Source organism: Amblyomma mixtum, chromosome 8 (assembly GCF_055824585.1).
Source record: "Amblyomma mixtum isolate Tamu chromosome 8, ASM5582458v1, whole genome shotgun sequence".
NCBI lineage: Eukaryota > Metazoa > Arthropoda > Arachnida > Ixodida > Ixodidae > Amblyomma > Amblyomma mixtum.
In genome coordinates, this window is record NC_143019.1 from 112483247 (window position 1) to 112627425 (window position 144179).

The 144179-nt window shown below is 47.6% G+C and overlaps 2 protein-coding genes and 1 non-coding gene across 3 annotated transcripts; all 3 read right to left on the minus strand.

Moving 5' to 3' along the window:
- Positions 1–20846: 20846 nt before the first annotated feature.
- LOC149333957 (phospholipid-transporting ATPase ABCA3-like) lies at positions 20847–112460 on the minus strand. The gene is made up of 21 exons (XM_089556144.1): positions 112235–112460; positions 110265–110459; positions 100617–100798; positions 99520–99663; positions 98774–98891; positions 95200–95354; positions 90522–90677; positions 81906–82116; positions 78641–78893; positions 73626–73877; positions 71633–71642; positions 68241–68381; positions 66765–66952; positions 59240–59655; positions 57539–57664; positions 53152–53322; positions 50731–51005; positions 42589–42723; positions 36054–36613; positions 23081–23303; positions 20847–21053 (listed from the first exon to the last, which is right to left on the minus strand). The coding sequence occupies exons 1-21, from the start codon at positions 112458–112460 to the stop codon at positions 20847–20849; spliced, it is 4344 nt and encodes a 1447-aa protein (XP_089412270.1).
- Positions 112461–117236: 4776 nt separating this feature from the next.
- LOC149333958 (uncharacterized) lies at positions 117237–134598 on the minus strand. Its single transcript, XM_089557828.1, has 3 exons — positions 134307–134598; positions 118933–119148; positions 117237–117589 (listed from the first exon to the last, which is right to left on the minus strand). Exons 1-3 carry the CDS (start codon positions 134596–134598, stop codon positions 117237–117239), a joined length of 861 nt encoding a protein of 286 aa, XP_089413954.1.
- A 2840-nt stretch (positions 134599–137438) lies between these two features.
- TRNAR-UCU (transfer RNA arginine (anticodon UCU)) lies at positions 137439–137511 on the minus strand. The gene has a single exon. It is a non-coding gene; the product is annotated as a tRNA-Arg (tRNA).
- Positions 137512–144179: the final 6668 nt, after the last annotated feature.

The following is a 144179-nucleotide window of genomic DNA, read 5'->3' on the forward strand; positions in this document are numbered from 1 at the left end:
ACATGAATTCAGCATGAAAGCAATGAAGAAATTATATTGAGAATGCTCAACTTTAGCACGGTGGCCACTTTTCCAATGAGGTTCAATTCGGCCTCAATAATTCAACACTAGGCCATCCTGGTCACAACAAAAATTCAACATGGCATGTTGAATCTGCTCATGAGAACTTCAACACTGTTTCAGGAAGAATTTTTGTAAGGGATTAAAAAACAAAAAGAACCTTCACCTTGCAGCTATATTTGAACGTAGTAGTTACGACTGCCCAGCAGACAGGCAGACACCGAAAAGGCTTCGAAAAGTAATTGTTCATCTGGTTGACTAGCGCACAGAGAGAACTGAATGATACGACTGCGGCAACAGCAACAAGCATACTCAACGGTCGTCGAACAGAATGCTCAGTACTTTCGGCCGTGGTCAGTTTAAAGGTGACAACAAACTTCAAAGCATTAAAGGGGGCAAGTTAAGCACACAGCCTCGAATAACGTAAAAACAAAGTGATAAAGGCTTGTGCCAGCGGCACTGGGCATGAACAAATCAAGATGAGAAAACATAGGGCCTATTCCGAAGCTTGTGCTTTGCGCACCGAGGCCGCAGCTACTTATGTGCCATTAAACACAGCACAGAACAACAGGCTCATCCACTTGAACGGAGATGAGCTGACAGAGGCTTTGACAAAAAAAAATGAATAAAAATAAATAAATCCAACAATGTCTCGTCCATTCCACCAACTTTCCGTCCTGCTGAAAGTTGAATGATATCGCGCAAAAGTGCAGCGAAACAAGCAGCGGAGTTAAACTTACATACACTGCGTCTGCGGTCCCATCTCTCTTTTAAAGACGGTCTTAAGAGCAGTAGCGTCCAGTTCGTCAGATGTGTACCAGACACCCTGAGCGCCAGGAAAACACATCGATAATACACACACACGAGGGTGTCGCGGAAGGCGCTAATCGTATGTAAATAACGCGAAAGAAAGATTGATCGAAAGCTTTCGCCCACTATACTGCGCATTATTCGCCACTATGTGGTAATTGGTTTTCCTGTTGAGCACGTCTCCATACTTTGCCGTTCAGTGCAGCGCTGGACAGCATTGTGAGCACTGGCAAGACCTTATGGCTGGAAGGAACGGCTACTGAACGTAAGCCTCTTGCTTAAAGAAAAAAGCACTGTTACAGAATCCAAAGTGGCACGATGCGATCGAGGCTTCTCCTGCTTGGGATCTTGTTTTTGGTTGCTCTTACTTCGTTCCCATCAGATCAGCGGAACGTGTTCGAAACGACAACGCCCTGGATGATGATGTCCTCAGGCTCAATGGCACATACACGAAACCTGACTTCAATTTATGCTCATGTCGTTTACGTCGGGTATGACTTGCGATCACCCCTTCTGCAGTGGCTGAAGCTCACATCTTACCGATACATCGTATGTAAATCCGCTAGTCGTGGTCTGGAAAAGCTCCTTTATCGAAACCGAGTTGTGAACAAGCCAACCACGGTATTGGTGTCTCTTCGTGGTGATCACTTGAAGAATATGGTGCGTTTCTTGGAGCGCAGGCAACAAAGCGGCATCATGACGCAGTGATGTTTTTTGTCGCAGACGAAGACAAGAGTTCTCTTGCCGAGGTTTTGAAGAATTCCACTGCTTGTGACTTCGTGAGTGCTATATATGTGAGCGAAGTGGATCTGTGTGGCCTTCCCCGTTTTGAGGAAGTGCTGCGGGAATCTGTGTGCTCACGCTCAGCTCCTTATTATCTGACACGAAAGTTCAGAAGCGTGGTTAAAAGTTCAAGGAATCTTTCGGGACAAACTGTCCGCATTGCATGCATAAACGACACATTCGGTGACTGGTGCGCTGAAAAGTACGAATCGATGTTCATACAGCTCTTGAGGGACATAAATGTTTCAACAGCGATAACAACCTACGGAACCATTTCCAACGTATACCTGGACCTGGCGCATTTTAGGATTGATATGCTTCTTGCACAAATTGAAGTTGATGATCGAGCATTAAGCGTGAGCAGTTCAGCGGAGGTGGATGTCGGCTACGAGACATTTTACGCCAGAGCCAGACATACACGCGTACTGTCTTTATTAGAAGCCATCGGCAGCTCGCCTTGTGTGGTTATCGCCTTTTTGTCCTTGTCGTGCTGTGCTCTAAGCATTGCAGTTACTCGAAGGTTGCACAAAAGACCACGTTGTGTGCCGAGTGTCTTCGATGAGGCTTTATTCCTGGTAGCGTCACTGTTTGGCACCTCTACAAACGAGCCGCTTCCGGACACCAAGTTAAAAGCCCGTGTCATCGTGTACCCCACATGGCTTCTTTTTATTATGCCCTTCTCCGTTTACCTTAGGAGCCAGTTGACATCGATGGTTACAGTAAGTCGTCCAGGAGTCCATCTGGATACATTCGAGGAGGTCCAGCGCGGCCTTGATGAGAATTCAGTTCTGCCTTGCGTATGCAGATGGAGCAGCACCCACTACCAATTGTTAGCAGGGGCAAAAGGTGCTGGGCTTTTGTTCAATAAACTTCGAAACGCTTCCCTAGGTCACATGGACGAAGGACTTGCGACTACGACTGTCGAGGATTGTCTTAAGTGCTCGAAAGCGAAAGATCGTGTTTGCTTCATTAATAGAATGCCAATTTGTGAGGTGAAGGATCTCGTTGCTGAAATTGGAGAGTTCAAGGAACCGTTTAACACGATCCTTTCAGGCTTTCCAATCAGTAAAGAGTTTGCTGCAATATGGCCCCTGAGGAAGTTCATGCAGGCCGTACGAGAGGGATCACTGTTGAAAGACGCTACATCCCCATGCAATGGAGGGGACGTCAGTGTGGGAGGTGGGTTGGAGCTTTGGAGCTTCTTCATCGATTATTTGCTACTCCTCTCTGCTGCCGGTGGAGTTTGTATCGCGGAAGTTATTTTGGCAAGTTGTAATAACTTAGGCCCAAGGCTCTTCTCCCGTCTTAGGGTCGTTGTATCATTATGCCTTGATAGACAGTGATACCACGTGATCCAAAAAGGGCACTCAACGGGAGCCGGCAACTAGGGTGCAGCGAAATGAAATGCTCCAGGATTGCTCAACCTTCAGCACTGCTGTGAAGCGACACCACTCTTTTGCGTCTACCGCGCTATGACAGCACAAGCTGCAAGAGACACCACCCCTTAAATCAGGCAACTGCGAGTGGAAGATATGAAAGCAACCACTGCACAGGTTACATTGCTGCGGCGACACAGGGCGTAAATCAATCGCAGGAATGCATTGTGCATTAAGTGTGCAGCGCCATTAAGTGTGTATCGTCAATTTCTTCGAAGAATAAATTTTGAGATGCACTTATTAAAAGCGGTCAACTTCAGCGAGGAAAAAGGTTGGCTTTAACGGCACCCTGAAGTGGGGTCACCCGGTGATCAGTCACCACGGCGGCTTTACCTCCTCCGCGGTTAACTCCGTCAGGTGCAGGTCAAGTACGGCCAGCTGTTAAGCGGAAGAGATGTTTGGGACATGATCATTCAGCGCTTAAACAAACTTACGGCGTTTCCAGCGAGCAAGTACCATGGAACTGAAACAGCCCTACATGCACTGCACGACTACCTGTCGCGTGATATAGTGTCTTGCACCGATGTGCCGTTGTGCAGCGTGATTTGAGCCGGAGTTTACTGTGCACCAGAGAACTGTAGAGTGCCATTGCGAATTTTCCATGAACTGAAACCACGGAGGGAACTGCGATTTCATGTTTGCAATCTTTTCGATGCATTACCAGTTGTTTCCCGCGTATTCTATCTTTTGAACATGAAATACGTGCTCGAAAATTTTGCTGTGTACGGTTTCCCATTTTTCGCATTTCAATCATTGCTTTGTAACTCTCAGTTTATTTTTCTTGTCGACTTTTTAGGTGCTAAATGTTGGTTTTGCTTTGCATCATATTGTACTGCTCAGCCTGCCTGGACCAACCGAACCACTATGTACCGAATAAATGAATTCGAAGCCTTGTCTACAGAATGGTGGTGACAGCGCAGTTACAGTGGCAGATGATGATGACAGTAACATTTTACTTTCAGCACAAATGCGTGGTTGGTCCCCCTATTCCAGGAGTCTATTTGGTTTGGCAGCTCCTCCAGCCCTTTCGGTCAGCTCGTGCGAAACATTAGTGCCTAAGCTGGACTGCATTTGCTCTCTCAATAGGACACGCTACGAGAAGCGTACGAGAAGGATAGACCCGCCCTAAATGAGAAAAGGGATTTCGCGCTCCCTGTGCGCGGCGGCGTAGCATTAAGCAGCGGCGTAGCAGCAGCATTAAGCAGCGAGCTTTAATGCTGCTGCGCAGCATTAAAGCTCGCTGCTGTCTTTAGGTTCCTCGCCACAGCCGAGCGCCATTTACGACAGACAGCAGGTTTAATGGCACGCATGTGTTTTCGATTGCTGTTTGCGGCAGGTTTAATGGCACGCATGCGTTTTTCTCCTGCTGTGTGTAGTAACCGTATAACCTTTCGCGCATGTTACTTTTGTGTTTTGCAGTCTTTCGTATTCTTTTCATGTTTGCAGGAACGTCTGAACGAGCACGTTCGACGAGCATGTACAATTTAGTATCAATAACAAAAGAATGATAGCTTATGTCGTTAGCGTCGTCTTCGAAGAGCGGGCCCGTTGCGCAGTTAAGCACTACGGTCTGCTACTAGTATACTGACCGATAGGCGCTGCTTCCAGACTGATTTACGCGCAAAATTATTGTAGCAGAAAATGTGGAAACTGTTGAAAACGCGTTTTTAATCACTATTATTGCTAAGTTTAAGAAAAGTATTAGTATCACTGTCCATAAGTTTTAGTTACGTTTTTATGCCGTGAGGCGGCGTGAGCAGAAGACAGGTTCCAATCTGTAGACATGTAGACGGCTTCCTAGACGTCACGCTAGAAGTCTTGTCGGACGTCTAGAGAATTGGAGCGCACCATACGTTGCACGATGCTTTGGTTTTTGGTATGACGTGCCCCGGAGCGGCGCGTGAAATGCAAACGCGCAGCTGTGGCACCCGTTGGAAACCTATATAGTAATTCTATGCGCCACTGTTCTGTGGCGCTCTCCGTGCGCAGCGACTCAAACTAGACCTGGCGTCTTCAACCCATCGATCCCAACTGAATACTTTGCGGTAACATAGCAACAGACTAATGCATCCTACGGGACTGTAAGGAAAATCCACCTCACCTCCAAAAGACCTTCTACCGGCTCCCTCCCAGGAGGCCTGGCTTAAGCTCCTGAGGGAGCCTGACAAGAACACGCAATCCAAGCTTGCGGACAGGGTGGGAAAGGTCGCCCTCCGTGAGGGGGCCATTCATCCCGCCCCATTGATCTTTTAATGTTTCTCCAATGCAATTCAGCGGCCTCAATGTGTGGCTCTCTTTTTGCGGAGTGATGCAAACAAGTGTTTCCAGACGCCGATGACTTCGCTGTAAAACCGGTGTAAGAGTTAAGATCTGACCCTCTAAAAACAATAGATCTAAAGTGCACGGCAAAATGTGCCCGTAAACTCCTAGATAGAAAGGAACACCTTTTTTCTGGCATAAAACGAAGCACCCAAGACAGTTTCACGGGGCTTTCTTTATTGCACAGTAAAGCGAATCAAATTGTCGTCATGAGTACTGGAGGCCAATTAGGGCTATGTGCAGGGGCAATACAGGTAGGCTGAGAATTTTTTTCGGTGATTTTTAAGCATACGGGTTGAAAGGAGCGTTGGAAGAGATGATTACAGTGTTCCAAGGTATACCTGTATAGAGGTGTAAAAGGAACGCAAACTAAGTTCAGAGAGTCTTGCAAAACAACTGAGCACAATTTTGTCGAATAAATTCTTTTAAAGCAATGCTTTTATGTCAAAGGGAACATGCGGTTGGTTCTTGTGGGGCAGTAACAAAAGAAAAAATGAAGGGCTTTAAGATTTATCATTGCTGACTTCTCACAAATGGCCCTACGAGGGGGGACCCAAAAGAAACCGGAGTTTTTGTATAAAAACTTTATTTATTAACTCTTGCACAAAATTCCTTCAGTCACCTTCAAAGTAATCTCCATGAAATGCGATGCACTTGCGAAGTCTTTTTTCCCATTGTTTGAAGCATCTCTGGAACTCTTCAACCTTGATATCGTCCAGTGCCCTTTGCGAAGCTGTTTGTACGGCCTCCACATCACCAAAACGCTTCCCTTTTAGGCTTTTCTTCATTCTCGGAAAGAGAAAAAAGTCGCACGGGGCTAGGTCTGGTGAATATGGAGGGTGAGGAACGACAGCCCATCCCCGAGAGGCCAAATAGTGGGTCACTCGTAAGGCCGTGTGGGCGCCAAAGTTCCGGGCGTTTCCTCCGCACATCCTCTCGCAGTCGTCTTAAAACTTCCAAATAAAAGTGCTGGTTAACAGTCTGGCCAGGGGGAACAAATTCTTGGTGCACAATTCCGCGAACATCGAAAAAGACAATGATCATTGCCTTCACATTGGACTTCAACTGTCTTGCTTTTTTTGGTCTCGGAGAGTTGGGAGACTTCCACTGGCTTGACGCTTGCTTAGTTTCTGGGTCATAACCGTAACACCAAATCTCATCACCTGTAATGACTTTTGTCAAGAAGTTTGGATCACTATCAATCCCTTTTTTTAAATCCCGGCTCAAATTCAATCGAATGTTCTTTTGATCCTGTGTGAGAATGCGAGGAACAAATTTTGTAGAAACACGTCTCATTTGCAACTCCTCAGTCAAAATTCGCTGACACGAGCTCCAACTCACACCTGTCTCTTCTGAAATTTGGTCGATCGTGGAACGACGATCTTCGTTCATTTTTTCACGGATTTTTTCAACGTTTTCATCGTTTCGAGAGGTTGAAGGACGCCCAGAACGAGCATGGTCTTCGACACTCATCTCACCACGTTTGAAGCGCCCAAACCACTCGAACACTTGTGTGCGGCTCATAGCATCCTCTTTAAAAGCCTGTTGCAACATTTGGTAAGCTTCTGTTGCCGATTTTTCAAGCAGGAAACAAAACTTCAAACACACTCTTTGTTCTTTTAAATTTGCCATAAAGATTTCGCAGGCGGAACAAATAACTGCAAGCGAAACACAACACTACGCTGAAATGTTTACCTTCAAATTGATGTCCTCGGCACAGCTGTTTCGTGAAGGTCTCTACTAACCCCATCTAGCGGTAGAACTCTCTACTAAGTCTACGAATGGCAGCGCGCTCTCAGTTCGGTTTTTTTTGGGTCCCACCTCGTATATAGCCATTCGTGGTGGGATCATCATTTTCAAGTTCTATCTCCCTCGTTTACTTATTCAAAGGCTTCTTGCTCAGAACGCAAAGAACACTGCACAATAAGGTGATAACTTTGCAGTTACTAAAAATAGTAATTACAACTTTCTGAAATACATATAAGCTCTTCAGACTCCTAGAACCCTTTCCTACTATAAGACTTCTATGCTCCACAACAGACCTCTGAGCAGATTGCTGCTATTAAAAGCAGACTTGATGATTCGGACGACAGGTCGCGCAGATCAAACCTGGTTTTTTTTTTTGGCCATAAAGATGACGAACGGGAAACGTGGGCGCAGTCAGAGGCCCTTATTATCCAACACTGCAGCGAGAAGTTAGACACCACTCTTGCTCCCCTAGATATCGAAAGAGCTCACAGGCTGGGAAAGTTTGGGACGGACCGAAACCGACCAATAATTGTCAAATTTGCGCATTTTAAGGTTAAAGAAAAGGTTCTTTCGTGTGCCAAAAAACTCAAAGGCACAAGTTACAGTATTTCTGAGGACTACTGCCCAAGTACTCTTGCCGCTAGAAAGCGCCTTGTGGAATTCGCGAAGGCACAGGAAGAAACTAAATTCAAACTCAGACACGACAAACTAACCATCGGAAAGAAAACTTACACTTCTGACCGCAGTAATCAGATGGTTGTCCCCCACCCTTTACACACGTAGGAAACACTTGCCTGAAACCTAGCCGTTCTTACTTATCTTTTATATATTGCCACCTAGTATTGCCAGGTGGCGCATACGAAGTAGGGCGACGACGACGAAGTACGGCTCGCGCCGTGTGGAATCTGTCGCTTTTGTTGCCCCAGCTGGCCTGGTTCTCCGCAGTGAGAACTGTGGAGAGATCTGCACTGTGGAGAGATCTGCGATATCTTTCACATGGTGTGGGCATGTACTCAGAATCCTCACCTTCCCCCCTCCCCCACCCCCACCCGAGAGGCATGGGAGACTGCCCTCCTCAACTGCTCCACACTGGAGTCCCAAAGGGCTCTGGTCAAGCGGGCGCGAGACGGGGCCTCGTCATGCGGTGTCCCGGACTAAGGATACCGACCATGCAGCAGGGTTATTTTTTTTTTTAACCCTCAAGCTCTCTTTGATTAAAGTTTTTCACCACCACCACCGCAGTGAAAGCAGAGTGGCCGGTTGTCAGGTGTGCGCCAGACATCGGCCTTCCGCAAGTGCGCTCGGCGACCGTCGAAATACGGGACTGGTGGAACTGGGGACAGCGGTGCAGGAGGCGGTACTGGAATCGGCGGTGGCGAAGCGGCAGCCGGGCGTATCGCAACTTCGGCATAGGTGGGGCGGCTGTAGTCTCCCGGCAGAGGTGGTGTTTCGACGGTAGGACCCCTGAACGCCTGTTGCATCTCCTCGCGAACAAGAGCGGAAATCGAACCAAGTGCAGACTGCGAAGGGCTGCAAAACTTGAGGACCTCTTCACGCACGATGGAGCGAATCAGTTCGCGCAAATCGTCAGGGTGGCTCCCGGCGGTGGCAAACGATTCGGAGACTGCAGCAGCATGCACGGGCCGGTTGTAAGTCGCAGAACGTTGTTGAAGAACCTTTTCCATCGTCGCGGCCTCGGCAAGGAATGCAGCGACGGTCGATGGTGGGCTGCGCACGAGGCCTGCAAAGAGCTGTTCTTTGACGCCACGCATCAAATGCCGGAGTTTCTTTTCTTCTGGCATGGCCGGATCAGCTCTTCTAAACAGGCGCGTCATGTCCTCAACGTACATCTGAACGCTTTCATTCGGCAGCTGGATGCGGGATTGTAGCGCACGCTCAGCTCGTTCGCGACGATCAGCGCTTGTGTAGGCCTCCAGCAGCCGACGACGGAACTCATGCCACGAGATTAAAACGTCTTTTCGGTTCTCAAACCAGGTGCGAGCAACATCCTCGAGGCTTAAGTAAACGTTGCGGAGTTTGGCTGCGTCGTCGCATTGATTAAACGCAGCTACGCGTTCAAAGTGAAGGAGCCAATCCTCCACATCCTCAAAAAGTTCCCCACGGAACGTCTTGGGAATCCGCGGAGTCTGCAAGGTGTAGTGGAATGGCGCGGCAGCAGCGGTTTGCAGAGGAGGAGCAGCGGCTGTCGCCATGGCGCCGCTCTCTGATGGTCCAACCTCCGGCTGAAGCGATGTACCGGGGTGTCAAGCGGTACAGGGCTGGCTCGACGGCTCCCTGGAGGGGTCTCTTGCATGGGCTCACGGGTACCTGGCACACTCCACCAGACTGTAGCGTACTTGCTGACGAAGGGGGCTTTATTAGCAGGCACGAAAGGGAAGGCCAGGCCAGCTGGGGCAACAAAAGCGACAGATTCCACACGGCGTGAGCCGTACTTCGTCGTCGTCGCCCTACTTCGTATGCCCCACCTGGCAATACTAGGTGGCAATACTAGGTGGCAATACTAGGCATGACGCAGAAGCAGTCGCCGAGGCTAACCGTTCACTCCTGCTTACTCAAGGCATCTGCGCCGCTCGCAGTCTACTGACGCTTCGTGGTGGTCGGTCTACGGTACTGGTCACAAACTTTTCTAATGAGTACCGGCACCTTTTTGCAGGAACTACTATCGCTTCTGCCGAACCTGTTACCGATATTCCCGTTTGTTTTGCGTCCGCGGCAGCCGGCACTGACGAACCTTCCCTTGAAAACGTCGACATAAACTGCCACCTGTCTCGGGAGCAACGACTGGCTTTGGAACAGCTGCTGAAGGAATACAAGTCGTGCTTCGCTTCCTCCTCGAAGGTTCGTCAAACACCCATCACGCAGCACCGCATCATCACCTATGACGACGCTCGCCCTATACGACAGCAGCCTTATCGTGTTTTTGCTAAAGAACGGGCGGTTATCCAAACTCAGGTTCAGGAAATGCTTGACGATGGCGTTGTTCAACCTTCCCAAAGCCCGTGGTCTTCACCTGTAGTCCTTGTTAAGAAGAAGGACGGCACTCTCCGGTTTTGTGTCGACTATCGCAAACTGAACAGTGTGACCAAAAAGGACGTCTACCCGTTGCCGCGCATTGACGACTCGCTGGATAGATTACGGCGCGCGAAGTACTTCTCATCCATTGACTTAAAGAGCGGCTATTGGCAAATTGAAGTAGACGAACGGGACCGCGAAAAAACCGCTTTTGTGACTCCAGATGGCCTCTATGAATTTAAAGTGATTCCTTTCGGTTTGTGCACCGCCCCGGCTACGTTCCAACGGATGATGGACACCGTCCTCACAGGCCTCAAGTGGCAAAGCTGTCTTGTTTACTTGGACGACGTCGTAGTTTTTTCGGAAACATTTGACCAACATCTCCAGCGCCTGCGGGCTGTCCTCGAAGCCCTCCGCTCGGCAGACCTTACCCTGAAGCCCCAGAAGTGTCATTTCGGTTACGAAGAGCTCAAATTTCTGGGTCACGTTGTGAGCGCTGAGGGAGTGCGGCCGGACCCCGAAAAGACTGCCGCCGTCGCACGTTTTCCCGTTCCGACCGACAAGAAAGCTCTCCAGCGCTTCCTGGGTCTCTGTGCCTATTATCGGCGCTTTATTGCGGACTTTTCCACGATTGCTGAGCCGTTGACGCGCCTCACCAGGAATACCACCTCCTTTGTCTGGACCACTGAGCAACAGACCGCTTTCTCTACGCTCCGCCAGCGCCTTCAAACACCTCCCGTTCTTGCGCACTTTGACGAAGATGCCGATACCGAGGTCCACACCGACGCCAGCAACATCGGTCTTGGCGCTGTCCTTGTTCAACATCAAGAGGGCCTTGAGAGGGTTATCGCCTATGCTAGCCGTACTCTCTCCCGCGCCGAGAGCAATTACTCCACGTCTGAAAAAGAATGTCTTGCGGTCGTGTGGGCCACCATGAAGTTTCGCCCTTATCTATACGGCCGCCCATTCAAAGTGGTCACCGATCACCATTGTCTATGCTGGCTGGCAAATTTGCGAGACCCATCTGGACGCCTGGCACGCTGGAGCTTACGGCTCCAGGAATTTGACATTACTATTGTCTACAAGTCCGGCCGCAGACACGAAGACGCCGACACACTGTCGCGTGCACCAGTTGATCCTTCCGACGCAGCGCCCGGTGACGACAGCGGCTTCCTTGGTACTCTCACCGCCACCAACCTACTGACTCAGCAGAGGGCGGACTCAGACCTTCGCCCTCTCATTGACGCCCTTGAAGGTAGTGATACGGCTATACCTCGCCACTTCTCTCGACGTCTTGGCTCCTTCTGTTTGCGGCAAGGTCTCTTGTACAACAAGAACTCGAGAGGCAACGATAGACCTTACCTTCTCGTCATTCCAGCCGACCTCCGATCTGACGTTCTCTTCGCCTGCCACGATGAAACCACGTCTGGCCACTTGGGCTTTTCACGTACGCTCGCCAGAGTGCGGAATATGTACTACTGGCCTGGACTTTCTGCTGATGTCAAACGATACGTTAAAAGCTGCCGAGAATGCCAGCGCCGGAAAACGCCACCACTTAAGCCGGCGGGTTTTCTCAAGCCCATTACTGCCCCTCGCGCTCCGTTCGACCAGATCGGCATGGACCTCCTCGGCCCTTTCCCTTTGTCGCAGGGCGGCAATAAGTGGATCATAGTTGCTACCGACTATTTGACTCGCTACGCCGAGACCAAGGCGATCCCTCGTGGCACAGCTTCAGAAGTCGCAGAGTTTTTCATGCACAACATCGTCCTGCGACATCGCGCTCCTACGCACGTGATTACAGACAGAGGGACGGCGTTTACAGCGCAGCTAATCGACCACATCTTTCGGCTGAGCTGCACAACACACCGCAAGACCACGGCCTACCATCCGCAGAGCAATGGCTTGACCGAACGATTAAACAAGACCCTTGCGGACATGTTGTCCATGTACGTAGATGTCCAACACAAAACTTGGGATGAGGTCCTGCCGTATGTCACCTTTGCCTACAACACCGCCCTGCAGGAAACTACGCGCTTCTCCCCGTTTCGCCTTGTGTACGGACGCGAAGTCCAGAGCATGCTTGATGCCATGCTCCCGTGCCCAGAGGATGACCAACTCGCCCCAGACGCCCTTCAGTTTGCCCAACGTGCTGAAGAAGCCCGTCAGCTGGCCCGCGTACACATCGGGCAACAGCAGAGCTCGGATGCGCGCCGTTACAACCTTCGCCACCGACAGGTTGACTACAAACCCGGTGACCAAGTCTGGGTGTGGACTCCTCTTCGTCGCCAAGGCTTGTGTGAGAAACTGCTCTGCCGCTATTTTGGCCCTTACAGAGTGGTACGGCGTGTGAGTGAGGTTAACTATGAAGTGGTTCCGGACGGTGCTGCACAACCGCGACGCCGACAGCCCGACTCTGACATTGTGCACGTTGTGCGGCTTAAACCGTACTATACCCGGTAACGCAACCGTGCTGATGTTTTCGCGCGCTTCAGTTGCGACACTTCGCTTGTTTTTTTTTTTTTGTTTTTTTTTTGTTTCACCCTCACGTCGACAGCGACAGCGCTCTTTTATTTTCTTCATAAGGGGGGAATAATGCCACCTAGTATTGCCAGGTGGCGCATACGAAGTAGGGCGACGACGACGAAGTACGGCTCGCGCCGTGTGGAATCTGTCGCTTTTGTTGCCCCAGCTGGCCTGGCCTTCCCTTTCGTGCCTGCTAATAAAGCCCCCTTCGTCAGCAAGTACGCTACAATATACTAATATCAGAAGCCTTTTGCCTAAACTTGATCCTCTCAGCAATATAATTCACACAACAGAGTCTAACCTTGTTGTTCTTACCGAGACATGGCTCACATCATCAATCACCGACTCTGAAATTCTCTCGCTTTCTTCCGATTTAAATATTTTCCGGCGGGATCGAATCCACAAGCGTGGGGGTGGCGTACTGATAGCAGCCCACCGAAATCTCCAATGCATCGAATTAAAAATATCATCGCCCCTAGAAATTATATTTGTTATTTCCAATGCCTCTTATCCGCCTATAATAATCGGCGCCTGTTATCGCCCCCCCGACGCCAACGCTTCTTTTGTCGCCGAATTCCACGCAGTTCTTTAATGCGTAACTGCAACGCACCGTCAGTCACCTATTCTGCTGTTCGGAGACCTAACTTTCCTAATCTCTAATCTCTGGTCTAATCTCACCAAAACACTATCAAAGAATAACATTGAAAGTGACTTCGTAAACACGTGTCTAACCTTTAGACTAACGCAAGTAGTCGCCCAACCAACACGTCATAGCAGCAATTCGTCTAATACACTCGATCTGATCCTTACCTCTGACTCCGATAAGCTCTCTTCGCTCACATATTTACCAGGTCTTAGTGACCATTCCATCGTGCACGGTTCGTTTCATTGCCCTCTACCTGGTACACCAGGTCTAGTACGCTAACTACCTTGTCATAATGGCTCTCTCACCAGGTAGCCTAGCAAAAGAACTAGGGAAAAAATACATATCTGGTCTGACGTTTTTTCATTTAAATGTACGATTAGCTATGAACAAAGTTGCAGGTTTGGAGGCTCTCTTTAATGAAATTGGATTCGAATTTGACGTCATCATGTTAACGGAAACATGGTGTACGAACAATGTTGGCATTTTCTGATTGTCAGGATACAATGTATTCTGCTTGAATCGTCCTGATCACCGTCGTGGCGGGGTATCCCTGTTAGTTAAGAAAATCTATAGGTGTAGCTTACTGCAAGAATACACAAGCTCAAACGTTGATTTTGAAATGCTGTCATTAGCAGTGAACAACTATGTCATTTCCACTTTATATCGCCCACCAAATGGAAATTACTTTAAATTATTGATACATCTGGAAACTTTCTTTTACAGCGTATACACTGATAAACTTAAAATTGTATCGGGGTGATTTCAATCTTGACATGCTGGTTGATAACAATGCCAGTCTTCAAATATCATGGTTGTTCGAGAGTTTTGGTCTACTTAATGCTATCAATCTGCCTACAAGAGTTACCGTTCACTCGTCAACTTCAATAGATCTGTTTGCCGCCGCGGTGGCTCAGTGGCTATGGTGCTCGGCTGCTGTCCCGAAAGACGCGGGTTCGATCCCGGCCGCGGCGGTTGAATTTCTTTGGAGGAGAAATTCGAGGCCCGTGTACTGTGCGATGTCAGTGCACGTTAAAGAACCCCAGGTGGTCGAAATTTCCGGAGCCCTCCACTACGGCGTCTCTCATAGCCTTAGTCGCTTTGGGACGTTAAACCCCATAAACCAACCAACCAACCAATAGATCTGTTTGTTACCAATGTTAGTAGAGACGACATTAAAGCTGGTACTTTAGCTAGCGATCTCAGTGATCATCTTCCCATATATTTAGCCATTAAAAAACCCACAAAAAAAGCAAATCCTTGCGTCTCAACACGTGACATTTCCTCTGAGAATTTACATAACTTCCATCAGAAAATAATGAATACATCTTGGACAGAGGTCTTGTCCCTCAAATAATCCAAACGTTGCATTTGTGCGATTTCTTCGTATTTTTAAGCAAAATCTATGATGAAAACTTTCCTATATATAACTGCTCCCTGCCGAAAAAAGTCAGAAAACCATGGATCAGTAAAGCATTATTTCGTAAGATTAAAGTGAAAAATTCTATGTATCAACATTTTCTCTTTGAACGTGACCCTGAACTCTTGAACGACTTCAAGAAGTTCCGCAACCGTCTAAATAATGAGCTTCCGATTGCAAGAAACTACTTCGCCAACTTACTAGCGAAATTGTCAAATAAAACTGCGGCTATGTGGAAACAATTCAACTCGCTTTTCGGGTCTTCAAATACTAATACAGGAGTTACAGAAAATATAATCAATAATGTCAAAATGAAAGAGAAAAATTTCGCAGATGCGTTTAATGATCATTTCGTGAGTATCATTTCGCCTCCACCGCCAGGAGGCCATGCCGCGTATATGAGCAGTGAATGCGAACATACAATTTTTTTAAACCCAGTTACGGATACGGAAGTTGTTTCGACAGTTATGCAGTTAAATAAAGAGGTACGTCCAATTAAATTTGTTGTGGATGTTATCAAAGTGCCGCTCACTTACCCTGTGAATCTCTGCCTTACAAATAGCTGCTTCCCTGAGGCATTGCAGATAGCAAAAGTGTGTGTTCTTTATAAGAAAGGCGACAAAAAAAACCTAAATAACTACCGACCAATGTCTGTCTTGCCAATATATTCTAAAATACTTGAAAAAAATTTCCTTACACGCTTAGTACAGTTCACAGATAAATACAACTTGATAACAAATTCACAGTATGGCTTCCGGAAACAACGTTCTACTGAACTTGCCCTGCTTGATCAGAAAGAGTTTATCCTTAATGGTATTGGACAAAACTGTTATGTACTGGAAATTTTTGTTAATTTCAGCAAAGCTTTCGACTCTATCAACCGCAGTTTACTTTTACATTCTAAGAGGATTCTGGTGTGGGCTAGTTGGTTCATGCTTAATAAACAGATTCACAACAGCGCTACGGAACAAGGACACAAGGAACACAGCGCCCGTCCTGTGTTTTTCGTGTTCCTTGTGTCCTTGTTCCGTAGCGCTGTTGTGAATCTGTTTATTACTTTTACAAAAGCTGAAATTTTACGGTGTACGCGGCACTGCTTATGATGTTATTCAGTCGTATCTTGGCCATCGCAAATAGTATGTAAATTTAAATTCTTTCTCATCCTCTATTAAACCTAGTCTCCTGGGAGTACCTCAAGGAAGCATTTTAAGTCCATACCTGTTTAACATATTTTTAAATGATACTGGCAACATAGATACATCCCTAAAATTTGTCATCTACGCAGATGATACCAGTCTTTTTCTAGTAGATACTGACAGCGAGGTACTCTGCCGGCGAGCAAACCATGCGGTAAAGAAACTGGAAGATTGGGCTTCTAGTAACGCATTAAACATTAATGCTGAAAAAGCAAGGCTGTAATCTTTCGAGCGAGAGGGAAGCAATTAGATCTTACTTATCCCTTAATATTGAATAATAAAGCCATAAAAATAGTGAATAGTTTCAAAACTCTAGCCGTCTTTTTTCAAGAAAATATGCAATGTGACACGCACGTCGACCATTTCGTAAGTAAATCGGCACGTGAAATAGGCGTACTGTATCGCAACAGGCAGTTATTACCAATAAACACTAGACTTGTCATCTATCATTCACTATTTCTTTCCAATATACAATACTGCCTTTTGGTATGGGGTACAGCCAAGGCAACAAATATGTCAAAGGTAATAAAACTGCAAAATAGGCTGATTAAAATTATCTCTAATACTTCTTCCACTCACAACCCTGACGCTTTGTTGAAAAAGTTTCATTTAATAGCTTTATCAGACCTACACAAATATCGCCTTTGCAAAACATTGAGAAGCCAACAAAAAAACAGGAACTGGACTCGTTATCACACATAGCATATTTAAGACCTAACAGTCATTATTATTCAACGCGCCATTCTGAATTTTGGTTTGTGCCTCGTTCACGGACCAATTACGGCGTTGAAATATTGTGCACACTTATTCCAGTTATGTTGAATTCTTTCAGGAAAAAGAGAATCATCATACAGAACCGTCATTAAAAGCACTTCATTGTTTGTTTTGTCATGTGTCTCTCCACATCCATAAAATTATGTAAATGCTCCAACATGACACATGTGGTGTGCATTTGCTATTACCGGTGTTTTTTTTTTTCATTTTAAACTTTGTTTTTATTCATAATTTTTTTACAATTTCACTATAGGCATTTGCTTACCTATTTATTTTTTTATTCATTCTAAACTTTTTTTTACTGATTGCAGTTCAACCATATATTTCTTTGATTCACTCACATGTACATTAGTTGATGATGCTCTGCTCTTGTATAGGGGATGGTAGCCTAGTCAAGCTGCATTATAGCGGCTTTTTCTCCCATCTCCTCATGTATGTGTATTACATGAAATAAATCAATTCAATTCAAGTTGTTTTGTTCCCTATCTGCTGCGTGGGTAGGGACAGGTGGAAACACGTAGGGCCCGGTTGCATTTGCGGGCAGCTTCAGCGAAGCGTTTTCTTTAACGAAATAATAACAACAATGTTCATACCGCCACCAAAATATGTACAAGGTGGCACGATGGCCACAGTAAAATATGCCTCTCGGATAGCTTAACTCGGCCACGGACACCAGGGCGCTAACGTAGGCAGCAAAACAGTGGGTCCTGCAATTTTCATTGCATACGTATTAAATAATATTACACACGATCACAACGGGTACTTACCCTAAGAAAAGTTTAATGACATACATGAAGTAAACAAGCGAAATAATGCATTGAATTTGCTTTATAAACGCAATGGAGAGTGCGTTAGTAAAACGTATTCGAACAGGTTCTTGTGCGAGGTGGTTCTTAGTGTAACATTCTTAAAAGAAAGGGCAATTAACATACGTGGTAGTATGTTTCCTAGTGTTTGAAGGCGTTATGTTGCTCTGTATGTTTTACATTACATTGGAAAATGTATTCCTAGTTTCTTGCGTGAGCTTCGCAGGCTACAGCCAAAGCACCTGGTACGCTGCAAGCTTAAGTGTGTGTAATCATTTTGTATTTTTTGCAGAAGTCTTTTACGTCGTGTCTTGTAACCAGCTACAGGCCGAAGTGCCTGTGCTATAGGCCTGTGTATCGACAGGCAGAAAGTTTCAAGGTGACCTTCGTGCTTGCAAAGGTGGCATCTCTATTATCGTTATTTTGGGAACTTCTTATAATGCGAAGAAAACGCACAGGGATCTCTTTTACCGAGCAGACTTTCTTGACCTTGACCATACGAACCCGTAGATCAAGGTACAATTGCACCAAAAGTAAAACGGAGCACGCGGGCGGTGACAAAGCTGCCCAAAACTGCATGCCAGCGCGCTCTATCAGCAGATGCTCAGCAGAGAGCGAAAGGTGGTCGGCACATCCGGCTCACCCATCTCCATGATTTGATGCCCGCCTTATCTTCGGGTCGAGAGAAGCCGCGCCGCTACCATTACTGCTCGCCAGAAGCGCTTGCAATGCTTCAAGCAAGGATTCATTGCTTTCCCGCATCTGCAGAAAAGCTGGCCTTTGGCGGCGTGCGCTTTCCGCGTCCTCAGGAATGCGACTAGTTTCAGTATGCGTGACCGCCGTGGCTCGCGCTTCACTCGGTGGCGAGTTGGTTGCGCTGTAAAGTACAAACACTTCGCATCAGTTTCGCAAGTGCGGTATTAAAGAAAAGCATGCATATGTTGACTCCGTTGTCTTTGTGATATGAATTCTCAGCAGCACAGCAAGTGAGGTGATTGAAGACCACTTTCTTCAGCACAGATTGGCATTCTTACACTTGAGAAAACAAAGAAACAAATCTCCGTACAAAATAAGGTTGTCTCTCCTTGAGTCGTCCTCGATCGGTTATATTTTGAGCATGTATTTATATCACAAATACAATACAGCCATACATGCATGCTATTCTTGTTTTCATGCGTCAACTGGAGCCAAGTGAAATTTCAACCGCACCTGCCAAACTCGCCGCGAAGTAATGCGCAAACCACGGTGGTCACGGAGACTGTAAATAGTGGCATTCCTGACGAAGCAGAAAGCCCACGCCGCCGAAGGTAAGCTTTCCTGCACGATGCGGACAAAGAATAAACCCTTGCCTGAAGCAATGCAAGCGCTTCTGCGAACAGTGATGGTGGAAGCGTGGCATCGCTGATGCCGGCGATAAGGCGGGCATCAGATCCTCGAGATGGTTGGGCCGGATGTGCCAACGCACCCGCGGCTCTCTGCTGTGCATCTGCGCATAGAGCACGCTGGCATGCAGTTTTTACTAGTTTTTACCAGTTTGGCCACGGCTCAAGTGCTCCGTTTTACTCTTGGTGCACCTGTACTTTTATTGATTACAGGAGCCGCATCATTATATTGCAATGTAAATTAATGTAAATCTTTATTCCGAGACAGATTAATTCATATTCAGAATAGGCCACAGGCTAGAAGTTAATAATAATAGCTTGATATCACCTGGGATCATTACAAAAACCACACAAAAAAATAAATACATGCTGCGGAGGTAGGCCACACACGAGCTCAAGAAGTGTCACACACTATTGGAATGGCAATATGAACAGCCATCATGATGCACACACACACACACACTACAATAATTAGACGATATGAAACTCTGTTTCCAAAATACAATTTGAAATCATGTGACGGGAGATGACATGAACTAATCGCGTAGAAATTAAGAATATTAGAAGAAAGAAAACTGAGTGTCCGGTTAGCATTATTTATTCTGATGCGTGCGACTATTTATCAATGGGGTGGGGCTTTTTTTGCTTTAACACTGTTGTATTATGCAAACAACGCAAATTACAATCTTTGTAAACACTAACTGCCAGCTGCCAGACATTTTCCCAGCATGTTTTGTAGCCAATAAAAATATTTTGAAAATAGTGTCTGCCATTTTATTGACACATTCACTCCAGAAAACAATGCTGTGAAATTAGGTTTGCTTACGGAACTGGATTTAAGATAAGCTTCTTCAGGAAGCAATCTCTACACCTCTGGGAATAAATGGCACTATACGGTAGCAGAAAGAAGTCTCCGGCGGAAAACAGTTAAAAGAAACAGAAACATAGTCATACGATTTACTACAAAGTAATTGCAAAGAAGCATATAATACTTTTATTAGTTGCCATGCTTACTCCTTGCTGAACGAAACAATTCCTCGAAAGGAACACTGACATAGGCCTGCGGCAGGCTACCAGCCACGTAGATCTATGCACGCACATTTCTGCTTACAGTGCCCGCATGTTGAATCCTCCCCTTCACCGACTTCACCGAAGGCGTTCACTGGATCTTGGGAAACTGTTATATCGCACTTTCTACGTGGTTGACTAGAATTCTGTTGAGCTTTGTTTTCTGCGAGAAAGCTGGCTCAAGAACATAAAACGTGGGGTTTGAAGGAAATGGTTTTTACGGAAGAGAAAATCAGCCACGGTACTGCGAAATTGTTTCTAGTTGTGAGCAATAAACAAATCGAATTAAAGACTAGAATGTTCACAGAATTGAAGAACTCAGTGCGAGCTATGTATAAAATAGATGTCAATGAACAGCAGACATTCTAAATGACCTGCCATAGAAGAGGCCAATTTCTTCGCTCTTCAAATCGCCCTAAGGCGCAGTGACCCAGAAGTTTTGCTCACAAACTGAGAAACTGCATTGTCCGCTGTGTTGCGCAGCCCAGTCTTGCTCTCTGTGGCACAAACCACCGCCGCTCGACCTCTTACTACGAACAAGACACTTGCGGAAATGCCGTCGATGTACGTGGAGCATAAAACGTGGGTCGAAACCTTTCGTCACGTTCGCATACAAAACAGCAATGCAGGAATGACAAACATGGCGTCGTTCAGGCCAGTCTACGAATGCGAAGTGACCACAACTGTACACAAAACAAATGGTGATGTCGCCTACTTTCTGAAATGTGTCCAAATTTTCTGCTAATTTGTTCGTTCTCATTTCGGCAAAATAAAAATAACATGCGCACACACGCGCACAAATCGACGACGGGCGCTACCACAGACGGGCACCAGCGAGTAGTGCCTACTCGTCTTCTTTTTCGTCGGCGCCCTCCTGCTCTCTCTTTGGCCGCCCACGTTGCAGCGTGGCCAGCGCCGCGTACACGTGTTCCAGCGTGGTGTTGCTGATGAGGAACTCGAGCAGGTTGAGCTTGCGCTTGAGCGTCTCTGCCAGCGCAAACATCTCGCTCCAGGAGAGGCCCGTGTTCTCCACGTGGTACTCAAAGTAGCCCTGCGGAATGCATCGCGTGCTCGAGGTTACTCGGACCTAATTCGGTGCTCGATGAAGGCTTTTCAGCAGCGATTGAGATGCGCCTTGGAACTCAAAACTACTGCATTTTAATGGGCTATTGTGCTCACGGGAGCACATTGCCGATTCCGAGCGGTTAGCGTTAGAAGCTGCCAAGCATATGGTAACTTTGATAACATTGATCACACAAAAAAATAGGCTGAAACACCACTGATTTATCTGTGATACGTTGCCTTAACCTAGGGTTTTCCCTAGGATAAGTTTCTTAGGAATTCCCTAGGAATTAGGCTGGTGTCTAAAGTTCTCAAAGGAGTAGGGGAAGTGTGCTGAGGGTAGAAAAGAAGTGGCAGCAATTGTTAATTTAAAATTTTGTCGATGTGTCCCGTAGGACAAGCAACACTTACAACTCCAACACTCATGACAAATATGACAAAAAATTACCCACCGTGCGATAAAAAAATCGTTCCGAACTAAGATGTGCCTTCAGAAAAACTAGGGAGTGTGTACATACGCCTTGGAGGTGCGCAGGGAGATCACTGTCTCAATCGTACTCAACAGTTTAGGTGATACGAATCGTTCACATCTTTATTAAATTCTGTTTTATTGCTCGGTCAGCAGCGACAACAGTTGTTGGGAACCCTGTGGAAGTGTTCTCCCCCGCTTCTTGGCTTCACTCGTGCGCGCAGTCTCGCCTTATATAACACTACTTTTTTGCACTTTTTAAGAGGGCAGTGTTGAAAATTTGTGCTAATCGAAGTAGGCTACTCAGCGTTTCTTCGCTGTGGATGCAGACGCTTTCGTTTTTGTCCATACATACGCGTAAGGGCAAAAAGAACCTGTACACCGAGCGTCTAACATTTCGACCAGAAACAAGGATTAGGTGGCTGGCAGCCCCATCGTACGTGCGTCTGGCCCACAGAGCCAAAGATGATACATTCAGCAGTAATAACGGACATCGCACAGTACACGGGCCTCTAGAATTTCTCCTCCAAAGAAACTCAACCGCCGCGGCCGGGATCGGACCCGAAAGACGCGGGTTCGATCTCGGCCGCGGCGGCTGAATTTCGATGAAGGCGAAATTCTAGAGGCCCGTGTACTGTGCGATGTCAGTGCACGTTAAAGAACCGAAGGTGGTCGAAATTTCCGGAGCCCTTCACTACGACCTCTCTCATAGCCTTAGTCGCTTCGGGACGTTAAACACCATAAACCAACCAACCAGCAGTAATAACGCAGCGGCGCGAACTGTCTGGGTGTCAATGCCCTCAGTTCCGGCAACGTTGAACGGACATAGTACTCATTGAGGCTTCTGAAACACAAGTTCATTCACACGCAGCCAACGATGCCGACCAAACAGTTCGCAGCAAAGCTAACAGCTATATTGAGTTAGTGTCTGCACCTTTCCTGCTCCAGATGTACCAACATGCAATGCCGTCCAGGACGCAAAACTATACCCGCTCTGACCAAGACACGTTCGAAGCAACAATTCAGCCGTGCTACATTAAAAGTCTACTCGGCACAGTCGTGCCTAAAGGCGTCAAAATATGATGTCGCAAGGACAGAGTTATGGTGACAAGTTTATGGCCAAAAATACTACAGAACTTCTATTGTGACCGTCAAATATTTTCTTTCGTGTAATGTTAGTTATATTGAGTTTAATGGCGCAAAAGCAGCTCAGGCTATGATGCGTCAAACACACGGTTACAGTGTGTCCTGTTAACGGGGAAGCTTTTAATGCTTGTAATTTGTTTAAAACACCAGATTCCCTGAGAAAGACTGAGAAGTAAAGGAACCTGCGAACCACTCTGGTGACACTCTTCGTTCGGAGCGCGTCCTCGTTTTTACAGATAAGGGGAGCCTTGGACAGTGCAAACGAGCATTTGCGTCGCAATCAAGGAAGCCGAGCTTTTTCGTAACTTTTCAGAACAATCTCTTCCTTAGTGGATATATTATATAGTGGATATAGTGGATATAGTGGATGTAGTGGATATAGTGGATATATTAGCGCGTACCTCGTACGACTGCTCCAGCTTGCTGTTGGGAAAGTTGTCCGCGATGGCCCGGATCACCTTGGCGCGGTACTCGTAGTCCTCTTTGTACTCGTCGTGGGTGTTCACGACTACCGTGAAGCCCTGCGCGAACCTGTCCTTGAGGCGGTCCAGAGAGCCCAGGCACTGGAACTCGCCTCGGATCATGATGGCCACGCGGTCGCACACATTCTCCACTTCGTCCATGCTGCGCATAGGCACACGCTTGTGGCACTGCTGTTGGTTCTGTTTACTTAAACCACGCTGTTGTGCCAGTCTTAGAAAGAAATCTGACTTAATCCTGATTAGGACTGTGTGTGCTAGAGAAAGGTGCGCAACAAGCTCAACCATATGACCATTTTCCTGAGCAACACTGTGTATGTACTGGTGAAATTTGAAAAACGCTCTGAATTGATGCTAGAATTGATTACCGTTAGTCGCGTGAGCTACACGCGTGTGGTGTGAAAGAATAACAACTACCACTTCCGTTGTCTTTGAGGCAGTTGCATAATTTGTGGTCAGTATAATTAGTTAAGACTCATGAAAATATCCAGAATAATGAACGGCGTCTACATAAAAAATGTCCCTGCCAACACGTCCTTCAGGAAATTTCAATGTCGCCATAGGCGACGTCACCATACTCAGCAAAAACTCCGACAATAAGGTGGCAGTATAGGGATACAGTGGCCGCAGTTGGCAAAACACAGGGTTAATTGGAAAGACATGGGAGTGGCCTTTGCCCTGCAGTGCGCGTATTCAGGCTGATGCCACTGCTGCTGCTGCTGATGATGATGATGATGATCGGCTTGCTATTAATTAGCATATGATATAACAGCGCAGCGTTACGCAGGGGAAAGTCAGAACACACACGAGCGTGAACTTAAAACTAAGCGGCCGCGTTGACTGCAAAGCGACGTCCATCAAAGCGCGACACCCCGTAACTCATGCTTCACGCGATATTCTGTGCCCCAGCCGGGTTGCGGAGCTTCCTGTACCTCGTCACTTCCACGGCCGCCTGATAAAAAGCGCAAAGCCGCTTGATGTACTTGCATCAAGCGGCCGTGCTATTTCACTGCTTCAGCGTGGGCGGGGCAGAGAATATCACGTGGCACGAGCATCACGGAGTGTCGCGATTTGATGCACGCCGCTTTGCGCTTCCCGCAGGCGTGCGGTTTTCGAATGGCCCGAAAAATAGCCGAAATTTGTTTAGCCACAGCAGCGAGGGTAATCGTGATTTCAAAATTTGAAATATTGATGTGGCTACTACTAACGGCCCGCTATGAGTCACTGCATTCAGTCGCCTATTGGTAGCAGTTAAAACGCTATTAGACGCTATTGAAATATTAGAACGCAAGCTGTTAATCACTTTGCAAATTAACATGACTCGTATGCTTGTGACATCCGCCAACACTGGTAATTACTATGCCAAAGAAGGCTTCTCTTTACATTAATCTGCCGCCGCGGTGGCTCAGTGGTTATGGCGCTCGGCTGCTGACCTGAAAGACGCGGGTTCGATCCCGGCCGTGGCGATCGAATTTCAATGGAGGCGAAATTGTAGAGGCCCGTTTACTGTGCGATGTCAGTGCACGTTAAAAAACCCTAGGTGGTCAAAATTTCCGGAGCCCTAAACTACGGCGTCTCTCATAGCCTGAGTCGCTTTGGGACGTTTAACCCCATAAACCAACCAACCAACCAGCGCCCCATTTTTAAATTTAGCGGTGGGATTCCCTGAAACACCTGGTATGTGGTCAACTTTTTAGAGAGGACCATGTCAGTCGACCAGACATCACTCGTAGCCATGGTCATGACTCAGCACATATACTGAGCGTGCGTGATGTCAGATAACACGTAACTTCACTCAACCAGAAGTGACACTACCAAACCGGAGACGTCGGGTTTCGTGATGCCTAAGTAACGCTAAGTAAGCGCCAATGTGGTAGGTGATGTCGGCAAGACCCTACTGCTACTATACATACATATATATATATATATATATATATATATATATATATATATATATATATATACATGATGCGAAATTGAGAAACGCTTCTTTTAAGTAAACGTTTATTGGGAGTCGACGTTTCGGACAGAGCCTGTCCTTTTTCAAGACTGAAGTTACATGGTTTTTCCTTCTCTTCTTAAAGGGTCTTCATCTGTACAGGTGTTCGACACATGAGCCAAAACAAGCCGACGATGCAGAAGGAAGAACGGCTCAGGGAAGAGAAAAAAAAGAAAAAAATAACAAAAAATACACAAACGGGACAGGGAGCGGGGAGGGTAAATGTCGTCGCCCGCCACCCACGTTCGCGGTCGCGGGGAGAAAAGAAAAAAAAAGGAGAAAAGGGGAGGAAAAAATAAGAAGAGCGGGAGGGGAGAATGGACGGAGAACTGAGTCATAACACAGCGGACAGCTAGCAAAGTGTATGGAGACAAACAGTGGCCGACGCATAGCATAGATCTGAGATGCACTCAAATGTTGTCCACTTAAACGAGTAAACAAGGTACAATGGAGCAAAAGGGCGGGGAAAAACTTCCGCCATGTGCAACTTCTTTGGCAGGATGAGTCAAGGTGGGCAGAGTGGAATTTAACGAGACACACGTGGAGTGTAAATGAGCTCACCTGCACACACCCACAAAAGCAACAAAAAAAGGAAAAGAAAAGGCCGGAAACGGAGGCGACTTTGGGGAAGAATCGTCGCGTGGGGCCACTATGAATGGCGGGAGGGCTTAGGTTCTTTGACGGTGCCGCTCTCGACAAGATGGTCGAACGGGGGAAGGTAAGAGCGCGGTGTGCGATGAGGACATCGGTGTAAGCGTATGGGAGAAAGTTTGCGAGGCCTGTCAGGCCGGCACTCCAAGGTCAGTACTGGATTTGCAGGGGGCGTATTGAAGACAAAGCGCCCAGGTTCTCATTAATGCCTTGTGCAATTGTTCCAAACTTATAAATAAAGTACGACTCGCGTTGCTCCCGTTCCCGGGTGTTGTTGAACCCACCCTGTAAGACTGTTAAGTGCTTCAAATGGATGTTTTTTGTCATTAATGTGTTTTGACAAGTGGAGGTTAGGTAGAGATAGGGCATGAGCGCGGTGTTTGTTAAAGCGAATTCGTAGATGGTTAACCGTCTGCCCAATGTACTGCATACTGCACACACCACATTCTAGGAGGTAGATAACGTTGGAGGAGTCACAATTAAAGTCGCCATTGATTTTCTATTTAAAGCCTGAGGCTGTGCTTATATATATATATATATATATATATATATATATATATATATATATACAGGGTGTCCCAGCTAAATGTAACCAAACTTTTAAAAAATACGAAGTGTCCTAGTCCAGTAAAACCAACTCAGAGTTGTTCATAGTCGCGTGGCCTAGTCTTGAGTATTTTTTTCGCTCTTCAAAGTTAATTAATTAGTTAAGTTTAATTAGCTAACTTTTTAATTATTCACTTCAGGAAGAAAGTGTCAATGCAAAAGTTTTAGATCACCTCAAAAAACCGCTAGTAGTGCTATTTCCGTCAAGTTACGATTTACGTAGCTTCATTTATTGGCCTTAGAAGAAAGTTGTCACGTGACCAGCTGCTCGCTCACTTCTCTGCCCCGATGTGCACCCAAAGTCTCATCGAGGAGAGGACTTCAGAAAAAATGGATTTTATTCTTTAAGGCGCGTCTTGGGACGTTGAAGTGGCACAGTTGTCATGTGGAAGCTTTTTCTTATTGTGCGGGTTATGGTTAAAGGCCGGGAAAAAAACTACTATACGTAAGTATTACTTTGCTGCAAATGTCTCAGTAAGCTGTTTCTCAAAGCGATCTACAACTTTTCGATTGACACTTTGTTCCTCAAGTCAATAATTAAAAAGTTAGTTAATTAAGCTTGATTAATTAGTCAACCTTGAAGAACGAAAAAAATACTGCAGACTAGGTCACGCGACTCTAAACAAACCTCATTTGGTTTCACACGGCTAGGACACCCCGTGTTTTTTAAAAGCTTGGTTACATTTAGCTGGGACACCCTGTATATATATATATATATATATATATATATATACACCACCGAAAATTGCATTGGTAGTCGGTCCATCTGGCGCAATACGAATGTATTCCTAGGATTTTGTTTTTTTTACCACAGACAAGATTAAGATAGATGTTTTGATTCCCCCCAGAAATTTCAACATGAATTCAGCATGAAAGCAATGAAGAAATTATATTGAGAATGCTCAACTTTAGCACGGTGGCCGCTTTTCCAATGAGGTTCAATTCGGCCTCAATAATTCAACACTAGGCCATCCTGGTCACAACAAAAATTCAACATGGCATGTTGAATCTGCTCATGAGAACTTCAACACTGTTTCAGGAAGAATTTTTGTAAGGGATTAAAAAACAAAAAGAACCTTCACCTTGCAGCTATATTTGAACGTAGTAGTTACGACTGCCCAGCAGACAGGCAGACATCGAAAAGGCTTCGAAAAGTAATTGTTCATCTGGTAGACTAGCGCACAGAGAGAACTGAATTATACGACTGCGGCAACAGCAACAAGCATACTAAACGGTCGTCGAACAGAATGCTCAGTACTTTCGGCCGTGGTCAGTTTAAAGGTGACAACAAACTTCAAAGCATTAAAGGGGGAAAGTTAAGCACACAGCCACGAATAACGTAAAAACAAAGTGATAAAGGCTTGTGCCAGCGGCACTGGGCATGCACAAATCAACATGAGAAAACATAGGGCCTATTCCGAAGCTTGTGCTTTGCGCACCGAGGCCGCAGCTACTTATGTGCCATTAAACACAGCACAGAAAAACAGGCTCATCCACTTGAACGGAGATGAGCTGACAGAGGCTTTGACAAAAAAATGAATAAAAATAAATAAATCCAACAATGTCTCGTCCATTCCACCAACTTTCCGTCCTGCTGAAAGTTGAATGATATCGCGCAAAAGTGCAGCGAAACAAGCAGCGGAGTTAAATTTACATACACTGCGTCTGCGGTCCCATCTCTCTTTTAAAGACGGTCTTAAGAGCAGTAGCGTCCAGTTCGTCAGATGTGTACCAGACACCCTGAGCGCCAGGAAAACACATCGATAATACACACACACGAGGGTGTCGCGGAAGGCGCTAATCGTATGTAAATAACGCGAAAGAAAGATTGATCGAAAGCTTTCGCCCACTACTATACTGCGCATTATTCGCCACTATGTGGTAATTGGTTTTCCTGTTGAGCACGTCTCCGTACTTTGCCGTTCAGTGCGGCGCTGGACAGCATTGTGAGCACTGGCAAGACCTTATGGCTGCAAGGAACGGCTACTGAACGTAAGCCTCTTGCTTAACGAAAAAAACTGTTACAGAATCCAAAGTGGCAGGATGCGATCGAGGCTTCTCCTGCTTGGGATCTTGTTTTTGGTTGCTCTTACTTCGTTCCCATCAGATCAGCGGAACGCGTTCGAAACGACAACGCCCTGGATGATGATGTCCTCAGGCTCAATGGCACATACACGAAACCTGACTTCAATGGATGCTGATGTCGTTTACGTCGGGTATGACTTGCGATCCCCCCTTCTGCAGTGGCTGAAGCTCACATCTTACCGATACATCGTATGGAAATCCGCTAGTCGTGGTCTCGAAAAGCTCCTTTATCGAAACCGAGTTGTGAACAAGCGAACCACGGTAATGGTGTCTCTTCGTGGTGATCACTTGAAGAGTATGGTGCGTTTCTTGGAGCGCAGGCAACAAAGCGGCATCATGACGCAGTGGATGTTTTTTGTCCAAGACGAAGACAAGAGTTCTCTTGCCGAGGTTTTGAAGAACTCCACTGCTTGTGACTTCGTGAGTGCTATATATGTGAGCGAAGTGGATCTGTGTGGCCTTCCCCGTTTTGAGGAAGTGCTGCGGGAATCTGTGTGCTCACGCTCAGCTCCTTATCATCTGACACGGAAGTTCAGAAGCGTGGGGAAAAGTTCAAGGAATCTTTCGGGACAAACTGTCCGCATTGCATGCGTAAACGCCACATTCGGTGACTGGTGCGCTGAAAAGTACCAGTCGATGTTCATACAGCTCTTGAGGGACATAAATGTTTCAACGGCGATAACAACCTACGGAGCCATTCCCAACGTATACCTGGACCTGGCACATTTTAGGATTGATATGCTTCTTGCACAGACTGAAGTTGATGATCGAGCATTAATGGTGAGCAGCTACGCGGAGGTGGATGTCGGCTACGAGACATTTTACGCCAGAGCCAATCATACCCGCGTACTGTCTTTATTAGAAGCCATCGGCAGCTCGCCTTGTGTGATTATCACCTTTTTGTCCATGTCGTGCTGTGCTCTCAGCATTGCAGTTGCTCGAAGGTTGCACAAAAGAGCACGTAGTGTGCCGAGTGTCTGCGAGGAGGCTTTATTCCTGGTAGCGTCACTTTTTGGCACCTCTTCAAATGAGCCGTTTCCGGACACGAAGTTAAAAGCCCGTGTCATCGTGTACGGCACATGGCTTCTTTTTATTATGCCGTTCTCTGTTTACCTTAGGAGTCAGTTGACATCGATGGTTACAGTAAGTCGTCCAGGAGACCATCTGGACACATTCGAGGAGCTCGAGGGCGCCCTTGATGACAATTCTGTTCTGCCTTGCATAACCAAATGGAGCAGCACCCACTATCATTTAGGAGCAGGGTCAGAAGGTGCTGGGCTCTTGTTCAATAAACTTCGAAACGCTTTCCTAGGTCACATGGACGAAGGACTTGTGACCACGACTGTCGAGGATTGTCTTCAGTGCTCGAATGCGAAAAATCGTGTTTGCTTCATGAATAGAATGCCAATTTGTGAGGTGAAAAATCTCGTTGCTGAAATTGGAGAGTTCAAGGAACCATTCAACACGGTCCTTTCAGGCTTTCCAATCAGTAAAGAGTTTCCTGCAATATGGCCCCTGAGGAAGTTCATGCAGGCCGTACGAGAGGGATCACTGTTGAAAGACGCTACATCCCCATGCAATGAAGGGGACATCAGCGTGGGAGGTGGGCTGGAGCTTTGGAGCTTCTTCATCGATTATTTACTACTCCTCTCTGCTGTCGGTGGAGTTTGTATCGCGGAAGTTATTTTGGCAAATTGTAATAACTCAGGTCCAAGGCTCCTCTCCCGCTATAGGGTCGTTGTATCATAATGCCTTGAAAGACAGTGATACCACGTGACCCAAAAAGGGCACACAACGGGAACCGGCAACTAAGGTGCAGCGAAATGAAATGCTCTAGGATTGCTCATCCTTCGGCACTGCTGTGAAACGACACCATTCTTTTGCATCTACCGCGCTATGACAGCACAAGCTGCAAGAGACACCACCCCTTAAATCAGGCAACTGCGAGTGGAAGATATGAAAGCAACCACTGCACGGGTTACATTGCTGCGGCGACACAGGGCGCAAATCAATCGCAGGAATGCATTGTGCATTAAGTGCGCAGCGCCAACACCGGTGGCCTACACGGCCTTCATAACCACTTCTAACCTGGAGACTATTATTACTGACCAGCGGGGAGATCTAGACTGCCTTGCACAGAGGCATGCTGCTGTAAAGAGTGTTGACTGGTACGGTAGAGAAAGTTTTTCGAAGCAGAAATTATGAGATGCACTCATTATTAGCGGTCAACTTTATCGAGGACAAAGGTTGGGTTTAGCCGCACCCTGAAGTAGGGTCACCCGGCAATCAGTACCTGCACCACGGCGGCTTTACCTCCTCCGCGGATAATTCCGTCAGTGTGCAGGTCAAGTATGGCCAGCTGTCAAGCGGAACAGTTGTTTGGAACATGATCATTCAGCGCTTAAACAAACTTACGGCGTTTCCAGCGAGCAACTACCGTGGAAGGGAAACAGCACTACGTGCACTGCACGATTACCTGTCGCGTGATATACTCGTAGTGTCTTGCACCGATGTGCCGTTGTGCAGCGTGATTTACGCCGTAGTTTACTGTGCACCAGAGAACTGTAGAGGGCCATTGCCAATTTTCCATGAACTGAAACCACGGAGGGAACTGCGATTTCATGGTTGCAATCTTTTCGATGCATTACCAGTTTTTTCACGAGTATTCTATGTTTTGAACATGAAATACGTGCTCGAAAATTTTGCTGTGTACGGTTTCCCATTTTTCGCATTTGAGTCAATTCTTTGTAACTCTTAGTTTATTTTTCTTGTTGACTTTTTATGTGCTTAATGTTGGTTCTCCTTTGCATGATATTGTACTGCTCAGCCTGCCTGGACCAACCGAACCTCTATGTACCGAATAAATGAATGCGATGGCTTGTCTACAGAATGGTGGTGACAGCGCAGTTACAGTGCCAGATGATGATCATGATAGTAACATTTTACTTTCAGCACAAATGGGCGGTTGGTCTCCCTATTCCAGGAGTCTTTTGGGTTTGGCAGCGCCTGAAGCTCTTTCGGTCAGCTCGTGAGCAACATTTGTGTCTAAGCTGGACTACATTTACTCTCTTAATAGGACACGCTACGAGAAGCATACGAGAAGCATAGACACGCCCTATATAAGAAAAGGGAATTGGCGCTCCCTATGCGCGGCGGCGTAAACTGCATATGCCGCGGCGCTAGTCACCGGCCCGTAAAGTTGCGCGTAGGGATAGCAGGGAGGCCAAGTTGCCACCGAAAGCATCCATCGTTATGAGGGAAACGCGCCTTTGAGGGAAAGGAGCCACTTTTGTCGAGCGGTAAGAGCGGTCACTTGCTCATACCGCCGATATTTTAGTGTAAGCTCTACTTCACGACCAAAGCTGTGAAAGCCGTTTCATCGCTCAAGCCTTGACCTTGAATAAGTAAATAAAGTAAATATTGCCGCGACTGGGTTTTGAACCCACAGCGGAGCGAACAGATCAGCTTCGCTTCTCTGTTCACGAGAGCACTATGCTACCGCCGCAGCCGATCGCACTTCGTGTTAAACTGAACTGCAACATACTCTCGCGCTGTCCATTCCACATCATCGTCTTCATCAACGAATACCACTATCGAACTAATATCGAAGCCAGACGTGCCGCCGGCGAAGAAAAAGAAAGCCATGAGCCAACAAGGCTAAACATATGCATTCGTACGTCTACTCTGTTTAACTGCGTTGAAATCCTGCAACTTTTTCCTTTCAAATTCGCTTCGCTGTTGAAAAATATCTTTGTATTGAAAAAGAGTGACTCAGTCGTCAGCTGGCTGCATGAAGGCCTATTAGAAAACTCTCCGTGTGGGTGGGTGCCGCATCTACAGTGAACGGTCGAAGTCACAAACGCTTTCTTTTCGAAGGTAAGGGGAACTTGTCATAAAGCTGCGTGTTTTAGATGCGAACAACAACAACTTTTTAAAGACGATGCGACCTAGAACAGAAAAAAAGCCCGCAAAGCGGGAGAATAAGAATTTAAGAGCAATTTAGGCTCTCTAAATTGCTGCAAGGCGAAAGCCTTTCCTGGCGCACTGTTTGGCATTGACTGCGAGCCTGTGCTGTACTAGTGTTTTTTTTACTACACATTACAACTGCACACTTTAACTACAGACTTAGGCTGCTTCTTTAGCTGACTCTCTCTCTGCTTCGATGAGTTCGGTTGTATCCATGGCTCTTCGCAGTAATGAGCTATGTAATGTGGTCATCCACGGACGCCTTGCGCTCCCTGTCGGAGTGGACGACAACTATTTTATTAGTTGTCGTCTGCTCTAAAACGGGGCGTCAGGCATCCGTGGGTGACCTCATTACTGCGAATCCGCGCACTCTGACGTCATAACCATTTCGACCAACCGAAAACCGTGACACCTCTGCTGACAACCTTCTGCTAACAACCTTCTGTCGACAACGATGAGGCATTAAAGGCTTTGGCCTTAATAGCAAAACCAGTGGGGTTAAGGCAGCAGCATTAAAGCTCGCTGCTTTCTTTAGGTTCCTCGCCGCCGCCGAGTGCCACTTACGTCAGACAGCAGGTTTAATGGCACGCATGTGTTTTTCTGCTGCTGTGTGTAGTAACCGTATCACCTTTCGCGCATGTTAATTTTGTGTTTTGCAGTCTTTCGTATTCTTTTCATGTTTGCAGGACCGTCTGAACGAGCATGTTAGCGGAGCATGTACAATTTAGTATCAATAACAAAAGAATGATAGCTTATGTCGTTAGTGTCGTCTTCGGAGAGCGGGCCCGTTGCGCATTTGAGCACTACGGTCTGCTACTAGTATACTGACCGATAGGCGCTGCTGCCAGACATCAGTGATTTACGCGCAACATTATTGTAGCAGAAAATGTGGAAACTGTTGAAAACGCGTTTTTAATCACTATTATTGCTAAGTTTAAGAAAAGTTATAGTATCACTGTCCATAAGTTTTACTTACATTTTTATGCCGTGAGGCGGCGTGAGCAGAAGACAGGTTCCAATCTGTAGACATGTAGGCGGCTTCCTAGACGTCACGCTAGAAGTCTTGTCGGACGTCTAGAGAATTGGAACGCACTATACGTTGCATGATACTTTGGTTTTTGGTATGACGTGGCCCGGAGCGGCGCGTGAAAAGCAAACGCGCAGCTCTGGCACCCGTTGGAAACCTATATAGTAATTCTATGCGCCATTGTTCTGTGGCGCTCTCCGTGCGCAGCGACTCAAACTAGACCTGGCGTCTTCAACCCATCGATCCCAACTGAATACTTTGCGGTAACATAGCAACAGACGAATGCATCCTACGGGACTGTAAGGAAAATCCACCTCACCTCCAAAAGACCTTCTACCGGCTTCCTCCCAGGAGGCCTGGCTTAAGCTCCTGAGGGAGCCTGACAAGAACACGCAAGCCAAGCTTTCGGACTGGGTGGGAAAGGTCGCCCTCCGTTAGGGGGCCATTCATCCCGCCCCATTGATCTTTTAGATCAATAAAGTTTCTCCAATCCAATCCAGCCGCGGCGTTAATGTGCGGCTCCCTTTTGCGGAGTGATGCAAACAAGTGTTTCCAGACGCCGATGACTTCGCTGTAAAACCGGTGTCTAAAGTGGACGGTAACATGTGCACGTAAACTCCTAGATAAAAAGGAACACCTTTTTTCTGGCAGAAAACGAAGCACCCAAGACAGTTTCACGGGGCTTTCTGTATTGCACAGTAAAGCGAATCAAATTGTCGTCATGAGTACTGGAGGCCAATTAGGGCTATGTGCAGGGGCAATAGAGGTAGGCTGAGAATTTTCTTGGGTGCCTATTAAGCGTACGGGCTGAAAGGAGCGTTGGAAGAGAGGATAAAATTGTACCAAGGTATACCTGTATAGAGGTGGAAAAGGAACGCAGACTAAGTTCAGACATTCTTTCAAAATAACTGACGACATTTTTGTCGAATGTTTTCTTTTAAAGCAATGATTTTGTGTCAAAGGAACATGCGATTTGCTTTTATGGGGCAGTAACAAAAGAACAAATGAAGGGTTTTTAGATTTACCAATGTTGACTTCTCATAAATGGCCTAATACAGCCAGTAGTGGCGCAATCGTCCTTTTCAAGTTCGATCTCCCTAGTTAACGTATTCAAAGACTTTTAGTACAGACCGCAAATAACCCCGCACAATAAGATAATAACGTTGCAGTTACGAAAAAAGTAATTACAACTTTTTGAAATACGTACAATCTCCTCAGACAGCTAGAACTTTCTCCTACTATAAGACCACAGCCACCTTACAGAGAGTCTGACTAGAAATGCCTGCATCATCAGTACTTTCATAAATGCATATACCGGTTCATGACTTATATGTCGCATTGATCATCCCCACAAAGTTGCCATCCCGTTATGCAAAACAGTTTCTTTCTTTGCTCTCTAACATAGTGAGGCGTAATGTATTCTGCCCATTCCCATCTTCAATGCCTATACGCCCTTGAGGGTAAAAATAAATAAATAAATAAATATGTGCTGGAAAACTAGTTTAGCGCAAAACAAAGCTTGCTTTGATTTACTGGACCTACGAAACGCAGGCAAAATTTCTTTATGCTAACAGATGATTTCGAAATATCCCGCAACCTTGCTCGGAGCACCTTCAGTCTGCAAATCACGACAAAGACTTCGGGCGTTCTCTAAGGCCAGGAGGACAGTGCCACCCTCTTTCCAACTCGTTTGTTTTTTCTTCGCCTTTTGCAGAATATGCGAAAAGAGAGGTCTGTTAAGTATTAGAATGGACAAAGTATGCTTACGGATATACATTCCCTGTACAATATTTTAAAAAGTGCATTCTCTGAACATTTTATGGATCTAAGATGGTTTTCTGTGCCAGTGGCCCGAAAATGCGATCGCGACAGCAAATGGCACCGACAAGCAACGCCTCTCGCGGTTTTCTTGGGCCTCATGCGAGAAGCGACCCCTCCAGATGATTTCAGAAGCTACCATGGCTCTCTGCCAGTGCCGCTATTCTTACGCACACCCCTCCAGAGAGGCAACCTTTCCTTGCTTGGGCCGCTGCCTAAGTGTTGCTTCGCGTTCTGAATTGACGGATTTGAACACTGTTCCAGCAACGACCCCGGACAGCCATTATTTAGGCATGCATGGACTCGCCAAGTGCGCTCTCGAAAGCGAAGGGAAGAGCAGCCCAGTAACAAAGCGATGCGTTTACGCTGTCGCTCGAGCGTGCTTGACGCTTTTGCCCTCGATAGTGCAGTCTTTGTCAAAAGTAACCAGGCTGCATGGTTTGCTTCTAGCTCGTACAGTGGAGCCCTTACAGCAACCCTGAAGCTGAAATGGTCGTTAAAGGTAAGGACTGGGTGTCTTCGTACCTTCCAACACCTTTCGATCTTTAGGAAAGCCACAAGGGCTCCACTATACAAGCTAGAAGCAAACCATGCAGCAAGGTTAGTTTTGACAAAGACGGTACATGACTGCGACTAACGACCTTATCGGGCGTACCCGTGAGGAAATCAACTGATCTAAGGGGCAATGGATGGCTGAAGAACATACTCAATACCCGAATGCCATGCGGCGCAGTCCGCCTCACCTGCCCGTGGAGAGGATCACCGAAGTGCGCGCCACCTTTTGGAGCGCGCTCAGCGTTTCCCAGAACTTCCTTCGCGCAACGACGTCCACGCCGGCCGTCGGGTCGTCCAGTAGCACCAGCGGCGGCAGGCCCACCAGCGCCATGGCCACCGACAGTCGCCGGCGCATGCCGCCGCTGTAGACCTCGACCTGGTCGTCCAGCACCGCCTCGATGTTCATCAGCCTGGCGAAGTCGACAACGACGCGGGCCACACGCGACTCGGGCACGCCGCGCAAGCGTGCGAACAGCGCAAGCGTGTCGGCGCCGCTCAGATGCTCGATGAGGGCGTCCTGCTGGGCGCAGTATCCGAGCCCCGGCTGCCACGCCTTGGGGCCCGCCCGCAGCGCGATGGGGCCTTGTGGGGTGCGCATAAGGGCGCGGCCCCGATCCGGCAGCATCTCGGTGACGAGCATGCGCAGTAGCGTGCTCTTTCCCGAGCCCGCCACCCCCAGCAGGCCGAACACCTCGCCCTCGCCGACGCAGAACGAGACGCCGTTGACCACTAAGCGCTTGCGGAACTTCTGCACACGCGCGCACCAAGCAAGGAAGATATCGTCAAGGAAGGAACTTTTTGCGCTGCCAAGCGTGCTGCCTCTCGAAATAACTTGGTTTCGGCTAGTTGGTTCATAGCTAAAGTTGATTCTGAAGACAGTGCAAAAGGGACAGTGGTCACACATATTTGCGCTTTTGAAAAAGACTTGAAACAACACAGGGACGACACAAACTCTGGTGCGCAAACACCAAACACCAAACATCAGAGTTTGTGTCGTCCCTGTGTTTTTCCAGGTATTTTTCAAAAGCGCAATTATGTGTGACCACTGTCCCTTTTGCACTGTTTTCAGAATCAACTTCAGCTATGAACCAACTTTAGCGCAAACACCAGAGTTTGTGTCGTCCCTGTGTTGTTCCAAGTCTTTTTCAAAAGGGCAATTATGTGTGACCATGTCAACTAACAACTAGCCCAATCTGAAAGCCTCTCAACAGGGACAGTGCCTGTCCCATTCTTTTCTTGTGGCTTCCTTGTCCCTGTCGTTTTTGCGCAGTCTTCAGAATCAACCTGAGCGTTGCCCTTATCATCATGCTGCGTAGTAGATAAAGGGCACAGTATCGCAGAGTTGCAGCTGAGTCTTAGGCTGCGCGTCGGGGAAAATATGGCGTGCACTACACTGATCGCTGCCGCTTCTTCGTCTGTGACAACCTAAACTTCTTGTAGAAAATAGGGCGAAGTATTGATGAGCCCCGAGAAGAACTATGCGTACTGTTTACTGTTCGGTGGCCCATATTTGCAAAGGAGCTGCCAAGGAGCTCTTTTAACCGTGTGAAAAGAAACGTTTCCGGCATGACATAAAGAGATTGGTTTGGTTTGGTTTTATGAGGGTTAACGTCCCAAAGCGACTCAGCCTATGGGGGACGCCGTAGTGGAGGGCTCCGGATAATTTAGAACACCTAGGGCTCTTTGACGTGCACTGACATCGCATAGTGCACGTGTCTCTAGCATTTTGTCTCCATCGAAATTCCACTGGCCCAGCCGGGATTGAACCCGCGTCTTTCGGGTCAGCAGCCGGGCGCCATAAGCACTCAGCCACCGCGGCGGCGGTTCAGCTATATACATCTAGGATCATTTTAAACGATGTAAAACTTAGGACGGGTACACAGTACCTTTCATTTATCTTCTTAAAATTCACCACGTAATCATATGAAGGACGTATCTGCTCCAGATAATGTAGAAGTGGTATGATATATTATTTGTTGTTTAGTGCACCATAGCTGGACATTGGCGACGTTATAGGGTGTACAAGAGAGCTCCGGAATCATTTCGACAACCTGGTGCTCTTTAAACTGCACTGACGTTGCGCAGTACAGGGTCGTTCTTGCATTTCACAATTATTTAAATGCGGCCATCGCGGCAGGGATTTAAACTAGCCTACCTTCTGTGGTAGGATGGTTCAACAGGATACTGGCAAGCTATCTCAGGAGACGACACATCTGATCGGGAATGCCAAAGTATGAATGTATCCAACCCAAAACAGCAGAATAGAATTGTCCGAGCTATCAAAGTTAATAAAAAAGCGCAAGGTAATCGACATAAGGAAGTTTAATACGGAGAGGATCGAGAATGCTCTAAAGAACGGAAGTAGCCTAAAAGCGGTGAAGAGGAAACTGGGCATAGGTGAAAACCAGAAATATGCGCTAAGACACAAAGAGGGCAATGTCATTAGCAATATGGATAAGATAGTTAAAGTAGGCAACAGTTCTACACAAATCTATACAGTAGTCATTGCAATCAGAACCTTAATGAGAGAGGCAGTAGCGCACAGCAATGGGACATCCCGCCAGTCACGAAAGACGAAGTAGTAATGAAAGCCTTTGGAGAAATGCAAAGGCGGAGAGCAGCTGGTGAGGGCCAGGTAACAACACATCTTTTAAACGACGGAGTGGAGATACCGTTAGAAAAACTAGTTACATGAGGTCACCAGTGCTGTTCACCGCCTGTTTGGGTACAGTTGGGGATCAGAGTTAATGGAGAACCCCTAAGTAATTTGCGATTCGCGGATGACATCGCCTTGCTAAGTCACTCAGGAGTGGAACTGCAAAGCATGATATATGAGTTAGACAGGCAGAGCAGAACGGTGAGTCAAAGATTAACTTGCCCCGTCGCGGTGGCTCAGTGTTTACGGCACTCGGCTGCTGGCTCGAAAGACGCGGGTTCGATCCCGGCCGCTGCGGGTGAATTTCGATGGAGGCGAAATTCTAGAGGCCCGTGTACTGTGCGATGTAAGTGCACGTTAAAGAACCCCAGGTGGTCGAAATTTCCGGAGCCCTTCACTACGGCGACCCTCATAGCGTGAGTCGCTTTGGGACGTTAAAACTTAATAAACCAAACCAAAAATTAACATGCAGAAAACAAAAGTACCGTTCAACAACCTCGCAAGGAAACAGCACTTAACAATTGTTTGCGAGGTGCTGGAAATGCTAAGGCAATACGTCTACTTATGGCAGGCAGTGGCCGCTGACCCTGAACCTTAAGAGCGAAATAACTAGAATAATAAGAATCAGGTAGAGCGCATACCGCAGGTTCTCTCAGATAATTAGTGACAGTGAACTAATATCCCTCAGAGAAAGTTATACAACAGCTGTGTCTTACCGGTACTCACCAATGGGGCAGAAACGTAGAAACTAACGAAAAGGGTCGAGCTTAAGTTAAGGACAACGCAGCGAGCTATGTAAAGAAAACTGATGGGTGTAACGTTAGGAGTCCGCCAGCGGGCAGAGCGGGTGAGGGAACAAAAGCGGGTTACTGACATTCTAGTCGAAATCAAGCGGAAGAAATGGGCTTGGGCAGGGCATGTAATGCGAAGGCAAGATAAACGCGGGTCCTTAAGGGTAACGGAGTGGATTCCAAGAGATGGCAAGCGTAGCAGGGGGCGGCAGAAAGTAAGGTGGGCGGATGAGATTAAGAAGTTTGCGGGAATACGGTAGCCGCAACTGGCAAAGGACAGGGTGAATTGGAGAGACGTGGGAGAGGCCTTTGCCCTTCAGTGGGCGTAGTCAGGCTGATGATGACCGTCTGCCGGGGCGGAACGGGACGGGCAGTAAGCCATCGTGCTGGGTTACTTAGTAAGACTAACAAGGTACCCATGTGGGCTGGTTGGTGTACATCAGACATAACTTCAGCAGCTAAAGTACGAGGCACCAGGAAAAGAAGAACACAGGACAACGCTGACAACAGGACCAGCGTTGTCCTTTGTTCTTCTTTTCCTGGTGTCTCGTACTTCGTGCTGGGTTACTTAATAAAAAGGGTGGCTATGGAAACGATGATATATCGAAAACGGCTTATCCCGCGCCTCGACGGTGTGTCTTGTGGCTTTGAAAGGACAGCAAATCAATTTTATCCAAGAGGGAAGAGCAGCGCAGACACGCGGTATTCTTTGCTAGCTTAACCTCTTCGGGCGATACTTTGAAGAGCCACATCTAAACCTACGAAATTCAAAAACGCGCTACCATTGGTGCCACAATTATACCATCAGCAAGCTCAGGTCTCCAGGTAGTGACTTCTTGTTTACGGTGCTAGCTTTTAAAGCTCAGTTCCCGGCTTGAGCGTCCGCGATCACGTAACCACCTCGTGCACAAGCCCGTGTCTTGCGCTAACATCATCGCCATCAGGTGAAGCGTGGAGTCCAAAAATGCCACAGCTTTTGCATACCCCTCGAGAAAATATCCTGCTTGTCTGCATGCCGTGCCATTGTACCCCGCTCCTGCAATAACCACGGTGACGCTGAAGTTTGTTGGGAAAAATAAATCCCGCCCGCATGAGCAGTAGCAGCCACAGCAGATATGATAAGGCCGGCAGCAGCGACATCAGTCAGTCAGTCCCTTTACGGGGTAGGCGTGGATGACTCCGATGTCAAGCATGGTGCCCTAAATAATACACGTATGCGAGAGCCCAGTCCCACAAACGCGAGGCGGGTCGAACAAAGGACGAACGCTCTTAAGGACGCTTCCCTCAAATGCGCCACGCGACAAGATGCCAGTCCGTGCCAGTATATACCTTACACCATGAAGCACTCGTGATAACTATCCAGAACGTAAAATCGATATTCACGGACGTAAGTGTGTCAGCAGCGTTCGAAGAATATGCAGATATTGCAAAACCAGACTGTGGACCAGCTAGCGCTAGTCATCCGCATTACAATGCGTTTAATGGCCATTTATTTTTCCCACAGTGGGGTCTGAGTGGCTTTGTCGTACGAAGATCGCAAGTTCGATCCCGGCAGCCCCGGCGGCCGCATCTCTACGGAGGCGAAATGCAAAAATATCCGTGTGCTGTGCGACGTCAGCCAAAGTTAACTCCAGCTGGTCGAAAAAAATCCGAAGCCATCCTCTACAGAGTCTCTCATATCCCATGTGGCACTTCGGTACGTTGAGCTCCATATGTCACCAGGACCATGTTAGTTTTTTTGGAAGCTTGTAATAAAGCTGCAGATGCAAAGCTGGTGAAAATTGCTATTTCAGTAATTACGCTGGTTTAAAAAAGTCAACGGCTCTTTTTGCAGCATGCATGCCGGTGGCTGTACCAGTCAAAACAAGCTCGCCTACTAAATTTCGCCAAGCTCAGTCGAGCTGCAGTAATGTCGCGTTTTAACCTGAAGACTTTTCCTCCGCTCTACTGTGCGCCATGCACATCAACCCCACCATTGTAAGCAAGGGAAAGGAAATCGCTGAAGGCGATATGAAAGCCCACATGATAATTTTGGAGCAGTCATGGGAGCTGAACCACAGGATACTTTGTGAAGAGAACAGCGTGCGAAGCTGCACTACACAACCACAAAGCGAACAAAACATCAGTATAAACTAGAGTGGTGAAAACGAAACTGCTCTAGTGAATAGCAAGAAACTCTGTGGATATTTCCTTGAAAAGCCGTGAAAGGTACGTCTGTGCGGTCGGTGCAGCTTGGTTATGGGGCATGGCAGATCATCGTTATCATCAGTCTGACTACGTCCACTGCAGGGCGAAGGCCTCTCTCATGTCTCTCATCAATTAACACTGTGGTTTGCCAGCTGCGGCCACTGTATCCCCGCAAACTTCTTAATCTCATACGCCCACCCAACTTTCTGCCGCCCCCTGCTACGCTTGTAACACAGCAATCATAGCGCGGGAAGAACGCAGGACAAAGATGAGACGGGACAAGCGCTAGCTTTCAACACAGCGGATTTAAATTTAGCGCCTGTCCCGGTTCGTTATTGTCCTGCGTTCTTCCTGCGCTATGACTGCTGTGTTACAATGAATTACCAACCTGCCCACGCCTATTCCGCCTTGCTACGCTTGCCTTCTCTTGGAATCCACTCCGTTACCCTTAATACATGCCCTGCCAAAGCCCATTTCTTCCTATTGATTTCTAGTAGGATGTCATTAGCCCGCGTTTGTTCCCTCACCCACTCCGCCCTCTTCTGATCTCTTAACGTTACACCTATCATTTTCCTTTCCATAGCTCGCCGCATTGTCATTAAGTTAAGCTTAACCCTCTTTGTTAGCCTCCATGTTTCTGCCCCATAGGTGAGTACCGGTAAGATACAGTTTTTTTGTACATTTCTCTTGAGGGATATTGGTAAACTGCCAGTCATGACCTGTGAGAACATGCCATATGCGCTCCACTCCATTTTTATTCTTCTAGTTATTTCTCTCTCATGATGCGGATCAGCTGTCACTACCTGCCCCTAAATAGACATATTTTCTTATTACTTCCAGCCCCTCGCCACCAATTGTAAACTGTTGTTCCCTTCCATGAATATTGAACATTGCTTTGGTTTTTCAGCATATTGATTCTAAGAGCCGTCTTTCTACTCCGCCTGTCTTACTAATTGGTTATGCCTATTACTTCTTGTTAATTTCAGCGAGGTTGTTGCCGCGAAACTTTGTAATGCACGGATGGTAGGTTAATGGCTTGGTTCTCGGGTCCGTTTTGGATTAAACGTGAGCAAACAGACTGCTTCTTACCTTGGTGAACTCGAGGACAGCGATGACGTCGTCGCCAATGTCAGAGTCGATTATTTTTTTCCTTACGCGGGTCTCCTCTTCCTCTACGTCCTGATCCATAACCGTGTGGACGGGTACCGCGCGACGAGAGCCCCCCTGCATGCATATAACCAATATCTTATATAACCAATATCTTATTTCAAAGCACCTAAAGCTGCCAGCCCCGTGCAATGGTCATTATATAGGGGGGTCCTGCATTTTGAGAGTTCATTTCTAGGTGAGTTTAGAGGCTGTTTTCCAGAGCTCGTTATTTGTTCCCGGATTTTCGATGGTTTGGGATTTTGCGCGGTACGCATGATTTTTTATTTATTTATTTGCTTATTGCAAGTACCTACAGCGTCCATGAGGCATTATTGTAGGGGGATATTACTACATACAATAACACATGCAAAGAAGATAGTGGAAAACATGTCAGCAAGGATAACACAACATACTAAAAGAAGACTAAATGCAACTAGTTCACAACTAGTATGAGTGATAACACATCGGCACAGCGCTGGTAAACGCACGAGATTTGGAAGAAGTAGATCAGATTATCATTTCAACAGCACTTCAGAAATCAGGTGCACAAACCACATCATTCGGAAGCTGATTCCAGTCCAGAATTGTGTTAGGAAAAAAACAAATACTTAAATACATTAATGCGGCATTGATAACTCTTAATCCTTTTTGTGTTGCCTAGTCTCCCCGAAATGTAATATGGCTGCTTTATATAAGTGTTTTTATTAATACCGGTACAACCATTGTAAATGCTGTGCAAGAACTTCAGCCTGCGGATTTTCCTTCGGGTTGCCAAAGTTTTCCACCCAATACGGTCGCCAAGTCCTCTCGGACTTCGGTCGGACCTCTCCCCCTTTTTTTCTCCCCTCGTCTTTCTTTCTATTGTTCATGTTTTCTTTTCTTCCTGTGCAATAAGCAGGGTGAAAAAACTTGCTTACGCGTCGCAAAGGGAATAGCCACATAAACAGCACCATCCTCACTGAGCGAAGGAAACTCGCAGTGAACAGCGTGCCCGGCGGCCATATACTGTGGCACTACTGGCCTATTGGCGCAGTAACCCAATTACAGACGCTGCTCCAGTGCACCTTTTCCTTCGCAGCCAAAAAAGAAGTCGGCGTCGATTACAGTAGCTCCAAGTGGCTTCATTGTCCGCTGGTTAAACTGTCGACTCGTTCACAGGCGCTTTGAAGAGCCGAGTTAGTTCGTGCCTTCGAACACGGTGGTACCGTGGTACCACCGCAACGTGGTAAGTGATACCAGCGCAGAGACGAGGAGGACTAGCGCAGCACAGTATTTCACATGTGTACTGTGGGTGGTACAATACCCGATTCTACTTTCCTGCGTAAAATGCAACACCGACCTTCCCTCACGTTGTACTGCTGATCACTTTCGAGAGCATTGCACAGCTGTTTCCACCCATATGTACACATGTTAAGTTATGGTACAATATTTCTCACTGTTGTCACTTTTGCACAACCAAGGTTATCTTTACTGGTTTCTAACGCTGCTGAAGCTTGAGCACGGTGTAAAATATTGTTACGGGGAAATACTATTTACATTTATTTACAAGCAATCGGTGAATAGTTCCTAGCGGCGAGCATAAGGAAGCACCAACGCCAGCAGGAAGCACCAGCAACCTCTTCTTCTTCGTGCGACCCTTTCACGCGAGAGACCACTTCGACTTCCACTTCCTCTTCGTCGTAGCATGACCCCCGGCGGCAGGAGCGCCGTCCCGGCGTTAGGCCGGTGATAAAGGAGCGGCGTGGTAGGGCTTGAGGCGCATAACGTGAACAATGTCGGTGGGTAGTGGACATGAAGAGGATGCAGGTGTATGAGGAGCAACTTCATACGTGACATCGGTGACCTGACGCACAACACGATAAGGACCATGGTAGGGAGACAAAAGTTTTTCAGAGAGACCGACGCGACGGGAAGGAGACCACAGAAGAACGAGCGACCCCGGTTCGTAGGTGACATGACGACGGCGATTATCGTACAATGACTTCTGCGCTTGTTGGGACGCTTGGAGCCGAGTTCGGGCGATTTGGCGAGCGTCTTCAGCTTGAGCAATGGCGTCCCTGGCGAAGGCGGTGACGGGACGGTCAGCGGATGGCACGAGTGTGTCCAATGGCAGGACGGCGTGTCTGCCGTATAAGAGATAGAACGGAGAGTAACCAGTTGTGTCATGCCTGGAGGTGTTGTAAGCGAACGTCACATACGGCAAGGCGAGATCCCAGTCTTTGTGGTCGGGGGAGACGTACATAGACAACATGTCTGTTAATGTTCGATTCAAACGCTCGGTTAGCCCGTTTGTCTGTGGGTGGTATGCTGTGGCAATCTTATGCTTGGTAGAACACGAACGCAGGATGTCGTCGACAACTCTGGACAGGAAATAGCGTCCGCGGTCTGTGAGTAATTGACGAGGGGCACCATGTTGTAGAATAAGACTGTGCAAAAGAAAGTCAGCGACATCGGTCGCGCAGCTCGTAGGCAGCGCACGGGTGATCGCATACCGAGTGGCATAGTCTGTGGCTACTGCGATCCACCTATTTCCGGAATCCGAGGTCGGGAATGGTCCGAGGAGATCGAGCCCTACATGGTGGAACGGCTCCACAGGCACGTCTATAGGATGCAGAAGACCAGGAGGTGGTGCCGAAGGCTTCTTTCTGCGCTGACAAAGGTCGCAATTGGTGACGTAATGCCGGACTGTACGGTATAATCCAGGCCAAAAGAAACGGCGCCGTATGCGGTCGTAAGTTCGGGCCACACCAAGGTGGCCAGCTGCAGGCAGGTCATGGAGTTCTGCAATTATAGAAGACCGCAGCTACTGGGGAATGACTAGGAGTGAGGGCCCGTCAGGACGGAAGTTGCGGCGATAGAGAATGTCATTTTGAGTAACGAAGAGCTGCAGGGAGCGCTTCAAGCTTCCAGAGCTGAGACCCTCGATGATGGTTTGCAAATATGGGTCTTTGCGCTGCTCCTCGGCGATGTTGTGTAGATCAGAAATGCCAAACAGGGAAGGGATATCGTCAGTGTCACTGAGAGCAGGTGGCTCGACAGGGTACCGAGACAGGCAATCAGCGTCTTGATGGAGACGTCCAGACTTGTACACGACAGTGTAAGAATATTCCTGAAGGCGTAGCGCCCAGCGGCCAAGACGCCCAGAAGGGTCTTTCAGCGAGGACAGCCAGCATAGGGCGTGGTGGTCCGTGACAACAGAAAAAACACGCCCGAACAAGTATGGCCGGAATTTAGCTACAGCCCAAACCAGAGCGAGGCACTCACGCTCCGTAATGGAGTAGTTTCGCTCGGCAGGTGAAAGCAGACGGCTAGCATACGCAACCACGTGGTGTGGGCCCCGGGAGCGTTGAGCCAGCACGGCTCCGATCCCGTAGCCACAGGCGTCCGTGCGGAGTTCAGTAGGGGCCGCGGGATCAAAATGTGCCAGAATCGGGGATGATGTCAGCAGCCGGACAAGCGTGGAAAACGCATTTTGTTGATCAGAGCCCCAGGTAAAGTCTGTGTCCGTCTTCAGGAGGTCAGTGAGGGGACGAGCGATAAGGGCAAAATCTTGAATAAAACGGCGAAAGTAGGAGCACAGCCCAAGAAAACTGCGCACGTCTTTCTGAGAATTTGGGCGAGGGAACTGTTGCACCGCTGCAATTTTAGCTGGATCAGGACGTACACCATAGGCATCGACGAGATGTCCCAGAATGGTGAGTTGCCGGCGGCCGAATTGGCATTTGGACGAGTTGAGCTGGAGCCCAGCCGTACGAAAGACAGTCAGGATACTCTTGAGACGTTCAAGGTGCGAGGCAAATGTGGGCGAGAAGACAACAACATCGTCAAGGTAGCAAAGACACGTAGTCCACTTAAATCCGCGAAGGAGTGAGTCCATCATCCGTTCGAAAGTAGCTGGTGCATTACAAAGTCCGAACGGCATCACTTTGAACTGGTATAAACCGTCAGGTGTGACGAAAGCTGTCTTTTCGCGGTCTTGCTCGTCAACGGCGATTTGCCAATAACCGGAACGAAGGTCAATGGAAGAAAAGTATTGAGATCCGTGGAGACAGTCGAGAGCGTCATCGATCCTGGGGAGTGGGTAGACGTCTCTTCTTGTTATGCGGTTCAGGTGGCGGTAGTCGACGCAGAAACGCCAACTGCCGTCTTTCTTTTTAACAAGGACGACTGGAGAGGCCCAAGGACTGGACGACGGTTTGATTATGTCCTTAGCGAGCATCTTTTCGACTTCCTGTTCTATCACTTGGCGTTCGGAACTGGACACCCTATAAGGCCGGCGGTGCAGAGGAGTGGCGTCACCAGTGTTGATACGATGCTTCACAATAGTCGTACGAGCTAAAGGGCGGTCATTGAAGTCAAATATGTCCTGAAAAGATGTCAGAAGATGGGTAAGCGCCTCGGCTTGGTCGGCAGAGAGATCTGAAGCGATCATATTGGCAAAGTGGTCAGGTCTCGAAAGAGCTGTGACATGATCGTCCGGAGAGGACGATACACAATTTGTGATTGCAGAGATCACGTATTCATCGGTAGGGGACAGCGTGGCGAGGCACATGCCTTGAGGAAGCGTCTGGACGTGCGTACTGAAGTTGAGAACAGGTAACCACGCGCTGTTTGCCGAGACTGCGACAACCGTATGGGCAAGGGCAACATTCTTTGTGACGGGCAAATCAAGGACAGGGGTGATGATATACTGGCCGTTAGGAAGAGGTGGAACAGATTTAAACAATACGTAAGTAGCGGCTTCAGGTGGTAAGCGGGTGAACTCGGCAGTACAGAGACGGTGCACAACCGGGGCAGGTGGTTCTGAGAGGTACGGTAGGTCCAACTCAACAACACTTGTAGCACAGTCAATAAGGGCTGCGTGCTCACTAAGGAAATCAAGGCCGAGTATGATGTCATGAGGGCACTGATTCAGAACGGTAAAGAGCACGGTGGTTTGGCGGTCAGAAATCGTCACACGAGCAGCACACAGGCCGAGGACTGGGGACGTTGCGCCATCGGCAACTCGAACAACGGCTGTAGGAGCAGGCGTCAGTACTTTGCGGAGGCGGCGTCGTAGGTCGGAACTCATCACAGAAATGTGGGCGCCCGTGTCAACCAGAGCAGAGACGGCCACGCCACCGACTTGTATGGTCAGTAAATTGCGCGGGGCACGAAGAACTAAACGAGGATTTTGGAGCCGGGTCATATCTGCAGCATCACCTCTGGACGCTGCAGAAATTAGTTTTCCGCCTGTGATCGTCCGTAGGGGCCGGGAGAGGAAGCGCGCGGTCGTTGCGGCGAACGGGACTGGCGGCGCTGTGGAGATGGTGAGCGGCTGAAGCGGGGCGGCGGGACGTCGGTGGTGGGTCTTGACGTGTCCAAGGGTCGCGAGGCAGAGCTTGAGTCTGCAGCGTCGGGGCGATATGGTGGGGTCGAGTAACGGGTCCGCTGGGAGGAGTACCATCGACTACGGCAATGACGGGCGATGTGGCCGACACGGGAACAGTTGAAACAGATAGGCCTGTCGTCGGGCGTACGCCACTCGGAGGGGTTGCGCGGTCGAGGAGCGGCGTAAACAGGCCGGACAGGGTATAGTGGAGGGACTTCGGGCACTTGGGAGGTATGAAGAGCGGCGACAGAGGTCAAACCCAAGTTAGCAATTTCCTGGCGCACGACGGCTTGAATAAGTGGAAGGGGCAGGGGCTGGTTGGCTGCAGGTGTTGCTAAGGAGGCCGGAGCAATGGCTTCAAGCTCACGGCGTACGATACGGGTCACGTTCTCTGGTGAGGTCGGCTGGTTCCGTGGGAAAAGATCTTGGCAGGACGAAGACGCAGCCGTGTTGGGCAGGCGTGCGATATGCTGGGTGATCCGTCGGCTTTTGGCGTCCTCGAAGCGGCGGCATTCTTTTACGATGTCTGCAATCTTGTCGCAGTTCTTATAAACGAGCAGATTGAAGGCATCGTCTGCAATGCCCTTCAGCACATGTCCGACTTTGTCAGCCTCGCTCATCTCCTTATCGACCGTGTAGCACAAAGTCAACACATCCTGAATATAGGACACGTAGGACTCCGTGGATGACTGGGCGCGACTGGCAAGATCTCTTTTAGCGGCAAGCTGCCGGCCGAGTGGTTTGCCGAAAAGGTCAATACGTTTCTGCTTACAGTCATCCCAACTGGTTAATGTCTCTTCGTTACTATCATACCACTTCAGCGCCGTGCCCTTAAGGTAAAAAACCACGTTCGCAAGCATGAAAGTTTGGTCCCACCGGTTGTTAGCGCTGCACCGTTCATACTTGCGAAGCCAGGTCTCAACGTCAGCGTCGTCGTCCCCAGAGAAGGGCCCAGGATCCCGAGGGTGAGTGAGGACCACCGAGGACACTGATGCTGCCGAATCTGGAGGAGCGGCTTCCGTCATTGTAAGCCGTGGAAGGTAGCGGCGGCGTGAAAGGTACGTCGGGGGTGGAAGGTAGCGTCCGCTGCGTAGTTCCGTCTTGCCGCACCTCCACCAAGATGTTACGGGGAAATACTATTTACATTTATTTACAAGCAATCGGTGAATAGTTCCTAGCGGCGAGCATAAGGAAGCACCAACGCCAGCAGGAAGCACCAGCAACCTCTTCTTCTTCGTGCGACCCTTTCACGCGAGAGACCACTTCGACTTCCACTTCCTCTTCGTCGTAGCAATATATAGGTGGCAGCGGCACAGTGACCCGCGCCGCAGGCAGAAAAAGTCTCCTCTTCGCTAAGCGGCCTGATTTCGCTCTAATTTGAACCTGTTAAACGGGTAAGGCCCGGCGCCTTGACGACAAAACAGGAAAGCAAGGCCCGCATCACTGAAGGACTGTACCCCCATGGAGCGTTTTTTGCGTGCGGAAACGGGGGGTGTACGTTCCACACGCGGCGCCTTTTCACGTGCAGGGAACGCTCCACGCTGGCTAAGCTGCATTTTGGAACTCGTCGCCGCCCTTTTGCGTTCGTTACCGCGTGCCCACTCCTCAAAAGAAATGCATAAAGCTTAGGGTGCGCGTGTGCTGCCTTCTGAGCGGTGGCCAGCCGGCCAGCCAAACACAGCGCGAAACATCTAGTTTCTATGGCAACGCAAAGCGCAATAGTTCATGCATTTTTCTTCCTATACCGCTGAAGTTCTACGGGTCGGCTGATAGATGACGCTGCGATCGCAGGCCCCGTTGAAGTTCGTCATTGATACTTTATCCGGCCGCTGGCATCCAGTGCATCTAGTGTGTTGAGTCCTCGCCCATAAATCTTACACCGTGCGCTTGAGACATGGTAGCACTGTTTGCATCTTAGTGACATACGATTTCCAGGCTCTCTCGATACCTCTCGGAATTCCTTAAAAAAGCGAAAAAGACAAGGACACAGAAAGAAAAGACACACACAGCGCTGACTTACTAGATTTATTCATGAAATATACGTGTACACATACACATGGCAAGATGCGCGAGAGGCGGCAAAGCGGTATAATGCGAAAAAAAGTTGAAAAAAACATTATTACGTGTCGCGCGCTTCGCCAAGTACGCCCGTTCTTTTCCAGATAGCGCAAAAGAAGGGGTGCGGACGCATAGGTCACCCAGGGTTAATATCCTTTTGGCCTCAATTAATGACAAATTGGAAATCAAAGGCAAAGCGCGCGACACGTAATTAGGTTTTTTAAACTTTTTTTCGCATTATACCACTTTGCCGCCTCTCGCGCATCTTGCCATGTGTATATATACATGTATATTTCATGAATAAATCTAGTTGTAAGTCAGCGCTGTGTGTGTCTTTTCTTTCTATGTCCTTGTCTTTTGCGCTGTTTCAAGGAATCATGGTTCACCAACTAGCCTGCACGTCTACCCTTGTAAACCCTCGGAAGCTTCTAGCCGCTGTCACCCCGAAAGAGTCATAGGCGAGGACATGGTGTCGTTGGGGAGTCACGTTTCGCTGTGATCTGTGAGGGTGTGATTAGTGGCAGATATTTCGTTGCCGACAGTCTGCGTTCCGGAGAGATGCATTGTTTTTCTCCGAGGAAAAAAATTTCAGGTCCCCAAAGCGTGGCCTTTGTTCCCAGTCGCGTCCCTCAGGGCAATGCACAACCACTCACATCGGCGAGGAGCGTGCCCCTCATCTTCTCCAGGCCGCCAGAGTCCAAGTACAGGAGCAGCATGAAGAAGAGCACGCCCTGGGCGAGCATCAAGAACACCTGTATGACGTCACTAATCTTGGGGCTCAGGTCGGGTAGATGCTTGGCGCCCGTCCTGAGGAATTCCGTGCAGCAGTACTCCACGAAGTCCTCGTTATTCCGGCGCTCCTCCTCGGCCGCACCGCTGAAACCGCCCGTCGGCTCCACGCAGATGCGCCGGTACGAGTCCAACGTGGCTGCGTGGGGCCGCTGCGAGCGTTAGTGACAGCGAAGTCCCCGCAGCTTTGGTATGACCTCATAGTATGACGTAAGAATGGAAGTGTTTCAGGGAATCGTGCCATTAATAAATTAATTTATTTACTGATACTGCAGGCCAAAAAACTGGTCCTAGCAGGAAGGGGCAAAACAGTAAAAGGTGTGACAATGCAAAACAACAATAAACACTAACGAAAAATAATGCTTGGTGTAGCAGTGTTACTCAATCAATACATTCTGGCCCCAGCACAATAACTAACAAAACATGTAGAGCCGCACATGTGAAATAACAAACAGGCGGGCAATTTTTACTCGAACCAACAGAATTGTTTTGGGAAAAAGAAGGCATCAGAGAGTGAAGAAGTTAGGAAAACATAGTAGACGGCGAACACTACTTTTGTTTCAGTTAGTTGACAAAAGACATGTTTTTCCAGCTGTTCTGCAAAGTTTTGTGACTGCAATTTTTAACAATGGGCTTTTTGAGGCAGAAAAATTACTTATGCGGCATAGCAATAATGCCAGTGTTGGTGGACATCAAAAAGCATGTGAATCATATCATCAAAAAGCTGACTACCTAATTTCTGATAGTGAAATTTCTAGCTATAAACGTTAGGCGCGTGGTTCCAATTTGGGGTATGTAGTTGGCCGTTATTAGCAGCCATATTTTTTGGAATGTCAGAAACCCAATCAGCCTCAGCGCTGTGGCCAACAAATTCTGGCCATCTCGCGCCAAAAGACTCGTGCTTTCTTACACTCTTTGTTGAGAGCTCCTACGTATAGCCAGATGCAACTTAAATCTGCAGTGAAGCTCCGCCCCGGTTCAGGACCGCCACATAGAACCCGTCCCCAATCAATAAGTAGTCCGTTGTTAAAACTTTCCTTCTAACCTAAACAAGAAGCTAATCACAAAAAACCATTATAAGCTCAACGATCTTGATACCTGGGTTGTTTGATAATGACGAAAATTGTTATTGGTTCACTGATGTTATTGGCCAGCGCAGTAATATAGGACGCCGTGCACCGTGGTCCAGAGTTAACAACTGTTTTTTTTTTTTAAGGAATAAGCCTTTCTTGGCTATGTACGGAGTGGACGGAATTTTAGACGGAAGTTGTCCGCACTTGATTTATGGTAATTAAAGTGAAATTTAAAAGTTGGTTAGGGAACAGTTGATAAGCAACATACACGTAATGAAATAAAAAACAAACATTAAAAATCTATAAAGTAATAAAAGTAAAAGCCAACTAAATGAAAAATATAAATAAAATATTATGAAATAAAATAAAAATTAGGCAAAAATGAAAGTAAAATTGGAGGGCGAAAGAAAGGAAAGGGAAATCCTTTTGCATTTCCCTTTGGCATAAGGGCGTGAAATGGGGAGGCATTTCGCGTGATTTTTTTTAGTTGTAGCCTACCTGTAGCAACTTGTTTGCCCTGCATAAGCGAGGGCTACTATTGCTTTCAACCAGCATACCTTCAGCACTGTCCTTCTTGCTGTTCAAGAATTTGCGGCTGTCCTTCAGTAATTATAAGAGCACATGCTTCTCATCGAGGCCCGCGCCCAGACCGTTCCCAAGATCGAGTCTATGGCCCCTGATGCCCCAAGTAGGCGTGCCACTCTCGAACCAGTAAAGAGAGACCATCAAAAACTGAAGTTACGCAGCACCCTCTTTGCTTCAGAATTACTTGTAGCGGATCTGCCATGGCAGGTGCAGCATGACGATTACTTTTCTGCAACGCATACCAATGCGTGGAATAAAGGTAGTGACAGTCACCGACAAACGTTCCTTGTCTCTCTCTCTCACGGCTGTGAAGCTCTGTTCCTTGTCTACTTTGACAGTCATGCACAGGCGCCGCATAGTCTTCAATAAATAAAACACACAATGCCTAAAAAAATATTAAAAGTAGGTACAGAAGAACAGTCCGAAAATCATAATGACAAATAGTGCGGTAACACCAACACTTCAGGTATCGTAAGCTTTCCGCATTACCGTTATTGGTAGCACTAACGTGTGGTCTTTCGTATTATGTATATACACTCGACGCTCAAATCGTTCAATTTGAAGGAGGCTTCTGGGCTGTCATAAACGACAGAAAATTTAATCGGTAGCAGATATTCCAGCGCTCACATCGGCTGCAGATCCAGGCAATTTGGCTTTTGGACACGGTGCCGAAAAGCGCCGACATGAAGGAGTAGGACGGGGTAAGGCTCCATATTGGAAGCAGATTGCGCAACACGAATGTGATGCCCGGCGCCGTCTTCAGAAGCTCCGCGGCGATGGCACCGCTGTTCATGAAGGCTGCAAGGGGCGGTAAAGTGAACGTCAAGACCTCACAAGCGGAAATCACGCTCCGACAAAACAAACGTCGCAAAGAATACAAGATATTTGCATTGTGCCACTCAGAAAAGGACCGCTGCTTTGTCGCTCTCATTCTGATTAGCCTCAGTCATGTCGCGCAAAACCTGAAGGCGCAGTACAAATGACTATCACGCCCATTACTTCCAGAATTTGAAAGCTCAAATGCTATCCCATATGTGTGTCCAAATGACACCAAATAGTGTCGAAAATATTGTCAGGATGCAGACTATAGGCACTAATACTCAGAATATTTAGCCCCGCCGCGGCAGTCGAATTTCGATGAGGGCGAAATTCTAGAAGCCTGTGTGCAGTGTGATGTCAGTGCACGTTAAAGAACCCCAGGTGGTCGAAATTTCCAGAGCCCTTCACTACAACGTCCCTCATAGCCTGAGTCGCTTTGGGACGTTAAACCCCCATAAACCATAAACCAACAGAATATTCAGCGGTCAAGGAAAAAGACGGACGGTCTTTCTCCTATTGAAGCCTTCTAATTCAACTTTCGAAAGTGGGGACACCTTACGAAATGTCGACGTGAAAAGCACCGTAAACATTCCGCGAACATTATGAACAAGTGCACAAAGATGGGGACAACAGTGAAAACGACAAAACGAGTGCTCGTTTTGTCGTCTTCACTGTTTCCACCTGTTCTTTGCGCTGTTGTTTCATAATGAACCGGTACCAACTCGCTATTCTTCTACAACATATTCCGCGAAGCTGCGCTATATACCATCGCTCACTGCAACCAACGCCTTGTGACGCTATAAATCTTTTCGCATACTAAAGGCAACTGGACAATGCTGATAAAGGATTACTGTAAACACCGACGGGTGAAACCCTCGGCTATATGCCACAATGTGACTAAGTTCATACCTGCCCTAAAGTTGCCTCAAGCTTCAGAGCAGCAGTAAATAGATTAGGATTTACAAGCATCATGCATGCAGTAGGCGGCATGGAATTCTTCTATTGGCAGTGTAGGTAGATACAGCGCTGGAACCTCTCCAGCGTATGGCTAATGTTGAACACAGAATTCCAGCAGCGCTCCGCAGACCTTACTGGGTCAGAGCTGAGTTGGACCCATGTGCGTACACAGAATCTCCACACTACTCCTGAAGAGCGAGCTGCAGGCCAAAAAAACATTTCTGCATTAAGAAATCGGTGGCTATCGAGCAGTATTCCTCTGCAGTAGAGTCTACGCCCGCCAATCTGGTTTACACACATCATAGACCAACGGCTCTTATGACCACGGAGTAATCCTGTCTGGCTGCCATGCAGCGAAGAACAACTTTTAACCAGCATAATGCACTTCAGAACGTACTTTGCAAAATCACTTTTTATGCATGATGGATAATAAAATAATTCACTGTTTTTATACAGGTCACGCCAAACAATTCCTGGCTTACTATTGCACGCCGACACCACATGAACCTAGCTGTCGTTCTCAAAAATACAAGGCATAAAGCCGACACCCTCGCGACAATTCATCCACAACGTTTAATTTTCGGGGTTTTACTGGATGCTGGTGCATGGCGTTCAAAAAATAAGCACATAATTGTCAAAATCTGCTAAAGATGCACGCTCGTTAAAATGGAGGCTTGGGCGAGTTGGTAATCCACTGAGTGATCGATTGCTCGTGCTTGTGCGCTGTATTACTCACTGAATGGCAAGCAGCATTTTCTTGAAGTTCTTACTTCGATCAGCGACGTGGACTCCTTTATTTCAGTCGTCCCACGTTTATTTCAGGCAATGAAACTCGCCTAGGTGGGGTGCATAAAAAGTTTTGCGATGCCGCGCCAACCGGTACAAAATCTATTTTTATCAACAAGATTAATAGTGAATTGCGGCGGTTTCAAGGAGCATGGGTATTCTCGTAGATATATTAATTTACCTATTCAGGCTATTTTCTTGCGTATGATAACGTATAATTTACGCCAGATTAGCAGTCGAAAAGAAAAGTGAAAATATTTCACATCAACCTCGAGATTACATGCCAACGAGCACCTTCTGTGAGAGCTGAGGACCCGCATTTCAATCTTCTGTGCCCCCGCAGTTCTGCAGAGCTTAAAAAAAAGTGTCAAAAATCGTGCAAACGGACTACCTGATACACATGTGCCCTACTTGCTTAAAATATCGGCAAACGAGAAACGATGCACCTACGTGCATTACTTCTTGCGTGCGTATTAATAAAGAACTATCATAAAAGCAATTACGTGTGTTTTTATATTTCTCTAATAGGCGTCCTTGGTGTTCTGTGTGCTTTTAGAAGGGTGTACAGTCCTATAAGCCCCATCGCCGCGGCACAAAAAACAAATTCAAAAATTGCTTACCTTTTTGAGCCTTATATTAGTATTTGTCCACTGCCTTATATTACATCTTGAAGCAATTTTCAACTGTACTAAAAGTTGACTAATACGACCAACAGACTACAGTATAGCAAACAAGGAAAGGAAAATGAGGGGCTCGTTATACATACACATGAGAGAAGCCAACAGCCACAGAAACCGAGGGGCACAGGGGATTTTTTAATTTATTTATTCATTTTGTGGTGTTGATCAATTAAGAATATTACAGAATATGTTATCGCTTAAAGCTAATTGATTAGAAAAGCAGAAAAAAACCACATGCCGCCGGTGGGATCCGAACCCACGACCTCCGAATTACGCGTCCGGTGCTCTACCGCTGAGCTACGGCGACGGCTGTCTGACCTTCTGCTTTCGGGGGTATTTATGTTTACATGTTACCTAACCTTGAGAGTGTTCATCAGCGCCACCCACGTTCATAAGCGGCGGACGTAGTACGTCCTGAGTTACCGCTGGTGTGACGTGGCACGTCATCGAACGACGAGGGTGGAAGCTGTGTGAGAACCCTCTTATGCCTCCTATGGCATCAAGGCTGCCAGAACCGAGACCCTCGCTAAGCAATTAAGCAAACAAAGAAAGGGGAATGAGGGGCTCGTTATACATACATATGAGAGAAGCCAACAGCCACAGAAACCGAGGGGCACAGGGGATTTTTTTATTTATTTATTCATTTTGTGGTGTTGATCAATTTAGAATATTAAGAATATGTTATCGCTTAAAGCTAATTGATTAGAAAAGCAGAAGAAAAAACAACCACATGCCGCCGGTGGGATCCCAACCCACGACCTCCGAATTACGCGTCCGGTGCTCTACCGCTGAGCTACGGCGACGGCTGTCTGACCTTCTGTTTCCGGAGGTATTTATGTTTACATGTTACCTAACCTTGAGAGTGTTCATCAGCGCCACCCACGTACATAAGCGGCGGACGTAGTACGTCCTGTGTTACCCATTCTTGTGTGATCTCATTAACAGTTACCCATTCTTGTGTGATCTCAGGTAACATGTAAACATAAATATCCCCGAAAGCAGAAGGTCAGACAGCCGTCGCCGTAGCTCAGCGGTAGAGCACCGGACGCGTAATTCGGAGGTCGTGGGTTCTGATCCCACCGGCGGCATGTGGTTGTTTTTTCTTCTGCTTTTCTAATCAATTAGCTTTAAGCGATAACATATTCTGTAATATTCTAAATTGATCAACACCACAAAATGAATAAATAAATTAAAAAATCCCCTGTGCCCCTCGGTTTCTGTGGCTGTTGGCTTCTCTCATATAGACTACAGTATAGACACGTACCACATTTGAGCTATAAAAAGAGCTCAAATGTGGTCACTGGTGAAACCTTTTTACCCCTATTTTCTGAACAGTAGTCATGACGACTTGAAAATGGTGTTATCCAATTCCTAGGTTCCTTCCGAGTACTAACTTACCGTTTCTATGCATGTGAGACAAGAACACAGCTTGTGTTGAGGCCTCTTCAGGCCCTGTGGGCTGGCTGTGAAAACAGGCTTGTACTTACTCACGCGGGCGCTGCCCTCCAGACCCGAGGTAGAATGCCCTTTAGCGACCTCTACAGCTTGCGACCTTTGTTACAAAGGGTTAACAGCATCGGGCACCAGTGCAGCTATCCCAGTCGACGATTTGATGCCCTTTGAGAGAACAGCGAAAACGCGTCCCTTGCTGAACAGGAGGTGTCAGCAAAAGAACGTGTCTTGCAAATGAGATCACACAAGAATGGGCAGATGGGACCTCCATTGCGCCATACGGAACGTTAAGAGGAATCGGCATCGCATGGAAGACTCACCGCCGAAGAAGCTGACCAGGAGCACCAGCGCATACCCGGTAGCGGACGACCGCGCACCCAAGGAGAGCAGGTAGGACAGAGGGACAGCGCTGACCCCGTAGCAAGAAAAGATGAGAATGATGGGCACTGCAACGCAGAATAGCGTGCGGGATGTAAAGCAACCACTTTTCATCTTCTTCAGCTAGATGGAGCCTCTTGAGAGGCAAAAAACTAGTTTCACTGTATCATGGGCAGCATTCCGCAAAACCTTGTAACGGGGTCAAGTACGCGACTGCTTCTACCCACGCATGTCAATGTTATGGCTTACACTGCCAAGAGGCGTAGCATTCTCAGCATCCACCCTCCACGAGTGCACTCCAGTTCCCTGAAAGCACCTCCTTTGACAGGCAACCTTTAAAATGAGAATAAAAGTGCTGAACAGATTGCCAGCAAAAGCAGTGCATCTAGAACTTCCGATGTAAAACCGGTGACAAAAATATTTGGGGACACCTAACGCGCCTCAACAGCGGAATGTCACAGCATTAGAGACCCCCACTGTTGCTACTTTGGTGTTTCGGTGTCATCTTTTTTATGCGTTTCTCGGTTGCTCCCCAGACTCGTAAGCACTCTAAAGGTCCATTTCGATCACACGCATGAATCAGCACATGAAGTCACAAGGTGACGTGAACACTTTATCAGGTGGGCCTGTTTTCACCTGCCACCGTTGGTGCGTTAAGATGACGTCACAAGGTAACTCGGCCCATCATCAGTTTAATCCCCACCTGCCAGTTTGCTCATATTTCCGTGGACCGGTTGCAACTCGCCACAATGGGCAGGTTGTGATGGCGTCACAATGTCATACGACCTCGCTCGACTAGTGAGGGAATTTTATCTCGGGTATCAGCGAGCCTTCCGTGCTATTAAAAGTAAGTCCCTGAGGATCAATGGGGCTCATGCGGCAGAATATGCTTCACATTAGTGCTCTCCTCCCCTCGCCTCTCCCCCCCCCCCCCCAAACAAAACAGGCAACAGGTTTCTGCAAGTTAGGCCGTGAACAAAGCACGCATAACGCACGAGATTTGAGGTAGACACATATTTTGTTTATTTATTGTTTGTTCGGCAATTCACAGGTATTGCCTCCGAAGCAGGATTAAAGGAGGGCATGGGCCTCCTGACTAGGTCCTGACCCCGCCCAGCGCAGCTGCTGTGATGTACCAACGCAAACAATATGCAATGCATGCATTGAGTATAATTAGCAATTTGAATAAGCATTTAGAAATATTCCTGATAACTGTATATAGAGCACAACGAGTAAATATGGCACGCATGGAAGACAAAACAAAATTCAGTTTCGTCTCATTCGAAATGAATATGAGTATATAAAAATGAAAGACAAAATTGGATAGATATGTACTGGTTTTGAGAAAAACGCTTACTTTCGACATGCCGGCAAATTTAGACGAAAAAGACGTCAACACGTAGCTTTAAAGTGCACTTTATATTGCAGATAAGCTAGCTGATATATTAGGATATTAATAATATGAGCTGCGAGCTGATACATTGGTTAGCGTATTAGAAATATTAGATGTCAAACGGATCAGGTGTTTACGACCGGTTACACTGCGTGATTACCGATTGACCTCAAGTAAAAGCAGCATAGCAGCAGCAATACGGCGCATCTCAATCCTTAGCGCGATGAGGAAAGAAGGCAGAGTCACGCACCCATCATCTCTATGAAGAAGGCCCCGTAGAAGACGAACATGTTGAAGCACACGAAGCCCGCGGACAGGGAGTAGATGAAGTAGTCGAAGAGGTAGTTGGCCACCCAGTACGTGCGCACCGTGAGCCCCGTGAGGAGCTGCAACTGGCGACAGCCGGAGGCGCGGTCCACCACCGGGAAGATGCCGCACGAGGCCGTCATCAGGGCCAAGGACATGGCGCCCAGCGTGAAGCGCTCAAGCTGCCGCTGGATGACCTCGGGCGACTGCGGGTCGTAGGCCACCGTCTCCTCGAGCTGCTTCTGGGGCCGCACCTTGACCTTGATGGAGGCCGTGTCGTCGCCCACGGTCCACCGAAGCAGGGACGTGTGCACCATGTTCAGGGAGATGATGGCGCTGTGGTACAGCTCGCCACTGTACCTGCACCCACCAACCGGAGAAACTCGCAGGGGGTGCTCGACGAAAGCGTCAAGAAGGCTGCTAGGTAGTTGCAAGAAGACACGTTGCACCCTTTCTCAAAAATAAAAGCGCGAGAAACGGGGACGAAAGGTAGAAAAACACAGGACAAGCGCTGTCCCAAATAAGCTCAATAAAATTTGTTCAATTGTAGAACATAAGGCTTGCAGTCCCAAAAAATCTGTAGCGTCTTGATAAGAAATTTTCGCCGTGCTCTGAGGGCGTAGTGTATAAAATACCTCTGTCCTGTGGTCAAATCTACATAGGTAAAACGGGACGGTGAATTACCACACAACTCAGAGAACATCTTAACTCATTAGATTCTACCCGCTCCACTAATTTAGTTGATCATTTCCGAGAGTGTCAATCCTGTTTTCCTTCCTTATGCTATAGTGACATATTGGGTAAACACCCCGACCAACTGACCAGGTAAATCGTCGAAGCCTACCCAATGAGAAAAAAAAACAAGGTTGTGCGTCAGCAAACCATCCCTGCTCCTGCGTGACAGTGAGGTTGCCTATCTTGGCCCAACATAGTAGCACGTGCCTTATGGTTTTCATTAAACTTCAGTTGAGAGTAAACAGCGCTTGTCCTGTGTTTTTCTACCCTTCGTCCCCGTTTTTCGCGCTCTTATTTTTGACAATGTATCACCAACACGCGAGCCTAGCTATCTTGTTGTACCCGTTGCACCCGTTCTCGCAACCTTTTGCTGCTGAACAACTCATGATTAGATTGATTTAACTCTCGACTGCTTGGGTCGTGAGTCGATGAAGACCAAATGGTGGAACTCTTATTTGCAAAGATTTTCTCCTAAGAATTAAGGGGCATCTAAGCTGCGCCTTAAGAGTATGGCGTGACAGTGTTAATAGTTATTTGCTACTTTCTTTGTTAATTAGTACCCTTTGCTAATTACAGACGATCATTAGCATACATTAGTAGTTATACTGGACCATGCGGTATACAAAAAAGCAAACAAGCTCTCTCTTTGACCGTCTGACGCAAGGGCATGACGGAAAAGCGTTAAATTCCCATATATGCTGGATTCGTCATTCTCTACTTCACATTCACAGATTGCTGGGAGTCCTCATAGCACTCCTGGCACCAAGGTGTAGCTGTTAAAGGTGCAATGAAGAGGAATCTGAACTCGTCTTTTTGCCGCGGGAACTCAATCTGCACGTTCCGAGCATTCTTAGAAACTTCGTATTGCCCTGTGTGGCCGATTTCCCTAATTAAATAGAATTAACGTCCGGCTTCCGCTTTTTTTTTCGAATTATCCCCCGTACGGTGGGCGGAGTCGACCAACGCGTGGAGCGCCTTTCAGCCAGCTCCGTGGAGGCTTTGCTTTCGCTTTATTTTGTTTTCTAGGTTTTCGTGAATAAATAGTTTCATTCGCAGATAATATAGCCGCAAAATAAGCCCGCAGAAATAAAAATACGCGCGGACTATTTGCTTCTACGTATTACTATGTATTACTCCGCCGATGGCAGAGCGGCAAGCCGCCATGGGACTGGGTGAAAGGCACTCCACGCGTTGTTCGACTCCGCCCACCGTACGCGGGAGAATTCGAAAAAAAAGGCGGGAGCCGGACGTTAATTCGATTTAATTAGGGAAATCGGCCACACAGGGCCATAGATCGAAGTTTCTAAGAATGCTCAGAGCGTGTAGATCGCGTTCCCGCGGCAGAAAGACGAGTTCAGATTCCTCTTCATTGCACCTTTAAGCGGTGCGCCACTGCCTAGCGACGGCAGGTGCTGCCAGCGGTGGGACTTGTGAAACCCATGTTGCTTTTTCTGACCAACCTCGTGCGACCGATCATTAATTGCTCATCTGCCACGATGGGCGCACATTGCTCACGATCCCCTGGGCAGGTTATGATGACGTCACAAGGACACGTGACATTACCAGCCACACAGACAGTGGCGGAATCGATTAGTGGAGGTCTTAGTGCTAGCGCACTAAAGCTGATAGGATGACTACCACTGTGCGACGCGAAACTGGGACGCAGCCGTTGAGGTTATTATTCTATCTTCTCGTTCCATGGTAACCAGGGTTGCCGTTGGTGGCTACTTTGCGCCAAATTGGCTACTTTTCGACCCCGTCTGGCGATGAAAATTTCACGCTGACTCCTTGGCTACTTTCTGGCTACTTTGGACTTCTATTTTGGCGCATTTACTAGCCATTTTTTTTGCAGTTGCATATACAATAGCAAGCAAGAACAGAAAAGAACATTTATTTCCAAGCTTTGCTGTCCTCATTGCTGTCCTGGTCGCCTTAATGCGCGAGCGCGTCCTCGACGCATACATTCCTCCAACGAACTAGAGTCTCAAATACGCCAGCAGCAGAGAATGAGCGGTGCACTTGATCGCACATCATGTTTGATTTTCTGGCACGCAGCGGCATCGTACAAGGACACTTGCGGCGAATGCCCTTTTCAACACCTGGCGCAAGGAGCACTGAAAATTTTGACCCTTCCAATTTCTAATGCTGATGCAGAGCGCGTCTTCTCTTGCGTTAAGTTGACGAAAACAGAGATCCGTAACAAAATGAAGCTGGGCTTGCTTATGGCGATTCTGCGAATCAAATTCGGGCTACGACTCGAAGAAAAAACAGCATCATCGTTTAACGTTCCTGCTGAGTTGTTGAATAGAATGCGCCAAAATTTCTCTGGCAAGAACACTATCTACTCTAGATAAACTACACCGACTGAACTTTTATTTATTTGCAACGTACCTGATACTTGAAGGCCGAGCAAGAGGCCCAAAATTCCGTGCTCTTTATTTACTCTGTGTTTTTGTGTTGATTCAAAATGATATTATTTATTGTTCATTAATAAAAGTGGCTTATAATAATGGTTCTTTTCTACTTGGCTACAAATTTGGCGCCAAGATCAGGTGGCGTGGCTTCTTTTGGCTCTTTTTGAAAAATTCCCAACGGCAACCCTGATGGTAACCACTCTTCGAGTTCTTCCCGCGGAAACCACTGCCCGGTTGCGCGCTTCACATTGGTCGTACTCTCCATTCAGCCGCCGTTGTGGCTCAGTGGCTATGGTGCTCGGCTGCTGACCCGAAAGACGCGGGTTCGATCCCGGCCGCGGCGGTTGAATTTCTTTGGAGGAGAAATACCAGAGGCCCGTGTACTGTGCGATGACAGTGCACGTTAAAGAACCCCTGGTGGTCGAAATTTCCGGAGGCCTCCACTACGGCGTCTCTCATAGCCTTAGTTGCTTTGGGACGTTAAACTTCATAAACCAAACCAAACCGTACTCTCCATTCATGGTGACCCTACTCCTTGCATGGCAACTATCCTCTGAGTCGTTCCCATGCCAACCCCGCTCTGGTTGCGCATTCTTACGCTTTCGCCATACCCTCCTCCTTCTTCACAGCAGGATGCTTTGTTGGGCAAGTTGGGTCATATTGCATAAGAAAGATGGGATGCGCACATGAGACCATCACAAGAAAGAAGACGGGACGGGCGCAAACTAGCAACTGAGGTTTATTCACGGAATCGACATTTATACACAAGCATGACAGCACTGGCAACAAAGGGCATCAAGGCACATAGGGCGGATAAAAAACGAGATAAAAACACTAGGTGGATTCAGGTCATCATGTTTTCGAGGAAACGTGTCTCTCTTTTACAAAGTTTGATTGATGTGTCACTGATGCAATCATTTCCTTTCATTTTGATGAAATATGCCTCGAGAAGTTCCTGTGCTTTATCGTTACGGCACTTTCGTAGAATCCTGACTTGTGTCTACGCCAGTGCCGTAACGAAAAGCACGGGAACTTCTCGAGGCATATTTCATCAAAGTGAAAGGAAAAGATTGCATCAGTGACACAGTAATCAAACTTTGTAAAAGAGAAACTTGTTTCCTCGAAAACATAATGACCTGAATCCACCTAGTGTTTTTATCTCGTTTTTTATCCGCCCTATCTGCCTTGATGCCCTTTGTTGCCAGTGCTGACACGTTTATGTATAAATTTCGATTCCTTGAATAAACCTGAGTTGCTAGTTTGCACCCGTCCCGTCTTCTTTCTTGCGATTGTTTCATGTGCGCATCCCATCTTTCTAAAACCTTCTTCACAGGTTACCACATTCAAGGTGGTTCCTTTGGCAATCATCCTCCAGTTACGCATACTTCGCACTCACCATACCTTCTCCTTCCAAGGTAACCCCCTCTGCAAGGTTCCACTGGAAACCAGCCTCCGATTGTGCATTTCTCCGCTCTCTTCATGCCCTCCTCATTCCAGGGTAACCACAATTCCAGTAGTTCCCACGAAAACAGCCCACCGGTTACGTCGACTACTACTAAAGCTATTACCGCACCGACGGGAAACCCAGGGAAGGCTGCCTGACAGCCATCGCTGTAAAAACGTACGACGGTTACCATTATGTAATGCGAGGTTAAGGCTGACAAACTAATTCTAGTACACTACATAAAACAAGCATTCCCAACCAGCGCAGGTAATCTGCCAAATATAAACATATTGGGAAAAGCCGGTCCTACAAAGAAACCATCCATCTGCATTTGGTATTTCACAATATAGTGAGGTAGAGAATATGAGAGCGACTTCATGTCTGCACAGTTACAGAGCGCTCTTTTTGGTTTTCTTCGCATATTTAGCGGACTGGAGACGGCGGGTTTTCCACACGGAGCGGAGCGCTTAGCAGTCGCTGTCGCCGATGGAGCATGCTACCTCTCTGCTTTCTCCCTACTTTCCCTCCTTCTTCCACGATAACCGTTATTGCGGGTGGTTCCGCAGGCTGTCCCCCTCCGGTTGCTCATTCTTCTCACTGGCCATACTCTCCTCCCACGGTAAACCTCTTCCACCTCCTTCTAGGGCATCCACGCTCCGAATGGTTCTCCGGATGAGCCACCTTCCGGTTACGCATTCCTACGCTCTCGCCGTACCCTCCTTCTTTAGCAGTAACCCTACTCCGCCTCCTTCCAGGGTAACTTCCCTCCGGGTGGTTCCCATAGTAAGCACCCTACGGTTACACATTATTACGCTCTCACAATATCCCCCCCCACCACCCTTCCGCACTAACCATCTCCCAGTTGAGATTCGTCCGCCCTCCTCACACCATACTGTAGTCCTTTCACGGTAAGGACCCACCGAGTGGTTCCCATGGCTACACTCCTACCGCCACCGGTTACACCGACTACTAATACACCGGCGCGAAACCCAGGAACTTGCGCTTTACAGTTGTCTCTAAAAGAATGGCTACGGTAAGCAACCGCCTAGATAAGCAATCGGCATGAGGAGGCGGTGATGTGATCGGGGGTCGCGACCGAGGACTTCACCGCATGATGATGAAGTGGCCAGACTACGGAGGGGAGTCTTCAAGAGAATCAGCAAACCTGAAAATTTATTTTACATAATTACGACATAAACAGGGAGACCAAAAGTCGGAAATGAAGCGTTGGGACACACGACAGATTACGGCTTAAGTACCGTGGATAGTCCCCAGGCACCTAGCTAGGGAATCCCATATCTCGCCCATTGTCTAATGGGCCTTTAGCCTCTTCATAGGCGCCGCCCTCACCCCATGACCGCGCACACATCACACAAACACGCACAAGCAAGGAGGAACCTTGGCGCCGTGCAGTCGCGAACTGCGTGGTTTCTCGTGGGCCGACCAGGCCCAAAGGGTCGTTGGCTGCCATGCGGCGATCCTGCCGTGGGAAACACGAGATCGACGGCTCGCACCGGTGGACCCTTCAGGAGGGAAGGACGAATCAGCCGTGTCCACCCCTGCTTTGTCGGGGGGCCGCTCGATCAACGGCACGCGGGTGGTGGGTTGGCGCCGCCGCCGCCGCAACCGACGTCGCCACTCGGTGTCTGCACCGTCGGTCCCCGAGACAACGCAGTGCGGGAGAAGCACCGCTTTAAGGATCTTCAGCGAAGAGGATTAGATGTCTTTGTTCACGGCAACGCCGTCGCCAGAAGCCGAATAGCAGCGTCTTTGGTCAAGGTAGCTCGATGGAGCCTGCCTGGCTCGTCTGTTACCGATGGCTGGGCCTCCGATCACAACAGCGGCTAGGCGACAGCTGCTTCCTACGCCGCCGCTCTAGCGTAGCCCTCATAACAAAGGCCTCTTTCGAGGTGTAAGTTCCGGAACTTGAAGGTACACCTTCTGTGCATTGCCGTTCGTCGTCTGGTTTCGCAGTTGCGAGGTCTTCGTCACCCGCCGTTCCACGGTCTTGCTACGCCGCCGATCGACTTCTAGCTCGGCGGCTAAAGCGACTGAGTCTTGACTACGCCGACGCAACGGCCGTGCGCGATAGCCCGTCAAGTGTCCTGCGCTCGTCGCTGCCGACTGCAGCGTGACAGCTGCTGCCCAATCCGCACGCTCTAATGTCTTCCCTTCTTTCTCCCATTGCAGCGCCTCTTCATTCTCTCGTCTTTCTACGCTGGCCGCTTCGATTGGTAACCTTAAACGGACCTCATTCACGTGTCGGTTCACGGTAAACTACCTAAAAGTGGCAGGGGCTTAACTTAGTTGAACCGAGTGGCCGTGTGAAAGCATGTGTCCATTCTTCACTTGGAAGGGACAGTAACTGAGATCAGTCTTAGGGGGATGACGCGATAGTTTTATTGGGTTAATGCCCATATATTAAGAACGCTCCACACTCTGCTTAGATTCATAGATCGTGGCGAGTACTCATACCACTACCAGCGCTATGGCGCGGTGGTTGTGCGATGCGCCACCGCACTGTCGCATCTATCAGAGCCACCGGTCGCGATTGTGCGACCCATTTTGCTCTTCCCGAGAATTCTCTCACGAGCAATCAGTAATTTAACTGCCATCTGCCTCCCATTGGTTGCAGCGCGCGAAATGCTCTTACGAACTAACCCACCCTTACCTGAGTAACTCGGGTAAGCTCAGTCGCACTGAAACGGCTCAAACCGTGAAAAAGAAAAGGCGTACAAATCCTTGGTTACATATTTGACTTTATATCTTCGGCGTCCTCTCAGCCAGGCCATCTAGTTGCGCGTCAGTTCTACAGAATTCAACGGGGTATCGAGTCTTCCCACACTGCAACGGAGAAGGAGGCCCAGAGGACGTACCATGCAATGGCCAGCCTCCCCTTGAAGTCCTTGGACACGCCATGCTGGATGACCCCCTCTGCCTGGTCTCGCCTGGCCTTCTTGCCGACGAGCACAAAGGAGGTGCCCACGGCGTAGCTCAGGTACTCCGGTGTGCTCCGACCGCCCACCTCCAGCAGGTAGTCGGTGATGTCACGAACGCGGTGCACCTGGCAACACCACCCCCGTGTTGGCTCCAGATCTAGTGCTCTCTACGGCACGTACAGTCTTTGTCAAAAGTTTAGAGCCCAGGGAGTTCACTTCCAAACTTTATATTGGGACTCAAGGAGCATTCATGGAAGTCCTACCTATTGCAGGAGGCAGTAGCAGAAACCTTCTCATGTCCAGGAAAGAGTTGCGCCAACGAAAGCTCAACCCTTTTCGTTAGCCTCCATGTTTCTGCCCCATTGGTGAGTACCGGTATAAGATACAACTGTTGTATTCTTTTCACTTGAGGGATATTCGTAAACTTCCATTCATGATCTAAGAAACTGCCATATGCGCTTTCCGTTCTTACTCTAGCGTGCTGCGGCAGTCCGGCTGACGAAGAAGACTCCACGCCCCACACGCTCGACTGGCGCGCGCAGATCAGAATTCTTCGGCTACGCGATCGGATGTCGGCTGTGCGCCTTGTCGGCTTGCCGGCGGCTCCGCTCCCTCTTGGCTGAGCGAGTCCTCTTAATATAAAATCTGTGGACAAGAGCCACCATCGACTTGCCCGGGATTCTCCTTCCACATTTTTCAAGTTATTTCCCTCTCATGATCCGGATCAGCGGTCACTACCTGCCCTAAGTAGACGTATTCCCTTACTATTACTAGCACTTCGTTAGCAGTTATCAAATGTTGTTCCCTTGCGAGACTATTGAATATTACTTTGGTTGTATGCATTTTAATGTTAAGAGCTACCGTTCTGCTCTGCCTGACGAGCTGTGTGTGTGTGTGTGTGTGTGTGTGTGTGTGTGTGTGTGTGTGTGTGTGCGTGTGCGTGTGCGTGTGCGTGTGCGTGTGCGTGTGCGTGTGCGTGTGCGTGTGCGTGTGCGTGTGCGTGTGTGTGTGTGTGTGTGTGTGTGTGTGTGTGTGTGTGTGTGTGTGTGTGTGTGTGTGTGTGTGTGTAATTCTAATATGGGCTATCTCAGGGTGGTCCTGTGTTTCCGTTCACACAGGCTGCCGAAAATAAGAATGTTTGCTGTTACCAAGACATGAAGGTGACTTGGCACCTCAAACTAGTTTTCCAAACAAAAACAAATTTAACCGACATCGAACCAGACATTTAGTACATTCACCAGCTAGCGAATGGTTGCTAACGCCAGGTGCCGAAGCATACAAGACGTTAAGTAACTTTGACTGTAACCATACGATTTGCGCCTTGTGTGCACTCGGCACAGTAGCTCGGAGCCCTGCGTGCGCCACTAACGGCCAGTAAGAATAGCGAAGGCTCAGCGAGGAGCGGCCGCCTACGGGGACGTTCTTCTCCTCGATGTACTGGCGGTAGTACTGCGACAGCAGCACCGAATCCTCGTCGGCCGACAGCAGGGCGTTGGTGCTGAAGTTGTACATGAGCTGGATGTCGTACACGTACACGTCAGCCACGCTCTTCTCCTGCGCCACCCTGCGTGGTACAGCGAAGTTTCAGGCGGTTCACTTTCCTGGTCCATAGTGCGAATGAAGCATTGAGCAATTGCGATAGCGGAAAATGCGACATCGAAGGTGGCAGCAACCGCCAGTGTTGACAGCAGTAGAAACTTTCACACGGTTGAAAAGTTTGTTAAGTATGGAAGCATATTGACTAGTCGTCGTCCAGGATTATTTTAGGAACTGGTCAAAAAAAGTTGGAGGGGAAACTTAAGCTCCACCTTAAAGGTGTGACGGGATAGCGCAATAGGTTCGTTCTCATGTATGCGAAAGAAAACTTAAAACTAAAAAATTGTTTTGGGGAAATGGAGTGAAGCAGTAACTGTCTCAAATATCTCAGTGGACAGCCGAACCGCGCCGTAAGGCAAGGGAGGAAGGTGGGAGAGAAAGAAGAGAGAAAGAGGTGCCGTAGTTGAGGTTTCCGTAATAACTTCGACCACCTGGGGATCTTTAACGTGCACTGACATCGCACAGCACACGGGCGCCTTTTGCGTTTCGCCTCCATCGAAACGCGTTGGCGGCGGTCAGGTTCGAACCCCGGTAATCCGGCGCCTTAACCACTAAGCCACCGCGGCGGGTATATGCGGAAGGTCCTTCTCTATTTTACACTCACAGATTCAGGTATGAGGACTACCAGGGTTCTATTCTACACTCACAGATCCCTAGGAATCCTCATACCCCTCCTGGTGCAATTGTGTAGCGGCCGATGTGTCATTGTCCTGCAGGTGCTCCCACTGGTGTGCCTTGTGCGGCCCGGGTTGCTCTTCAGGAGTGACGAATTATTAACTGCCACCTGCCACAGTGGGAAGTTTGCTCACTATCCGTTGGACAGGTTGTGATGATGCCGCAAGGCATGTGACCAAGGTGGCCCACCTGCCTCCTAGGTTGCTCTCTGGGGACCACCTGCCAGAAGCACGCTCGTGATTTTTCGCTTACAACGCCAGTGACGCCGACGCCGGATATTCTGCTTAGCGGGGCCTTTAACGCTGCCGCGTTAAAATTATGCTACTGTTTTTCTGCCGTAAGTGCCCCACACATAAACTCGCATTTTCTCTCCGTGCTTATAGTAAGAGAGGAACTGCTCATTACCATCCACCCAAGAGCAGCATACGGCTACAAAGGGAAGCTGTACACCGTTCTTCTCTAGAAGTATTGGCTGCGCTTGGGAGCATGGTAATGAGAAATTGCTCCCTTATTGCAAATCTGCTCCACATTCGGGGATTCCCATAAACATTGGACACACAACCTTATTTATAAGTCATGACGAAACACTGACGAGCACAACAAAACCAGAGAAATGGCGAAAAGGGAGACGCAACATACAAGCGCAGACTAGTAACGAAGTTAAGGTGCAGTCTGCGCTTGTGTATTGCGTCTTCTGTTCTTCCATAGGCGTCGGGGTTTGTTGTGCGAAGTGTTATATACACTTAGTCGGCCGTCTAACCACATTTTTGCGTCGTTTCCCGGTCTAATATTTATACCGGGTGCCCTCAGCTCGCCGCTTCGCGAGAGGATTGGCAGTACTGACAGTTCTCAAGAACCAGTGGAGGCCCCTCGTTCTGACAAATAAGGCGCGAGCACACCGAATGTTTCGGCGGAAAGCAGTGGCAGAACCACAATTTTCCTTGGACTACACCATCGACTCGTGCTGCTTTTTTATTGGCCACCGCCTTCGGGCACTGTACCCTGTGTAAACAATGCTAGAGGTTATCTATCGGCACTGTCATGACCGTGGGGCACCCCACACGCAGTCATCTTTAGCATACTGTCAACGGTTACAAAAGAGACCATGTTTCTTATCGTAGAACAACTTGCACTCCGAGGTTAAACCGCGGACGTTGAATTGAGAGGATGAATACATTATGGACTAAAAAAAGTGTAATTCTTGGCGTATTTTCTACCAGTTCTCTAATGTTGTCCCTGCCTGCAACACTGAGTTTTTAGGAAGGAACCACTTTTATATACCATCTCTGGGGCAGAGGTTAGGTTGGCGCGAAATCACGGGCTCCTGAAGGTTAAGGCTTGAATATAGTTTGAATATGGATACTGAACGCAAGCACCAAGCTGACTATGCATTGTAATGAGGCTGTTTCCTTTCAAGGGACATGAAATGCGGCGACGCATTTTCACACACCCACAAAAAAATATCCTGCTGTTTTGCGAACGGAATTCCAAATCACGAACGCGCGACGCAAATCTCCTGTTCAGCTGATGACTTTGACCACTCGGCCATGGCAGCGTTCTGCGGGTGGCGCGTCTGACTTTGCACATATTACCGGTTTTCCAAAACAAAAGATTTTCTTTTTTGCTTGGTAAGGAGGCAAACATTAGTAACGAATGATCAGCTATTGAATGCTTGCATCTAGATGTATAAGAAATGAAGTGACGAAGCAAAAATTGAAGCCAGCCAATTTTAACTCCAACCATAATATTTATGATTTTATCAAGGGGTAGCGCAGATTATTATGTGATTCATATACGGCAATAAGAGTAGCGAAGTCTCAACGAGGAGCAGCCGCCAACAGGGACGTTCTAATACTCTATATGCTGACGAAAGCATGCACCACGGCCACACACAGGAACCGTCGCCATTCGCGTGGCGGCTGCAGTGCTGCAAATAGCTGACTGGGTTGGATGATTGGAGAGCTAGGAAATCTGGGCAGAGTGTGAATTATGACGGCGGTTTGGTGCCGGAGCAACAGCAGTATTGTTGGTAAACCGTTTTCGCGCAACAAGACAGAGAAGGCGACACAAGACGAGTGTTCAGTAGTTCTATTGAATCGGATTCTGTTGTATGTGTTCACTTCAAGCGCTTGACCGTTGGCGCACTCTCCTCTTCTGCGCTGCCATTTCAAGCAGATATTTCAATGCGTAAGCATTACTTGTCTCATGCGTGGCGCCCACGGAAAGTGGGTACAGAAAGTGTGTGCACAAAATGTGGAAACTTATCTTAGTTACCCGGTTGCTCGATATTAACTCGGGTACGTTCAGAGGAGCGCCGCGCAAGCTGCAGCCAATGAGAGGAAACTCTGGTAAGCTCGGCTACTAACTCGGGTAAGTTCGGAGGAGCGTCGCGTCACCTGCGCGAGAAGTTGTTCCGGAAGAGCAACATGGATTGCACCACAGGTCGCACCATGGGTCGCACAGTGCCTACGGGTGTCTGCGATAGGAACCGCTTCCTGCCAGTGCAGTGGCGCATAGCTTAAGCGCTGCGCCACTGCCCTTGTACTGCTATGAGAACTCGCCTCCATCTATAATGTTAATTAGGAAATGACCAATACTGCATATATGGACATTAACCAATGGAGCTCCGAATGATGCGCGGTTTGGTGACCACGACGAAAACTAACATCGACAGCTTGGTAACCTTACAGAAACGTATGATACGTGTCGTTGAAAATGCGCCCTATAGAAGTCATTCTGCGCCTCTTTTCAAGAAGAATAGTATATTAACAATGCAAAATCTTATTAACAAAAAATAGCTATTGTAATATTTCGAGAGATCAGCCATAATGAAAGCGCCTTTTTCAAAACATACCTTCCAAAAGAGCACACATATAATACAAGACACACTACGTACAACACAGGCGAGATAAGGAGAAACTACGGTAAGCAAAAGCTATCTTTTATAATTCCAGATTTCCTAAATCATCATCCTACCATCCTCAGTATTGTAAACGAATCGTCATCTCTAGGAAACTTAAAAAAGAAAGTGAACTTGTACCTGTCATCTATTCAGATATGATTGTTTTCCTTGAAAGTGTAACATGCTTTCACTGTTTCTATTATTTATTGCATGTTACTTACCTTCCATTTTAAGTGTATGTATATACTTTATGTAGTTTTCTCACCCCGTGTTGCTCGAGTGTTTCGTGTTTTCAGAAAGGGAACTGACACTTAGTCAGGCATTCGTTGCCTTTTTGTCAGCCTCCTCGACAGACTTTTTTGTATTTCTGTCCAAATAAACATTCATTCATTCAAGTTACACGCACCACAAACGCAACAGTGAAAATAGCGGTAGTGTACAATGCTTGAGCATTCATATCACGTAAGCAGACTTAAATGTCCTCGGTAGTTTTTTCTTTAATTTACGATCATTTAAAAATTTGACGTATATGGTCACATTCACTCCTGTGCAACTGTTTCTCTTTTTCTTTTCTTTATTCTCATTATGCGACCGTTCCCCATCACGAGCAGTTCAGACAATTTCGAAAGCTGAAAAAGAGAACTGGGCAAAGGCAGCCTTAAACATCTGACGGAAACATACTCAAATATTGAGGTCTGCCGCGTCTATAGCTCATCCTGCAATGTCTGACGAACCCAGTCCGAGGAGGAGGTCTTCAACGGTCACTGCTATGACTCTGTAGGCTATTTTACGCACAGGGTAGCCTTTCTTGCTTTCTCTCACGAAAGCCGACACGAAAGCTAACCTAGCCGCAAGCTCTACATAAGCACATGTCCTTCGAAAAACACGAACTAACATTCTCGTCATCCTACTAATGATCTCAACTTCAGATGGAGTAAAACAGCTCACTCCCCCAACTGTCCGGAGATCAGGGCAGACGCAGAAAACATTCTACATTCATGTAACTCCCCACATTTTTGATGTGCGACACTTGTGGACGTGCCCAGCAACGGATGCGTTCGAAAAGGGCTCCTCGGGGAGGTGGGCCTGCGGTGGAACCGTGAATCTTATTGTGGGAAGTGGACAACGGACAATCACTACAACGACAACCTCTGCGACTACCTCATCCAAACTGGACTCCACTACTTTTAACTTTCGATCTCCTGCATTCCATTCCTTTTTCTCAATTTATGCCTCATAGAATACTTTTAGAATAAAAAAAATGCAACACTACCATTACCTCTCCTTATTTCCATAAACCTACCTCTCCTTCCTGGAGTGTTTGGCTTCACTCGGACTCGGCAGATGATCAAAGGGCCTAAGCGGAGCAAGCGCTCTTCCACTGGGCTTAGCGCTGGCCTCAATTTTTTCCTCCTCCTCCTCCTACAACATCGAACAGCCGTCGCAGCGGCAGTGCATGGAGCGCACGCAGGCTTTAGTAGAGACGACGCACTAAACGAGCACTGTAGACTATACTTGCGAAAAGAGTACAACGACCGCACTATTCGGTCTATCTTTGGCGGCCCTTAACAAATCTCGTCGCCGAGTGAAGGAGGGATACGGCGTTCCCTGCAAGGGCCACTTACTTGCGGGCCTCTCGCGATCCCTGCAGGGCGAGGAGGAATGCCGGCGCGAATATTCCCAGCAGGGGCAGGTGCCACTGGCGTCGCGTGTACTGGTAGCGCTTGCGCACCAGCGCCCGCACCGTCTGCAGCGTCGACTTGCGCCACACGCAGCCCTCGCACTGGTCGCGCAGGAACTCGATGTCCACGGGGTCCTGGGTGCCCGCAGCCGCGACGCCACCCGTAGTCTCGGCTTCGATCAGCTCGTCCGAGATCCTGCGACCAGAGCGGATGAGCGGCCATATTTGGGCCCGCCGAGCCAGCCGACGGCGGAGCAGTATTTGGCTAATTCGTGTGGTGTGATGCCTACATTTACGACAAATGAGCACAAGGTGGTCACGGGCGTACGGAAATTGGCGCACACAACTGTTGTGGTCGTTGAGCTCCGGTCGTCCAAGTTCACGCAGCGTGAACAAAAAGAGGGACAACTAATAAAATAATGCGTTCGCAATGCGACACCGTTCGAAGCTGTTGATGGCTTTGCAGTAAGTGACTTGTGGGGTTTTGTTGCGAAAGCTACACTACGGGAGTCGCCGAGCCGTTTCGAGGAGCTGACGAAAGGTCATACTGCGCATGAGCGAGGAGGAGTGAATCGTCACACGGCGCACAGCTGGCGCGCTGCCGCCATTGCTGCGCGGGTGACACAGAGGTGCCGCCGCCGCGCTCGTCAGTTGTGCATGCGCAGTAGCGGCGCATAGCTAGCGTGCCGCAGCCGCCGCCGCTGCCGCGCGTTCTCCATCGCCTCTCTCTCTCTCCTCGTTGCTTTTGCAATCCTGCAGGCTTAACCAGAGCTAAAGCACTGCCAATTTTTGAGAGTCAGGTTGCTGTTACCGAGCTTTTCCCATACACCACCTACCACGGCTGGGCAGGTACAGGCGTCATAGACGAACCTCGTCTGGTGATATTAATTCTGGTGTGACGACATCAGTTCCCTCAAGTCAGTAAGCATTCCCCGGTCTGGTGACGCCGCCGCCGGACTTGTGACGCAACGTCCCTCCAACCAATGGGATTTCTCCGCTCTGGCGACCCGCTAGCCAGTCACGAATTTTAACGGTATAGCGTTAGAGTCCGCTTCACGCCAAAAATCCGGCGTCGGCGCTGTATGCATGGCCGCCGTTGTGAACGAAAAATCACGAGCATGACTCTGGCAGGTAGTGCCCAGAGAGCAACCTAAGAGGCAATGGACCACCAAGGTCACGTGACTGTGGCTTCTTCACAACCTGCCCACCGTGACAGGTGGCAGTTAAATTAATGATCGGTCGTTCGGAAAGAGCAACCTGGGCAGCACAAGGCATACCGCTGGAAGAACCTGCCTTAGCAGGGTAGTCACGCATCGCTTAACCGCTGCACCACTGCTCCAGGAATGGTATGAGGAATTCCACTGGTCTATCAATGCAATTAGAGAATGACCAATTCTGCATATATGGGAATTAACCCATTACTCTATCGCGTCATACACATAAGGCAGAGCTCAAGTGTCCCCTCCAATGTTTTTGGACAACGCCGGACGGTCGCCTCCGGCTTTTTTTTTACGTGAAAATTCTATAGCTATTGCATAAAGCACACGGGTACGAGGCAGAGACAGATACAATGCAAACGCTGTCACATTGCGCTGTATCCGTCGTTGTGTCTTACTTCTAATTTTTGCCCTGGGTAACACGAATCCCCATCAGCTCGCCGAGTTTTATTTTCCTTCATTGTGGGTGGTACAGCGCGAAACACACGAAAGACAAAAGTAGACAACGACACAGACTAATGCTGACTCGCAACTATTTCTTTATTGAGAAAAATACGTTTTGTACATCACAGCCAAGAGGTACTATGGAGCTTAGAGGAATTGCACAGAGCACTTTCAAGGTATATATCTTTATAATCTCAAGTGCCATGTGGTGAACCTCTCTCAAAAACCTCCTCATCCCCTTTTTTACCCCACGTCATAGTCAAGAATTATCAAGAAGCGAAACCTTTGTATCAACGAGCAATAAGTAAGGCTGGCTTAAACATTCCAGCTGTTCCTTTCGGATGAAACGTGGTTCCATTGTTTGTCAAGTCTAGTTGTTTTTCTCAATAAAACTTTAGTTGGAAGTCAGCGCTCGTCTGTGTCACCTTTTACTTTTGTCTTTAGTTTGTCTCGCATTGTAGCGCAAACATTGAACTAGTACTATCAGTTCGGCCAGCTTTCCACCCTTCTTTTTCTGCTCCTCTCATCTCCTGTCGAAAGATCTCGTATAGTAAAGCCGACTAGTAAGTGCGGGTCAATAATCTAATCTCTCGTGTCAGTTTTGTTAGAAACACCGAATGCATTTACAGGAAGCGAAATACTTGACGCTGCGTCGCAGCGGAAGTTGTACTTAGCCAGCGAAAATACCACGTAAGAATACACGAGGAGAGTATGGACGTCCTTACTGAAACTTTCCACATGACGAGTCCGATGATTCCAGATCTTTTCTATATAGATTATATGGAGTCTATATAGAGAATATATAGTCGCATGGACTGTATGATTAGCGCATATGGAAACTTATGAGCTCCATATTATGTCATGCTCAATATAAAATACTTATAGAAATTATATGAAAGTTCATGGACGCCATATGGAAAGCATATGGAGAACTTGTAGATGCCCATAAATTTTTTTATGTCACATGGATCCTATATTTCAATAATCCCATAAGAGTGTCTAGTATGAAAAGCTTCCGTAGGGTTTACACTAAACAGAATAAAATCCGAAATCTTCGCATCCATGATAAGTGAACGCCCATGCGTTAACGCCAACAAATCTCATAAAAGTTATAACGTTAATTCTTAGGTATTAGAACGCATAAGTAACTTTTGGTGTCAAAGCACTACATAACGCAGTCCCAACCAAGAATCTCGTGTGAAGAACCCTTTCTAACCCTCGAATCTGCTTAAAATCGCGCCGCCTTCTCTAGCTACTTTAATCATTTTTACGACACCACCGTCAGAAAATTAAAAATAGAAAAAAATACATACATTTCTCCTCTTCCATCGGGTAATACCATTTAGAGCCTCATAATGGACAACAAAACCGTATTTCTTATCCCAGCAGAGACTGCTTCTCATTTTAATTTATAGCTTTAGAGCGACACAAAATTCGCTGATTGGTCGAGAAGAGTCATGTGACCTCGTGACGCCTTTACAACCTGGCCATCGGATTGTGGGCACCCAGCCCACCATGACAGGTGGCGATCACACTAATGAGTGATCGAGAGAGGTCACGTGACTTCGTAACGTCATCACAACCTGCCCACCGGGTTGTGAGCACCGTAGTTTCTAAATAGCAAACTAGACAGCATTCGAGTTCACGTCAGGAGCAACCCGAGGCCGTCCGGTTGCAGAAAATCAGCTGAACAGTCGAAAGAGGTTTGACATCACAAGGTCTTGGGAAACCGAAGAAACCATTAATAGACCAATCACTCAAATAATTTGCAATAGAAGCTGCAGCAAATCTGAAATCTGACGCTATCGCATATTCTATCTTTAAGGTGACTTATGCATCCCCACAGTTTTTCGTTAATGTGCGTCCACTCCGCGAGGGACTTGGGCGATCTAGACGTCGACGCTTGCAACTCCGGCATTCTTTTTTTCAAGGCTGCTGCAGAATATTTTATTCATCGATCAGTGAGCCAATACCTACGGCATTGAAAGTTTTCATAAATACACTCAAAACTAAGCGAGATACAGAGCACGTTAACAGGCTAAGTCAGATGCGAAAGTGAAAACTTGTCACAACTGAAAAGAAACGTAAAACTGTGAGCTGAAAAAGCTGCCTAGTACTAAACCACTTGAATTATTGTGCAAGAACATTTGTCGTTTTCCAGCAGGTACGTAGATGGCGCGCATGCACATTACGCTATTTTTTCTCTGCTTGGTTAATTTGAAAGGTTTCCAAGGGCAGTTTTATGACTTATGTATGATTCCGAATAGGGAAAGAACCACAGCCTTTGCAGGCCTCTGAGAAGTACGCATCGTTACTTGGGTGAGAGTAGGCATGCTCACACAACTGTACTGTACATACAGACAGCTGCCAGTTCGCACTGCGTTCCAGAGATTACAGTAGAGGTTATTCATGTGCAAGTTCGGTGACCCGCGAGACGAGCTGGTTTTAAATACGTATCCTAGTTTTTGCGCATTTGCAAATCCGAAAAGGTTTTTGCATGTTTCGGAGCTGTTGGTCAGTCGTATCAGAAAAGTAAGCTATGTTACAATGCAATAAGGAACAATAAGAGTAAATAACAAGAAAACATTTTGTTAGAGGCACCAAAGGGTGGACGAAAGGCCTCATTTAGAAAAATGTGGGGAGGAATACAGCACAGGCAACGCAAAATTGTTCTGTTCTTTTATCGAAAGCGCACCAAAACTGCGCTGCAAGTCGGAGTGCCCTTCATCTGGTATGCGTAAAGCCACCTGCTCTCTTCCCCACCCCATCCGCACTGCTAAAGCGAGCGCACGCAAGTTTTTGTCCCTGAAAAGTGGGGATGACGAGATGAAAGCACTATACCTATGCACTTTTTCTAGATTAGTGAAGAATTTTCCAGGTGAGTGAACACCGCGACTAAAGATCGCATAGTAAAACTCTGGTACAACTGTCGCTTTCGCACCCTCTAAAAGGACATTGCTCATGGTAAACTTTTCTTTAACAGCGCAACGGAAATAAACTACAGGAGTTATATACTGTGAAGATTGTGTGGCTACGCCGGAGACAAGACCACGAGACCGTTTCCTGATTACTATTGAGCTGCTCGTGCAGACGTCGCCAACGTTTATAGAAACGTTGGATAGTGTCACATGCGTCAGCCATCATCATCGCCAGACGATGGCTTCATGGGAAGGAACGGAAGGGAAGGACGCGGGTGGGAGAGAAATATTGGTCGACAGACGTGGCACGTTTTCGCCTTGTTGTGTGTGCGAGACCAGCGCGTTCACTGAGTGACTCTTGACAAGTACAATAAACAGACCTGAGGTAGACGTCCTCCATGGTGGTGACGGACACGGTCATCCGGATAATGCCGAGCTTGCTGCGGAAGCGCTCCAGCACCTTGAACATGTCCACGAAGCCCTCGGACGAGGTGACGCCCAGGGACAGGCGCAGCGTCTCGGGCGTCTCCAGCACCAGCTGCACGGTGGGCACGTAAGTGCGCACCACCATCACGATGCCCTGCACGTCGCAGCGCTTCAGGCGCTTGCCGATCTCCAGGTGGTAGCCCGTTCCTGCGGAAGATGAAGACTCCGCCATTGCACCACGTCCCATGGGTGACATTCCGAGAATTTGCGGCGTGCAAAACGTAGGAGGTATCAAGGCAAAAAAGAGCTAATGAACAGTTTATCAGTTTAAAGGAAAAGATAAAATTATTTACAAAAGACTGCCTCATCAAATAAAATGCAAAGGACACATAAAAACGCAAAAGCAATCAAAAGCCGCCGCGGTAGCTCGTTGGTTATGGCTTTCGGCTGCTGGCCCGAAATACGCGGGATCGATCCAGGCCGCGTCGGTCGAATTTAGATGGAGGCGAAATTCTAGAAGCCCGAGTACTGTGCGATGTCAGTGCACGTTAAAGAAACACAGGTGGCCGAAATTTCCGGAGCCCTTCACTACGGCGTGCCTCATAGACTGAGTCGCTCTGGGAGGTTAAACCCCCCACAAACCAAACAAATGGAATCAAAGTTTCTCGATACAGATTACAGGTACCACGCTGCCTGTTTCACAGTGCTGTTCTATGTTCAACATACATTGTTTTTCTGGGCGTCTTGTCCATAGGGACCTTGCGTTAGTGAATCATCCGGGTGCACTTAAAGGTGCACTAAAGAGGAATCTGAACATCTTTTTACTGCGAGAACTCGATCTACATGTTCCGAGCATTCTTAGAAACTCCGGATTATTGTCCTGTGTGGCCGATTTCCATAATTTAAATTGGATTAAACGTCCCGGCTACCACCTTTTTTTTTTAATTCACCTTTGTCATAATGACGTTCGACGTGTGACGTCACTATTTTTTCGACCAATACGCATTTTCTCGCAAGGCGCCGCGTTCTCCGTACCACGAGCGACATTGACACTGCCATCTACGATTGAGGTTGTGGGCAGGAAATACCTCTTAACGCATCGCAAGTAGCACCTCAGCTGTTGAAGGCTAATATATAGTTTGCACCGTCACATCCGATCGGCCGTGCTGCTGAACCACCGCCAGACCGCCGCCTCTGTTACCTCGCTACATGTTGGTACACGTCCATCCGAAGCTTAAGTACGGTTTTGTGTGCTATCCTTGGCTGCTCCAACCATAGCGACAGCTTCAGGCGAAAGTAGGAGGTGACTAACACGAACTTTTTCTGCATTTCTAGGATAATCATAGGCATGCAAATGCGAGCGCTCCAAGATGTTCCGAACGAATCGGCTCAGGCTGTGGCTTTCTCGCATTAAGCAAGACTTTTTGGACCCCGAGAACCTCAATTTGCGTGGGTTCGGGGCGCACTTTGTGACAGAGTAAGAGTGTGTGTCATGGTAAGAGGTTTGTGCCGTGAGCTAAATGTTTTCCAAAATGTGGGAGGGACTACACCCTGAAGAAGTGAACTTTTTTGTTTGATTGACGCCATCCGATTCGTTTGAGAACACAAACCAAGACTGGGCCTCTCGCCGCTGCATCTTTTATGCAGCACTATGCAGGCCGGTTCGGATCGCCATGAGTGCAGCGAGACAACACGGCGCAGAACGCGACTTGCCGAGGCCGAGCTTTTCGTCTCGTAGACGCATCGTAGGTAGGCTTCTCACCCACCCGCTGGAGAAATCCTTGTGTGCCTCCAAATATTTGAAGGCTTTCACTTCTTTCAACGTCACAAAGCTGGACGAGTACATGATATCCCCGTGGGTCACTTCAGGGAACACATCAACGCCCATCGTCGCGTCGACTCCCGGTCGCAGCGTGTAGGGGTTCATATCACCGCAAATTTTCATTTTCTCTGCGTAGCGTACGCGCGCCAATCGAATAATTTCAGAGTAGTAGACTGCACTGAACGGCTCATTCCTCTGTGGAGTAGGCATCGCGCCCGAAAGGATAAGAAAATATTCCAAAGCGTCCCAGGAGCGGTCTGGCATCACACGGCGGACGGGCGGGGACAGCCGAATGGTTTGGCAGCATGGGCGCCAGCGCTTAACTGGGGGAGGAAGTGACGTCACGTGCAAGCTTTGTATACCGATCTATACTTTGCTGGGTTTCAGTACAGCCCACGGCGTCAGATTCGGAAGCAAGATGCTTGCTTGGTGTGTGCGTCAGACGAATTTACACCGCCATAAGAACCGTCAGATTTGCTGGTGCTGGGAGCACACCAAGTACATTGTGCAGCCAATGGTAGTACTGTGCGCCGAGTTTTCAGACCTAAATACACCCCTTCCTCCCCACTTCCGCCCCAAGAGGAATAACGCAAGGAAAACGAGATTCGTGCGCGGTAAATCTACGAGCCTTATTTCATCGTAAAAAAAGGAGCCGGATCTCCCAGAAATCCAGCAGTGTAAAGTTATATTCCATCCCTGCGGATCATAGTATTCCATAATTATTCTTCTTAGCTTTTCACTACTTTTTATGTTGAGCAAAGAACGAAAAATGACAGAATTTTCGTCTGCATTATATAAACGTGAGAAAGCAGAACTGCATGAACATTGGCTTCTCTTATTACTTTACTGTTGTGTTCCTAATATTGGTTTATCATGCTGTTTTTCATGGCGAAAATGGTAGGGTTTTAGCGTAGTTAAACCGAGTAGGGTGAGCGAAAGCAATTCAGGCAGCACCGCCTCAAAGGCAACCGCATAAAAAGACACGGCACGAGCAGCGCTCGTCCATCGCTGCCGCACGGCCGATGGCTCTCATGCGTTGGGAGCGGGGACGGCGGAGCGCGTCGGCGACGCGGTGTGGGCGGGAGTATCGGCCAAGCGGGGATGCTAGGAAAGTAAACGATTTTGCGAGTTTTTTATGGTTTTAAAGGAGATAACTCATGGTTTTAAAGGAGATAACCTGTGTTCGGTATAGCCAATAATTCGCAATATTCGGGGTCGATATATCCGCGCTCGACTCTGACTATAGAGCGAAAGTGCAGGTAATAACAATATCGTGCGAAATAAAACGTCCCCGCCTGTAGGTATACTTTGGGGCTAAGCGCTCTCCTCCCAATTCTGTCCACAATGACTGCCCAGCTTGAATGAAGCACGGAAAGCAACTAGCAGAGCTGCCGTACCGAATCGGTGCCTGAGGAACTGGGAGGAGCCGCAGCAGCGGATGGCACCATCGGCGAGGATGGCGATGCGGTCTCCCACCACGTCGGCCTCCTCCATATCGTGCGTCGTGAGCAGCATGGTGCACGAGCGGCGCATCTTCTGCAGCAGGTCCCACACCTCGTGCCGGCTCATGGGGTCCATTCCCGCCGTCGGCTCGTCCAGGATCAGCACCTGCGTCAAGTTGGTCGTCGCTCTGGGACTAGTTCACTGTCACGGCGGTTAAGGTTCAGCCTTTGCAGCTCAGGCGTCATGTACTACCTGTCTGGATGGCTACCTGACACTGCCTCATGCTTATACATTTCTTTTCAGTGTCGCAATCTCACCGGTACAACAGGTCGATGCTCACCATCTTGCTCAGCATTATACGTCAGTTACGCCTTTGTTTGGCAGCTCTAAGACCATACCCCTTGGCATGCAAGAGCGTTCTAGTGGCCTGTTGGACAAATGCAGCCGGTATAGCTAGCGATGACAGCGCCGTCCAAAGGCAGGTAGCAGCCACATTAAGGCTGGCTATAAATATTCATAAATAGGCGCAATGGATAAGAGGCACGTGTTGCGTATGGAGGTCGGCCATTCGACTCCGCTCTCTGTACTGTAATTTTATTGTTTTTAGATTTTTAGCTATCAGGTATCATTAATTTTATTCAGCCTTTTAGGCCGCAAATCGTGATGCTTGGTGGCATATGACGCCGTTTCAGATTCTCAAAAGGAGATTTTCTGCCGCCTTTTTTACAGATTCTTCAGTGGGCTTCAATATCAGTTTTGATTTGAAACTGAATATTGCATGGTTAGTAAGAATATGTTGGTATAGTCTTTTACGTATTATTTAAGTTTTCATTTCCCTTTTAGGTAAGCCGTTGTGAAATCTTAAGTCACCGTGATCTATTCACCGTGGCTTCAAGCCTTGTGGCTGCACAGGCTGCAGTTGGCAAATACGCGTCCGCGAACAAATATGCACTCAAACGTTCATATAAAATCATTATGTAGAGGGAATTTCGTCAGGTCATGGGCTGAGATTTGGGCTGAGATTTCGTTGGGCTTCTAGCGCGTTCTTGACGCTGCGCTGAAGAGCATTGACATCAGGAGCGGGACCAGCGGGCCTGCTTCTTTGTGTTCTTAATGCACATTAATGAGAACAATTTGATGCTTGGTTGAACAAAGGGCTGATTTCAGAGAGGCACATTAATGTGGCTGTTGTCGGCGAAGGAGTCGTTTGAGTGCTTTATATACTTTATTTGCAGGTACTACACTTGCGTCGCCTAACTAAAACAGAAGCTGGCTTCAGAAATCTTCAAACAAGGTATCCCCTCTCTCGGCTCTCTGTTATTTTTAGGTTTTACAATGCATAACCGATTACTGCAGCTGTTTTGAAGCGAAAAGCTTCATTAGGCTAGTCAACACCGCGTGAGCCGCAGCCCAGATTTACTACTACTGCGCATGAGCGAAACCGAATGACGTCACGCACGGCGCAGGTGGCCGCCGTCGCCGCCGCTGACACAAACAAAAATCAAAAAAATATGACAGAAATAAAATATCACAAATAAAAAATAAATGAAAGATAAACAGTGCGCTAGGAAACTCTCATATCTCGGTGGACACCCGAACCGCTCCGTAAGGGAAGGAAAATGAAAAGAATATTGGTTTTAAGGAAAGGAAACGACTCCTGACTCTCTAATATCTCGGTTGATACCTGAACCGCACCTTGAGGACCTTAAGGAAAATGAAATGAAATGAAAACTCTTTTTAAGGAAGCCAAATGCCTGTCTCTCATCTCTTGGTGCACACCCGAAAGGAATGCACACCACAGTACATGTCTCGAAAGCAAGACACCACGGCATTCACTACACGCGCGGCTCCTCCTCCGCCTCGCCGCAGCTTTTCGCTTCGAGATATCCAGGCTTAACCTTAGCTAAGCCACAGCCAATTTTTTCATGCCAGCTTCGCTTCGCTTGCGTACTAGGAACCTGGTCTGCGCAATCCACAACTACTGCGAACGGCCACTTGACTTGGTACGCAAAATAATCGAGAGCTCACTTTGAACTGTGAGAGACCCTCGACAGACAGCACCTTCTTTCGTAGAATTAAGCTCCCGACACTGCTGGTGTGACTTCAAACAGAGCGTGGATGCCTGTGCTTCGGGTTATGCTTGGTCAAGTAGTGCAGTGAAACCGTTTCGAGAGTTTACAACGGTGTACTCTCAGCCCTCCATTTTCGAGGCTGTCTGTTACGGCGCTGCAGTCAGCAGGGAACTCTGAAGAGCGGGAGCCCCATAGAATGTCTTTTAAGGCGAAAGCCTTTAATGGCTCATACTCGCGCCCATTACTCTGTCCGTCCGTCCGTTACATCTGATGTGAAAATCATGACTTGTCATTACTGGTCACAAGTCATGAGTAACTACTCATTAACCAGTCATCAATTAGTCATGACTAGTCAGTCATTGATCAATAATGACTAGATAGTCATTAACCAGTCGTGACAAGTTAGTAATTAACCAATCATGGCTAGTTAGTAATTAACTAATTAGTCATTAACGAATCATAAACTAATTAGTCATGACTAGTTAGTCATTAACCAATCATGACTCGTTAGTCATGATTAGTTAGTCATGGATCATAACTAATTAGTCATGATTAGCCAATACAAGTCGCCCCTTGACTAGGATTTTGCCTCGCGCGCTTTAGATCGTCAAAGTACCCCTGAATTTTTTGAGCATCTCTTACGCGTCACGTGGCGCCGACGACTCGCGGAATGGAAGGAAGCCAGACACGAGCTTTCAGTGAAAAATAATGCAATTTCTTCCAAAAACATACACGCCTCTTTTTCAGGAGCTATGGCTCTCAGTCCCAACCTCACGCTGCCTTGACATAGAAGTATGTGCACCTCGGGAAGAGCTGGAACCAGCGATTGATACAGCATGCGAGATGGCCAGCCCTTCACAAATTCCAACACTTGCCTAAACAGAGGGTCTGGCGCAGTTTGCCCAGCAATATCCTGTCTAGTGGCTAGTAATGAAAGCAATCTATATGCGAACGGCTCCATCTTGCACCTCTAACTACATTTGCATGAAGTCGACAGAGTGCGGTTCGAGATGGTTATTCTAGAGAGAGGCTTCAGACGGAAAATCGTAACTGGTCCTCTACTCTTTTCCGCTAAGTTTTTTCACTTTCCCTCAATAAATGGACTGAAAATTTTACTGTCGAGTTCATTTAAACGTATACATATGTTGAGTTCACTTCCAGTCTCGAAAAACAGTCCTGCATTTTCTAGTCACCGCCTAAACCGAAGTGATTAGTTTTATGAACTGTCATTTCCTATGCTTGTGGTCTACGTGGTGCTGGAGTAGTAATCATTATCTTTGGCCCTAAAATCCTCTGAAGTAACTTCTTATCCATCAGATAACTTCCAGCCAGACAGGCAAATAGAACTTTGCTCGAGAGATGAAATCCAGTACAACGCTCTTAACCGAGAGTACTGCTTTTATGACGCATTGAGGATACGTGCATACGATATGGCTTCAACAGCTGATCCATCAGCAATGTGGGACAGAGCGGCAGCCACATCATAATATATATCTTAAGTTAGCTGTAAACACTGTTGGATCGTAGTCCGCCAGTTCCTGTGATGAAGCGAGGCACTTCTCGATCTTCTTCAACGCCTCTTCGCACTGCTCATCCAAGGACCAATGTTTACTCAGAAGTGACGAGGACGAGAGTACCACAAATTTTGCTAACCCTGGAACATATTCCGTAGTAGTTTACAGCCACAGCAGTTTTTTTTTACATCCTCAGGTGCTGACGCATTCACGAGAGCAGCAACTTTGCACCTAAGTAGGATTCCTGTGAAACTTGTCACATGTCTCACATACTCAGTTTCTTGAAAAAAGGACCAGTTCTCCCACTTTATTCGAAATCAAGCTCAGAAAACCCTTTGAAAATCTTGTTAACGATTAGCAAAAGCTGGTCTTTAGCCTTGCCCATGTTGAGCACGTCACCCGAATAACAAGTCACTCCTCGTATTCTTAACGGAAAACCATGCATCAAAACTATTCTTCAAACGTGTTGTCAGTAAATTCCGAGAATGTTCATAGACTTGCAGGTAACTTGTCGAGATAATTTTTCTAGAAACTGACCATCGACCAGTATTGAGAAGAGCTCATCTACCTGCAGTAACGGGTAATATTCGACGTAAAGCACAATTCACCACAACCCAATGGTACAACTTTCATTTGGAGCAGGAACCAGAACAGTGTAGCACAGCTTGCTGTTTGTCGTACGTGTAAAGGCACCCAGTGCTCTACCTCTGACAGTTCTCCTCCTACAGAGCGGTTTAACGCAAAAGGAACGCTCTGGCTTTCAGGAACTTGGGCTTACTTCGTATTTTAGAAACAAGCATTCCTCTTACCCTGAAATCTGCCCCAGATCATCCTTGAACACCCCTTGTACTCCACCAAAATTTTTTCAACGTGTCAGCAAGTTCTACTTTCCTCTTGTTTCCACTGAAGTTGCGGTGTCTATCAACTGCCGTCATGTCCAGCTGTTGTGTTTCAACAATCCACAAGCAACTGACAGTTGCTTGGCTGCTTACGACAATGTTGAGCACACACAATGCCAATAGCTCTGTCTCCTTAGAGAGCCCCATTTCGGCGTCTGTCAGTCCACATGTGTAACATTCTCATCAGTGCAAGTTCAAAAACGCATGGCGTTCTGACGTTAACACGCAGTTACAAGCTTTTCGTGCACCTGTTGCTTTGAAGTAACAGACAGAGCCATCACCGCGTCCGCTTCAATGGCCAGCGGAGACTTGAATCGTGGCTTCCACCGTAAAACGCCGATACTCCGATGACTCCATTCTGTTCACCTCAACGGTATCCGTCTAAAAGCTGAGTGACTCAACTTCTTTCTGGCCGCAGTGCTCTTGCCATCGCACAAGACGAACGAAAAACCCTGTCATAGTCTCCTTTACCCACATTAAAATGAACCCCTTCGATTCGGACACAAGCATTTTTTCTCTGTCTATGCTCATTTGATCCACAAAGCGAGCACGCTACTGCAGGCGGCTTTTTTTGCGTGAACATCTTGAACAATAGCACAAACGTGGACTTTGGAAGCATTCTTGTTGGTAGCATGAAAGTAGTTTAAGGAATTCCAACGAAATTGTTTTTCGCATAGAGATGAAAATGTCTGAAATAGGACCAATATGTTCTATTGTCTTGGGTAAATAACCGATTGTGCATTATTGATGCCCGGAGTTGGTTACCATGATATCTCTGAGTTTTTTTTGGTACTGCATTAAATGCTAATTACGAACTGCGTAGCACAGCTTCCGATGGCCATCTGCTCCATGAGAACACTCATCTTCCCTGAAACTAACGCATACTGCACTATAACTGAAGCTGAAACTTGAGGTGGAGGAACAAACTTTTATTCACACATGACAAAGAGGGCAGCCGTTAGGGATAAGGTCGGAACATATTCGAAACGATTTCTTCTATTTGTCATGGCTAGGGTTGATAAAATGGCGAGAAAAGTATGGGTGTTGCTCCGTTACAACTGCATCGAAATTCCTTCTTTGGATCCGGTTTTCTTCTCTGTTTCTGGTTTTCGTCATTGCCTGGTTTAGAGTTAAAAATTATTCTCTCAATACAGCGAATTCACATTGCTTCAAAGTAGGGGAGGAAATGAAATCTGCTCTCCTTAATCTATTATGCTCTATTTGCTGTCATCTTTGAAAGAGAAAAAAAAGCGACCTCACTTTACTCTCCCCCCCCCCTTTCAGTTTTCTTGACCTTTCCTTCTGTGGTCAGTGGTAGATGCGCATGTGCTCACTGTCGTCTTTCGTATATATTCAACGAAAAAAATAAAATAAAAATAAAGAGCGCCCGTCCTGTCATGTCTTTCTGTGTATTCGTCTGAAAATTTAGCGCTGTTTAAATTTGAAGAAAAGAACATGTGTTCAAGTCCGGAGTATTGCGAAGGAGCTCTAAAGTGGCACAGAACATCCAATGTCAGCGCTCTTTTTGTAGTCGCAGTCGCAGCAGCTCCTCTGTATCGGTTTAATTGGGTGGTTTGAGTAAATAACGTTCCTCCAATAAATGGATCCCAGGTACTATCAGAGACAAATGTGGTACACACCACGTGGCGGGAGCCGGAGCAACGGAAAACTGCGCCATATTGGCGAGCTATAGCACGAAACATTGAAACTAGCCAAGCGACATGCCTGCTGATAATAAAGGTCACGCATTGGTTGACTCGATCCCAGATGCCGCCTGTAGATGGCGTTGCAACGCAGTTTTCCTCACAGTGGCGGAAAAGAACTATAAAACTAACCAGTAAATATGCCGGTCATGAGGACGGGGAAAGAAAGAGCATTAAACGACAGGTTAAAAACGCCGAAGTTAAAAATTGGATGAATTCAATGGAAAAGAAACATAGTGTAGAACTATATCGATTCTGGAAAAGGCAGATCAGGAAAGAATTTTTCTATGATAACTCAAGAGGCAGTGCCCTACTTTTTGAAGATAGGTCAGGGTGTCTTAGAACGCGCAGCTACAAAAAGAAATTTAACGAAGAAGATGACACATGTGCAGTGTGTGGTAGATCTGTGGAAACAATTGAACGCCTCATAATCAAATGTGACGGTATCCATCCGGATGTCGATGCAGGCGCAGTCACTCTTCCTGAGGCCCTAGGGTTTAAAGATAACAATGGTCATGCAAATAAATCTGCAGTGGAAGTCAGCAAAAAGCGATTGGCTGAAAAGCAGAGAAGTGGCATAGGGTTAGAATTGTAGGAAACCGTAGGTAAAGATGGTGGCCATTCTTAATGAGAATTGCCAACACAGTAAACAAAAAAAAAATAGAGAAGAAAAGCTGAGCATGGTGGCGATTGCCACCACTCCGTTTCAAAGGGGGCGCTCCTATCCATCCATCCATCCATCCATCCGTTGCTCCGGCTCTCGCCGCGTGTAGTATACCACTTTTGCCTCCGATAGTACACGGTAAATACCAGTCAGAGTGGGAGCCTGCTTTCGTGTAGAAGTCAAAGACGAATCGAACAGCTTCAGCACTTAAAATCTTCCGCATACTCTAATGTAAAGAGCACGAACGGCGCACTAGCTAGTAACTAGGCGTCCTTCACCTGTTCTCTGGAGCTCGAAACAACAGCTTAGCCCGCATGTGCTTTTTTTGTGTATCAGGGCTTACTCCAACTGCTTGCAACAACCGAGAAAGTTAAAATCACCTATAGCTAATGATTATGCATGGTTCCCAATGTCCAATGCCACGTAGTGTTTCTAGCGACCATGCGTTGTAGCAGGTAGCATTATTTACGAGATGGTCTCTTCTTTTATGCATTTTGTCAATCGGCATTTCTGATTTGGCCATGGAAGCACATATGAAAAGCAAAACTAGACAGTTATAACTTGCAGGTTCGCGTTGGTCCTATTTTTTTCCTTGGCCACCATTTCATGTGTTCCTGATTGCGCTGAACAATGTTCGGCTATAAACTAAATATTAGCCCAGATCAATTATAACAACAGAACAACAGCTGCGATCATAAATAAAGCGCACGATGCAGCATACGCCACGTCACGTATGCCGTTCAGTACATGAACGCCGGTTTTGGCCACGTGAAGGTTCATAACGGTTTCATGACTTTCAGATCGAAAAATATGAATATAATTTTAATCCACATGCGAAAGTAAGAGCTACAGAATGTAGAAGAGAATTCAGAGGTCGTAAATATCAAACAGGTCAATAAACTATCAACATTCAAAGAAAAACACGCGTCAGAAAGTGGAAATGAATAGAAAGTGTCACAAAAAAAAACAAATCTGAAAAAATGTGCTCGTACATAAATTCAACGTCATAAAGCCCACTTCTTTGAAAGCTTTAAGGGGCAGTAAATGTGCTACAAACGATAATAAAGTATCCTTGTTGTTCTTATAACCTTCCAATGCCAAGTAACGCAAAAAAGGGCGCTGATGGTGAATCAAGTAATGAATACGTGCTTTAAAAGTTTCGTATGCGGAGGTTAAATTGACAGCTTCTTAAAATTTAAGATAACGGATGCTAAATGTCTAACCAGATGTCCCTAACATTCATTGTGCTTGTCTTGGTCATTATATGGCGCAACGTGAGAGCGCCAGCCTCCACACTACCTATGTATATTTTCAACATTGAACACTACCCTAGGGGACTAACCTGACATTGGGCACTACCAAATGTTACGTCTATTTCAGAGAAGTAAACCCGTTACTACTAATTAGTCACCGTAATCATGGCACTACCAGGCTTGTCACATGCAGGAAACTCTGTACATATTCATCATGACAGTTCGTTATGTGCTGCTGTACCGTTGTGCATATCAAGTTACTGAATCGAATCTTACGACTCGCGTTGTACTAGGAATGTCTCGTTGATTATAATGTCTCGTTGAATCAAACCCGAATAACCGTAAACATCGCGGGAATGGGGCTGCTCTCGGTGGTATGAAGTTCCCTGTCATCCTCCCTGAAATCCGCCGCCACGGCTGCAGGCGCGGGCGCCAGCAGCGCAGCTTAGTGACGGGCGGCGGCACCTTTGGGTCGGCAATGATGGCGATGGCGAGGGCCAGCTTCCTCTTGAGCGTCCCCGTGAGGAAGCGCGGGAAGCTGTGCAGGTGCGAGCCCAGGTGGAGGGACTTCAGGAGGAGCTCGATCTGCTCGGCGATGGCCTCCGGGGCGATGAGCTGCACCTGCGAAGACCACGCGGTCTACTCAGCAACATCGTCAACGAAGTGGAAGGAAGAAAGCGTCCTCACCATCAAATGAGGAATCAGGTGGCCCTGAGCGTGAAGACACCGTCCATATCAAATCAAATCAAAGGTTTATTTTGCACTCCATACAAAGAAATGCAAGGCACAGGGACAAAAAAGCTCGTCAGAAGACAGCTTGACAGGGCCCCTGCGCCCTTAAAAATTGCTGGCGTACAGTGCAACAAAAAGCATCGCTAAGGACTAAGACAACATGACAAAATTACCACAATCAAAACGAAATTAGGTACACAAAAGAGCTGCTACAAAGATTTAGTTGTTTTGACCTTGAGGAGTGATCGGTTGCAGACACATTTATTAAAAATTTAACAGATACGTCTTAAGTTCGGCCGGTTTCATGCTGTATACATTTACATCTTTTGAGATTAACTCATTTAGAAGCCTCCTTATACGATTTTCAATGCTGTCCCACCCCTGACTCGTCCTAGAAAACGGAACCAACCATGATTCCTGGTTCCGAAGGGAATATTGCACGTCAGGACGTCGTTTCAGATTAAACAGTGATAGATATGCCTTATTGAATTTCAGGCATGTTTTATATCGCGTTATCAGTCGGTAGCTGTACAAGTTAGTGAACTGTAAAACGTTGTACACTTGAAAAAGAGGCATCACTGGGAGCGTGATCACACGTTGCAGTGAATCTCAAACTTTATCACACAAAGCCCTCGCACCTCAATTTAACCCCCTGTATTCTCTGGCCGCTAGTAGCACTCTTTCGAATACTGCAGTCGGTCTGCAAGCGTTAATGAATTATGGATGAACTCTGAGTTCCACTCTGTGGGCTCCTTTATGGGTTCGGTAGCTAAGACCACAATACATGTGGTTAGGCTCTCTTGTTGTTAGAAAAAACACGCCGCAACGAAAGGTAACACTGGTAGCCAGTCAATATCGCGTGTGCGCTCTCATGTCAACGTCTCCTCCGAAGTCTGCATTGCTGAAACCATCGGAGCGGCTTCAGTTGGCGAGAAATTCGCATCTGAGAGCATTTTACAGCGATGGCAGCGATGCCTGAGGGTGAAGAGCTAAAGCGGAGCAGAGTTTTATTGGTGGTGTTCGGACTTTCGTCCATGCTGGACAATCCCGCGCGAGAGATGCTGTGGCACTGTGTACGTAGCGCCTAAGTAGTTGCAAGAATACATGGGTCAGTACCTCTCCTCCGAAATTAACTTTTACACAGTTGGCACTTTCCCCCATTGCCCAACAGTGGCACGCATGACGCTCTGTTTGTCCCACAGCTGCGACGCATTCTGCGGCGAGATTGCTGCAACAATTCGCTAGATGGCTTTGAAGGTCTTATACACAGGGCGTTCAAAGTTAGACTATACTGATTTTTTGAAAGCATGCGAATCGCCGTACGCTAATACCGCTTTTGCTCCTTGTAATGCGGCCAAGCGGACACAAACGGCTAATAATTGTCCGCATAATTCAGTAATTAGCAAAAAATCATTAATTAACTTTTTATTGCTTGAAGTTAGCGTGAATATTTATATTGAGAACTTGGAGACATTTGCTTTTCAGGGATATTCTATTTTGTACAATTTTAGTAACACACCTGTGCCCTGAGATACGCATTTCTAAAATTTCGTCCCAGTTCGTCTAATTACACATGCGAGACGGCGGCTCTCGGCGTGAAGCACCTCCTTTGTGTGACGCAGCTGTTGCGTATGCACTCTGCCTTCTAGAGTGTGCAGCGAGCTGCGACGCAGATCACTTTTCGTTCTCGGCAGCGTTTTCCTTCTCGCGCGAAACCAATTTATCACGAAAAGTTATGCGCGTCGCCGGTCGCTTTTGCAAGGCAGACTGCCATATGCAAAAGCTGCGTCACACGAAGGAGGTGCTTCACGCCGAGAGCCGCGGTCTCGCATGCGTAATTAGACGAACTGGGACGAAATTTTAGACATGCTATCTCAGGACGCAGGCGTGTTACTAAAATTGCACAAAATGGAATAGCCCTGAAAAGCAAATGCCTCCAAGTTCTGAATATAAATATGCATGCTTACATCAGGCGATAAAAAGTTACTGATTTTTAGCTAATTACTGAATTTATGCGGGCAATTATTAGCCCAATTTGTGCCCGCCTGGCCGCATTACCAAGGAAAAAAAGCGGCATTAGTGTACGGCGCTTCGCAGTTTTTTTAAAAAATCAGTGAAGTCTAACTTTAATCGCCCTGTATATTATGCGACTCATCTACTAGGGATCATGACAACGAACGGCCGTTAAATGATTACTCTCCAGGCGATGGTTAATAGGGGTAATGTGCGTAATTCCAAGAGAAACATAACCAGAAATTCTGGACGTGCGTATTTTTAAACCAGAAACTCTTTATAAACGCAATTTTTTCATACAGTCATGTCCAACATTTTCGGAGAAAATATTGAAAATTGGAAAATTGTACGACACTGTTAAAATACTTAAGGCAATGGTCAATTCTTTTGATATGTAGCAAAATCTTTCTTTTACAGTGTTTCCATCGACCGCATTGAAAAGTTATGACTGCCACGGAAAACCAATGGGGAACGCTTTGAACGATAGCAAAAACGTTAATAGAAAAAAAAAATACACGAGTGCCGTCGGGTGATCTGCGGATATATGGATATCTTACATATTATATGAACAAATGGCATTCATAAAAGGTTTCCCGCGAAAGAATGCTTTTGTCCAGAATTTCTGGGTACGCTGAACAAAAAAAATATTCAATTTTTCCTAAAAATTAGAAATATGATATAAAAATTTGCTATTTCTGACTGTACTATGATGCAATAAAGAACACTTCTTCCCCCAGGAGATTTGTCTGGTTTGTTGGGGTTTAACGTCCCAAAGCGACTCAGGCTATGGAGACGCCGTAGTGAAGGGCTTCGGAAATTGTTGGGAGCGAAATTGTTTGCCTTCAATCCGTTTTCCATTTTTGCCCTTTCATGGCCATTTCCCATTGCGGTAATTTTCAGCCTGTTCTAAATTATTATTAACCTGCTGTCCTTTAAGTGGAATATTCTCTGGTTTCTTGTATTACTCCGTATTTTATAAGCAGTACGTGCGGTCCGAGGTTAACATAACGTCAGCAAGGCTGCTAAAATGGTGAATATCCGTGGCCACAACTATGGGATGAAACACCGTTAGCTTTCATTGAATTTCTGAGTAGTGCAGTGCATGACTTGACAAGTTTTGCAAAAAGATAAAGGTTCAGATGAGGTTTGGTTTCTCGATCTTTTCAGGACACCAGAACACCCAACCCCATTGTCGAGGAAGGCACTGTTCGCGCGAGCCTAAACTCTAGACTGCCTGCTAGCGACATTTTCCGAAGATTTGGCCCTATAGTTGCTTCATCGACTGGGAAACGTCATGTACAATGTGCTTACAGGCGACCGGCTCAAAACCTGCATATCCATGAAAACAACCGGGCTTCCAGATGATGCAGGCGAACAACACGAAGTGGGGATAGGTGAAGGGTGGAAATATGCGGTTTCAGTAGAAGAATCGATGCTCTCGTCGTGCGGGAATGATGGGATTTTATTTTTTTATTATTTAGAACATACTGCAGGCCTACAGTAGGCCCAAGCAGGAGGGGCGAATACATAATATATGCAAAAAAGAACAGGTTTAGCAAAATTGAAAAATGTTAAATACAAGTTGTAACACAAAATACAGCAATAAATACAAGGCTCAGATGCAAAATACAAAAAGTAAACGTAGAAATAAATGGCTCTCAAATTAAATGCTGTGAAGAAAACATTTGAGTCAAAAGAATCAGCTCTGGTTAAGAGATCTGGCGGACACCTGTTCCACTCCTCAATGGTGCGTGGAAAAAATGAGTATTTAAAGGCGTTAATCCTAGCACTGTAAGGGGTTAATGATTGTGTATGATGATTTCGTGTTTGGCGCGTAGTGTTAGGTTTAAGGAAGGGGTCTGCATTCATAGACAGTTTATAGTTTTTTAGTAAGAAAAGTAGTTTCAGTCTTTGAATTTTCCGGCGCAGCTGTAATGTTTCAATACCGTGAGTTCGCATGAGGGTCGTTGGCGAGTCAGTTACACGATACTTTGTAAAAATAAAACGGACGGCTTTGCGTTGAATCATTTCAAGAGCCTCGATGTTACGTTTAGTGTAGGGATCCCAGACGGTGCACGCATATTCTAGTGATGGTCTTATTATTGAAAAGTAGGTTAATTTTTTAAGTTCAGGTGGGGCAAGTTTTAGTTTGTCTAAGAAAGCAGAGTTTACGAAAGGCTGAGGAGCATACGTTTGATACATGTTTATTCCAGCTAAGGTTTTTCGGCGTATTCGTTGTATACGCCACCCTAAATGCAATTTATATGGACCTTGTTATAAATTCTTATGCTAAACCACAGAGAGGTTTCCTCCATAGAGAAACCTCCATAAGTCAGTTTAACCAGCGTGGCAAGTTCCACGAAAAAGTTTCGGATTTTGATGATTTGCCACTACTCACAATAGCGAAGAAATACAGGTGCTCGTAGACGGTCAGGTCTTCGTAGAGAATGTTGTTCTGCGGACAAAGACGCACGTTCTCCAGGGAATCGTCGTGGTTCTTGATGAGGTCGAATCCTTGTATGATGGCCGTGCCGTAAGTAGGTCGCACGAAGCCTGCGTGTTCCAGCCAGAACCGTGAGAGCACCGAAAAATCTTCAACAGAAGTTAATGAACCTTAAAGGGGCCTTAAAATTATTTTCATGGTCATATTCTAGTGCGACGGTTCCCTAGAAGTGGTCTTTGTGAGTAGTTGATTCGAATTTAAAAGCACTATTCGCAACCTATAATTTGCAAAAAATATTTAAAAGCTGCTGCGGGAGACAGATTAATGGGCGAAACCTTACCGCACGTTTTAGCCGCCCCTCCCGCTCTGGTGCAGATTGGGGAACCTGGGCAAGCCTTCTTTTTGGGCGGGCCCAAGTGACACGGACAGTATTGGACACGGCGGGATGCAGTACCGACTTTATTTTTTTTGCGCGTTGGCGTGTATGAGTGGAGGGTAGAGAAGAGGAGCATCATTAATCGCCGATACCATCGGTGTTAATGAAGCTAGCTTATACACTGACGCACTGCAGTGACCAGTGATGGAATACCGATCGCTCGTGTGAATTTCCTAACCTCATTATCGAAAGTTTCACGGTTGCTTTAACGCTAATAACGTACACGTGTGCCATTAGATGCGGCATTAGTGGAAACCGCCAGATTACAATAAAGTTGAAGTATTTTAGAACATTGTGAAACCTGTCAAATGGCCTACTTGTACTTCGTACGCACTGCAATACTCATTGTGTAGAAAGGAAAACAACTTTCAACGTCTTCCTCGTGAGCCAGATGCCGTAGCCACCGGCTACTACGGCGGGTATATTTTTACTAATATGCGTGCATCATCCCATGTGGTTGCAGCATATGAAAACCGCTATGAGCCTGTTAAGCCATTAATCCACAACACTGCCTACTTATAGATAAACCTGGATTCCGTGGTCAAGCATGTCACCAACTCCGTAGCGCCTACTTCCTGGCTCCAATGACAAGGCTAGTGCTTACTGGGAGGCCTGTACGCCAAACGAAGACAGTGCTATCATGATGATGCAGATAATGACAATGATCGTTTTGCGCTTTGTAGAGGGCAGTGATCGCTGGGAGCTACACGATAGTTCTTGGAACCAGCACAAGAAAGAAAGTGGCGTCACAATAGACGGGGCTGGCGCTATTCTCGTCTGTTGATTTGTCCTTGTCTTTTTTGCGTTATGTTTCCAAAAACCTCAAACAAACTAGCCCAACTCAAGATTTCGCTTCACGATAGTGTGCGTAATACATTAAACTAGTTTTTTGCGTTCCCTGTTCAAACATAGGCCTGTTGGAGGCATCACCATTCCATGGTCACTGATCTCGCCATGCAGTGTACCTGCACATCCTGTATGATGCCATGATGGGGACACAATTCGAAGCCTACTTCTTTTTTACGCCATAGCGTAATTAGCTCGTTCTTCTGAAAATTCAGCGTTGGTCGTCGTCCTGCGTCAGTCGCGAAAAATTCCAGAATATTGCAGTAAATCATTATGAGATAATAGCCACCACTGGGAGTCGAACCCAGGCCCTCTGCCAGCCAGGCGGTTACGCAATGCATACACCACGAAGGATCGTTGGTACGGGAGCACTCGAGGGGCACCTAGTCAACCCGTTTTGGTGTGTACGACTTAGTAGCCCTTGTTTGGAATGTATATAGATGTTATAGTAATGAAAAAAACATGCTAATTAGGCGTCATAAATTTATATATTTATTTATTTTCAATATTATCAAGGCCCGGAGGCATTAGAGAGGGGAGGGGCATAAGAAATCGGAAGTAAAAATCTTGAAAAGTTCGACATCGGTGATGGCGGTGCTATGGTGCTTCATTGTACTGAAACAAATGGAGTGTATGTGTATGAGCATGTAGTGGCGTAGTATGCCGTGCAGTGTAACCTTGGTGGATTGGTGCTACGTAATAGATAATTGTGATTGTGATAAATGTGATCGGTAATTGTGATTGTAATCGTTCAGCTAATAGGTAATGTGATTGTCGATTGGTAATCGGAGACAAATGAGAAAGAAAAGGAATGAAAAGAGAAAAAAGGAAGAGAAGGCGTTATCGCGTCTGTTCTTTAGGCGAAGCTTGAGCATCCTCCTAATTTTTAGTCTCGCCATTCTGGCTCTTCCAAACCACTTGATTCTCAAGCTTGTGGAACAAGGTATAACGATTTGATAAGTATTTCGTTCTCGAACTTTAATGACAACTTCGCCTTGTCATTCCTATAACCTCGGATATAGGTCATCCTCTACCTAGTCACATGCCTCCTCCTTGCCTACTTTTGTATTGAAGTCCACCATCTGTATAGTGCTCCGAGTTTCAACTCGACCCATTGCCTTCATAGATCCTTTCGACTATCTCTTCATCATGACTGAATGTAGTCCTTTGGCTTGCACAGTCTCAATTTTTATCTTTCATTAACTGCAATAACTGCCACCTTCTCCCTAATGCTGTGATTGCATTTACGTTGGCGGAAGATAACCCTGTGCAAAAAGTAACTAATTAAAAAAGGGCAGAAACTCAGGCTGCGCTGCTATACTGACACTTCATGACTGGGCTTAGAATATTCGTATTGATCTTCTGAATGCATACAAGTTTTTGTGCTCGGTTTTTTCAGAGACTCAGAAATCATCATCAAGGAAATCTACTGGTCTTTTTCTTACATTTCTAGAGTGCTGGGACCAGTAGCGATGGAAGTGCAAAACTTGTATCCGCCTTTCTGGATCCATCGTCCATAGTAGGTGTATTGCGTGAACGGGTTTGAGCGTTTTAGGAAGGCTCATAGATTTTTTTTTTTTTGCCGTGCTCGGGTAGCTGCCAGATTTTCGAGTGCTGATTGCGCCGCGCCTTAGCCTGCTTCCGTTCTTCGAGTTAACTTCTTTAGCACTCGCCTGTAAACTCAAGGCCGGATAAAATGCCGACCAAGGCACACAAATTTCATTGCAGAAAAAACGCAAAACCTCTAGTGTGCATTGGGACGTTGCAGTGATTTAACGCTATGATTCATATAAATTCGAACACCTCTACTTCAGCGTCTCTCATGCCCATGCACAGCTTCCAGGCATTAAACCGACATACAAAGCAATAAACAGGCAGATATTATGCCGGCAGTTCTGCAGATGACGGACGTTTTCATTGTGTATTACTACCTCTTAAGTAATGGCTCGTTGAGCACTTAGAGTATTACATTGGTGCATTTACACAAACCGCTGTGCAGAAAACCGGCATTGATCTCCAGTGAGCTTCGGCCTCTAATGTGCTCCTTTCACCGCAAGTTGCTGCCACACTCTGTCTGCAAACTTGTCCAGTATATTCTTAAAAAGTTAGAAGACTAATGCTGGCTCACCGCAGCATTTCTGAATGCCGCAGTATGAAATCTGTAGAGGGGCATTTGACGCAGACTATGAGATTGCGCTTTCTTAGTCGTAACCCAGGGGACACCATCGCAGGGAAGCGGGTGCTCACCGGAGAGCAATCCAGAGACGGTAGTCTTCCCGGCACCGTTGTGTCCTAACAACACCAGGATCTGGCCGTAGTAGAGCCGCAGGTTGAGGTGGTCCACCGCAAACTTCTTGCGGTACATCTGTGAAAGGTACAACCGGATATTCGGTTGCTTTCACTCAATTCTTTCATTCTTTTTTTTATTAGCCTAAAGGCACATAAGATATTAATTACATAAGCGCGGCACAAAACATGACCAAACTTACTAACAGCATGGTGTTAGAAATGAATTCAAAATGCTAATACCATACGAGTCCACAGAGATTACGTAACTCGGTGCGTGTAAGTAATGTATAGGCGGTGGTGCACATGCATGGGCCTGCACACTCAGCCTCTACTACCGGGACATCCACTGTTTAATGTGCACAGCAAAAATTCATGGAGCTCACTTAAGACTACTTCTGTGCTTTGAATGCAAAGCATACGTAGCTTCAATACGAAAACACTACTTCGTTAGCTATAAGCCTTTCACATTTCGGTTACCAGTTACGGCTTTGCACTCACGAGCTTCAGCTCAGAACGCGACTTTTGCGATATCTATCATGGTTAACAGAATTTTTATAAACTTAGGTTCGTGTGGCAAGGTATAAAAGGTCCAAAATTTTCTCCCTAACCCCAAGGCACTGAGCTTCTATAAGTCAAAACCGGGAACAGGACCGGAATGTGCCGTAGAAATGAGACCGTTACGACGAGAACGCGAAAGCTCTTACCTTGCAGAGGTTGACGGTCTCCAGTACGAGGAGCAGGTGACGTGGTTCCTCCTCGAAGTTCTCGCGGCCTTCCTCCTGGGAGTGGCTGCTCTCCTGGCTGCCCCCAGCCTTGATCTCCTCCTCGACCACGTTCCAGTAGCTTGCCTGCGGAGCGACGCAGAAACCGATGCCGTCTTAACCGAGCATCGCGCCTCGTCGTGATGTTTCAGTGTTGACGTCAAGATCACATTGCAGTTGCCACCGTGGGTAGATTACAAAGCAGTCAGAATACTTCGCTGTACCGTGCAAAAGACCTCACTGTTTGCAGCTTCTACTCACAAGCGTGCATCTCGATATAAAGGCCTGCTAGGAAAGATGCTGCTCACTTAACGACTCATGAACACTGATGCCATTGGAGTCAAGTCTAAACAATGCATGCCTCGAGGCTTCGATAATGTGCAAGAGTTTCGACACAAACAATTTGAAAGACAATAAGACTGCCAGCGAGCAGTTCTAAGTATATATTTAATGACTGTCGTGCACTAGAAAAACATGCTGAGCACAGGTGGACAAACATGCTGATAGAGATTACAAGATAAAAATACAGCACCTAGCGATTTCAGGTTGTGTAGACATAAGTCAGGTTCTGTAGACATACAGAACTGTCCAACATAGGACAGTTCTCATTCGTCTGTGAATGTTATACGTATCGACGAACATTGCCTACTGCTGGGTTTCCAGTTCAGCAATTTGCTCAATTCTTTCTAGGACACATTAGCTCGTCTACATCAAAATATCTCTCGCAGACTAAAGAACGAAACAGAGTATTATGTAGGTGGCACTCCCGCGAAATCGTTGTTTTGCTGCCTTTGTATTATATCATTACGTCAAGCTCGTTGAGGGGTTTTGGGAGCTTTGAGAAAAGTCAACCGAATATCAAATGGACGCTTAGGCACACTTGACAAACTTTTGGCACCCTGGCCTGGACAGTTTAAGCAGAAAGAAGAGCTTTGCAGCCTGTCCACTTTATGTTCGCCTTTAGAAGTAGCCTGCGCTAGCAGCCCTGCCAACTGTTAGACGGTCGCCTGCCTCCAACATCGATCAGGAACTGCTCGCACCATGAAAGGGAAGTGCAGAGGCAGGGGCACAACGTTGGTCCAGGGAAGCACAGCCTCCAGGTACCAGATGGCCACTGCGCAGACGCACGAGCTGGCGCCCATGGCCAACATGATGGTGAACGGCGTCACGTTGTCCCTGCCCAGCGCCTTTCGGTAGATGGCGGGCCAGCCGAAGGGAACGTCTGCGCACGCGCGCATAGGAGAATGCATATGTTTACCCGCCTGTGAACGGAACGTGAGGAGTTTATACGAGAGTCATATGCATTATTATAAATGCCAGACCAGCGACATACAACGCCCAAACCAAAATCAAGGCGAACAGAATGTTGGATGCGGGCAAGTGAACCCTTGTATGTGTTTTCAGTTCATATACAACTTAAGCGACTGACTACGTTTCCTTACGCAGCGTGACTGACTTCGGTATAGGTGTTCGTAGTCGAACCTTTGAATTCAAACATTTGACGGCAATACTGGTCGTAAAACCACAATAATAAAGGACGCTTGAAGTAGTATACAATCACTGGCTTGCCTTTTTCAAACCGATAGAAGGAGCAAACGCTAAGAGTACAGCATAAAAGTCCCTGACACGCCCATAAGAGAGGCGCTGAATGCAGTATCACCCACTGCTGATACTGATATCTGTTGCTAATCGCACGTTTACGCGCGCCTTCTCTTCCAGGTTCGACACAGGTTTGCTTTGAGAGTGTAACTTCTTTGTTAACGGGCAGTACCGCGGCCAATTAAAAGCTCCCCAAAAACCTTTTATCAAACCAGAGAAAGCAGATATGAGCAATAAAACTGAGCTAGTTGATTCATACTTCACGGTGGTTGCAGCAGAATTGGTAGCACGAAGACAAAGAAAGGAACGAACAAATAGACGTAGAGGAAGCTGCAGTTCTACTGCAAACGCCATGAAGGTGCAGCTAGGAACAGCCACCGGTTGTTGATTAAGTTACATTTGTTAGGTTGGGCGTGGAAAACGAATGAAGTAAATGACTCACACAACGGTTACCACTGTGTAACTCAATATTCAGCAACTGCTGTTGGGTTGCTTTGATTTCTCGATATTGCCACGTATCATTGTAGTGTTTGTTCGTTCACTGTCAAGGCTGCAGGAAAGGGTTGTTTTCACTTTTGTTCGTGACGCGAGAAACGACCGGACTAATCCCGATTGTTCACATCCATGAACAGCTGCATCTACTTGTTTCTAGATTACTCTAGATGATCTCGACCTGTTATCTCTAAGTTTCCTTGCCGGCTTTAAATTGAACGATGCCGCGAGCAGCGGGCATTCCTAGTTCAACGACCGACGAGCACGTTTGTCGCTTACGCCGCCGACGAGTGATTCAGTTCTTTTGCGGGCGCAAGTCAGCCCAAACAAAGAGCTTCGTTTCCAAGACTGGTTGGTGTCTTCCTGACCACTGGACTGCCGTCACTACAACGTGACATCTGGTGGAGGTGCTGGGTAGCCTTCCATGTTCCGGACACCCCCTACAAGTCGTGACGCCAGCCCTCTGACTCATTCACCGGAGGACCTGATTCCAGTCTACCACGCAGCCTCTGGAGCCTCCAGCCATGACTTGAGCCGCAGCAGTGCGCCGTCCTGCACCTCGACGACGGGACCCAAGCCCCTATCGCCATTAGCCAGCTGCAGTGGAGCGCCGCTCTCTAGCCCAAACTCGCCCGTCCTACGAGCGTCGCACACGGCCTAGGAAATGCGACGAGGGGAGAACACCCGACCAGCTCCGCCCACTATTGTTCCACTGCGGAGAAGCCGGTCACATTCTCCAGTACTGCCCATACAGGAGGCATCCGAGGGTTCTCTTACGACGCCCCACAACCCCGACCCGGCCAGCGACCAGCCGAAATCGAGGAGTTCTTGCGTCGGGAAGAATGCTCATCACCGAGCCGCCTATCGCGTTCCCCGTCGCCATCGTCACCGCGCTTTGTATCTCCAAGCCGGGGCTACGCAGTGCGTGGACGCTTCCCCAGCCCCCGAAGGTTAAACTGAATAAAGCAGCCTCTGGAGGTGAGGTTGCTTCTGAGCGCAAGAACTAAGATCCTTCATCGACGAAAACAAAAGGCCATGCCTCAACTACCGACGAGAACTACCGACGAGAACTACCGACGAGAACTACCGACGAGAACTACCGACGAGAACTACCGACGAGAACTACCGACGAGAACTACCGACGAGAACTACCGACGAGAACTACCGACGAGAACTACCGACGAGAACTACCGACGAGAACTACCGACGAGAACTACCGACGAGAACTACCGACGAGAACTACCGACGAGAACTACCGACGAGAACTACGGACGAGAACTACCGACGAGAACTACCGACGAGAACTACCGACGAGAACTACGGACGAGAACTACGGACGAGAACTACGGACGAGAACTACGGACGAGAACTACGGACGAGAACTACGGACGAGAACTACGGACGAGAACTACGGACGAGAACTACCGACGAGAACTACCGACGACCACTACGACGACCACTACGACGACGACGACAACTACGACGACGACAACTACGACGACGACAACTACGACGACGACAACTACGACGACGACAACTACGACGACGCCGACAACTACGACGACGCCGACAACTACGACGACGCCGACAACTACGACGACGCCGACAACTACGACGACGACGACAACTACGACGACGACGACAACTACGACGACAACTACGACGACGACAACTACGACGACAACGACAACTACGACAACACCGACGACCACGACGACGACACGGCCAGAGTTGAAACTTTTACCGCTGCCCTTAAACCTTATTATGAACGCGAAAGGACTCGAAATTTGCATTTTCCATGTTTATTTTCAATTCAAGCATCGAGACGATGCTTCTTTGGAAGGGGGGTAATGCCACGTATCATTGTAGTGCTTGTTCGTTCACTGTCAAGGCTGCAGGAAAGGGTTGTTTTCACTTTTGTTCGTGACGCGAGAAACGACCGGACTAATCCCGATTGTTCACATCCATGAACAGCTGCATCTACTTGTTTCTAGATTACTCTAGATGATCTCGACCTGTTATCTCGAAGTTTCCTTGCCGGCTTTAAATTGAACGATGCCGCGAGCAGCGGGCATTCCTAGTTCAACGACCGACGAGCACGTTTGTCGCTTACGCCGCCGACGAGTGATTCAGTTCTTTTGCGGGCGCAAGTCACCCCAAACAAAGAGCTTCGTTTCCAAGACTGGTTGGTGTCTTCCTGACCACTGGACTGCCGTCACTACAACGTGACAATATATTGACGTAATAATTTCAGAGCAGCATTAATATATGTATAGTTATCGGCCACACTTTCTATTTTTCAGAGATGTTGGCTCTTTAAGAAGCGCGTATCTTCCAGCCCTAAAGCCTTGTGATCTGAGAAGGGGCAGGAGATGCACTCGAGAAGTTGGGTCACGCCCTATTCTGGAAGACGAAATCCGTGCACGTGTTCCTGGAGGCAGTCACATCAGTGGAAGCGGTTGCATTGAGAGAAACTACGGTGTCACGCGTGAATTCACTGGAATCTTACCATCGAGCGTGATGCTTTGCCGTGGTTCGTAAAAGCGACAACATAACGACATTTTTGCAATTCTCCTCGTCCTATTTGCACGTCGACCACTCTTCGCTACTACTACTACTACTACATCGCTGACGCTAAACACAAAGAAGACCTTTCACCGCTATTACTGTAAAATCAAATGACACCTAGAGTTCTCCGAAAACAACTGCTGGTATTGAGGGCATATTTGTCAGTCCTAAGTTGCCTCTGAAAGCCTTCGAGATATTTCTTCGCGTCGTTATTCGTTTGCACTGAAAGTATCATCAGCAGTAGCCTGAATACTCTCACTTCACGGCAAACGCCTCTGCCATGTCTCTCAAGTTGCCCTGTCCTTTGCCAGCTGCGGCCAACCTATCCCCGGGGATACGGCACTGAAAGCGACTTGTATGTATCGGCACATCGAGTTGCTCGGAGTGTGTCCCTAGCTGTCGAGGCTTATTGCCGTTCAGAGCGCGACCCGCCACCTACACTCGACGTGCTTTCTTTGCCTGTCTGTTGTCATCCGAATCGGCCATAAACGAGGCTGAAGGAACCTATACTAGTAGCTGCCCTCTGGCTGCAATAAGGTGATAGCAGAAGAATGTATGTGGAGAAGCGGAACTAAGGGCGGTGATTTGAAACAGCATATTTTGGAAACCGACTTTCGTCTACTTTCCGCAGAAAATGTACATTTGACTCAGATGCTTTTCAGAAGGTGAACTCATAACTCGGCAGCATATTTATTATGTTCGAGAAACCTTGCGACGTCTCTTGCGGAGGAAACATATTCCAGGCAACGGTACTCGGTAGAAAGCGGACAACAATACCTCGCGGATGGAAAGCTATAAGGCGAAAGGACAATGCTCTACACTCATTTTCCGAAGTACAGCTAGGCTTACTGCTCCTGCTTCAGTCCTCCTCCCCCCCCCCCCCCCCCCCCCCGCAACAAACAAAAAATTGGTCAAAATGACGGTAAGTTAATTTTCACAGTTTCTCTTTCAACTAATTGCCACCCATCAGAAAAAAAGGATATCAAGGAAGTCTATTTTATGGGGACATTAAAGCGCAATTCTAAGTCAGGCTAGACTGATAGGTTAGCGTCACGTGATATAAATTTATTTTTACCGGAAACAAGTGTTTTTAAGTCATAAAAGTGCGTAAAAGGCTATAACGAAGTACACATGGCGCCACCATGCGTGGATTCGTAGAACTGCGGCTGGAGACGTATCTATGCGCTTTTCATCTTTGGTTACAGGCGCGACAAAACAAACAACACAAGACAGAAAAACGGGACGAAGCGCCTTGTGTTGTCTTTTTTCGCGCCTGTAACCACAGATAAACAGTTACCAACTTGCTCATCAAGACGTTCTATGCGCATTCCTTAGGAATGTTATGCGGCCAGCGTAGCCAAGAACGCGAGGAATCTCGTAAGTAAAACAACGCAAAACAGGCGACGGAGACAAAGGCAGAACACAAAAACGAACCCGGAATCTTCCGCCTCGCATTTCTGCGCTCAGGCTGCGTGCGGCCGTCGTACGCAACAAGTTCAGAATCCCAAGCTCTCAACGACATTGACGCTCTGTTGTGCTTGCTACGAAGCCGTTGAAGCGGTTTCATTTTCACTTCACCCGTTGAATCGGCTTCTTCATGCAGGCTGTGGTCAGCGGGTGTTCTCAGTGCAGAGTGGTTTTTAGACCGAAAGCTCTTCATCACGACCAAGGCTGCAAAAGCCGATCCATCGCTCAAGCCTTGAGGTTGAATAAATAAATAAATAAATAAATAAATAAATAAATAAATAAATAAATAAATAAATATTGTCGTGACTGACATTCGATTCGAACCTGCGGAGGCGCGAAAACATCCGCTTCGCTGGCCACTGCACGAGAACGCTATGCTACCGCCGCAGCCAATCGCGCCTCGTGTTAAACTGCAACACACACTCGCACTGTGCACTGCACAGTGTCGTCTACATCAACTTCTATGTTGCGCGAACAGATTGGATCAGCTTAACCTAGATCAGAGATTAACCTGAGTCCAATATTGTCGCCAGACGTTACGACGACCTAGCAAAACAATACGATGAGTCAACCAGGCTAAACATAAGCTTTAGCCGACGCGGTGGCTGAGTGGCTATCGTGCTCGGCTGCTGTCCCGAAAGACGGAGGTTCGATGCCGGCCGGTGCGGTCGAATTTTGATGGAGGCGAAATAATAGAGGCGCGTGTATACTGTGCGATGTCAGTGCACGTTAAAGAACCCCAGGTGGTCGAAATTTCCGGAGCCCTCCACTACGACGTCCCTCATAGCCTGAGCCGCTTTGGGAAGTTAAACCCTTGGAAACCAAACAAATGCTTTCGCATGTCTGCTCGGGTTAACTGAATTAAAATGCTATCTTTCTTTTTACTATACGTTCGTGCGCTCACGAGGAGGCATGCACGCCGTCATTGCGAGAAGCGAGATGCGCGATAGCGTGGCCTTCCTTGTTATCTGGGAAGAGGAAAGGCGGATATGCTTTGACGTATGTTGGAAATGATCTAAGTACATCAGTTCTCATTTGACTCAACAAAGAAATAAGTTTCCCAGCGCGGGCCATCATCCGTGCAGTAGGTGAGGCATTAACACGCAAGGCCTGATTATGGCGCCTTTCGTCCGTTCACTTCCAACTTCCAATCAGCTGACGTGTGAGCGCCAAGATTATAAATTCATTCGGTACCCACAGAGGCGGCAGACTACAGTTAGGCGAAACGTACCCTGATTCTTTTCCGCTCAGAGCCCTCAGGAAGCAGTTAACGTACGGGGAAATCACAACGACCACACCAGAGTTAATCACAACGGTCGTCTGAGATCATACTTAATACACAGCTAGCCAAAAAACACGATTATTGACAGTACAGCGTGCCTTTTTATGATCAATGCGCGTGCGATTTTTCACTGAAATAGTTGGTTTAGGTTTTTTGGGGTTTAACGTCCCAAAGCGACTCAGGTTATGAGTGACGCCGTAGTGAAGGGCTCCGGAAATTTCGACCACCTTGCGTTCTTTAACTTGCACTGACATCGCACAGTACACGGGCCTCTAGAATTTCGCCTCCATCGAAATTCACCCGCCGCAGCCGGGATCACTGAAATGTGGTGAATGAAATACGCTAGAGGGTGTCTACTGCTCGCACGCTTTAGATTTACTGTAGCATACTTTTCAGGATCCCTGGAAGGTTTCGCATGCACTTCACGACAGCACACAACGCATCGAAGGCTACACGCTGAGCGCGATCAGTAGTTTGTTCTGCAGTCTGTGGCTGCCCTAGATAACTTCGCATTTCCGGTTCTTTAAAGTGGCACCCCTAATTGGTCAGAGAGCTCCATTGCAAATGGGTCACAGAAATGACGTAACTGTGCTAATTTTTCTTAGGCGGTTTGAAAGTGTAACGGATCCGGGACTTTCATTTTACAGTTTCTGAACAACGCAACCTGCTTTCCGCGCAGGAACATCGGTAATGACCCCTACCAATAATCTATCCGTGTTTCTTAAGTTTGATATTTACCTTTATTGTCCCGTTAACGCTGTCGAAGGGCACATGGAAGGCGCCAAGATCCGTAGACTTAGAATTGTGTAGGTGGTTTAGGCTTTCTCGTTAGAGCTTTGTTTTTCTTTATTTAATCTGCTGATGAAGAGCCCACCTCTATTAGCGACGTCGCAGAGCTTTTACATACATTTACTGGTGAACCTAGGGCGCACACTTTGTAAACTGCGACCGTCGCATGTTGTTACTGCAAATGCAAGCAGTTGAGCTGGAAACCTACAATTGCTGTCCAGATTAGCGAAGTCATATCTCTGGAAAGGTGAGCTGTACACGTTGAGCTGAGAATGGTATCCGAAGAAGTAGAACAACGTGTCAAGAGAACTCGCGCACTGTATATGCCCTGCATACACAGCTGAGCAAGAGTCTCTATCCTTCGAAGGAGACCGTCTTGTTCCTTGCCGAATCAACACTTGCGAGACAATGTCATGCCTCATGCGGAAGTCGTGGATGCGCGACAGGTTGTGACTTCACACGCACGTCTTTGATCTTGGTCTTCATGTTTTACTTCTGCGTCCTCGCAAGAAAACAGCAGTTCACAACTGGTCGCGAGGTGCTGGAAGTGATAAGGAAATACGTCTACTAAGAGCAGGTAGTGGCCGCTTATCTGGATCACGAGAGGGAAATTACTAGAAGAATAAGAATGGGGTGGAGCGCATATGGCAGGTTCTCTTAGGTCATGGATGGCAGTTTACCAGCATCCCTCAACCCTCATGAGAAAAGTGTACAACAGCTGTATCTTACCGGTACTCATCCGCAGGGCAGAAACGTGGAGGCTAACGAAAAGAGTTCAGCTTAGGTTACTCACAGCGCAGCGAGCTATGCAAAGAAAAATGATTAATGTAATGTTAAGAGACCAGAAGCGGGCATAGTGGGTGAGGGAACGAACTCGGGTTTTATGGGAAGTAGCGGGGCCAGTTGGTTCATTTTTCTACTTAAAACAGTGCGCAGGGACAGGACAAAGTCGAGAAACACACAGACAGTGCTGTGTCTGTGTGTTTCTCGACTTTGTCCTGTCCCTGCGCACTGTTTTAAGTAGAACTCGGGTTAGCGACATCCTAGTCGAAATTAAGGGGAAGAGAGTGGCTTGGGGCAGTGTATTTAATGTGAAGGCAAGATAACCGCTGGTCGTTAAGGGTAACGGAGTGTATCCGAAGAGAAGGCAAGCGTAGCAGGGGACGGCAGAAAGTTAGGTGGGCGGATGAGATTAATAAGTTTGTGGATACGGTGGTCGCAGCTGGCAAAGGACAGAGTTAACTGGAGAGACATGGGACAGGTCTTTGCACTGCAGTGGACGTAGTCAGGTTCATGATGATGAAGCGTAAGGTAGTCAAGTAGAACTCTTCCGGTTGAAGGAACTGCGTTTGTTTCTTATGCTTCCCTCTTTAGTAGATGTTGAGGAATTCGTCCAACGCGAACTGGTGGGGAGGTGATGAAATGTAGAATCGTACCTTATTCATACGTGCCTTTTTAGGCTCAACGCTTTGTTGCGTGTCAGTAGTTATCGTTGTATCGCGCTTATCTTACGCGTGACGCTCCCTTTCATTGTATTCATGATATGGTGAAGTCATGTAAAACCCTCGCCGACCTTCTGTATTGCGACTATCTCAAGGAGTCGGGACCTTCAGTCAAGCTGTCACGACAGCTTTTAATCCAGGCTCCTCCTTTCTAAAAAAGGAAATACAACTTAAACTTGTTTTAGGCGACGCAGCAATCAACTTTGAGACAGCTGCTGCAAGTAAGGATATTCAAGAAAGATACGAAGGCTTCCTTTTTTCTCTTGCTGTGTCCTATGTGAATGGCAGCTTGATATATTTTCTTGATTAAAGTTACCAGCGCCGTAGTGATTGTCAATTAAAACTTTTTATGTTCCTGAAAAACGTGTGCAAGTAAAATACCATTCCGAGTGAACAACTAGGTAGCGAAATCTACATCAGTCTTTTCAACGCCGCTGTCAGCTTACACCGCGTATCAGTTTGAGTTCTTCCGTAGTTAAATGAACTTGGAAACGAAGCTCAAAAATCAAGTTATATATATATATATATATATCTGCTGCGGAACAATGGCCACTACTAAGCAGCCACCAGCTACTAAGCTAAACCCGAGAACCAAGCGAACGAACTGATCTTCTCTTTTCAGTCAAATTCAACCGTATTTAAAACAACGAATCTGCTGCAAGTGTTGTGAGAACTGCCGCGGAAATCTTCGCAGAATGTCGCGCTCGAAAGCCACCAACTTTGGGTGGACAGTGTGTATCTGAATGGATCCAAGCGCTAACGAATATCTGGGCCCCATCGACAATGTTCTATTTGTGGCCAAGCGATCCAGCTAGGTTGGCCAGTCTGCTCTTTCCACAGCTCGTTGTGGCCTGCAGCGTCGCGGCGGCGTTTTTGGAAATGGGACGACGCAGAAACATCGGCATATACCACACCGATAGAAGTGGAATGGAAAGAAAAGGAGTATAACACGCTGTAGGTTTTGAGTGACAGAAGTGAAGACCACGCACCGTAGGACTCGTAGAACTCTACGATGCGGAAGAAGTAGTACAGGCCGTGTATGGGCGCCACGGAGGTGGCGATCTTGGCGGCGCTTTTGGTAGCCACGTACGCAGACACCGTGCGAGCCGTCCAGTGTAGCGACAGGAAGGGACCCAGCAGGGACACTGTCCACAGGATCAGACCGCACGCCACACCCAGGCTCACTGCATGCAGCAGTATAGAGAAAAACTGGTAACTAAAGATTTCGACACAATCACCTATACCTGGTTGGGTTTGATAACTTATTATATAATACACGTCTGCAACCAGAATGTTTTAATTTGAAAACCCTACGTTTAGAAGCCGATTGGGTTCCTTCATGGGTGACGGGTGGCTGTGGATAGCGTACTTAGGAATACGTTGCGGGGCAGAAAGGTGCCGAAAAGAGGAATGCGGCGATGTGAAGGGTGCGGGAGGAGGAGGAGCCGGCTTCGAAACATCGGGTCTTCAAATTAAAACGTTTTGGTTGGAGACGAGTCATAGTTTATTATATGCAGCGATATCATCCACATCGTTCACGCTCTTCGGCTCGGGAAAAGAAACGCCCTAATTAATGGGTGCATCCTAATGCATAAAAATGATAAAGTGACGTTTTAGGGTACGCACTGGTTTAATAAGCATTTCACGGAGTTCATTTCGGAGATGCGCGTTTTACTGTTCTCGAATCATTTATTTGAGCCCTACAGAAGATGAAAAGCACATGGAGTGGAGATTTTGTCATTCTTTTCCGGGAAATTACGACATTTCCGAATTTTACGATTCTTAGACTGCAGAAATGCGTTTTAGGACTTGCAGCGCGGGGTTTTCGTGCGCATTTACGACTTAAATTATCGGGAACACTTTAACATAGGCACTGCAAAGTTGATTTGAAATAACAAGAAGAGCTTAAATGTCTATGAAAAGTGCACTGTATTCATGGCCAGAACTGAAAGATGAATAAATAGTAGACAAAGAAGAATGGTTTATGGTTCACAGGGTTTAACTCCCAAAGCCACTCAGGCTATAAGGGACGCTGTAGTGTAGGGCTCCAGATAATTTCCACCGGCTGGGGTTCTTTAGCGTGCACTGGCATCGCACAGTGTGCGGGCCACTAGCATTTCGCCGCCATCGAAATGCGGCTGTCGCGGCCAGGATCGAACCCGCGTCTTTAGTGTCAGTATCCGAGCGCCATAACCACAAGGAAGAACCAGGAGCAGAGCACCTTGTTAACATTCAGTGAACCAAGGAAAAGAAATAAACACAGACGCTTTGCCTTTTGGATTGGTTTAGTTTAGGTGCGTCCCAAACGTCTAACGTCAAACGTTTAACGTCCCAAAGCGACTAAGGCTATGAGAGACGCCGTAGTGAAGTGCTGGTATGATTCGAAATTGGTGCTTCTTAGGCAATGAGAAATAAAATTGGCACAGTAAAGCAGTATGAAAAAAGATTTTCACAGCTAATAGGCAAATGCAGCCCATGTCAAAAAGGAAAAGACGTGCGTTGTTAATAAGGTTAAGCTGTATCTGCTTCCAAACGGAAGCCCTGTTCACTGAACGGAAAACCATCGCGTGAGCAAATGCAGTATTTGAAAGAAAAACGTCGAATTGGACCTCATCAGTCATGGGTCAGAGACTAAGTTTTTTTCCGAGATGTGACCCACTTGTTAGTGGCCAATGACAACGAGTCATGTGACATTACTTTCTGGGGGCGTCATTGCATGCGGACGACAACAGCGAGATATGGCGATGTGTGACAAAAGGTCTGGCGACAACTGCTGTCGGTGTGACAAAACTTGTGCTACTGAGCATAAACAAGGCAGGATCCTCTTAAGAAAACAATAAACAACGTGAAGTTGGAACGTCACGCAGCGAAGGGAATTCCCCTTACCACCTCAAGCTCCAGCAATGGGAGAGAAGACACAACAAGCCCACAAAGCGTGTCCGCGCACCATCGCTCTTACCGGTGTCGAAGAAGAGTGAGGTGAAGAGTCCGACGAGGATGTACCCCGAGTTGAAGATGAGCATAGCCGAGAAGGCGATCATGGGGTTTGTGCGGAAGATGAAGGCCAGTCCACTGGGGCCGGTCACCTGCGTCATCATGGCCAGCACCAGCACGCTGCTCATGCTCCACGTGGTCATGGCGCACAGGTAGTGCACCACCCAGAACCAGGTGCGGGGAACGCCCATCCGCCGCGTGTACAGCTGCGAAGAGACGCCGCCGATAAGGACGAAGCTCGCTGGGGTTACACAGCAGCCGTCGACGGTGAGAATTCTGTCCTCCGCAAGGCCTAGCTTCAGCACTTTCTTGCTAAGAGTTCTCGTACGTTGCACGGCGTTCGCTTGAGATGTCCATAAATCAGCATTGAAAGTAGTGTCCGAGCGGGAAATAAACAGCACTACAACCGGTTGGAAACCGGTCATGTTACCGTACGAAACGTACGAAATGTTAACGTACGAAATAAATAATATTATAATTGTTATTAAATTGTTGCTTATAGTAGGGGAGGGGGAAGCCTCATGGTAATTACCAACGTGACTTGTCTTCTTCACCCAGACAAAGTTAAGTCCTCTTGTCGAAACATTTGCAAGCACACTGAGACTTTCCCGTCCCTTGCTCATTTTGTGATAGTCAAGAACCGTCTGCTTACCTTCCCTCTACCATTGTCTATTGTAGGATACAACTTTAAAAAAAAATAAACATCCGTTGGTGACATTGGGGCACAGTTTGGGGCGTCCTGTGTTACTCAGCCGACCAAATACAAAAGTATATATTATGCGCTCGTATACTATTGTACTAGTATGTGCGCGTGTGTGTGTTACGTGTTTCTTCCTCCGTCTTGTGTTATTCTGCGCAATGTTTTCTTGAATATGTCGCTACACCAACTAGCCCAACGTTCTGCTCTTCTAAGTATATAGATTTAGCTTTTTAATGTTTGGCTGTGTTAAGCAAGCCAGAGGCATCAAAATTTTTGAGCTTATTATTTATTTTGTTTTTTTTTTGTTTAGGTAACGAGATAACAAGTTAACAGTATTATTGTTTAGGTAAGAAGAAAAGTTTTAACAACGGACTAATTTTTTATCTGTGCGGCGGTCCCAGCTGATTGTGGGCGGAGCTTCACTGCAGAATTAAGTTGTGTCCGACTATAAGCTGCCTGCTCCACAAGAACCCTAAATCCTTATCAGTAACCTTTTAACGAAATTGCCCATTCAGGTCAAACGCGTATTCCTGATATTTTCACACTGAAATGAAAACAATTCTCTCTCCTTGCACGCATCCTTTGAAAAATAATCACACAAAAACATGCATTCAGATTGCAGTTTTTCAATAATTTCCGACTTCTCAAACTCAACTTCAACCTCATTATAACGAAACGGTTTATAACGAAATAATGGATGTAACCAAGGAAACGAGGTTCAACTCCATTTGCGAGGTCGAGAAAAAAGAGCAATTCATGCTTTCCTGTATCCATCTGTAGTTTCGAAATGGTGCGCCGCGTAGTCTAGGTAACTCCTTATTGTAATGTCCGTATGTATAAGCTGTGCACAGAGTGCGTAGTTTAGCATCTGTGGCAAGAACATTTCTTTCGCCTGTATCGAAGACATTACAAACAACGTACCCGTGCCCAACCGCAAAAAAAAATGTTTTCCTCGTAGGGCTGCTCTAATTTTTTTACCTTTCGAGCATGCCTTTTACATTGGCGGGCATTATGCACTAACTTCTACAAAGGAACAGGAAACAAGATTTCCAAATCTCTATGTTTCAGAATCAGAGAAAGCCAGTACTGGTCCCTCAGATAGCATTCAATCGAAACCGCTCTTCATAAACTGTTAACGAAAGAGTTTTGTGGACATGATCACGAACGCACGAGTTCCGCGGAATGTGACATCAATATTCAACTTAGTTAAAACCGGCCTTTTCAAACCGGCGCCGTATGTCCTGCAATCAAACCTCTCGTGCGGCTATACCTGCAAGCTGGGAAATGATGGTAATTTTTGTTGTGCCTTAAATCAATCAAACGACGGACAAAACACAAATACTTTTCATCCCTATTTTTATAAGAACAGGTATGCTGACATTTTAGGTTCTCTCGCTAGGGAGGATTAATGCTTTCAGTGAGGACCCTACAACGTGCCTTTTCTACACCAGACAGCCAACGCCTTTACTTTGTTATTGAATAAGTTCTGCAATGCGGTTTGCAGTTATCTCTCGAGAGGCCGCATTTTCTTCGAAGATGCACTCACAACTATGCACGGCCCCCGAATCTCGCGCATGAGCATAGGCAAAGACGGAATCTTTCGATATCTGATTACACAACGACCGCTAGGAAATACTGCAAGCGCTTATGATAACAGAACTTCATATCCCATCTTGAGTATTAGCTGTAGGTTATTTCATGGAGATTATCTTCGTGTGTGCAGGAGCCCACGCAACTTATCATAGAACGAAAAACACGAAAAACCTCGGTTACTTATGCGCCGTGCTTAAAGTCTGGCTGCATCAAAGAGATGGGGGGGGGGGGGGGGGGGGGGGCGTCTTAAGTAATTCGAGCGCATATGGAGAGGGAATGAAACAGGGAAAGAGAGAAAATGGCTGTCGGCTTGTTTCACACATCTTTTTGTGCAAAGAGGAGAAATCATATTTAAAGGTGGTTGGCTGCTCAGTTTGTGACCTGAAGCAAACGATCCCCACGCTCTGCCACGTTGCTCGTTGTTGTGTAGCCTTGGCTGAGCCGCGGTATGATGGCACGTGTTTGTCTTTCTTCTAGCCTGCGTGTAGTCCTGCCGACGTTTTATTTTTCTTCTTCTCGGGTTTCAGAAAAAAAATGTTAATGATTCATACTAAAAACCACTCTGAAATTTTCGAAACTGTAGAGAAGAAAGGTTCCGACCGCCATTGACAGAAAGAATAAAAAATGTATGCCTGCTTCGGATTCATGCCGTCCCTATGCATTCTACTACGGGAGCTCTCAGATCCTTTGTCAATACTGGTGGGTGGCCCTGAAAACTCCCGAGACACCCCCCCCCCCCCCCCCCCCCCCCCCCCCCTCCAGGACTTTAAGCACTGCTCTTAAGCGTATAGCGCTAGGAGTGCCCGGGCGTCCTTTTGAAATCCCTGTTTAGGCTCCGCATTGCATCCCTCAATGCCATGAGTTCTAGGCTTCCCAGTTTTGCAAACCTTTGGGGGCAACCTATGCATACTTAACTACTGAAACCGCAACCCACACGGGACGGAGGCTGGCGACAACACAGGGGGCAGCATTTCAATTTTCAGTTGCAAGTACCGCCCTGTATTGTCGCCTGCCTTCGTACCGTGTGTGTTCCGGTTTTTATGCCTCACTAACTAGCCTACAACTTAACAAGCAGCCGCGGTGGCTCATTAGTTATGGCACTCAGCTGCTGACCCGAAAGACGCAGGTTCGATCCCGGCCACGCCGGTCGAATTTCGATGGAGGCGAAATTTTAGAGGCCCGTGTATTGTACGATGTCAGTGCACGTTAATAACTCTATGGGGCCAAAATTTCCGGAGCCCTTCACTACGGCATCTCTTATAGCCTGAGTCGCTTTGGGCCGTTAAACACTCATAAACAATACAGAACTTTAAAGTCCTAAGCTATGCATACTTATTGCGTTCAGCAGAATAGACCTAGATGGACAGTCAAAGATAGAAGAATTGATATTGTCTTGCCTTGGCTGTCCTTGTTGTGTTGCTGTGCACAAAGAGTACATAGTTGAAGATAAAACAGGCCACTGAAATTCTCGGCAGTTTCCCAAAAGCCCCTCCGTCAATTTCATTTTCTGCTAGAACGCACTTAGCACGCATATTAAAAGGCATTCCTTCTGCTGGACTTTCTGCTGGAGGATTTTCTGCTGGACTGCACTGCATTCCTCACAACAACGTCCCTGGAACAGGGAGCCCCGCTCTCGGGGCCGTCCAGCAGCTATTTGTTGTTCACGTCTTGCTCCGTTTTCTTTGAACCGATTGCGTACCTTCAATAGCCTTATGGCGTTGCCGTCTAAGACCCTATTCTTTAACAAGCCTACTTATTCTCTTGCCTGCCAGCAGAAATGCACTAAGACTCGGAACTATACTCCATCTGACAAGTTTTTTGCAGCTTGTGAAAGGTAAAGCCCTCTCGTTTAATCAGGGCCAAGGAAGACACCAAATAGTGCCTAAAAAAATTTGAGCAGCGCTGACTATTTTTCAAACAATTCATGCAGTAATTGAAAAGGATAGCGCCTTCTAAATACGGCGAGAGGTTCATTGTCTACTTAAATTAGCAGAAAAAGTTCGCACAAACATGGCATTGCGTAGGCGTGCTGTAAAGTAGTGCTTCTCCATTCGTAAACATGGAGTCCGCAGAGACAGCAGTCTCCTGCGCGCCGCAGCTGGAAAGTAATGCTCTTTCCTTCCCACAGATGGAGCCACCAGTCGTGGAGTCGGGAGGGGACGGAGGAACACATTTTGCCGCACACGCCGTTCTAATTGACTCAAATCGCCGTGCCCTTCACGACGCTGCAAACGACTTATGAGATGTAGTATAGTGAATAGCGTGCACAATGCAGGACATCGATTCGCTGCGTGACATCCATCACGCTGCGCCAGATCTGTCACATTCGGGCTAGATTGTCTAAATATGAGTTCAGCAACTGACAGGTTCCTAAAGCGCTCTGTTTCACTTCGCTCTTATGTGCTGTACGCATGTTTACAAATGAACATTTTCGCGCATTATCCTTCATGTGCACGCGCTTTTCCTTCCGGCCTCGTTCATTAAAACTTCCTGTTGGGCGAGTTGGTAGTTCATCTTGAAGTAGAAATGTTATAGAGCAAACAAAGACACGGACAAGAGAGACGAAACACACACACAAGCGCTTGTGTGTGTGTTTCGTCTCTCTTGTCCGTGTCTTTGTTTGCGCTATAACATTTCTACTTCAAGGCCTCATTCATAGAGCAAGCGTTCTTATCTACGCCATCAGTGGCTGTTTCGTATCTATGGTCCGTCGAAGAACCACCCCAGGAAGAGCTGTCCATAGCGCGGCAGCTCTGCAGGGACTCGCCTGCATTCCGATCTGTCGCTCCTCGATGGCGCGCGCGATGACCATGCAGAAGGGCCAGGCGAAGGCGGCGCCGAAGCGCATGCCCACCAGGTACATGGTGTTGTCGGTGTCCTCGTGGTACGTCGGGTAGGGGAACTGGCGCAGCTTGACCGCCAGCTCCTCCAGGCTGCGGCTGCTGTTGGTGGCGCGCCGCTGCCGCAGCACGTTGATGTGCGCCATGTCCACCGCCGCCTGCACGGCCGCCACGCGGACCGCCATCGCTGTAGGGACGAGAAGACGCGCGCGCCGCTGTCATGCGCTTGGCGCCTCTGGCTGCCAGAGCCTCACGGCAACTGATGCGATATTGCCTCTGTTACCAAAGGATTTAGCTTCGTTTCGCCGAGGCGCGTAGGAACACCTACTGAGAACAACACGAAGGAAAATGACGAAGTCCGGATACGAGAGAATGTAGGCAGAACCTGAGCGACAAAAAAGGAGTGCTTGAACGCGGGGGAACGCTTTCGCATTGTGCGCTTAAGGGTTGGTTAATATGTGATGGTTAAAAAAAGAACAATATCCCTGCCTAAGAAGTAATACGCAAAAGGACCCATTATTACTGCCGCATTACGCCCGTAAGGCGTAGCTTGTGTCATCTCAAGTTTTCCCTTTATTTTGGGGGATTTTCGCGGTATAATCTGGCGAAAAGAAATTCTTCATCGGTTCTGAGTTAAAATAAAGAGCCTAAAGGTTGTCGTTATTTTCTGAATTGCGGGACTTTGCAAATTGGTGCAGGGGAAAAGTGCCAGAAAATGGGCTTTGGGGGCCTAGTGAAGGAAATTTTTGGCTAAGCCATGAAATATCACTAATAACTGCGCTTAATCGTCGGTATAAGATCTTCTCATGTCATCTTCTCTAAAGTTCCTTAGCGGGATGCGTGCTCGGTTCCCAACCTACAGATTATGAGTTCTTTCATAGCTCGTCGACGGCCTCAATTGATGGACGCCTTTTCCCGTAGTCGCTTCTCTAATGCTCACGTATTAATATGGATTACAGCATATATGTCTGTGAGCATTGCACGCGGCTGAAAACTACTAGGTTAAGCCTCATTACCGCTAACTGTATCAGACTTGTTTTTAATCAGGAATGATGTTATCCGGGACACCATTCATATTAATTACTTTTATGTAGTTTCCGACCTCGCTTAAGTAGTGCGGCGGCCGCGGCTCAGGAACCCTTCGTAAGAATAATTTTCGTTTGTTTAAATCTACTTCGTGCTCATCACGTGACCCTGGTCACGTGACACCAGTCATGTACCGCACCAGAAGTTTAGGCCAACATCAATGAATAAAGCCAGGTCAGGGAACAGCATTTTGCGCTTATTATCGCCTCGAGATCCCCTACGTTCTCAAGAGGCGTTTGCAGCGTTAGTGTCCAGGATGTGCGTTGACGTTAAACTTTATATCGGTCTAAACCTGGCCACGTTTAATAACGGCGGTCCCTTTCAAGCTAGTATGTCTTGTACTCAGTTGCGCGGTGCAAAGATGTAAGATATTTCGTTTCTTGAGAAATGTGGCCGTTCGTGGTGACTTTCTCCTCTTAACGCTATGGGCGACCGGTGACTCACGGTCTTCGCGCTGCGAGGGCCCGTTCTCCGTGGTCTCCTTGCGGTCCTTGGTAATCTCGTAGGCGCCGCTCGAGAAGACGATGGTGTACGACAGGTCATGGGGTATGTCTTCACCCAGCGACGTGGTCTCGAAGAATATCCCCAACGCATTGGGCGTCACGTTCTTCGAGAAGAGAAGCCGCGTCATGGATAACTCGTCCTGGCTCGGCTTCAACGCTGCAGGTGAAAGGTAGAAATGGTCTCTGGTCACACTTCTGGATCTGGTTCAACGGTTAGGGAAATCCCCCGTGGTGGAGTATATTTGTAGTTTAGGCTAGTTTATGGGGTTTACGAGGGGCGTTCAATAAAGATTTCCCCTGACCCACTGCCTCTGGACGGAGAGCAACGAAACTTTGCAGATTTATTAGCCCTTCTCTACATAGGTGCCACCCAGGGACACACATTTCTCCCATTTTTTTATACAACTGTAAACACCTCGTTTGTAGAAGTCGACAGGTTGCTCCAAAAGCCATGTTGTGACTTCGGAAATCAGAGTCTCATCATCTAAAAAATGCTTTCCTTTCAAATATGACTTGATTGTTGGAAAGAGGTGAAAGTCCGATGGTGCGAGGTCGGGTGAATAAGGGGGATGCTGCAGAATTTCAAAGCCGCAGCAGCGTGCTTCCACCTGGGCAACATGTGAGTTGTGAACTGGGGCATTGTCTTGCAGAAGGCGGGCACTTTTGGTGAGCATGCCACGTCTCTTGCTTTTGATGGCCTCCTGCAATTTCCGCAGCAGTGAAGCATAGTATGCCCCAGTAATCGTGGCACCTTTTCTAGGAAGTCCATCAAGACTACTCCGTGCTGGTCTCAAAAGACTGTGAGCATGACCTTGCCCGCCGAGGGCTGGGCGCGTGCCTTCTTTGGAGGCGGTGAGTCCAAGTGCTTCCATTGCAAGGAATAGAGTTCAGTCTCCGGACCACAGTGATGTACCCAGCTTTCATCCTCGGTTATCAGTCTGTTTAAAAAGTCCTCCTGGTTTCCATGGCACGTGGTCAAAAGATCCTGCGACAACATTTCACTTGACGATGCCAGTTCTTCCCTACATCATCTGATGCGGAATCCTCCCCATAAAACTTTTTTATCTCATCGAACGTCTCCTATGGAGTGCGGCCTTTCAAGTACAGGAGCTTGACTGATCTGCATTCCACTGCATCTAATTATCACACCTCACACCACTTCAGCACCTGTAAAAGAAAGCCCATTATTAGTGCAGAGTTTCACATTGGCACGTGACCTATATAGTAACTTAAGTCGTTACACATGCGCAGTTTCAGCATCCTGCAGTAAATAGAAGTGAGTCAGGGGAAATCTTTATTGAACGCCCCTCGTAACATCTCAAAGCACTTGAGAGAAGCTCATTGGACAGTGGTCTAAAGGACTGCTGTCCCTCTAAAAAACATAAAAAGCGACCACAGTCGCCGAAGACAACAAAAAACGCACATGCGGGAAGCCCGCCAAAGTTCTCCCACACATTCTTGGAGTTCGTAGCGCCGAGTTTACCGTGCACTCGTGTCACTAAAGTTCCACGTTACACGGCTTTCCCGCGCGCACATCGCACACTCACTTTTACTTAAAACAACTCGGGCTGTGAGGGACTCCATAGTGAACGGCTGCGCATCATTTCGTCCACCTGGGGTTCTTTAACGTGCTCTGACATCGCACAGAACATGAGTACTGTTTCACCTTGAAAGAACGAAACGGCGCAAATAAAACGAAGGACCACAGAAAGGGAAGCGGAGGAAAGTGGAAACGCGGAGAGACCGGGGAAGAGTTTCATCTCCAACGAAAAGCGATGCGTCTTTCGCCTGCGTCTTTCGGGTCAGAAGCCGAGCACCATAACAACTGAGCCACCGCGGCGGGGCGAGTAGATTTCTAATAAGGCAGTAACTGCGCATTAGCATCCGCCTAAGCGCATCCACGCGGCTACAAAGAAGAGCTATACAACTTCTATATGAACTTCGTATAGTTCACGACTCATTCACATTGGGCGATTCCCCTTAACCTAGAACTAACACAGTTCCCACTTCGAGTTGTTGAGCATTTCGCTATAGCAGTACCTTATGTTAGCACTCCCGGTATAACTACGTTGGTAGGGCGACTACCACGGCGAGGCGGCCGTCCCGGTTTCGAACTTTGGATCAGGACGAATTTTTCTTCAACTACAAAGGTACTGTGGAATCTCTATAGCTTCTCTTTATCGCCGTGTGGTTGCTCTAGGGTGGACGCTAATGAGTAATCATTCCATTATTAGGCTTGTAGATTGTAACGAAAGAAAAGGCTTCTAAATGAAGCGCCTTCGTGAAAAAAAGGAATAAGCACAAGGAGGAGAAAAAAGATGAAATGAACGAAGAAGCGGCATTGCACATGTGTATGTACAGTCACAAGTAAAAAAAAAAAAGATTAAGACAAGTGTTCAGTCAAGGATGTCAAGTAATCTCTCGCGGTGCTGCTGTTCACGAAAACTCCAATAACGAGAATAGAAAGCTATCCCCAATCCTCAGTCGTGCGGTAGGTTCAGCAGAAAGTCGTCGCCTGCAAGGAATCTTTTTTTTTGCCTTTTTTCCGCTCTACCGCTCGTCGGTCACTTGTGCTTATCGTTTTTACTGGTGACTCTACCCTTTTCGTTTTGAGCTCATCCTCATCGCACGATCACCGCAGGAACATTAGCAAAAGCAGCTGTGTCTAGTGGTCATTAAATGAGTATAGACACCTAACTTTTGGGTACGCGTTTTCTTCTTTGTAATGAGGCGTAAGGCATTGTTATAGACGGACTACCACGTGGTGTCCTTCTACAACCACTACATAATTTAAAATAAAATTTCATTCTAGTGCTGGCCAGTTTCAGTTTCAACAGCCAAACAATGAGTGTGACGTCAAAGAGCGTTTACAGGTCACATGAGGCATGAAAAACTGCGATATAATCGGTTCTTCTACATTCGTTCGTATTCCGGCTCTTGAGGAAGGCTGGCTTTAGCACTGTAGTGAACTAAAACGATGAAAGAGCGATTATATCGCAGCGTTTTCATGCCTCACGTGACCTATAACCTCTCTTTGACGTCACAGCCATCATGGCATCTTGGCATCTTGGACGTCACAGCCATCGTGGCATCTTGGCCATCTTGGCAGTCAGCGGCAATCCGCTTCTTTGTCTAACCCTGCTTCTCGCTCTTGGCAGGCCGATCAGGTGTACCGCGATCTTCAAGGGGCGGCTGCGCCCGCACGGCGATCTCGGACGCTGCCACTAGGACTGTCCCGTTGCGCATGCGTCCACCTGGTCGGTTATCATCCACGTGCAGCCGACAAGCCCAAAGTACCCGGATGCAAGAAGCCGGGTGGAGGATCACGTGGTGTCTGCCAACAGCTATATAAACCGTCAACACCCAGGGATCATCGCAGTCAGCGGCAATCCGCTTCTTTGTCTAACCCTGCTTCTCGCTCTTGGCAGGTGAGTTTGATTTGCCAATTGCTGAAACTGGATATATTGTATATTTTTTTCGCCGCTGACTGCAAAAATGCCTGTTACATGCTCTGCTTGTTCCAAACCCATGGACGGAAAGTGTTTGACTTGTTCTCGTTGCAAAAGTAGCTACCACTTTGGAAAGAGCTGTTCTGCTATCACGAAAAATGCTTTTTCAAAAATGTCGACTGCTAAGCGTGAAACCTGGACATGCCCATCATGCGAATCCAGTGCAAGCAATCACTCAGACTCAGATGATAGTGACGTTTCTTTTGGTCATGAATTCTCTGCAGTTAACAGCAAACTTGACCAACTGAGAGTTACGGTTGAAGCTCTCACAACTAAAGTGGAGGAGCTGCTCCAATTTAAGGCAACAGGTGAAAAGGTGGCTGAAATCGTCACTGAAATCCAAACGTCAATTGAGTTCCTTTCTAATAAATATGACTCTGTCATGTCTACCCTAGAAGCGAACCAAGCTGAGTTAACCCAGCTACATGCCCGAGTGGAATCACTTTCTGAGACTGTTGTCGCTCAAGCTGAGCTGCTGGATCAATCAAGGTGCGCAGTTAATGATCTTGAACAGTACAGCAGGCGATGCAACTTTGAAATACATGGCCTCCCAACCAACCCTAATGAGAATTTGGTTTCTTTCATGGGCGATCTAGCTCAGACACTAGAGTTTCCAGAATTTGAAGCGAATACAGTCGCTTCAATACACAGACTGCCGAAAAAGGACAGTTCGTCTCCCCCTATCCTTGTTCAGATGCGTGACGTGGCGTCTAAAGAAGTATGGCTTGCTCTACGGAAAAAGCTTCGCGATTTACCTACGGATGAGTCTCACCCTCGGCTGTATTTCAACGAAAATTTGACACGGACAAACAAGGAGCTTTTCCGATTGGCCAGGTCTAAGGGAAAAGAAAAGCAGTACAAATTTGTTTGGACACGTAACGGCAAAGTTCTGGCCAAGAAATCAGAAGAAGTCAAGACTGTTATCCGCATTGAGAAGATGTCTGACCTGGATAAGATCTGCTGAGCATGGGTGATCTCGAATCCCTTGCATGTACAACATTTTCCGAAGTAACAAAATTTTTCGCAAGTGACGCACAACCTGCTTTTTGCGCGACGCACGTTAATATCCGCAGTATCCGAAAGCACTGGGATGAATTCATGGCACTAACTTCACCTTCTCGTTCTACATTTGACGTATTTGTACTGACGGAAATCAATATTTCAGCCGATATTTTCAATCAGTATGGAATACCAGGTTACCAAGCAATTTTCTGTACCCGACCTGCTAGAAAAGGGGGTGGCGTCGCAGTTTTTGTGAGAGACAGTTGGACTGTCACAGAGCTAAATTTTGACTTCCAGCAAGCAGAAGTAGTAGCATTGCGTTTGAGCACGCCAGCTCTCTCTCTGATACTCTTTTCAGTATACCGACCCCCCTGCTTCAATGGCAGGCTCTTTTTGGCCGAACTTGACAACGCCCTCTCAGCCCACTCGTATGAAGATTATATCTGTGTTATAGGCGATGTTAACATAGATACCTTTCGCCCTTCTAGGGCTCTGGTCTCAGATTATCTTGACCTGTTATCAAAATGGGGACTGCAACCAACTATCCAGAAAGCTACGCGAGAAGAATTTCTGTCAGGGCAACTTGTCGTCTCTTGCATCGACCACATAAATATAAGAGCTCCGAATTGTGCCCTACAATCTGCTATCGTCGAAGCAAAGCTGTCAGACCACTACTTTGTCTGTTGTTCTTTAGCCCGGAAATCGAACCCTCCAACAGCAGATAGTGGTAAAAAAGAAATTTCCATCTGCGGTCCCAAAATCTTTTACCGACTGGCATCGGAATACGATTGGGAAGTGTTCTTGGAAAACGTGCCCCCGAAAGACATTTATGATAAGCTTGTTGAGCTATTACAAGAGTTTAAGAAAGCGGCTACTCGCGTGGTTGAAATCAGGCAGCGCAATAAAGAAAACTCATGGATGACCTTAAATATACTATCAGCTATAAAAAAAAAGATTTGCTCTGGGCCCAGTCGAAAAGGGCACCTGCATCTATCCTGCTACGGTCCAAGTATAAGGTTGCAAGAAATAAAGTAAACGCAATGATTCGTCAGGCTAAAAGAGTACATTTTCGTAACAAGTTCAAGAATGCAGGCTCTGATACTAGAAAAACGTGGTCTTTGATTAACAATCTACGAGGTGTCAAAAGGCGTGGCAATGATGGCAATGATTTTGTGTCGTATTTCGGCACTGATGAAGAAAAAATAGCTAATGAATTCAACAGGTTCTTCTCGCAAGTTTCGGGCAGTGCGCAACAGAATCCCTTATTTTGTACTCTGAAGAACAGCCCAGTTGAATCTGCACACCTACATTTGCTAAGTGAGGATGACCTCTGTTCAATTATTTTTGGTCTTAAACGCAATAGATCTGTGGGAATAGATGGCATTTCAGTTGATGATTTGCGAACCTTGTTCGACATACTTAAAGGTGTGTTGCTGTCGCTGTTCAACAGCATTATCTCAAGCGGCATGATCCCGGTGAACATGAAAGCGGCTATAGTTACCCCAATTCACAAAGGTGGTGCACGTAATAGGTATGAGAATTATCGTCCTATTTCAGTCTTGCCCTGTTTGACTCAAATATTAGAAAAACATCTGCTGTTTACAATGACAAGTTTTTTAGATAAGCACAAGATCCTGTCACCGTGTCAATATGGTTTTGTACATGGTAAAGGGACGGAAATGCTTTTGGAGGATTTTTCTGACATGTTAAATCGATCTTTTGAACGTAACCAAGTGGTGTGTGCACTGTTTCTGGATGTCAGCAAGGCTTTTGACAGCGTGTGTCACAGTGTGTTATTGTGTAAACTGTCCAAGTTAGGCTTCCGTGGAGCGTTTCTTTCGCTGTTGGAAAATTTTTTACTGCAGAGAACGCAATATATCTCCATTGGCCGGGCAAAGAGCGCTTCTTTGTTAATTAAAGCTGGCGTCCCGCAAGGTTCTATAATTAGTCCCCTGTTATTTAACGTCTACGTGAATGACCTTTCAAACTTTGTTCCTGTAGGCCTGTACCAGTACGCTGACGATACTGTACTTGTAACCCAGTCACCGAACTACTCTGACTCAATTTCTTCTCTTCAAGCTGCAGCAATAATTTCTATGGACTGGTTCTCAAACAACCTAATTAAAGTTAACAGCTCTAAGACTCAGCTTATATGCTTTCACAGCCCGATGAAGAAGGTAGATTTAAACCATCACCTTTTCTTGCACGGATCTGATTGTTCCCAATGTCAATGTGTACCCTTGAGCTATACAAATACAGTGAAATACCTAGGATTATACTTTGACAGTGCTCTTTCATGGAATGATCACTTGTCCCACGTTTGTAAAAAGCTCCGAACCGTCTCCTGTGTGCTTTACATCAGGTACTACATGCCGCTTTCAATACGCAAAGTTATCGTAAACGCCCTTCTTTATAGCATACTGCGCTATGGCATAACGATTTATGGTCACTGTGCAGTTCGCTGGAAGTGCAGGATTAATTCTCTCCTACGATCTTTATTAAAAAATATCGGCTATGATTTAGGCCTTCCCTCCAATTCTGATCTCTTTAAGGTATTTTCTCTACCTGATTTTGATCGCCTTTTGATGGAAACGATCGTCCTGAAACATTTTTGGCTTAGTGACTATAAGATTCCGTATGTTCCCACACGGTCTCTTCGACCGAAGGAACCTTTTTGTATTCCCCGACGGTCTACAAGATATGGAAGGCGTTTAAGAGATTATTACGTTCCCTTTCACTTTAACAGGTTACCTCCAAGTGTTCGCCGGGCAAAAACTAAATACAAATAAAAAAGATGCTGCGATACATTAATTAGAGGGTTTACGACATCATGCATGTGCTTTACTACCCGTCAAGTAAATCTTGTGATTTCATTGGTTACTGCTGTATTTATTGCACTGATCTGAGGTATTATCATGCCACTTTGGTTTTTCTTCCTTGCGATTTAATCTGATGAGGATTTTTTTTTCCTTCATGTAACATGAGTCTTGTGTCTATTTTGTTCTCACCGTCATACTAATTTGTTGTCCGTTATTTTGAATGTGTTTTTTTTTTGCCTGTGTGTATGTCTGCGCGGTTCCGCTGCCTGTCGGGCTCTGCCGCTCAAGCCCTATGAGGCTTTGGCAGGCCGGATTTCTGTACATTTTTTTAAATATTTGGCGCAATAAAGTATTATTATTATTATTATTATTATTATTATTATTATTATTATTCGGCCGTTGAAATCGAAACCGAAACAGCACGAGAAAATTCGATTATAAATTATTTAGTGGTCGTAGGCGAATACCACATAGTGATTCATGCATAATAATGTCTTCTGCATCATTATAGAGAAGAAAACATGCCGCCAAGGTTAGGTCAAGTTGCCTTGATGTCCTCGCGTGCCCCCGCTTTCAGGGTGGGGACACCGCCGTTCCCCCTTGCAGCGGCATGTTGGGTCCCGCGGTCGCATGGAGGAAGGAAAGAATGCGCGGTCGCATACAGAGCGGTATTCGTATGGCGTGGTTCGTATGCGGTTGCGTGGCGACTGGAATAATGCGACTAAACTGGATGTAAGGGATCGGTAGCGTTCGCGAGGGCACTCAAAGCGGAGCGTCTCCTTTCTTGGAACGCGGCCGCTCGCGAACGCGCCGGGAAGTACGGGTGTCCACCCGCCCCGCAGAACCGATTCGCGCACGTTCTGGCACGAATGTGTATTTGTGTTTGTTTTTATGTTTATTTAGTGGTAGAGAGGGTGGTTTTACCTTGTTGAGGCCGGAGGGCTGGCCATGCCCTTGAAGAACCAATCATGTTGAGAGCACAACATGATTGGAAGCTACGAAATGTGGGCCGGGCCTTTAGGGCTTTAAAACCGGGCCCCGGAGCTGGAAGCGGGGTTCTGCGCTAAGGTCAGGTGCTACGCATCTTCGGCAACGCCGAGTAGGGGCCTCCCCTAGTGTTAGCCAGTTCCACCCTTTTGTTTGGTTTGTCCTTTTTGCCGTTTAATTTGTCTCTAGTGCCTTAACTTGTATCTATTGTAAATATATGTACATAAACTTGAAGTATTTGCCTTTATCCCTGCATCTCGACTCTTCGAGAGACCGTCTCTGACGGGGCACCCCTGGTGCGAAGAAATAAGCTTCAGTCTTCGAGTTACCAACCGTCTCTGGCGGGGCATCTCAGGTGCAAAGAAGAAGAAGAAGAACCTGAAATTTACTGGCGCAGTCGACAGGATCCTGCGGCCATCGGAAGACGGCGCAGGAAGAAGACTTGAAGGCAGGAAGAAAGGCGACGGTCAGGCAACAGCAGCGTTCGAGAAAGGACCTGCGGAGAGACGGCGGCAACGACGCAAGGACCACGGCAGGAGTCCAGCGACGCGAGGCTGCATCTGGTCAAGGAGAGCAGCGCGTCGTGAACTCGACGGTCACCGGCGGGTCACAGCAAGTGACGACAGCGTGCACAGGACCAGCGGCGTGCGACAGCTCATCGCAGCGTCCGGTGAAAGTGGCGGTGGACTGCGACGCCAAGGAGCTGGCAATGCGGATCGACACATCGAAACGGCGAGTTTCCTTCGTCGCATTGTTAGCGTCCCTGTGCATGTGTTCGAGCCGATAGGACAGTTGAGTGGTATAGACGGCGGTATGGAGAGTTATCCATGCCGGCACTCACTCGATGTGAGGTACCAGGTTGAGTTAGCGAAGGCGCGCTTAGCGGACCTTCAGGCTCAACTCGCGAAAGTGAATGGCGGAAAGGTGCTGCTTCGTGAGGAAGAACCTCAGGAAGTTAAGTATGTCTTGAAGGTAATCGAAGCCAGACGCCAGCAGGTAGAGCTCGAGATCTCTAAGATCAAGGAGTCTAGGAGAGCCATTGAATCAGCCAGGGAGAACTGCTCTGAGTCCCGAGAGGTGAGGCCGCCTGTGCTGGAAGACAAAGGATTATGCTTGCCATGCACAGGTCAGGGAAAGAGCAGCCAGGTCGCTGTAGGTAATCAGCCGATATGCGCGGACGCCTCTTTGTTGGGAAATGCCGAGGAGAGCGAAAACGAGATTTCTGAAGGGATCACAGCTTCGCCACTGCGGGCGGCTAGCAAAGAAAAAGAGCAGCCCAATTCTGATGGTCTAGGGCCAGTCGAGACCAAATTGTCCGAAACCAAGCAGGAGAGTGATATAATTCCTGCAGGCTCTATGACTAAGATTGTGACCTCCGACACGGAGCTAGTAACCGGTGAAAATCTGGCGTTGCTGCAAACACACACTGTGTCGGCCATAGGGCATGAAGTGCCCCGTAGCGTTCCTGGTGACAACAGCTCTACATCCGAGGCAGAGAGCGGAGGTGGGCCCGCTGGGCCGACCGGACAGAGCGTCGCACAGTTGTCGAACGCACCCGGTGTGTGTCCGGGCAGGTCGTTTGAGGACCCGGAAATAAGGGGCGACTTGCCGCAAGGCAAGCTCGGGTTAAGTGACTGCGAGGGAGCTCATGGAGCCTCGGAGTTATATGATGCCACGAAATCGGCAAGTGCCTATAATGCAGGGAGCGGAAATTTCATTGCATGCCCGTGCAGGAACGGTGCAAATGGCTCCAAGCGAGGCGGAGTGGCAGGAGGCAGGTGCGTGGCTTTCACCTTGAAAGTCGGCGCGTGGAACAGTTCGTTCCGTACTGCAGTGCGCCAGATCAAGTGTAGTAAAACCGGCCTCACTGGTACGGTTAGACTGAGAAGGGGATATGCCCCTTGCGCAGGGCGCGGCCCGTGCTGGCGCGCCGGAGAGAGCGTGCCCTCGGGGGCGTCGTGTGGTCAGGGATTTCGACCCATCGAGGGCCGGGATGTGTTTGATCCTGGAGGGCACCAGCTTTTGTGTTCTTGCCCCGCTGTGGCACCAGCCTAATGAGCCGAGTGGCAGTTAGGCGTTAATTGTGTTGAGACGCGTAGTGGCTCGAACGCACACAAGGACGCTCGGTGCGACTAAGGAGGCTCACGTGGCCACTTACGGACGTCGTGCGAGTGCTACTGAACGCTCTAGTTGCGAGTGTCGGTGTGTGTGTCGAGCAGGACGCGGGTGTGCATGCTGGTGAACTGGGTGCAACGCACCAACTTGGACGCTGTGTTACGGCGCACGGCAGGCATGCCACTGTGTGTATTTAAATGTGCATTTTCTTAATGTTGTGTTTGTGCCCGTGTGCATTTTTTTTGTTTTGGTTTTGTTGGTGCAACTGGTCGCAGCGCGACAGCTTGGGCTTCGGTGAATGCGCTGGATTTACAGGTGTGAAACGCGCATTTGAATGTGTACGTTTTGTTTATGTTATGTCACCCGAAGGGTAGTTTCGTGTCAGACACCGATCCCTTTTGTTTGTAATTCTAAAAGTGACATTTGAGCCCTTTGTAGAATCTTGGGAAGGGCGTGTAAGGGATCGGTAGCGCTCGCGAGGGCACTCAAAGCGGAGCGTCTCCTTTCTTGGAACGCGGCCGCTCGCGAACGCGCCGGGAAGTACGGGTGTCCACCCGCCCCGCAGAACCGATTCGCGCACGTTCTGGCACGAATGTGTATTTGTGTTTGTTTTTATGTTTATTTAGTGGTAGAGAGGGTGGTTTTACCTTGTTGAGGCCGGAGGGCTGGCCATGCCCTTGAAGAACCAATCATGTTGAGAGCACAACATGATTGGAAGCTACGAAATGTGGGCCGGGCCTTTACGGCTTTAAAACCGGGCCCCGGAGCTGGAAGCGGGGTTCTGCGCTGAGGTCAGGTGCTACGCATCTTCGGCAACGCCGAGTAGGGGCCTCCCCTAGTGTTAGCCAGTTCCACCCTTTTGTTTGGTTTGTCCTTTTTGCCGTTTAATTTGTCTCTAGTGCCTTAACTTGTATCTATTGTAAATATATGTACATAAACTTGAAGTATTTGCCTTTATCCCTGCATCTCGACTCTTCGAGAGACCGTCTCTGACGGGGCACCCCTGGTGCGAAGAAATAAGCTTCAGTCTTCGAGTTACCAACCGTCTCTGGCGGGGCATCTCTGGTGCAAAGAAGAAGAAGAAGAACCTGAAATTTACTCTGGAACTATGCCGTACATGGTTGTTTCGCTCGTAGCAATAATATTATGCCACTTTTGAGTATGTATTATACATTGTGCTGTCGCTCTAACTACACGGAAGCCGAAAAGTAATGATGGACTGCTATATCCCCAGTCCCTGGCTGCACTGAAAAAGGAGAGCGGTTATTTGGTGTTCATTTGTAGTTTTAATTTAGAGTGTCATGTTCGCCGAATTCAGTAGAATTATGCTGCATTTGTTGATCGTATGTAAGGAGTGTTCACAGGGCCCTGATTTTCACTTCTATGCCAGCGCGGAGGATGACCTGCCAAATATAACTATTTCTGCGTAGTTAACACCCTCCTTTTCAACATTCTTTGGGACCTCTTCGTCTTATTCCTGTTCCACATGTGGAGAATTCTGCGCAGTAATGACAAACTTCTCTTCTAAACGGTCCGTCGCCACACTGCTCGGAGGTATACAGCTCTGACATGTCTGAAACCTATTGGTCATACTTTCTCCACTGCTTGTTCCGCAAAAGAATTATGCAGACGGTTGAGTTCTTCTGTGAACGGTGTTGACTACGGGTAGGTTGATGATACGATGGTACGACGTTTTGCTCATTCGTAGTTGCTAAGTCGCCTTATTCGAGGACAAATTTAACTGACGCATTTATTTTTTCTTGTCAAAACTTCAAGCAAAAATCATCAAAAGCGACCATTCACAAAGTAACCTCACAAAACCAGCCTCTGATAACCACTTTGTTTGAATCCCATTATCCCTGCCATGCAAAACTAAAAAAAGAGGCGGAGTAACGCGGGCGGCATTCCTCGCTTCCGCGGAACCATCTGCTGCAGTTCCAAAAGACGCTGGCTTGTCGCCTCCCTCAGTAGCTGGGCAAGCAATAGATCTCTTATTTAGGTATGGGTCTGGGCTGGTTGTAAAACCGCGTTTGAAGTAAAGCGCGCAGAAAGACACGGACGAGTCAACAGGACAGACATATGCTCTCCTCCGCGCAGCTGTCATCGAGAGGCAAAAAAAAAAGAAAACGTAAAGGAGACGAATTGCCTGCCCAGAAACACGTGAGACAAATTTTACTGATGTGGCTGCGTGACGCCAACGAAAGGCGCCTTTTTTCTTTGTGGTTGAAAAAAAAAGGCTCCTTTCGTTTGGGTACCGCAGTCGCGACTTTGCTAACTGGCGCACACAATGTAGATACGCCGCTAGGATATTCGTAGTGAGCTGGCGCAAAGAAGTAGAGGAGGGGCTTAGAACGCGTTCGTGACATAAAGATAAATAAATTAAACAAAATGCTTGACGAAAGCACACATACTCGCTTAAGAGGGCGCCTAAATAATATGGGTGCCTTACTAGGAAACGCCTTTGCTGTCAGGTTCTGTACGAAGCACTTGGCAAATTTGGATGTGGCCTTGCAAAATTTAATCCTCGCCTCCCCTTGCCGCAATCAACTTCAGGACAATTACAGCTTTCCCGGCCTACGTCGTCGGCAAACGTGCTAGTGGTCTGGACAAAAAACACGTTTTCTGACAGCGTGGTGCACAGAATGTTCGATGTGTACTGAGGCTGCTGCACAAAGGTGCGTATCCAATCGGGAGAAGAAAAGCAGCGGGGAATGCTCGAAAGAACCGGTGGGAAAGGGTATCTGTTGTTTCAGCCAGCGTCTTCGCTTCGGCGGACGCGGTTGTTGCGACGCGCGTCTCTTCTTTCACTCTTTCCTCTCATCTTTTAACTCTCCTCTGTCTGCACGTAGCAGCGGTGGTGGCTCGGCTCGAGCCAGTCGGCAGGCCCGTGCACTTTCCTTTTCATCCTTCTCTGTCGCAACAACAACAAACAACAACAAAAAAATGCTCTTAACCTGCAAAACCAAGGCGAAAGTATGCGCAAGTTCGCCCATTGGGCCACGCTTCTTTTCTTAAAGTGAGCTCGTGTTGTGAGCGTGACGCAGCAGTCGGAGATCATGCTATGAGAGTCTGTTGCGTTCCCAGGTGTTCTGCTCTCTCTAGAAAAGGACAGCGGCTATTTCCCTTTGCCCGAGAAAGCGTGCGGAGAAATCAGGTGAGACGGTTGTGAACCAACAGAACTCCAAAGTATGCAAGGAAAAGGCGTGCGAAATGCTTGCATTCCAGAACATTATCTGCTTGGGGCGGAGTTGTAATGCGCAACTTTAACGTTTCATCCTCGTAAACCTCTCGCACTTAACTTCGCGGCGTTCGAGAAGCTGTTTCAATGACAGTCTTTGACGAAGATGAAAATGTAGCTTGAAAGAAGCAATCCTGTTTGTTTACAAAGTATTGAAATGCAAAGCATCCGGGTCAGCAGGATACGCTGGAGCATGCAACGCCCGTTGTGAAAATGTAACGACTGCTCACAAGGCGCTGACATTCTCGGCAGATTAGCCGCGAAATATGGTATACTTTATAGTAACTCAGATTCACTGTTTAAACAATCTTTGGTACCATTCTGTCTTTGCAGAATACCAAAAATTTCCTGAATTCCACGCGATAGAGGCAGTTTCCTGTCCGAAACAGCACGCCGCCGCATTGCCCCCACTGTAGACGAACGGGAGAGTGGGACAATACATGCCTCCGTCGAGAGCGGTGTCCTCACCCTGAAAGTGGTGCTGGTCATCGAGACACCCTAGATTAGGTGTCTATACAGCGCCACCTGGATATATTCACTGGAGCTCCCAGGTGCACGCAGCAGTTTTTGGTTCGGACATACCACGGCGAAGGCGCTGACACGCGAAAAATTCTCTGCGTACACAGTTATTATTAAAAGAGTTACGCACAAAGAGCAAAGTGGAGTAACCTTGCGTTGCAAGAATACACCGTTAGAAAAATGTACTAGACCGTACGCACACATGAGGCCAGTTAGCCGTGGAGTGATTATTAGGCTGGCAGTACATGCGTCAAACACTGGAGTCTTTTTCCCTGTCGTACAAGGTTGCTTTTAGGCCTACTTTGTAGCCAGCAGGGGAGTCTATAGTGAGTCGACAAAAAGATACTTCAACTGGGGCGTCATTTTCTTTTCACAGAACTATGTGCGTTTTCTTGCCTCCGCAAGTTGGTCGAAATATCCTGCTTATACGCAGACGGTAGGGTGCAGAGAAGAGTCATGGCCCAATATAAACGAATACTACTTGAACAAACTGCTCGGAGCACAGAACTCCTGGAAATAGTGTCCTGGAACACCGCCGTATACACTATAAACGAGCTTCAGTGCAGCGACTTGCAGGACGTTGCAAATTTCTATTCAGTGATCAGTTTGGAAAGCACTGAAATATAGCTTCCGGGCAAAATGCATATTTAGATAAGCCTGAAGCCATATTCGTCCGTACAACTGTGGACACTGAAATCACAAAATTCTTTGGAAGGCTATGCTTCAACCGTACCGCAACGTAGCACAGATGCCGCACCCGTTTAAAGTTAAGGAGTCTTACCGTTGTCTGAATGGTATCAACCCTCACTTTTAAAAACTACCAACAATATATGCGTGATGCACAGGATTAACTGGTGTCTTTCATCACCAAAGGCCCCAATGCAACTTTCCTGCCTAGAAAATATTGAAAATTGGCACATAATGAGTGATTATGAGTCTCGAGGGACAGTAACCAGGAGCTCTCTGTCCAACTGCACTGAGAACTGCTGCCCGAATGCGGACGTGGCGTCGTCGAATAGCTGCCTGCTGCTTATTTTGTACGTCAACCGACGCTACCTTTTAAGGAGTACTCTGTGTTTCACTAAACATCTTTAACCGCGAGGGAAGCAGGCGTTCCACAACTCACGGACTCCGGGCAGGTTCCTCTGGACGTCGGTGACTATGCGGCGCGAGTAGTTGTTCACAGGTCCGTAGTAGATGGTGTCCACCTTTATGTCCCCCAAGTCCGGCGTATACACGGGGTATATGATGCTGCTGACGACGGCTTCGCTGCCCACCCGGCCACGCTCATGCTGGATCTTCAGGAAGGGCAAGGACACCATGCACACCTCGAACACGAAGGCCAGGGGGCGCACCCGGAGCCGCCGCAGGTACAGGTTCTTCCAGACCAGCACCGAGAACTGGAGGACGCGCTCCATGGCGACGAGCTCGTGACGCCGGCAGCAAAATGTCGTCCGGTGCCTCCGCTGGGACGAGTGGAGAGCTGGATGGGTGGACGGAGAGGGAACCAGGCTTTCGTTCAAAGACATTACGCCGGTGGCAACAGTCGCAAGAAGATTCGGATAGAGGCAGTGTTCCCCCCTATATCTCCTTGCTGTGAAGACATCTGGCACCATCTTAATATTTGTTTAAATAACCCTCAATGGCCGCGCGCTCCCTTTTATTCTTTGCGACCTGTTTCAGATAAATCAGGGCGAGACAGAAAGAAGAGTTAAAAGCGGGCCACGCATTAAATTCCGCGGTCTGACTAGAAAGTGTAGGTACAGCTCGCAGAACACACGAGGTGCAAAGATCACCAAGTTTTCGCACAAAATAGGAAATTCGTGATTGACTCGCACTCGCCCCTTAGCTTCAATGGCATCTGTGCGCGCTACAAATATTTACCTTCCAAATACAGACGGCTATAACGTACAAATAATTTCCAGTGAACTCTGCTCCTTACTTGGTGAAGCCAGGTGAATCTTCACTGTAATCTCCTAACCTTTATTTGCCTCATTTTAAGCAGTTTAAAGACCAGCGTACCGGGAACACGGTTTAATTTTTTTCCGAGGTCTGCTAATGATGAGACTATAATCTGAAAGAAACCACATAACTGAAAGTTTTATCTGACAGACGGGATACGTGGGCGCGTACTACGCATGGGTCCCTGCCTTAGGGTACCGAGATTCAGCGATCCAATAAATCTATAGGCATTTTTCGACGCATCCAAAAAGCTTAAAGATACTCGTGGCCATCTCCCGGCCACTTTCTGCCAGTTCCAGCACGACATGCCTAAAGTGGAAAGCATTTGCAGCTTCCTGGGGCCACACTTACCCCGTACGTCTTCAGCCGTGCCAGCGTCGTCGGTCTCATTGGGGATATCGCTTGAAGTCTAAGAGACCTCTACCGCACGCTGTATAGCCTGCAGCCTCACGGCTATTCTAGCCAAGCGCTACAAACGAACTCATTCACTACTGCCTGAAATGAAAAGTGAAATGCAGGGGCTTCGATATATCAGAATACCTCTCAACAAGGCTAAGCTTAAATCAGGGGCGCAGACCGATCGCAGCTCTATGATAGCAGTTCCCTCGCAAAAAGGGAAACGAGCTGAGAGCGTTGGCTGATCTCATGGGCAATGTGCTATGGCGCGAAAAAGCCATACGCAAATACCGCGCTTGCGGAAAAGCAAGAGGTGAGGTTCAGAATAGGGAAAAGCGACTTACAATGGAGGCGCAGGCCTGAGAAGTGTGAGACTTCGAGGCAGCCGTGCAGTACCTGCGCTTGCGAACACCAGCTCGTGAACTCTGCATGTGCGCCTGGTGCTTCGTCTTTCTTGACGTTAGCGCTCGCGCTGCACCGGAATAAAACCACGTTTTCTTTTTTTTTACAATTCTATTTGAAGGTCTCTTGGATGTATGACTTTCGGCTTCTTTCAGCGGTTCCTGTTTTGCATTTGCGGGCAACGCTCCGCGTGTCTGCAACAATCTTCTCGCAGGAGTGCCGTATTGCGTTATTCAAAAGTCAGTTCAGGGCAACATTCTAGCCGGTTTACTCACGATCCCCTGTATAGCCGGCCCCGGTCAATACATACTAAACGCTTGTGGACAACGATATCGGATATGGTCCAACACCGGACACCGCCAGCTGTTGGAATATATTATCCAGTGGCATTTTGACGCAATTCCTTGGACTCTAACTGTAATTATTATTATTGTTGGGAGTACCTGGGTAGTATGGGAATAGAAGGTGGCAAAACAGCGCGGTAACTGTCTTTTAAAGTTTGTAAAACAGCACGGTAAAGAGGTAGTGGACGGAAAGAGGCAGCGAGAACGTAGCGAGTGACTCAGAGCGGGCAGTGTAGAGCAACGTTACAAGAAATAGCTTTAGTTCGCAAACACAGCGGTGCTACGCGCCTCCATCTCCGAAATTCCCAAAAGGATACTCGGCGGTCGCACCTCGAGCCTGTTTTCATTTAGTGTCTGTTTTGTGCGAGGGAAGCAGAATGCTTGTAATATCTGGTGAGGACACTATCTAAAAAGCATTCGTGTTTCCGCTGTCTTTAAGAAAAACGAACGCATTTACTTCTTTGAAGCCATCTTTATATACCCGCAAGCGAAGCCATGCCGGATGTTTCCGACGAAAACTTCGCAGTGTGGAATAGTTGGATCCAGCCCGCGGAAGGCCGCCGATAGATCGAGACGTATACTGGGGTAGTTACGCCTTCTACCTTCAAAGGTACTTTAACGGCTTTATTCTTGATTATCCAGGACTATCATATTACTCGCCCTGTACTACAGTGAACGGACCATCTTATACAAGGTGGAGTGCATGCTTAACAGCACGTATACTCACGCGTAGATCCTCTTCCAACCCATTGTCGCCGTGGACGGTAGTTAACTGCGCTCAGGAGGCGTTTGTTTCGGAAACCCCCTAAAACAACCAACCCGTTTTGGTACGAGCATGATAGCAAGATTCTAAGTGGTCACGTCATGCCGTACAAGGAACATTTTGCCATGACTCGGTACGCATACGTCCTGCAATAGGCAGCTTTCGCGTGCTTCCGTCTGAATTGACGTTTAGCAGTTGCAATTCCTCGATCACTGCATGCGTAGCGCCGAGTTAGGCTTCCTTGCGTCTTATAGGCCAAACACAGTACAGAATGAACCAAAGTAGAAGGCACTATAGTCGCTTGTATGCTGTGGGTGCGGCCCGGGCTAAGGCTTTCCAGTATACAGTTTGGAAGAACGCAATAAGCGTCAATTAAAAAAAAAGGCTCACATGTCCGCGACAGGACTCGAACCTGCAATCTTCTGATCAGAAGTCAGACGCCTTATCCATTAGGCCACGCGGACGGTTAATTTTTTTTGTTCATTGCACGCAAATCAAATCTGCTCAGCAACCAAATGCTTTACGTGCACGCATACTATTCCGCGATGCAGATAGACTTTATACATGTCTTCGTACACTGCACTCCATAAGCACATCAAATTGCGGGAGACATACACATGCGTCAAGAATCAGCAACCATTCAGGTGGCTGGTCTTGGGCAGCATAAACCCCGCGCAGCAAGGCGCACTGTTCACCGAACAGAGACTTAGATGAACGAGAGCGTTCTGCGTGTCGATCCATCATGCGACTCTTTCACAGGCTAAAAAGTCTAATCAGCATTAACAGATCGCACGGAATCCCGAAGTCTTTCATGACAGGCAGGAACCGTACGCTGTGAGGTGAGATCTCAATGTCCTTTTTCGATTGTCGGCTGTAGTATCTCCCAGAAAAACACTGCATCACGGCACCAAACTGCATCACCAAACTGCAAAACACTGCATCACGGCACGGTTGGCCGCACAGGCGACTGTTCACTGACCATGGCGCAAAAGTCCCCTTGGCCCGAAGCCAGACATTGTCCGGTAGAGCTGAAGTGTGGATTTTAAGGAAGAAGAATTTTGCAGCAGGTTGAATATACATTCGCTGAATTCGCTTCAGTACACTAAAATCCATAAAACCAAGGTAAGGCTGTCAGTACACTAGCACAGGGAACAGAGATTCTATTAGTACCATCGTCTACGCTCTCCCTTCGCTTCCCAACGTAAAAAATGTTGCATAAACCACTAAGCTATAGATGTCTATAAAGTGCGAAAGCATTCGTCATGTACTCACGATGCAAGTCCCTATGAACCCAATAATGAAACTCGTAGTGTCGATGACGTACACAGTAGAGGACCAGCGCACACCACAGTCTATCGCACACGGTGCAAGACACTCAGGACTCGTCTTACATGAAGTGTTTTGCAAAGTATTTTCGGCTGTTGTTGTACAGTCGAAACTCGTTATAACGAAACGGTTTGTAATGGAATAATGGGTATATCGAAGGAATGACGATTACTCTTGCAAGCTCGGTGAACACAGGCTATAACGAAGCCATGGCTATAACGAAGTTATCGCTGGGCCCCTTCAACTTCGTTTTAAATAGGTTCAACTGTATATGGTTGCTCTGGCAGCGGACACCGCCTAACTTTACTCATGCCTTTGTGCCTCGCTGCAAGATGCCACGGGGTGGTGACTACAGGCCCAGGAAGACAATGAAAGGCTTCCAGAAGGAGCACTTTATCTGGTTAAGTTGCTTCCGCAAAGAATTGAACTACTAAGCGGCGGCGATAGCTGTAACGGACACGTGTCGTGTTCGTATCAGTGCCGCGCATCAGTGATTGCATCGCGCCGATGCGCAACAGTAATGCGCAGTAGGTTACAGCGTCCCGCTCGGCTCGCCCAGAACGCCGGCGCGCGTCCCGCTCGGCTTGCCCAGAACGCCGGCACGCGTCCCGCTCGGCTCGCCCAGAACGCCGGCGCGCGTCCCACTCGGCTGGCCCAGAACGCCGGCAAGCGCGTCCCTCCGGGTACAGCGCTCTTGCTCGTGCCTATAAAAGCTGTGCCTTCAATAAACAGTGGTTCATTCTTGCACTGACCATGCTGCTGTAAGCGTCGTCCCTCCGGCCGGTTACATGGTGTCAGAAGTGGCCCTTTGAGGCCTATGGAAATCGACCCTGCGTCCGGCGTGCGATGGACCTGCTGAAGACACCAGAGCCATTGCGGCTGACTGGTAACGTAACAGAAAACTGGAAGCGTTTTAAGCAGAAATTCGAGTTATTTCTGCAGGCGACGGAGACTAAGGATCAGCCCAGATCGGATGCATCCAAGGCGGCACTCCTGTTGAGCATCGCTGGCGACGACGCTTTGGACGTCTTCAACAACTTCCAGTTTGGCGACAATGAAGACAAGACGAACTACAGCACCTTGGTGAGCAAGTTTGATGCTTATTGTGCCGAAGTTAGCAATGAAGTACATGAAAGATACGTATTCCGTTCAAGAAAGCAAGCGGAGGGAGAACCTTTTGAAAAATTTGTTCGTGACTTGAAAAAGCAAGCGGCACAGTGCAACTTTGGCACGCTGCAAGAATCGATGATAAGGGACCAGATTGTATTTGGCACGTGTAATCCTCGACTACGTGAGAAGATGCTGCGGGACAACCAGCTGACGTTGAAAAAAGCAGAGGAAATGTGCAGAGCAGCAGAGACGCTAGCACAGCGGAATGAAGTTTGGCACAGAGGGGACGACAGTGTCGACGCGATTTCGAGGCGCGCGGCTCCCTCGAAAGAGGGGAAAGAAGCAAAAAAACAGTTTCGTTGTCGTAAGTGCAACCGCTGGCACAAACCTAAGCAATGCCCAGCTTTTGGAAAGAAGTGTCGTTTGTGTCACAAGCTGAACCATTTCGCAAATTGCTGCGCGTCAGCCGGGGTCAGTGAAGTGCGAGAACAGCAAGACGCGGACTTTGACATCCTAGAAGTCACCACGGCAAAGAGCGAGAGGGATTGGATGGTCAAGGCTCAAGTTCGTAACTGTGCGATCCGTTTTAAAGTGGACACCGGATCGCAAGCAAGCTTGTTTCCTATGTCGATTTACCAAAAACTGCGGGGAGCAGAAGAACTGAAGCCGACTAATTCGATCCTGCGGGCGTATAACGGAGGCATCATAACGTGTTTTGGAACGTGTACGCTTGAAGTCCGTCTTGGGAACACTTCTGCCACAGTGAAGTTCTTTGTGGTGAAAAATGGGCGTCAAGCCATACTTGGGCTAGAAGCGAGTGAAGCTCTGGGGCTAGTCCAGCGTAGGGTATGTGCCGTAGACAAGACCGCAACTGATGACCTTCTGAAAAATTTCGGGCACATCTTCCAGGGCCTTGGTTGTTTGCAGCAGGCGTACAGCATGGTCTTGTCACCTGAAGCGATACCAGTAGTGCAACCAGAGCGACGAGTTCCGGTGGCGCTAGAAGAACCCCTTAAAAAAGAACTTGACCGAATGGTACGTGCTGGCATCATTGTGAGGGTGAACGAACCTACCGACTGGGTCAGCCCCCTAGTTTTGGCAAAGAAGAAAGATGGCACGCTAAGGGTGTGTATGGATCCCAGGGCTATAAACAAGTGCATAAAGAGGCAGCATTTCCCGCTTCCCAGGCGAGAAGATTTGGAAGCCCGTTTAACAAATGCCCAGTACTTCAGCTGCCTTGATGCAAATTCGGGCTATCATCAGATACCGCTTGATGAGCGGACTTCGAGGATCTGCACTTTTTCTTCGCCGTTCGGGAGATACCGTTTTCTCCGGCTGCCCTTTGGCATTTCTTCCGCACCAGAGGTATTTCAACAGAGTATGAGCCAAGTCTTTGATGGCCTACCCGGCGTACTGGTATATATTGACGATATTTTAGTATGGGGTTCCAGTAGACAAGAACACGATGAGCGGTTGATAGCAGCGCTAAAAGCCGCCGAGAAAGCCGGCTTGACTTTCAACATCCAGAAGTGCAAGTTTAGGGTGAAAGAAGTCAGATTCCTTGGCGATATCATAGGCCGAACGGGCATATCGCCTGACCCCAAGCTGATCAAAAACTTGGTGAATATACCAACACCAACGTCTAAGAGTGACGTTCAGCGAATGCTGGGTGTACTTAATTACTTTGGTAAATTTGTCCCACGACTGTCCGAGCGAACAACGCTTCTACGTGAGCTTATTAAGACGCGCTCAGAATTCCAATGGACAGATAACCATGCGCAGGAGTGGAAAAAACTAACACAAATCCTGACCACCGCCCCCCTTCTTGCAATCTTTGATCCGCAACGAAAATCCAAGATTACCTGTGACGCATCAAAAGACGGCGTTGGTGCAGCATTACTGCAAGACTACAGTGGTGAGTGGAGGCCCGTAGCATACGCATCTCGTGTTTTAACGCAAGCCGAGAAGAATTATGCCCAAATTGAGAAGGAAGCACTTGGGATATGTTTTGGCTGCGAAAGGTTTCACGAGTTCGTGTACGGTAGAAACGTGCTTATCGAAACGGACCACAAACCGCTGGTAGCGATAGCACGGAAAGAAATTGCTGACATGCCACCACGAGTGCAACGATTCTTTTTGCGTTTGCTAAAGTACGACTTTGTCTTGCAGTACATTCCAGGAAAACATCTCGTTCTCGCTGACATGTTGTCACGGTCAACAAAGGATCAGGTCGAAGAAAAAGGTGGCACAACACACGACGTTGAGGTTCACGCCGTCCAGTCCTTGGGCTACATGGTCACCTCCGAAACGCTGCGGTCGCTACAGCTGGAAACTGCACGGGACTGCTACCTCCAGACTGTGATAGCATGCTTGGTGGACGGGCAGCCAGTGACAGGTGAACTCAAGCCATTTTCGCACGAACTCTCTGTCGTTAATGGAGTAGTGCTGAAAGGCACTAAAGTCGTCATACCGAAAAGTATGCGACGAATCATGGTGGAAAGAATTCATGCGGGCCACCTTGGGATGCAAAAATGTAAGGAGAGGGCTCGGAAACTTATTTTTTGGCCTGGTCTGAATGGCGACATCACTGCCCGTGTGGAAAGCTGTGCAACGTGCAGAAAATACGCGTACAGGCAGCCAGAAGAACCCTTGCTAATGCGACCCGTTCCAAAATGTGCTTGGTACAGGGTTGGAGTAGATATCTTTTCCTATGCGGGCAAGTCGTACGTGGTTGCGTATGATGCATTTTCAAATTTTCCCGAGGTCGCCACGCTCGACAACACAACTGCGGAAACCACGATCGCAGCCCTTAGCGCCATGTTCGCCCGGTATGGTATACCAGTGGAAGTATGCACGGATAACGGACCCCAGTTCTCGAGCCATGAATTTGCCACGTTTGCCAGAGCATATGACTTTCATCATATAACATTGAGCCCCCGTTATCCGCAGTCGAACGGCTTGGCGGAAAAAGGAGTGCAGATCGTGAAGAGGATCCTGAAAAAGACCCTCGACGCCCGGGAGGACTTCTGGCTTGGTCTTCTTGCATATCGCTCTACACCGCTGGAAGATGGGCATTCTCCGGGTGAGCTTCTTCAGCGAAGGCGACTTCGTTCTAACCTTCCCGACTTCGGCAGGGTGACTCGTACTACAGTAAGGAAACGCCACCAAGCCAGGCATGGACAGCCTTTGGCAGCACTACACAGAGGCTCAACGGTGCGACTTCAGGATGCTGCTGGTTGGTCGCGTAAAGCGAAGGTCGTTGCTGAAAGCGCTCCAAGATCCTACTTGGTACAAACCAAACAGCAACGTATGCTGCGGCGGAACCGCCGGCATCTGCTTAGGACGGCGGAGCAGTACACCAGTGAAAGCGACGACGACACTTGTTCGGGTTCTCAGCCCCGTACACAGCAACCTACGACACCAGCTGAATCAGGTGCACAATCCTCTAGAGTGGCCTCTGCTACAAACGGTGAGGAATCTTCTCGACCAGCAAGTGGATACAATTCTCCGTCGAGCATCCCATCGTCGCCCACCGTGAGAAGATCAACTCGGACCTCCCGGCCCCCACAGAGGCTACGCTATGACGAACACTTTAATCAAGTGCCCTAACTGTGACTGTTATATTGAAGTGTCTCATTTTGTTCTTTCCCGAGGGAGGATGTAACGGACACGTGTCGGTGTTCGTATCAGTGCCGCGCATCAGTGATTGCATCGCGCCGATGCGCAACAGTAATGCGCAGTAGGTTACAGCGTCCCGCTCGGCTCGCCCAGAACGCCGGCGCGCGTCCCGCTCGGCTCGCCCAGAACGCCGGCACGCGTCCCGCTCGGCTCGCCCAGAACGCCGGCGCGCGTCCCACTCGGCTGGCCCAGAACGCCGGCAAGCGCGTCCCTCCGGGTACAGCGCTCTTGCTCGTGCCTATAAAAGCTGTGCCTTCAATAAACAGTGGTTCATTCTTGCACTGACCATGCTGCTGCAAGCGTCGTCCCTCCGGCCGGTTACAATAGCAACAAATGTGCTCGGCGGTCGTCCGAAAATAAAATCAGCGCTGTTCTCGGCCGTGTTCAATTTAAAGCTGACAAAGAACCTTCGAGATAAGGCGCCAAAAGCGACTACAAACAACCTCAAAAAATGTAGAAGTAGCAGAGTGTGGCTGCGATATTCCAGATAAACCTAGTCGCATCTCACGTCAAAGTCAAAGTGATAATCCGCGTGCCGATGGCTTTGAGCATGAACTAATAAACTCCACAAAGCTTTGCGTCATTACCCCATTCTAAAGAGGCGTTGGCCCGATGCTTTACAACGGAAAGGAAGGAGGTCAAAGACAGTTAGTATGCACATACCGAGCGCCCTTTAGCGCGCATATGTCTTTAAGAGCACGACATGCGCAACTTCGGGGGGCGCGCGGCACCGCTGGGATGCTGTCGCCCTGTCGCGGAGCACATTTTGCAGTCAAATTCTCCAATTAGACAAATGATCTTGTATGGGCCGAAGCAGCGCGGCTCAGAAGCTTTTTCCTCAGGCCGCGGCGGCGAATGAGCGCCCGCAGCTACACTCCCTCACTCGGGTTTGTATTCCGTGTGGCGTCGGCGTAGATTAGAGGTTTGGGCGTCGGTGCGCTGTTGGTTCTTGATCCGTACCCGGGCAGGTCGCCGGGCTTCTGAGCGCTGAAGGTAGGCGGCGACGTCGAGGTTGTCC

Excerpts from the sequence above, each read along its gene's own strand:
- LOC149333957 (XM_089556144.1), bottom strand. The coding sequence starts at position 112,460 with ATGGGCGTTCCCCGCACCTGGTTCTGGGTGGTGCACTACCTGTGCGCC. Across the intron at positions 90,678-95,199 it reads ACCTGTATTTCTTCGCTATT|GTGCAGCTCATCGCCCCGGA; the intron begins GTGAGTAGTGGC and ends TGGTCTTCGCAG. Across the intron at positions 73,878-78,640 it reads ATGGAGGACGTCTACCTCAG|GATCTCGGACGAGCTGATCG; the intron begins GTCTGTTTATTG and ends CTCTGGTCGCAG.
- LOC149333958 (XM_089557828.1), bottom strand. The coding sequence starts at position 134,598 with ATGGAGCGCGTCCTCCAGTTCTCGGTGCTGGTCTGGAAGAACCTGTAC. Across the intron at positions 119,149-134,306 it reads GAGGAACCTGCCCGGAGTCC|CGTTGAAGCCGAGCCAGGAC; the intron begins GTGAGTTGTGGA and ends TTTCACCTGCAG. Across the intron at positions 117,590-118,932 it reads GCCCTCGCAGCGCGAAGACC|CGATGGCGGTCCGCGTGGCG; the intron begins GTGAGTCACCGG and ends TCGTCCCTACAG.